The sequence below is a fragment of the Eschrichtius robustus genome, chromosome 2, assembly GCF_028021215.1.
Source record: "Eschrichtius robustus isolate mEscRob2 chromosome 2, mEscRob2.pri, whole genome shotgun sequence".
Lineage (NCBI taxonomy): Eukaryota > Metazoa > Chordata > Mammalia > Artiodactyla > Eschrichtiidae > Eschrichtius > Eschrichtius robustus.
Genome location: NC_090825.1, coordinates 168,027,565 through 168,171,121, shown reverse-complemented (window position 1 = coordinate 168,171,121; position 143,557 = coordinate 168,027,565). Strand labels below are relative to the sequence as shown.

Below are 143,557 nucleotides of genomic sequence, written 5' to 3'. Positions count from 1 at the left end.
GGGCCTCCTACTGACCAAACCGAACAAGGAGCCATCAATGCGTTAGAGGCCAGCCTCCCGGCCCAGAGAAGGATGAGAAAACAGACAGTAGAGCCAGCACGGGCCCCCACTGTCAACCTCCCCAGCTCAGCGTAGGAGACAATTACCCCTAGAGTCCCCTCACTCCCCGGCCTCATCTCTCACGCTCCCCTCGGGCACTGAACACCCCAGCCAGACAGAAAACCTAGAACACGGTTTCCCAACACACCAGCTCCACATGAGTCTGGGCAATGCACACACTGCTCCTCCTTGGCCTGACTCAAAAGTCAGCAAACTTTTTCTATAAAGAGCCTGACGTAAACATTTTTACCTTTCCTAGTCATACGTTTTCTTGAAATGACTCAATTCTGCTGTTGTAGTGCAAAGCAGCCATAGGCAACGTGTAAATGAGTGAGCGTGGATGGGTTCCAATAAAACTTTATTTGTAAAAACAGGCAGCCGGCCCGTGGGCCATAGTTAGAGACCCTTGGCCTAACCCATTCCTATCTACCACCCCCTCCAGGAAGTCTTCCTGGATGCCCCTCTGCCTGGTGAAGTGACATATGCTCCCACTTTTTCACGTGTCCTTGCAAATTCTTCCAGACCAGGGGACTGCTCCCACCCCCACACCCCGCAATGCTTGGGACAGAGTCTGCACAGAGCAGATGCTTTAAAATGGATGCAAATCAAACCCACTAGGTTGGCCAAAAAAGAAAAATGGAAAATAACATGCGTTAGTGTGGAGAAATCAAAACCCTTGTGCACTGCTGGTGGGAATGTGAAATGCTGTAGCCACCGAGGAAAACGCTTTGGCGGTTCCTCAAAAGGTTAAACATAGAATTACCACACGATCCAGCAATTCCACCCCTAAGTATAGATCCCAAAGAATTGAAAACAGGTGTTCAAACAATACTCAAACAGCACTAGTGGGACTTCCCTGGTGGCACAGTGGTTAAGAATCCGCCTGCTGGTGCAGGGGACACGGGTTCGAGCCCTGGTCCGGGAAGATCCCACATGCCGTAGAGCAACTAAGCCCGTGCGCCACAACTACTGAGCCTGTGTTCCACAACTATTGAAGCCTGCACGCTTAGAGCCCGTGCCCGGCAACAAGAGAAGCCACGGCAATGAGAAGCCCGCGCACCACAAGGAAGAGTAGCCCCCGCTCGCCACAACTAGAGAAAGCCTGCGTGCAGCAACGAAGACCCAATGCAGCCAAAAATAAATAAATTTATAAAACAACAACAACAACAAAAACAAACAAACAGCACTACTGCTGTCTGAACAGCACTACTTAAAATAGCCAAAAAATACATAGCCATCAACTGACGAATGGATAAACAAAGTGTGGTCCATCCACACAATGGAATATTATACTGCTTTAAAAAGGAATGAAACCCTGATTCACGTGCCAATGTGGATGAGCTCTGAAAACATCATGCTGAGTGAAATAAATCAGCCGGCATCTTGATCTCGAACTTGCAACCTCCAGAACTTTGAGAAATAAATTTCTGTTGTTTCTAAGTCACCCAGTCTATGGTGGTTTGTTAGAGCAGGACTAAGACAGGTTAATTTTATGGGGTATGAATTTCACCTCAATTTTTTAAAAAAGTTAAAAACAAAAATGAATACACAGAACCAGAAGGTGCATATCTGAAATTCCGCTCGCTCCTTCCCTCTTTCTCCAGGGGTCTCGGCCCGGCACCACCCTCCATGGCTGACTCAATCTTCCTCCTACAAACAGCCCGGGGCTCCCAAGGGTGCAAGGCCATCATGGGTCCCACACCCCTTCACGCCCTGGGTGTTACAAGCAAGGACACAGCCAAGCCCAATTGCCATGGGTCTAGCCAATACTTTCTCAGAGGGGTGCCGTCCCTGGGTTGAGGGCACAGGTATGACATTGCCGTGAGTCAGGCCTTGGCCGCGCTCCCAGCATGGCAGCACATGAGTCAGGCCAGGAGAGCTGACAGCCCCTCTGGTTTTTCTTGCTCTGCACATACCGGCATATGACCAGCTTTCTGCGGTTCGTAAGTCATTGTTTGGTGTAAACAGTACAGATCGCTGAGCACAGGCTCCCCCGAGTCAGGGGAGCTTAGACTTTTCTTATTAAATTGCAAATGTCCGACGTCTTCCAAGCCAGCCAGTGACGGGGATGATGGAGGGAGGTTTCCTTCCCAGAGCTGGGAAGAGGTCTGACCACCCATCAGGGCTCTGGAGTTTGCCGGAAATGCAAATCAGAGCTCTGAGGAGCAACCGCGCCTCCTGTGCTTACACAGAGCGTCTCTCCTCTGACCCCCCTGGGGAAAACTTGGAGACATTTTTGGTTGTCACAACTGGGGGGTGCTACTGGCATCTGATGCGTGGAGACCAGAGATGCTGCTCAACATCCTATAATGCACAGGACAGCCCCACCACAGAGAATCATCCGGTCCCAAATGTCAGCAGTGCTGAGGTTGGAAAATCCTGCTTACAGGCCCCTGTAACTAACCCAGTTCTCACGCTGGCCTGCCCCACCCCCTCCTTTTAAGAACGTATTCTAGGCGAGATGCAGCTTAACTACTGAGGCTTCTTGCAATAGGGAGCAGAGTTGGTGGGTGTAAGCAGACCGGAGCTGCTGTGTGATCTTCAGGAGGTACCTTAGCCTCTCTGAGCCTCCGTTCTCCCCGGGATAATTTGGATAACATCACGGAGCTGCTGCGCAGATTAAATCAACTCTGAGAGTTAAAATGGCTCAGTTGATGTTCTTTAGGCTGTAAGTTAGAGGAACGTGCTTCAGGCAAACCTCTCAAAAGCGGCTGCCTCTCATCGCTTATTGGGGCTGTAAAGTGTGCATATCGGGAAACTGTTTGGGAAAAAGATAAGAGGACCGTTTCAGGATTCCAGGCTCTGCAGTTGGAGAAGTTCTTCTACATCCATGTTCTCCCATTAAAATCCGTCTTCCAGCAGCGTGAAGGGGATGCATCCCAGGGCCTGGCCCGGTGCCCAGTACGTGCTATCACTGTCTTCTGCTTTCAAGGAACCAAAACTCAATCTGGTTCCTGAAGATGTCTAGGGAATGTTTGTGGTGCCCCTGAGCATGAAGCACAGCATTCACATCACAGTGAAAAGTCATGCAGACATCAGGTACCCCTGGGATGGTGTGATATGGAGGACCCATCACCTCTGTGGTCCTCTCCCCAGATATCCCCCATCTAATCACAAGAAAACATCAGACAAAGCCAGATGCGGGGGAGACATCCCTGGTGGTCCAGTGGGTAAACTCCACGCTCCCAGTGCAGGGGGCCCTGGTCGGGGAACTAGATCCCGCATACATGCCGCAACTAAGAGTTCGCCTGCTACAGCTAAGAAGTACTCATGCTGCAACTAAAGATCCCATGTGCCGCAACTAAGACCCGGTGCAGCCAAAATAAATGAATAAATAAATATTTAAAAAAAAACACAACAGATTGGGGTGGGGGGACATTCAGTGGTCCTAGGAGATAGCCAGCCAGCACTCTACAAGACTATCAAGGTCATGAAAAAAACAAAGTCTGCAAAACTGCCACAGGCCAGAGGAGACTGGGGCAAGGTGATGACTAATGTAGTATGGGATCCGGAACCGAAAGAGGACATTTGTGGATGATGTGGGGACATCCAATAAAGTCTGGAGTGCAGCATCAAACAGCACCGCCCAGTGTTAATTTCTCAGTTTTGACAAATGCCCTGTCCTCTCGTAAGATGTTAACTTTCAGGGAAACTGGGCCAAGGAGACACGGGGACCTCTGAATCTGCTCTTCACAGCTTTTCTGCCATCAGATTTGTCATTCCAAAATTAAAAGGTTATTTGTAAGTACAACAGCTTTAAGCTAAGAATGGAAGGGGAAAGCAGTTAAACAGGAACATACTTAATGCGAAAACATCTTTCCTCATCTATCTGAAATTCAAACTTCACTGGGCGTCCAGTGTTTGATCTGGCAGCTCTAGCCTCAGCAAAAGAAGGGCGTTCCATTAACTGGGTCGCAGAATGGAGGGATGGGCTGGAGTCGGGGGGATAATGAGCGCCCCATTTCACGGAGATGAATAATGACTCAATACTAATAATGGTGATGAGAACAATAATAACTGCACCTCTTTCATGGCATTTATCTTGCCCCACCCTGGCTGTTTGTGGGCATGCCTTACTCCCTTCTGGGCCCAGGATCTCAGCCATGTTCAGCCCGGACCCAGCATGCAGAGACCCCAGCTCACTTCTCTTGTCTATGCATATGAGTTTCCTGTGGCTGCTTTAACAAATGACCACAAACTGGGTGGCTTTACATAAAACAAACGTTTTGTCTCACGGTCCTGGAGGCCAGAGGTCTGAGATAAAGGTGTGGGCAGGGTTGGTTCCTTCTGGAGGTTCTGAGGGAGAATCGGCCCCATCTCTCTCCCAGCTGCTGTAAAGGGAGCTGATTACACCATCCAGGTGAGGTCCACCCTGTTAAAGCTGCAATGTCACTCATCCAGCCCGCGGTTTGGCTCCCAGTGGGAAGTGGGAGAAGCCTTGTGTTACTGGAACAGGAGGAGAGAGAAAGTGTGCAACAGAGAGAGCCAAATCACGGGGTCTGGAAGGAGGAAATGAGATTGTGCTTATAGAGGCTCAAATAAATGTCATCAGAAGAATAAGTACCCTGGAGGCAGGGGATGGGGTCAAAGCTAGAAGACCCAGCACTGTCTCCAGCACAGGAGAGCCTTTTCAAAGTGGATCTGATTAGGTGGCTCCCCCAAAAGTTAAACATAAAGTTATCATAATACCGAGCCATTCCACTCCCAGGTATAGACCCCAAAGAGCTGAAAACAGGGACTCAAACGAATACTTGTACACAAATGTTCACAGCAGCACTAATCACAACTGCCAAAAGGTGAAAAGAACCCAAATGTCCATCAACAGATGAGTGGATAAACAAAATGTGGTCCCTCCACACCTTGGAATATTATTCAGCCATAAAAAGGGCTGCTACAACATGGACAAATTTTGAAAACATTATGCTGAGTGAAAGAAGCCAGACACCAAAGGCCATTTAGTGCATGATTCCATTTATATGAAACGTCCAGAACAGGCAAATCTATAGAGACAGAGAGAAGACTGATGGTTGTCAGGGACTGGGGGAGGGAGTAATGGGGAGTGACCACTAATGGGTACAAGGTCTCCTTTTGGGGTGATGGAAATATTCTGGAACTAGCTAGAGTGGATGTTTGTACAACATTTTGAATGTACTTAATGCCACTGAGTTGGTACACTTTAAGTGATTACTTTCTTGTTTTCTGAATTTCACCTCGATTAAAAAAAAATGAAAGTGAAAAAATAAGTGGATCTGAACAATATATATGCTCCTTTGTTTTCCAGAGAAACGGTTCCAGGCATCCAGAAATACCTTGTCCCCAAACAGAAGTGTGGAGATTTACAAATAAACTTTAACAATGTTAAATGGGGTCCTTAAGCAATTCATCCCTTGTAGATCACTGGCCAACCTGTCGAGTGCCTCTCATTATTAACAATATATAATAATGATATAATAACATATAATAGCTTAATCATGCTGTTATTATTTTCCACCCTGATTACAGCATTGCAGGTCAGCAGGGTGAAGCAATGTGCTTGAGGCCATTCACCACAGAAGGAGCAGAGATAGATTCAAATGAGGTCAATGCCAAAGCCAGCTCCTCTGGCTGATGACGGGAAACCAAAGCAAGTTGTGTGACAACAGTCCACGATCCCTGGGGAGGGGAGGCTCTGTGCAGGCTTGTTATCCATATAAGCGAGAATCAAACCTTCCTTGAAGTCAGAAGGCAGGCAGGTCAGGGGACTGTGTGAGGAAGCGGGTCCCCCAGGTGCCAACAATGTGGGGCTCAAACTAAGTCACTGTTGCCCCAGCCCCCAGGCCTTTCCTGCTCCCCCTACCGGGTCACACATATGGCTATGCCGGGCACATGAGTGCAGAACACAAAGGTGTCTTGGAGGGCAGAACGGCAGCCTTCTCCTCCTGGCAGGGTGTGGCAGGGAGGCCTACAGGTCTGACCAGCTTCCCAAAGGGGTGACTTTGCAGGCAACAGTGCTGGAGTCCCAGGCCAATGAGGGGAGGGGAGGCCAGGGCCCTCAAGGTGGGAAAGGACATGTCTGCCTTTTCTAAGTTATGCGTGTGGGATTGTTCCTGGGCTCCAAGAAGTGACGCGGACAACACAGTATTACTCAGTCCATCAATAGGTGAAGGGGTGACAAAGTTGTGGTCCATACGTAAGATGGAATACTATTCAGCAATGAAAAGGAACCAGTGACTGGTACACGTCAAATTATGCAGAGTGAAAGAAACCAGATGCAAAGGACCACACTGTGTGACTGCATTTATATGAAATATCCAGAAAAGGCAAATCTACAGACTCAGCACATCAGTGGTTGCCTGGGGCTGGGGGTGGAAGTGGGGATGGACTGAAAATGGGACAGGAGGGATTTCCTTGGGTTGATGGAAAAGTTCTAAATCTGGACTGTAGTGATGGTTGCACCACTTGGAAATCTCACAGTATGCAAATGATCCCACAATAAATCGAAATAAAATTAAATTTTTAAAAACCTAAATAAAATTAAAATTTTAAAATAAAAAATTAAATCTAAATAAAACTTTAATTTTTTTTTTTTTTTTTTTTTTTGGCTGTGCCACATGGCCTGCGGGATCTCAGTTTCCCAACCAGGGATTGAACCCAGGCCACAGTAGTGAAAGCCAGGAATCCTAACCACTAGGCCACCAGGGAGCTCCCAAACTTTAAAATTTTTAAATCTAAATAAAACTAAACATTTTTAAATAAAAAATAAATAAGATTAAAAAATTTTTAATCTAAATAAAGCAAAAATTTTAATAAAATAAAAATAAATCAAAACTGAATAATTTTAAATCTAAATAAAACTAAAATTTTTTAAGTAAAAATAAAACAGAAAAGCAGCCCCTAGCCCAGATGCTATGGCCAACAGGTAACAAAAAAACCTAAGCAAAAAAAGAAAAAAAAAGAAAGTTCTCAAGTCAGTCATCACTAATAAACTGTACCTTTACAACCAGGTGCTGAGACATCCCTTGATGTTGAATGTCCAAACCACTGACCTAAAGGATGTCTTCAGATTCATCCCCATATCTATTTGGCTAGTTATTGATTTAACACCCGGAAGCTACGTAAGGGCAAAGACCAGCTTACTCTGGATGACGGCTCACTCTCCAGCACCTGCTCAGTAATAAGAATTCCAGAAAGGTCTATTAAATGCATACTGAGAGGCAGTGATTGTTTGGGAGCCCAGCTCCGACTCTGGAGTCCAAAAGTAGCTCTGCTGGCTTCTCCACATGGAATCAACTTCTCTAAGCTTTGGGCCAGAGATTCAGTATCTCTGCTTATGACCATCCAGTCTCTTTCTGTGCATGGTCTCAATACATCCATGAATGGGCGTGGCTGCATGCCAATAAAACATACTTATGGACACTGAAATTTGATTTTCTTGGAATGTTCATGTATGAAATAGTATTCTTTTGGGGTTTTTTCCAAACATTCATAAAGAAAAAATACATGCTTAGCTATTGGCCAAACAAAAGCTGTTTTGGTCACATAGTGTGCGGTTCCCTTTAGAAGAAACATCTAGAATAAGCAAATCCATAGTGACAGAGAGTGGATTTGCAGTTACCAGGGGCTGAGGGAGGAGGGGATGGGGAGTGAGTGCTGATAGGGATGGAGTTTCCTTTGTGGGGGATGGAAATATTCTGGAACTATATAGAGGTGATGGTTGCACAATACTGAGAATGTCCTAAATGCCTCTGAATTTTTCACTTTAAAATGGTTAATTTTTTACTATGTGAATTTCACCTCCATAAAAATTATGCACACATATCTAATTAACATTGGAGTATACATGAAGTATTAAGAACACTTTGCTGTACAGCAGAAATTAACACAACATTGTAAGTCAACTATACTTCAATAAGATACATTTTTTTTAAAAAAGAGCAATACTCTTGACATTTTCATACATATATTTTGGAAAAAGCCACAAGTCAGGATGTGCCAGCCCTTGATTTAGGCAAATAAAAACAGCTTCCAGGATCGGAGGGCCTCTTCTATGAAAAGTTCTTTACGTGGGGTGTCTCTTATCTTCATCAACAGGTGACAAGGCATTCTCATGCTCTTATGTTGGAACAAAGGTTCAAAAAGAGAAGGCCCTTCATTCAAAGTTACTGAGATGTAAGTACCAGGGCCAGGATCTGACCTGGGGTTCTGGCTGAGCACCCCCATTCTGTTCATTGCTCACCACACTAAACAGACCTGCTGTGAGGATTAAATGAGAAAACACATATAAGTCTTCAATGCAGGACCTGGCATACAGTAGGTGCTTTTTTAAAAAAATTATTTATTTATTTTTTTTGCTGCCTTGTGTCTTCGTTGCTGCATGGGCTTTCTCTAGTTGCAGCGAGCAGGGGCTACTCTTCGTACAGTAGGTGCTTCATAAATGTTCCTCCACCTCTCATGTCCCTGCATCAATGAGACTGAGATAGTCATGGTCTGGCTGGTGAGGAGATGATGAGGGGGTCCCCATAGGAATCCATCGGTCATCAGCCAAATGCAATTCTGCACCTTCCCTACATGCTCACTACTTAATTGTTCATAAACAGTAAGAAAACCCCAGAGACAGGGAGGCAAATTGGCAAGTGCCCTTTCTCATTGGACCTTGGCCACAAGCACGGCAGTGGCAAGGTGGTGACCTTCAGAAAAAAGCCCACTTGCAGGGGCATCCCTGCCTGCATCACTTCCCATCCTGGAGAAACACTGAGCTGCCAAACATCTTTGCAACATGGGGAGCTAAGTTTGGCAACATGCTGCAAAGAACTTGTGCAAACTTAAGCAGAAATACCCCGACTGCCCCAGCTGGGAGTCATCGTCCAGTTGCTGCTGTCATGCGACTGTAATTCCTCTAGAGCATTCACAATTAGTCTTGGAAGCTCAGCTGTATTTTAAGTGACGTGTTTTCTGTAGAATTCCTGAGTGCTTGCTCTTGGGAGTTGGGCCAAGTGCACACAATAGCTATTTGGGGCGGAACAGCTAGTAAAGGGAGAGACGGTCTAGACTCTAGAAGAAAAGTGGAAAGAAGTAAAGGATACTAGAAATGGCCAGGACCCAGTTAAAGGAGATTGTAAGCTCTCTGTGGGCAGAAACGGAGCTGTGTACTTTTTTACCTTCCTCTCCATGTCCAGCAGAACATGGAGAGGGAGCTCAACATTTATTTTTTGTTCAGGCTCAAAACCTCTGATTTGCAAGTTTCCTGGGTCCTTAAAGACAGCCTGGCAAGAGATGGTAAATGTGAAGCTGCATGCATGCTACTCCAACAAGGCTCCACCAGTGACAGACATCACCAGTCATGGACAGACATCACTAATCAATCACAGCACTCTTTTCCAGCACTGAGCCTGGATGTAATCTCAGAATCTGTGCGAGCACAGTGCTCAAAACATTACCAATGGATTGGAGGGAAACTATCTGCCCCCTCAGGTTAGATTATCCATGTTGGGCTGTTAGGAGAGGATGGGAGGCCTTGGGAAAGAGATGAGAACAAGGGCATCACCATCAAGAGGCATAAAGTTCCCAACTGGGAGAGGGGGGCTGGCAGGGCACGAACACAGAGTCAGTCCCTACCCTTTAGGAACTTAGCCATGACAGGGAGAAGGGTGCTCATTTACTTAGCACCCACTGTGTTCTTCAGCATCACCAGTTTGCTTACTGACCATGTAATCCTTGGACATGTGCCTTATTCTCCCCCACTTAGCAGCGGGAGAGGCTGCTCGGAAGCTTTGCCAAGAGTTAAGTCGCCCAGCTTGTAAGAGGTAGCGCTGGGACTTGACTTCAAGTCCAGAGCTCTTTCTCCAACAGCATCATCACCTGAGATGTCACAAAGACACATACCCACACAGGTGGGTGCAGCCTGGACAGCAGGGAGACAGGACCACAGCCTGAGAGGTGCCATGCTCCGAACCCCTCTGTGCCAAGCCTCTCCCTCTGCCTGAGACCCTCTATCTGGCTCATTCATCCATGCCTATAATCAGGCAGTAAATACTCATATCTCACAATGAAACTGACGCTCAGAGAGGTTGTGTGATGTGCCCAAGGTCACACAGCTAAAGTGGCAACTGAAGCCCACATTCTTTACACTCGTTGGTGGCTCTGTGTAATTGGTTCCATTCCCCGGGTACTCTGCTGGAGTGTCTCACGCTGCCCCGGGAGGTCCTCGGTGGGTGGCCAGCATCCTCACATCACGTTTGTTTCAACACCAGGTCCACAGCTGGGCCTGGGGGACACAGAGATGAATCAAGGGAGGCCCCTGCCTTTGAGGGGCTCCCTTTCTGAAGAGGAAACCAGGCAGGCAGGCAGGCAGAACAGCTGGTTACCATGACATATGAGCTTCCTGGGGCTGCCGCAACAAGGTGACACAAACTGGGTGGCTTAAGATAACAGAAATGTATCCTCTTTAAGTTCTGGGGGCCAGAAGTCCGAAATTAAGGTGTCAATAGGGTTGGTTCCTTCTGATAAGGCTCCGAGGGAAAATCTGTCCCAGGCCTCCTTCCTGGCCTCTGGCAACCCCAGGCAATCTTTGGTATTCCTTGGTTTATAGCTACAAAGCTCCAATCTCTGTCCCCATCTTCACATGGCCTTCTCTACATTTGTATCTCTGTGTCCTTTCTCTTATAAGGACACTTATCATTGGATTTAGGACCCATCCTAACCCAGGATGATCTCATTTTGATACCCCTAATTACATATGCAAAGACCCTCTTTGCCATTAAAGTCACATTCACAGGTACCAGGAGTGAGGACCTGGACGTATCTTTTGGGGACACATTCAACTTATTGCCACCCGTGGTGACAAGGAAGGTGCACAGGAGGCTGGGTGAGGAGGAGAGAGTGTAGACAATCCCAGAGGAGCAGAGAGCCACCTGCAGAAGTTCCTCTGAAGAGCTGCAAGAGAGGTAGCTATTCATTTGCTTGTTCATCCCTCTGGTGAACATTTATTGAGCACCTACTGTGTGCTGAACTGGGCTTGAAGAACATAATGGATCCAGTATAGACCTGGCTCCCATCCTCCCTGTGATTCATACACTATTTGTGGTGGAGACAGAAAAACAGCAAACGGGTAGATAAAAATAATGACCAATGGTGAAAAGTGCCGTAGAACAACAACAACAGAAAAGAGGGGGTGGAGGAAGGAACTATATGGCCTGGGGAGGGGTACTATTTGCAGGGCCGGTGGGTTGAGGTGGAGCCTGGAGAGCCCACATTTACACTGAAACGCACAGTCAGATGAGCTGAGGACACAGCCTTTTCAACAAAGTGTGCTGGAACCACTGGGTATCCACGTGCAACAAAACAAAACAAAACAAAAAACCAGCCAAACAACAACAACAAAATTAACTCAAAATGGATCATTCACTTCAATGTAAAGTGCAAAACTGTAAATCTTCTAGATGACAACATAGGGGAAAATCGAGATGACCTTGGATTTGGCACTGACTTGTTAGATACGAGACCAAGAGCACAATCTGTGAAAGGAAAAACTGATAAGCTGGGCTTCATTAAAATGAAAAACTTCTGTTCTGCAAAAGGCACCGTTAAGAGAATCAAAAGACAAGCCACAGACTGGGAGAAAATCTTTGCAAAACACCTACCAGGTAAAGGACTCGTGTCCAAAATATACAAAGGATTCTTAAAGTCCAATAAGAAAATAAAAATCCCAGTTAAAAACTGGGCCAAAGATCTGAACAGACCTCTCACCAAAGAAAATATACAGATGGCAAATAAGCATATGAAAAGGGGCTCCACATCAGATATCATCAGGGGATTGCAAATTAAAACAACAATGAGATACCACCAAACACCTATTAGAATGGCTGAAATATAAAAAACCAACAGCATTAAATGCTGACAAGGATGTGGAGCAACAGGAACTCTCATTCATTCATTGCTGGTGGTACAGCTACTTTGGAAGACAGTTTGGTGGTCTCTTACTAAGCTAAACATAGTCTTATCCTACATTCCATCAATTGTGTTCCTAGGTATTTATCCAATTAATTTGAAAACTTATGTCCAGGCAAAAACCTGCACATGAATGTTTATAGCAGCCATATTCAATGCCTATGCAATAGCAACTCGATTGCCCCAAACTGGAAGCAACCAAGATGTCCTTCAATAGTTGAATGGACAAACTGTGGTATATCCATACCATGGAGTATTATTCATTGATAAAAAGAAATGAGCTATCAAGCCACCAAAAGACATGGAGGAATCTTAAATGCATACTGCTAAGTGAAAGAAGACTCTGAAAAAAGCTACATATGGTGTGGTTCCAGCTATATGACATTCTGCAAAAGGTAAAACTATGGAACCTAACCAGGACTTAAGAAGGGAGGGAGGGAGGGATTTTTTAGGGCAGTGAAAACAGTTCTATATGATAGTTCTATATAGTTCTATATGATGTAACAGCAGATACATGTCACTATGCATTTGTTGAAACCCATAGAACGTACAACACAAAGAGGGAACCCTAAAGTAAACTGTGGGCTTGAGTTAATAATAATGTATCGATATTGGCTGGATAATAACATATCAATATGTAACAAAGGTATCACACTAAAGCAAGATGTTAATAATAGGGGAAACTGTGCCTTGGGAGGGGATATATGGGAACTCTTTGTACTTTCTGCTCATTTTTTTCTGTAAACCTGATGCTGCTCTATAAAAATAAAGTTCATTAGTTTAGGGGGGGGAGGGGGCAGGAGATAAGCCAGAGCCAAGCAAGTGGAAAGTGAGAGGACTGAATGCTTGGTGGAAGGCACAGCAAGTACAAAAGCCTGGAGGGAGGAATGTGCTTGGTGTGTTCCAGAACTGGCAAGGAAACAGAATAGGAAGGGACGGGGATGGGCTGGAGAGAGCTGCAGGAGCTAGCTGAGGCCGAGGGGAGGACCCAGGCGCCATTTGAGCAGAGGTTCGCAATTGACTGAGAATTATACATCCTGGGAAACAAATTTGATTCCCTTCAACTTCCCCTCATTATCATTCAGGGAAATAGAGGCCCAGAGAACGGAATGGCAGTGAGCAAAGCTCATCTAACCAGCACTTGAGTGAGCTCACAGGATATCATCAACATTTCCACCAAAGAGAAAGCGCCCGCATGACCCTCATGATATCTCTTTGGGGTAAGGTACTATTATATTCTGCATCTCTCAGATTAAGAAGCGAGCCCAGAGAGGCAAAGCCACTTGCTTAAGGTCACACAGAGAGTGGTCAGTGGCTGAGGCTGACTCTCAACCTTCACAGTGGCAGCCCCAGGAAGCATCTTGGAGCTCAACTTGAAATCTCCAGCAGCCCGGGAAAGCTGCAGAGGGGACCCCTGCACTACCACCACCCCAGCAACTGTGCCTGGGACTGAAGCACCTCTGGGTGCCCCACACCTGGCAAATAGGGCTTATCAACAAGTGTTTGCCTAATCCACAATCTGATGAATCACGATGAGATGGCACACCGCTGAGGCTCCTTCCAGCTGGGGGGGTACAGGACTGTGGACCCCAAAGGGGTCTCTTGGTGCCTCTGTGATGGCAAGGTGACCCCCTGCAGTGGCCCTGGGCTGTGGGGGTCCAGATGCTGTCAGTGACAAAACCCTCCTGGCCCCAGGGAAGGCTTCCAGGTCAGGAGCTGCCTGCACCCCTTACCACCTGGCTGTGGGACTGTGGCTGACCATGGACACCTCCAGGCCTGAACATGGGTTCTGGAATCAAGAGACCAGGGCTGGATACTGGTTCCAGGTTACACCATGAGATGCTCTCCCTCTGATACCCACTTGGCTCCCCTTTTCCGCAGGTCTTGACTCACACATCTCCTCCTGGGTGTGGTTCAAAATTCCACCATCCTCTTTCTCCCCTCTCACACACACTCACTACCCATCTCCCTCCCCTGCCTTCCCCAATATAGTTGTTTATTTTACTTCTCCGCCCCCATCCCCCACTACAGTGAAAGCCCCAAGGGCAAGGGGGTTTGTCTGCCTGTTGGCAAATGTGTTCCCAGTGCCCACACAAGGTCAGCACACAGTAACAGCAGGAGTAACAGTCCGTTACTGGCAGACCCCATGCCTGGTGTGGGGCATCTGGGGGGGGGGGGCGGGTGTTTACATGCTCACGGGGGAGGCTTGTTCCCTGTGGCCCCTCGGTGCTGGGTCTGTGTTGTTAGATTCGTTGTCATGAGTCTCCTCACTTACGTGAGTCAGTAAAAGCGCCAGGCCTGCTGGCAGCTGTTAGGACCTCAAGCGTCTCCCAGCATCTCCTGAGCCTCAGTTTCCCCGCCCTGAAGGGCTTCCTTGAGGGAGAGCGTCTCAAAGACTTAACATTTCTTGCTGTCATCATGCAAGGTTTTTGACAGAGTGGTGGGCATAACAGTGGATCAGGCTTGGTGGGTTCCCAGAAAATGAGGAGCTGAGCCCGGGGAAAGCCTCTCTGAGCTCGCGGGACCCAGTTAACCTCATCCACCTAGGATTCTGTGGACCCCTCTGTGGCTGCGGGGGCCCATCTCCCCATCCATCAGGGATCCCTGCAGGCCCCGGGTCCCGGATGCCGCCCCCGCTCCAGGTCCTCCCTGTCCTCCCGCACACGGGGTGCCCCGGGGATCCCTGAGCGTCACGCTGCTGTTGTGGAGCGTGTGTTGACGCCGTCGCCGGGGAGACAGGCGGGGGCGGGCCTGGGCCGGGGGCGCCGCCTAGCTGCGCACGATGGGCCGAGCCGGCCGCTCAGGGCCCTGGCGGCCTCAGTGGCCACTGCCGCCGCCGCCCGCCGGCTTATATACCGCGGCTAAATTTAGGCTGCGCCCGGAGCTCGTCCCCATCCGGGACGCGTTTCCGCCGCCGCCGCCTTGGCCCGGCCCCCGCGCGCGCCGCGCCTATAAGGCTTGGGCGGGCCCGGCCGCTGCCCGCAGAGCCTTCCCCGCCCGCCTGCGTCCCGACCAGCCCGGCTCCGGGCAGTCACTCACCGGTGTCCCGAATCCGCGTCAGCCCCGGGTCCCAGCCATGGCGCTGAGCGAGCCCATCCTACCGTCCTTCTCCACTTTCGCCAGCCCGTGCCGGGAGCGCGGCCTGCAGGAGGTGAGGGCGGCAGGGACCGCGGGCGGCGGGGGCGGCTGGCTCAGGGTAGTAGAACGTGGGCTGCGGGGTAGTAGAACGCAGGTGGCAGGGACAGCGGGCTTAGGGTAGTAGAACGCAGGCAGCGGGCAGCGATCCCCGGCCCCACCGCACGCTCACGCCCGCGCCTATCGCCCTGTCACCCGCAGCGCTGGCCGCGCGCAGAGCCCGAGGCAGGCGGCACGGACGACGACCTCAACAGCGTGCTGGACTTCATCCTGTCCATGGGGCTGGACGGCCTGGGCGCTGAGTCCGCCCCGGAGCCGCCGCCGCCGCCGCCCCCGCCGCCTGCGTTCTACTACACTGAGCCCGGCGCGCCGCCTCCCTACGGCGCCCCCGCGGGCGGTTTGGTGTCGGAGCTGCTGCGGCCCGAGCTGGACGTGCCGCCGGGGCCAGCGCTGCACGGTCGCTTCCTGCTGGCGCCGCCGGGCCGCCTGGTGAAAGCCGAACCCCCCGAGGCGGACGGCGGCGGCGGCTACGGCTGCGCGCCGGGCCTGGCCCGCGGACCTCGGGGCCTCAAGCGCGAGGGTGCCCCGGGCCCGGCAGCCGCGTGCATGCGAGGCCCCGGGGGCCGCCCCCCGCCACCGCCCGACACGCCACCGCTCAGCCCCGACGGCCCCGCGCGCCTCCCCGCGCCCGGCCCGCGCACCCCCTTCCCGCCTCCCTTCGGTGGCCCCGGCTTCGGCGCGCCCGGGCCCGGCCTGCATTACGCGCCGCCCGCGCCCGCCGCCTTCGGCCTCTTCGACGACGCGGCCGCCGCCGCAGCAGCTCTGGGCTTGGCGCCGCCAGCCGCCCGAGGTCTCCTCACGCCGCCCGCGTCTCCGCTGGAGCTGCTGGAGGCCAAGCCCAAGCGCGGCCGGCGGTCCTGGCCGCGCAAACGCACCGCCACGCACACCTGCAGTTACGCGGGCTGCGGCAAGACCTACACCAAGAGCTCCCACCTCAAGGCGCACCTGCGCACGCATACAGGTGGGCAGCGAGCAAGGGCTGGGGACCAATGCGGGGGTAGCTGGAGGAAGGGCGTGCTTAGGAACCCCCCCAGAGGGCGTGGCCCAGAGGTTGGGGAGGGGGCAAAGTCTTAGCCCCCTGAGGCTTGGCTGGGGGCGTGGCTCCGGAGCCTGGAGACGGGGCGCGCGCGTAGGACCCTCCTGGGAATGTGGCTCAGGACTTTGGGCAGGCATGCACACTTACGAAACCTAGGGGGATGCTATGTTTCAGACTGTCGGGAAGGTGCAAGCTTAGGAGCCCCCCGGGGGCGTGGCTGAAAGACATTGCAGAGCGGACTGTGCGCGCTTAGGACCCCTGGGGAGTGAGGATCAGGAGACCCGGGAATGGCAGATAACGTGCCTAGGATCCCTAGAGGTTCAAAACATAGCGGGGCGCGCTTCAGAGAGCTGGTTAGGGGTAGGTTGTGCGCGCCCGAGTAGCCACTAATCAGGGTGAGTGTCTGTGAGTATCAGAGCCACAGGCGGGAGGGAAACTAAGGCCGGCTCTCGCCCCCTCCCTGCAGGCGAAAAGCCCTATCACTGCAACTGGGACGGCTGCGGCTGGAAGTTTGCGCGATCCGACGAACTCACGCGCCACTACCGCAAGCACACGGGCCACCGGCCCTTCCAGTGCCACCTGTGCGACCGTGCCTTCTCACGCTCGGACCACCTGGCTCTGCACATGAAGCGGCACATGTAGCCTGGACGCCCCCCCGCCCACCCGCGCGCGGCCGTGGCGGGTCCCACGCGCCGGGCACGGCCCCCTTCCAAACTGTGACTGGTATTTATTGGGCCCAGAGGACCGGGCCGGGCACAGCGTGGCCACCGAGGGGGCTCCCCCCACGACGACGACGACGACGCCCGGCCCCCATCAGAGACTGAAGGCCCGGTGGGAGAAGACCACAATCCTCCTTGACGAGTTTTGTTTTCAAAATGGTGCAATAATTAAGTGTCGTCTTCCCCCCTGCCGGGTCTACACTAGAGGATCGAGGCTTGATGCCTTGTGAAAAATACAGCCTTAATTTGTACTGTGCAACATTTTTTATAATATTGTACATAATGACTGTGACAGATATTGTATTACTGTAAATAGGAAGACGGGCATTTTGACTGCCTGGTTCATTTTTATAAGATTTTGCTGTTTTTTAATTAAAAAAAAAAGTTTTGCATCTTTTGAAAAAAATCACAGCACTGGTCTGGCTGCTTGGAAGCTGGGGGCTTGGGACACTTGGGAGGCGCTGGGGGGAACAGGGAGCTTTGATGGAGGGCAGCCTGGCAGAGGCAGGGTGAAGTGGGTCCTGCCCCGGCCAGCATCTGGGGTTGCCAGCTGCAGCCCCCAGCTGCCAGGAACCTGTGGGTTTTTCTATAAATTTAAACACTGCCTTTTAGGACTGAGGGAGAGTTATTTTAAGATTGTTCCCTGAGCCATAAATTGCCTCCTTTTCCCCAGAGCTGGAGAAACTGCTGGTCCCACTGACGTGGCCTCCTCTGGGCTGAAAAAAGCCTTACCTCCTTTTGGAAGCTTCTGAGGTTTTAGCCAAACTTCTGTAGTGTGCAGACTTTTTTTTTTTTTTCCTTCGGAAGGGGCAAAATGCTGAGTTTCTGACCTGTTTTGCCTTTCACTAGTCTTGCCTTGCCTTTTAGCAGAATTTTTTTTTTTTTATTTTTAAGGTGAGTTCCCCATCCTGTTAGAAAAAAATGAAATCCACATTTGATGGTGAGTATGCTTTTCCAGATGAGCAAACAGAGGCCCAGAGAGGTAGCTATGGAACAGTGGTGTCAGGGTGCCAGCCTGGTCTGGCTGCCTCCCAGGGGTCCCTGAATCCCACTAGAGGGATTTCTGCAACAACCCACCTGTTGCTGGTGGTGGAGGGTTATAAGACCCTCCCCTGCAGCTGCCCTTGTGTGAAGGAATCACATCAGAGCCCCAGCCTTGCTGGCTGGAGGCGGCCACTCCAGAAGTGGCCACTCAGGCGGCCACTGAGGGGCACTCCCCTTCAGTGCCCCTTCGTGAGCAAGGGAGGACCCCTGTACAGCACCCTGAATACCTCAATCAGGCGAGGAGGTGCCTCTCCCTGGCAGGTTCCCCCTCCTTTTCCCCCTTCTCGGGGCCCTGGGTGGGTAACCATGGCCACTAACAATTGCACAAGTTCTTTCCAGAAAGTGAAAATAGCTTGTAAGCAGCGCCTGTTTTAAAACACTCTTGCCCTATTGCGACAGAGGCTGGGATTTCCTCCCTTCCTCCCTCTCTTCATCCTTCCTCCCCACCCCCTACCCCTGACGGCAGCCCTGGAAACAGCTGAGAGCGTTTGGTAATCCACAAAAAGCAGAAATGGGAGATGACAATCTGATGCATCTTTCTCGAGTAAAGAGCCTGGGCCCACTTCCGCTGGCGATGGGGTGTGTGAGTGTGCGTGTGTGTGAGCCTCTGTACCCTCTCTCTGCAGCTTTTGCAAAAACGATTCCAGAGCAGAGCCCTGGCCCCCTCAATCCGTGGAAACGCCCTTCTTTGCTCAGAGCTGGTTTCAGAGGCAGTAGGAGTAGAAGAGAGACCCGCAAGAGATTTTAAATAATTTTTTGTAGGGTCCTCCAGTCTTTCTCGAGTTTTTAAACTTACGGGTAAAGCCATGTTTCTGGCTTGCTCGAAAACACCTCCCAGAGGCCTCTGAATCCAGTGAGAGGCCACTTGTAAGGGACTGAAGCTGTTGAGTTTCTGTTTCCTGAGTGCCTCCAACTGATACAATAGAAAGTGTCAGGCTCCTACGCAGCAGTACGTTTCAGCAAGACACGGGCTGGCAAAGAGCTGGCTTGTACTGATTAATGCAGAAACACTCCCTCATCGTTTTCTCTGCCCTTTTCTGAAACCCAAATGTTGACTTCCGTCAAACATCTTCTGGATGGGTGGTTCTCAGCCAGTTGCAACCCAGTCTTGAGATATTTGGGGTTGTCACAACTGCGGGATGCCGCTAGCATCTAGTGGACGGGAGCCAGGGATGCTACAGAAACATCATAGAAGGCACAAGGTAGCCCCCGCCACAGAGAACCATTCGGTCTCAGTGCCATTAGTGCCGCGGCTGAAACACCTGCTCGAGTTCCTAAAAGATCATCATCATTCATCGCTTTTACTAGCAAGGAGGGGGGCTCCATCCCAGGAAGCAAGTTTCCATGACAGATGCCACCCAGAGAAAAGTATGAATAAAACCTCACTGCTGGGCCCTGTCCCCATCCCTGTGACAAGACACACAGCACTTTTCCTTCCTGGTGTCCACTTGAGAAAATATAAAATATCAAACCAGAAAAAAAATTTTTTGCCCTGCATTCTACAACCCAATTTTCATCAAAGTGTTTTGGAGGAAGGGGTTTCTGGTCAATGGTTGAATTGTTTTCACATGGCTGTGACTACCACTGTATCCTTTTTTTTTTTTTCCAGGAGAAGTTATAACCATTTTTCCATATACTTTCCTCCACAATATGTTTTTATTATTTTAAATGGCTGCATAATATAACATTTGGACGTGCCAGAAGTTGCTTATGCAAACAAGCGCTGGGCATCCGTATGTACACACTGGGCCACATTTCAGATTGTCCCCCCAGGGTTGGAAAGGATGACAGTTTTGGAGGACTTTGGGCATTGCCAAAATGCTCCCCCAGGAGTGACTCCAGTGACGGGGGAAAGATACAGGAGCTGTTTTTCTACTAGGAGTTTCCTGTATGTCAGGGAGCCCCAGGCGTCCTAGAATGATGTGGTGTGAAGTGGGGGGAGGGAGAGCATTCAGAGGGCCAGGTGAGTCCCAGCACGCGCCTGACTCAGCACCTGCCCCATCAGCAAAGCTGAGCTAGCACCCAGGCTTAGCCACACCCTGGGGGAGTTTCAAGGCAACAGACCAGAGATGAATGGCTCTCAAAGGCACCAGCACCAGGTGTCTCTGATAGCCTGGACCCACGCTGAGCTGGTGTGTGACAAGCACAGGGTTTCTCAACCCCACAATCATCAACATCGGGGCTGGATCATTCTCGGTGGTAGATGCCGCCCCGAGCACTGTAGGACGTTGAGCAGCAACCCTGGCCTCCACCCACTCGATACCAGCAGCACCTACGCCCCCCAGTTGTGACAACCAAAATTATCTCCGGACACTGCCAGTGTCCCCTGGAAGCAGGTTCACCCCAGTTTGAGAACCACTGGGTTAGGGGCTTCTGTGGACACGTGAGACACTTTGCATCTGTAACTATCTGACCTGAGGTGCTAGGATGCTGCACATATTTAAATACAGGAACTGAGTGGGAGGGAGAGAAGAGGTAACTCACAAACACTGAGGGATCAGCCTGGTTTATACCATCTAACCCATCGGAAATTTTTTCCGGTGCGTAGTGTGAGCTTCGAACCTACATCAAATTTTTTTCCGAATACTTCATACAGGGTTTCTCAGTCTCGACACTGCTGACATTTGAGGCCGGATCCTTCTTTACGCTGGGGGACTGTCCTGCACATTGTAGGGTGTTCAGCAGCATTCCTGGCCTCAACCCAGGAGATGCCAGTAGCACCCCCAGCCCTGCAGTCCCGCAGTTGTGACAACGACAATGTCTCCAAGTGTCCCCTGGAGGGGGAGGGTGCAGAATCGCCCACAGTGAGTACCACTGCTTAGGCAAAACCATTCTTTCCCATGGAAGCCCTCAGCTCTGCCGTGCGGGCCTGTTTCCTTGACTGGGAGGTGAGGGTGCTGCTGCGGGGATGGAATGACAGACGGGAGATGAGTGCCCAGCACTGGGGTGTGGCCTGCAGGGTGAGTCTCCCCTGTGAGGCCGGTGTGTATGAATTTCAAGTCTTGCTACCCACTGTCTCTCTGTGTCTCTAGATAGACGGACGGACCAACAGATGGATAGATAGATAGATAGATGGATGGATGGATGGATGGATAGATAGATAGATAGATAGATAGATAGATAGATAGATAGATAGATAGATAGATAGATGATAGATAGATAGATAGATAGAAAGGTGGATGGATGGATGGATAGATAGGATGGATAGATAGATGATAGATGATCTTTCTCTCAATCTCTCTCCCTTCCCTTCTCTCCACCTCTGTCTCATTCTCTCTCTCTCTCTCAACCTCTCTCTCCTCCACTCATTCATTCAGCAAATGCTCCCAATTCCTCAGCCCTGATCTGAGTCCTGGGGAAGCAGGAGTGACTCAGAAGTGACTCAGCCTTGCCTCTTCACCCACAGCCACTGTCAACAAAAGTTTGTTGAATGACTAACCCAGTGTGAACTTGAGCTGAGCTTCAGGCTGGGGCAGGTGCTTTCATCCCGGGCACTTAATACAAATTCTCCCTTTCAACCTTCCCACCAAGCTGGGGTGTGGGGGAGTGGAATAGCCACCCCCATTTTCCAAATGCAGAAAGCTGGTGCGGAGAGAGGAAGGCTAGCCCCTTGCCCGGTGTGGGTGTAGGTGGTGGAGTGAGGGCTCCAACTCAGGTTGGTCCGATCTTGACGTCACAGCTCCTACCCACGCCTGGAAACATCTACACGCTAAACTGCATCAAGCTCGCCTTGTTTTCTTCCACGCACACAATCTGGGGGTTCCTGGAAGGCCCAGTGAGTTCCTTCGAGGCTTCTGTCTGAATATCCTGGAAAACTCACTTTCCAGGAAAATCTTGGGCAGGGAGAAATGGGGTCAGGAAACACAGGTGTCAGGGGGCAGCCTGGCTAGGTGAATGGAGTTCCCTGAGATGTTGTAATAAGAAACAAAAGGCGGCCAGAAGGAAGAAGTTCCCCGCAAAAGCTCCCACTCCTAGGTGTAGACCCCAAAGAATTAAAAACAAGGACTCAGACAGATGCTTGTACATCAGTGTTCACAGCAGTGGGATTCCCAGCCACCAAAAGGTGGAAACAACACACATGGCCATCAACTGATGAATGGATAAACAAAAGGTGACACATCCATGTAACAGAATATTACTAAACCATAAACAGGAATGAAGCACTAACACAGCTACGAGGTAGATGAACCTCAAAAACATTATCCCGAATAAAAGATGCCAGACACAAAAGATCACATACTGTATGAGCCCACATATGTGAGGTCCTAGAGCAGCCAAATCCGCAGAGACAGAAAGCAGAAGGGTGGGTGTCAGGGGTTGGGGGAGAGGACCAGGAAGTTAATGTTTAATGGAGACAGGGTTTCTGTTTGAGGTGATGAAAAAGTTTTGGAAATAGTTGGTGAGCATGGTTGCATAACAGTGTGAATAAAATTAATGGCACTGAATCGAATACTTAAAAATGGTTAAAATGGTAAATTTTATGTTATGTACATCTTACGATGATTTTTTTTAAAAGGCTTGGGAGTCTCCATAGGCATGAGGCGGGGAGAGAGATTTCTATGAGTCAGACCCTGTGATGAGTATTCTCCAGGCATTTGTGCCCATTTTACAGGTAGGAAAATGGGGGCCTGGGGAGACAAGGCCACTGTCCACATAATGGAGCTGAGCTTTGAACCTGAGTCTTCCTGAAATGAAAGTTTTTCTCCATCTGGATGTCTCTGCAGTAGACAGTCCCTGGGTCTCTCTGGCCCTCTGTTTCTCCACCTGAAAACAACCAGGGCAATGGCTCCTCTACATGGACCACATACTGGGGACAATTTTGTCTTCCCAGCAAAATCAGATGGTATCCTATAGCAGGTCACTATCATTCTAGAATAAATCCAAAGATTTCACTGTGGTCTGGGGAGCCCCACCTCCTCCTGCCCACCTCTCCTTCATGCCTATGTGTTCACTCAGCCACACTGTTCTCCTTTCTGTCCACCAGACATGCTCCCCTTCAGTGCTGCCTCAGGGCCTTTGGACCTGCTGTTCCCTAGACCTGAAATGCTGTTCCCTGGATTCTTCCCATAGCCACTAGTAGCAGCCAAGCCAAGCTGCACTGCGAGAATCTCTGCAGCCTCAAAGCCAGAAACCAGATCCTCAGGTGAAAGGCAGGAGGCCACCAGACAAGGGGCCGGGGTCCTGCTGGCCCTCACCCCACAGGGGGTGAAAGGAGCTGCCCCTGGAATCTCAATTCCCATCGCCTCTGCTTCTCAAGCTGCGCCTGGGGAAAACCCCTCAGAGGCGTCATCTCTCCTCTTGTAGAAGAGGAAACTGAGGCCCAGAGGTGTTTCCCAGAGTCATACACTGATGCTAGGAGTCCCACTCTGAAGGTAGGGGTTTTCCCTTAGCTGTGCACTCGCAGAAGGCCAGGTTCACTCTGGTTCATGAGGGAGGCTGAGAGAGGAGGCAAATCTCAACGCCCCATCCTCCACCAGTTTTAATTCTTCTTCTTTTTTTGGAAGAGCGTAAAGGTGGAGCAGGGTTACATTTATGGCCATTTGAGGCTCTGGGAATAAAAAGACATGCCCCCCAGACCTGCCTCAGGGCCTTTGCACTTGCTGTTCACTCAGCCAGAAATGCTGGCCAGCTGCTCCTTGTCTTTCAAGGCCCTGACCATCCATCCAGCTGACCCTACCCCCTCCCTGGGATGGAGGACTCAATGTCCTCCTCCCGCTGGACCACACTCAGCAACTTCTTTCAGATGAATGGGCTTCTCCAGACCTGACTGCACGTTGGCAAACGTAACCCAAGCAGGTGGAACTCGGCGGTGGGTGGGGGGTGGGGGGTTGCAGATGAACTCTTCAATGTGCCGGGGAGGTGAGCAGTGCATGGGGAGGCTCAGAAAAGGGGAGGAAACTGCCTGAGGTCACACAGCAGGAAAAGCCAGGGTTCCCTGGAGTTCTGTCTCCCAGATCCTTACCCAGACTCCCCAAGGCTGAGACCCTGTGGCCGTCCTGTCTCAGAAGGCCCTGTGCCCCACACCCGCCTCACCCCTCTCCTCCACAAATCCCAGGGCCTTGGCTGGGCCTCCTGGGAGAGCACAGCTGATTCAGCCTCATGGGACCCCCATCTATCCTGCCTCTAATGTTGGGGCTCATGGATTGGCCCACCCGGGAGGGAGTGGGGTGGAGGGAGACCCCTCATATGGGGCTTTCAGGAGAGCACAGGAGGGCACAGGGGTGAGCCGGGGCTGCGGGACTGAGAGGCAGTGGGGAGCCACAGAAGGACGAAGGCAGGGGTGACCATCGGCTTTGTGCTCTGTCTCGCAAGCCCTATAACATGGTTCTTCCACCATGACCCATGCCTGGGAAGGCACCCCTTTCTCCTCTGAGGTCCCACACCCTTCTCTACCCTTCTCTGGGTTCCTTAAGCATTTTTCACCCCAGAACCTGGAGGCTGGTTCTGACTTGGGGTTCCCTGGGGGCGGAGGCCAGGCCCTGGCTGGGACCAACCAAGGGAGACAACATCACTGTTCTAGGGGGGACACAGCCCAGGGAGCAGGGTCCTTGCCAAGACCCTGCTCCAGGCCTGAGTACTTTCTCCAGGCTGTGTCTCCTCCATTTCCCTATTCTCTTCCCTTCCATCTCTTGTTCCCTTTCTTTTTTCATTGCCGTAAAATACACGGAACATAAAGTTAACCGTTTTGCCCAGTATTAAGTGTACATACAGTTCCGTGGCATTAAGTACACTCACACTGCTGTGCAGCCATCACCACCATCCATCTCCAGAACCTGTTCATCTTCTCAAACTGAAACTCTGGCCCCATTAAACACTAACTGCCCAGCCCCTTCCCCCAGGCCCTGGCACCCACCACTCTACCTTCTGTCTCTACGAATCTGACTGCCTTAGGGACCTCATGTAAGTGGAGACCTACAGTATCTGTCCTTTTGTGACTGGTTTATTTCACTCAGCATAATGTCCTCAAGGTTTATCTACGCTGTCCCGTGTCAGAATTTCCTTCCTTTTTAAGGCTGAATAATATTCCATTGCGTGGATAGCCCACATTTGTTTATTTATTCATCCCTTGATGGATACTTGGGCTGCTTCCACCTTTTGGCTCTTGTGGGTAAAGCTGCCATGAACATGGGTATGCAGACATGTTTCTGGGACCCTGCTTTTGGGGACTGACCCAGAAGTGGAATTGCTGGATCCCTTGTTTTCTTTTGAAAGCTTTATTCGCTGCCTCTCAGAAAGTCGGAAGTGTTTTTCTTTTCTGAGCAGCTCACCCAGGAGCTGCAGGCTCAGGCCGAGCGTCTGCAAATCTCTCAGTGTTTGGATGTCCCTTCTGCACCAGCTCGCCACTGTTGGCTCCAACCAGCCACTCTCTGGGCCTCGGTTTCCTCCTCTGTGAAATGGGGGCAACAGAAAAGGGGAGGGGAGCGCTGCCAGCAGCCCAGCTTCGGGGGCGCCCGGAAATCGGGGTTTTGCAGCAGCCCCGGCTGTGCAGAGAGGCAGAGGCTCCCCAGGAGCTGGACAGGCCTGCGGTCGAGGTGCCACTCACACCCGGCACGCCCTCCCGCCCGCTCAGCCTACAGGTTGCTCTGCTTGCAGCCAGTACCCGGCCCCACCAGGCCTGGACTACCCGGGACAGCCTTCTGGGGAGGGAACACAGACCCCTGGAGGCCAGATCAAGAGACCCTCCACTGGGCAGGGCCTGAGCTGGCCTGACGTCATCCACCCTCACTCCGAAGCAGCAGAGGCCGTGCAGTGGGACATGCCAGCCAGGCCTCCTGGTCCCTTGTCCACACTGAGCCACGGGAGTGGACACGATGGCTGAGTGCCTGCCAATGGCACCTGCTTGCCAGGACCTGCTCCATTTTAACCTAGAACAACATGAAGAGAACATTCTATTGACAAGCCTTTCTATTTTTCCCTCCTCTCCACCACATTTTTTTCCTTTTTCTTTTTTTTAACAGAGGGAGTCTGGAAACCAACTAGACTGTACAGACACATCTAGAACACTCCACCCAACGGCGGCAAAATACACATGAACATTCCCCAGGATGGGCCACCAACCAACCTCAACAAATTGAAGTGGCTTGAGATAATACCAAGTATGTTCTTCGACCACAGTGGAATGAAATTAGAAACCCCAGAGAGAAAGCTGGCAAACCCGGAAATACGTGGAAATTAAGTAACAATAGTACAGAATCACCTGCTCCAAGATTGAACCAGCAAATCCCGGAGGCAGATTAGTTCCGGGGCCTGAGCTCCGAGGCTGGGGGGAGGTGGGGCGCAGATCCGGCTTTGCTTGGGGGCCTGCGCGCACCCGGGATTCATCTGCAGATCTTGGGGGGAGGGCGGGTCCGTGAGGTCTCCGGGTGTCCCTTGGGGATTTCTTGTGGTTCCCATGGGGTAACGCGGCCTCCAGAATGGGAGCCTGCCCTGATGTGCGCGGGTGACCCCCGAACCCCCAAGGGCAGCTCTCCTCGTGGCTCCAGTGGGGTCCGCTGGGGGGCTGCTTCTGAGAGCCTGCCCCAGCCGTCCAGATAGCCGCCTCCCTTGCTTGTTTAGAACATGCTGGAGACTCCTTCACTCTGCATTCTGGTCCTTAATGGTCAGCAGTCTCTCTCCTCTGAGCCTCTGCTTCTCCCACGTCACTCTCCACCTTTCACCCTAATCTCCGAGTCCCCGCCCATGCCCCGATCCGACCCACTCTTGCTCCTCCCCAACCCCACATCTTTGCAGAGGCTGTTCCTTATGCCAAAAAGCCCTTCCTATGTATCCATGGAGGGACAGTCCATCCTTCAAGGCTTAGCTCAAGCGTCACCTCCTCTGGGAAGACTGCCCTGAGTCCCCCAGCAAAACCTCTTCTCCCCACCACGCGGGCCCGACCTCACTGGGGCGGGGGCGCCCACATGGGTATCTGGCACCCCCATCCGATGGGGCCTGAGCAGCCAGGAGTGAGGGGTGCTGCATGACCGGGGGGGCCCTGGTTGAGAAGGAGTCAACACCACGAGCAGACGTAGTGGCTCTGTTCCCGGGTCCTCATACGCAACCAAACCCCAAATTCAGGCCTTCCTGGGGTAGCAGGATTTCTGACCGACTCCAGGAGTCAGTGCTGATGCTAATGTGGGGGAGGGTGCAGCATGCAGTGTAGACAGGACTTGGAGTCCGGCAGCCCGGATCACCCCAGCTCTGGTGTTTGCCTCTTGGCTGCGGCCCCCGGCAACTGCCCAATCTCTGGGAGCCAGAGCTTCCCCCCCTGGGCTGGTCAGAAAAGTAAATCAGAGTCAAGTTCCCTCCGACACACATACTGTGGGAGCTCAGCCTCTGCTCTTTCCTCCCCTCCATCCTCCAGGGGGGATTGAAGCTTATCTGGTGGGTCTTGGGCAGGGCCCAGAAGTCGCCATGTGTGCAGCGCCCCAGGGACTGGCTCAGCCACACTTTGAGACACGCGGCTCTAAATTGTCACAGTCATTCAGGAAATAGTTCTGCACCCGCCGAATGCCAGATGCTGTTCGCTGTTCGAGAGGCTGCCATCCTGCCTTCTCTAGCACGTCCTGATTGCCCTCCGCCTCCATCACCCCTGATTTCAACCTTGACCCCGAGTTGGCCTTTTGGGGACTGTCCCAAGACCGAAAGACACACTCCTTGGCCAAACCCCCTGTCTGTGGCCTCAGGGTTCTATGATATTTCAAAGCAAGGAGAAAAACCAGGAATCAGGAGTCCAGCCAGCCCCGTTTTTCACTTGGCTTTAAAATATGCCCAGAGGTGCCAATCCCAGCTCTCAGGAGCAGAATTCTCCGCATTCCTGGTGTGTTTCCGTTGAACCCCAAACCTCAAACACATCCTGATGTCTCATTTCCTCAACAAGGCCTGGGGTGACTTAGGCCAGCTTGCCGGGGGCTCGTCGGTTCATTTTGAGTCACACAGAGGTTTGTCGAAGGAAGGGTTTCTCATCTCAGAAGTTGGCGACTGTTCCATCAAGCACGGCTGGTTCCCACCAACTCTCTGCCTGCCTCTGTGCAGTTCACTGCAGGAGCCCATGGCCGGCTTTGCCCTGCCTGCCAGGATCTGGGCTCCTGACGACTTGGAGGGGCAGCCCCGGCCACAAGGCAGGGGCTGGGGACACTGGACAGGTCTGAGCTGAGCTCCTGAGTTCATCACTGTCAACCTGTGACTCCCAGGCCTCCATTTCCTCCCCTGTCAAAAGGGGTCCTTAGCAGCTGTCTTGGTAGCTGCTGTCTGATGGATGGGGCCTGCCCTATGCCTGGCACACAGTAGGTGCTCAATGAAGGAATGGTGGCCATTATTAAGAGAGAGACAGGGAGTTCCCTGGCGGTCCAGTGGTTAGGACTCTGTGCTTTCACTGCCGAGGTCCTGAGTTCGATCCCTGGTCGGGGAACTAAGATCCTGCATGCCTCGTGGTGTGACAAAAAAAAAGAGAGAGACAGTAGAACTCCAAAGAAACACGTCCACTCATTCTGCTTACTCCTGCTGGCCTCTGGGAGGTGGGACTGGAGGTGGGGGCACTGCCATGTCTTGGGACAGTCCTGATGTCATTGGCAACTGAGCTGACTTGAAATGCACAGGGAGAGCGTCAGTGCAGGCGACCTCGTCCTGGACCTTTCTGCAGTGTAAGCGGGCATCTCAGGGATGCCTCTTTGAGTGGGAGGGGCCCCTGCAAGATTTTTGCCTGGAAGAAAAGTTGTGGCAATTATTTTTATTATCGTTGTTGCTGCTGTTGGCGTGTTGTTTTAAGAAATAATTGGGATGCTCATTGCAGCACTAGTTATAACAGCCAAAAAGTAGGAGGAACCCAAGTATCCATCAAAGAATGAATAAACTAACGAAAAGTGGCTCATCCACACAATGGCATATTACTCAGCCATAAAACGGAAGGAAGCACTGACACACGCTACAAACGTCGATGAACCTTGAAAACATCAGACTGAGGGAGAAAAGCCAAACATGAAAGGCCATGTGGTGTATGGTTTCACTTACATGAAATGTCCAGAACAGGCAAATCCATAGAGACAGAAAGCAGATCAGTGGTTGTCAGGGGCTGGGAGAGGGGGGATGGGGAGTGACTGCTAATGGGGATGGGTCTCTTTTTGGGGTGACGGAAATGTTCTGGAACTAGAGGTGGTGGTTGCACAACATCGTGAATGTATTAAATGCCACTGAATTATACACTTTAAATGGTTAATTTTATGTTACGTGAATTTCACCTCAATAAAAGCAAAACGATTTCTAAAGAAGCAATTGGGAATAGAGGTTTCAATTGTAAAACTTTGCTATTTTTAACGAAATTCTTTTCGTGAATGTCAAAGTAAAATAAAATTTATCAAGGGATGTACGGATAACAAAACATGGTATATACACACACACAAGGTGCGTACAACGTGCACAATGTATATATATCTATACGATGGAATATTATTCAGCCTTAAAAAGGAAGGACATTCTGACATATACTACAACATGGATGAAACTTGAGGACATTACGCTAAGTGAAATAAGCCCGTCGCAAAAGGACAAATACTGCATGATTCCATTTACGTGAGGTCCCTAGAGCAGTCACCTCCAGAAAGTAGAAGGGTGGGGTGCCAGGGGGACGGGAAGTTAGTGTTTAATGGGGACAGTTTCAGTTGGGGAAGATTAAAAAGTTCTGGAGATGGATGGTGGTGATGGTTGTACAATAATGTGAATGTACTTAATGCCACTGAACTGTATTCTTAAAAATGGCTAGGATGGTGAATTTTAAGTTATGTGTATTTTACCACAGTTTAATAAATAAGCAAATAAGTAGGAAAATCAGAGTAACAACAAAGAACTAACCTGCAGCCTCTTGGACTCCCAAACAGTAATTTCTCATCTGCTTTGCTGACAGTAACATTCACTCATTAACAACGGACACACAGGAAGGGTGAAAGTTCAAACCCTCTTTTCCATTTTCATTACGTTATACTATATAGAGTGCTAGCACTGTGTATAACTGCATACATGAGTGATTTTCAGGAAAACGATGGATTTCCCATTTTATGGTTAAAAAAAATTCTTTACAGCCTGTGCATTTGCCAGCCTTGAGCCAAGATGGGAAAGAGGGCCCCGAATATAGAGAATGAGGGATCGAAGAAATGGAATGACCTTGACACTATCATTAGATTCACAGAAGGAGCCATTCCTTCTGTGAATTTCACATAATTTCCTTTAAATATATTGGTTCTATGGGAAAACAGGGAGGGGACTTCTGGTTTAACAATGTTGCAAACAATGTAGCATTTAATTTTTATTCTTCCAAGTAATGCCACCTGCACCCCAGAGAGAGCTAAAAATCAAATTACACAGGAATCAGAAACTGTTCAGCCCTAATGAAAAAATTAATTCAGCTGGAGCTCCATGGGGGCAGAGAAACTGGCTCACCACTGCCTTTCCAGTACCCAGCTCAGGCCCTATATCTGGCATGGCAAACTATGGCCTGAGGGCTGAATATGGCCCTCCAGCTGCTTTTGTAAATCTGCTTTTGTAAATAAAGCCTTATTGGTACACAGCCACACGCATTCATTGACATCTACTCTATGGCTGCTTCTGTACTATAATGGCGGGCTTGAGTCATTGCAACAGACACTGTATGGCCTTAAAAGCCAGAATATTTACTACCCGGCCCCTTACAGAAAGTTTGCTGTCTCCTGGTCTAGAACAATATGAGTGACAGTAAAAAGTGTGCTGAATTAAATCAGATGCAAAGTAGAATTGGCTGCTGGCAGCATCTCCTGTTTCTGGAAACACAACTGCATTTGCGTGCATCAGGTTCTTGAAGAAATACAGCAAATCGACTTTGTATGGTTCGCCAAGGCTCCTAGGAGAAAGTTACGAACGACAAACAGTAGGAAAGAGTGCCCAGGCCTCGGGACTTGAACAGAGTAACCGGAGCCTCTCAGGCAATTAGAGGGAGGTGATTTGGTGAGAATGGGCTCTGCTGTCATTTAACCAACTGCAAGTGGGAGGAATTTTCTAGATCCAGTTTCACAGCCACCACAGGCCCTCGGTGAAAGTCAGATGAGGGTAGCTTCCTGAGTCTCACTGCCTGACCCTTATAGATGCCTTGCAAAGTCTCCCATCTGTCCCGGGTCCCTGAAGCCCACAAGAAAGTGCACAAGCCCATGGAGACTCTTAGTCTGTTTTGTGGGGAGGTGACCCAGCCCATGACTGATGGAAAAATGCCTGCTTGTTTGCTCAGCCATGCTTCCAAAGAAGAATTTTAGTTCAGGGAATACATGTGGCACCGCCCTAGGGATTGGGGTGCAGTGTCAGCAAGACAGCGTGTGCAAAAACAGGGTTCAAAAGGGTTGGTGTGGATGTGAGAGATGCTGTCAAAAATAGAGAAAAAGAATTGCTGGAAATGTGTCAAAGGCCCTAAAGACAAAATATCCAAAAATGCCACCCACAGGGTCTTCTCCCGAGCTGGGACATAAGTCTGGGGGACAGAGAGAGCACTGCTATGGGTGATGTATTCTATGTCTGAAAGGAGCCCCACACCCCCAGCTGAAAATCAGGTTCCCGTCACTTCCTCCATCAAATGAACCATCTTCCTTGGCCCAGTCAATGCTTGGGGGTGGGGGTGCACCTGGGAAGAGCATACAACTCAAGGAAGTGGAATGGGGAATGGAAAACGGGGGAATTCTCTTCCTCTGTTGGGCAGATGCATTTCTTTCCTGGGAGGGCCAGGCACGGGAGGTGAGGTAAGCCTGGGGTGAGCCTTGAGGGCCAGAGGACCATGATACCGGAGAGAGAATGATGGCTCTGTGGCCTCAAACAGGTGTCCTAAGAGAACGGGTCCTCAGGAAGGCTGAGTATCCCTGGAATTTCTCCTGGGCTGGAAGTGATCTGCTCTGTGGGAATGTCTTGGTCAAGGGCTCATGACAGGACTCATGCATTCCAGCTCCTCAGATTTAAGTGCAGGAGCTTTCTACACAAGAATGCCAAGCCATTTCCAGTAAGTCTCATCATCAGCTATGAAAATAACCACTGTTGAAGTGGTGACAAGCTCATGATACAGTCCTGCAGTGCCACAGAAGGGCCATGGCATCTGGTCCCCCTTGAGTGGACAGTCGCCTGCCTAAGCCTCTGGATTAAAAGTAACATCTTGGTTTCAGACAAGACCGCTGTTTTCCTGAATGGTGGCCGATAATGGACTTGGTCTGTACAAGGCACTCAGTACACTCGAGCCCTCTTCTCTCGTAAGACCACAGAATCATACAGAAAATTAATGGCAGGGCTGGGCCTCATGTCTTCCTCAACGCAACACTATTTCCTTTAGAACGAGACTCCCATAATAAGGAATAAATGTAGTAGCTTATTTAGTACAGACAGAGTTACCTCTCCGCATGCTCCTGGGTAGTAGAACTAGGATATGTATGCCCTGCTCTCAAAGTGCAAAGCAATCACTATCACAGCAGCCATAGATTTAATAATAACCATCTGACTCAGTAATAACAAAACCCGCTACTACTGGCTGTGGGGAGGGAGAAACGGGGAGCTGTCGTTCCATAGGTACAGTTTCAGTTCTGCAAGATGAAAACGTTCTAGAGAGCTATTGCACAACAATGTGAATGTACTTAACACTACTGAACTGTACACTTAAAAGTGGTTGAGATGGTAAATTGTATGTTATATGGTTTTTTTAACCACAGTTAGTAATTAAAAAAATCAAAAACAAAACAACTACTACTGTTCTGATTATAGAATGTTCTGGGAACTCTGCTGTGGATTCTCACAAAAGCCCTGAGAGATAGATATTATCATCTCCACTTTACAGATGAGGAAAAATGACTCCAGACGTGAAATCACCACCCCAAGCTCACCCCACTACTAAGAGAGGAGCTGGGTTTACACCAAGTCTGCCTGACTCCAAGTCTGTGCCCTTTCCAACACACCCATGGCCTCTTCATAACTTTGTGTCTTCTGTGGGCTCCCTCAGGGGAAGAGAAGCCATAGGGTTCTTATCCCAGGATCTAGAACCGGAAAGGAATCGGAGCTCTGGCCTACCACGTTGTTCTCTTAGAACCAGGATCCCTATTTCCTTTAAAAAGTATGTTTGTGGTAAAACAATGGCTGCATGTTGTCTTGGGTCTTTTTTTGGCTCTTGGAGTGGAAACTCTGCCCTTTGTCTTTAGTACAAAGAAACAATATTTGTAGCAGACCACTATCTCAAAAGTCCTTATGTTTCTGGCCCTTGGAAAGGACTCTCTCTCCCCTTGGTTGAAGGTTAGCATAGAAAAGCCACTGGAAGTTCACAGAATTGTTCACTTATTAAACTAGTGTTTCTTATACTAGTTTTTTAAAGTTTCTAAGATACATACAATTATATTATTGATATTGATATAATTATACTATTGATTTCTATTTATATATTACATTATATGATATTATACTATATCATATTAAACCAGTGCTACTTAAATTAATATTTCTCCCTTAGCTATCAAATGGTTATCAAGAGTGGGCAAAACAGTAAAACAAAATTTTTTTTACACTCCCACCAGCAGTGTATGAAATTCCTGGTTGTTTTACATTCTCATCAATATTTAATGCTGTCAATCTTTTAAATTGTAACCACCTATATAGTATATCATGTGGCTTTAGTTTTCATTTCCTAAGTCACTATTATTGGTGAGCACTTAAGCTTATTTGCCCTAAGCACATCTTCCTTTGTGAAATGTCTTGTTAAGTCTTTCGCCCCTTTTTATATGAGTTGTTTGTAGGAGTGGTTTATATATTCTGAATACAAATCCTTTGTCAGATATAGGCATTGCAAATATTTTATTTCAGTCAGTTACTCACCTATTTATTTTTAATGACACCTTTGTTGGGATATCTAAAAATTTTATGCATGGAAAATATTTATTTTTATTTAGAAAAATTTTTGAAATATATTTGACATTTAACATTGGGTAAATTTAAGGTGTATAACACGTTGATTTGATACATTTCTATATTTTAATATGATTGCCATAGTAGCAATTAGCACCTCTACCACATTAGATAATTATTATTTCTTTTGAGTGGTGGGAATAACTTACTAGAACTTACTAGTCTCTTAGCAAGTTTGATGATTATAATACAATATGGTTGTCTACATGTGGACAAAATACTTTCAATAAAGATGAAACTGACAGGATGACATCTATTCCATTTCCTTCTTTTATGCTACCTGAGATCCTAAAATATGTGTTTTCTAGAGATTTGAACAATAATATTAAGTATTCTAGAGCTAGAAAGGTCTTCATTAGTCATCTAGTCCTACCTCCTCAGCCAAATGAGGAAACTGAGGTAAGGGGCCCAAGGTCACGAAGCAGAGACCACACAGCACGGCCACCAGAAAGCAAATCAAAGCGAGATATTTAAAGACCCGCTAAACATAAACACAACTCCAACCATGCAAGCCCACATCACGTAATTTCTTTGGAATATGCTCGTGATAAGGATCACATTTCCATTTCCCTCTATGTTTTTCCAACAAAAGCTCATGATACAATTTGTACAGCCCCTGGTAACTTTTACTGGGGAAAATTTTGGGAAAGAAAAAAAAAGGACCATGTTTCAAAGGCACCAGATCTGATAAGGGGGCAGAAATATTTACTCCATTATTTCAAGAGGCAGGTCCTTTGTTGCTCAGACGTTTCCTGTTTTAAAAATAGCTCTCCATCACTGTTCCAGAACTAGAATGTCCTTTTAAATGAAATTGGCTTTGAAGATGTGATTTCATTTACTTGGAGCAAGTTTGCAGATAATCAATCATCCTTTTGCAAAATGCTGCTCAGACCAGGTATCCGGGACCTTTGGGTTCTGGTCCAACTGCAGCCAGAGCTGGGTCACTGGACCGTGAGGGGGGTTGGGAACCAGCTGCCACAGGTGGAAGCCGTCCTAAGGGGACAGAGACTTTCAAGCACCCGGGCAGTAAATCAATGACGCTGCAAAATCACAAGTTGCCACTCATCTGAAAGATGTGATTGGTGGAAGGAGGGTGTTACTCTTAATTTTGTTAGGTGTGATCATGGCCTGGCAGTATGTGAGAAGGTCTCACATGTCTTAGCCATGTGCACTTGACCGTGGAAGGGTGAAGTGATGTCATCACTGAACTGCTTTAAAGCATGTTCGCGAAGAGAAGGAAAGGAAGAAAGGGATGGGTGAAGTGAAGGTGGCAAAATTCGGAGGACAGTGACGCCGGGTGATTGGTGTTTGGGGTTTTACTGTACTCTTCTTGCTGCTATTATGCTTGCAGATTGTTCATGATAAATTTTTTCAAACTGGATACTCTGTTTTTCAGGAAAGGGTGTGAATGTTCTCTGTCAAGGAAGAGGTTGAGAGCCCATGGGAGTGTAAATGGATTGGTGGATTTGAGGCTGGTTATTTACACAGCAGGTGTGTGTGTGTGTGTGTGTGTGTCTGGGGAAAAGAAAACAGGATTTAAAACTGTCTGCGGGGGGGACTTTAACACCCCACTTACACCAATGGACAAATCATCCAAACAGAAAATTAATAAGGAAACACAAGCCTTAAATGACACCTTAGACTGGATGGATTTAATTGATATCTATAGGACATTCCATCCAAAAGCACCCGAATACACTTTCTTCTCAAGTGCACAAGGAACATTCGCCAGGATAGATCACATCTTGGACCACAAATCAAGCCTCGGTAAATTTAAGAAGACTGAAATCATGTCAAGCATCTTTTCCAACCACAACACTATGAGATTAGAAATCAATTACAGGAAAAAAAACTGTAAAAAACACAAACACATGGAGGTTAAACAATATGTTACTAAACAACCAATGGAATGCTGAAGAAATCAAAGAGGAAATATAAAAATACCTAGAGACAAATGAAAACGAAAACATGGCGATCCAAAACTTACAGGACACAGCAAAAGCAGTTCTAAGAGGGAAGTTTATAGCAATACAGTCTTACCTCCAGCAACAAGAAAATTCTCAAATAAACAACCTAAATTTACACCTAAAGCAACTAGAGAAAGAAGAACAAACAAAACCTAAAGTTAGTAGAAGGAAATCATAAAGATCAGAGCAGAAATAAATAGATGAAGAAAATAATGGCGAAGATCAATGAAATTAAAAGCTGGTTCTTTGAGAAGATAAACAAAATTGATAAAACTGGCTGGTAACTTTTTTTGAGGGGGGTTCTGGGATGCTCTAAGAATCAGATAAAAAAGTCATGGACACCCTCTGCCCCCCCCAAAAAAAGAAAGATTCACAAATGTGCATTCAGGGGTTCACAGATGCCTGAAAGTCCATCTCATCCCCTTGGATGAGAGCTCTTAATTCAATGCATGGTCTTCCATTTCTAAGAGACAAAGAGACAATTTCTGTACCTTTTCTAGGTACAATGGCTATGTAAGGAAGCAGCAGGCAGCAAGAAATACATCTTCTAAAGATCAGCAAAACGCTGAGCCACAGCCACTGGCTGGCTTTGGGGCTCCGGGCAAATGACTGCAGACGTTGAGCCTCAGTTTTCCCATCAGGAAAATGGGCTAACACCCCACCCTCCTCACCTACAAGGTTGTTCTGAGGTAGAACAAAATAACAGATGTTGAATGCTCTGAAAACCGGGAGGTTTTCACAAAATATAGAGTGTGGGTCACATGCTCAAATGGGGACCTGTGACCACCTCGGAGAGAGGTGACATGGTCAGTGCCTTCCCCAAAGGGATATAATAGTAGGGGTACGCAGCATGGGGCTTTCGGATTTATTCTGATGGTTCCACTGCAGGAAGAAAAAGCCTTAGGGATCACCTCCAGCCACATTCCGGGAGCTGCTAGCTCTTCTAGAGAGGATTAGGGGCACGTCAGAGGCTAGGAAGGCCACAGGCCTCGCCACCAGGCACCAGGCACCAGGTCCCAGACCCACAACACGGCAGAGAGGCAAGGCCCTTCCATGGGCACCAAGGAATCCCACCCACTCCAGGACCTCAGAAAGACTACCAAGGGCTTGGACTGTCCTGGTTGATCTCTACATTCCCCTAAATCTGTCGTAAACACCAGTTTATGGTTTACTTTCAATCTCACAGAGTATCGCTCTGATGCAAGACTGTGTAACTACATACCTGGGTCTGAAAAACTGTCTTTCGAAAGCAATCTATCCTCAGGTGATGAAGGTCAACATCAGTGGTAATGAATCCTGTTGATGACATGGACTCCATATGATGTGACGAGAAAGGCGTTTCACCCCTGAGGTCCTCCCCAAACCCGTCACCCCAGGCTAACCATGAGAAAAACATGGACAGATCTCAATGGGGGACAACATACAAGACAGCTGACCACTCCTCAAAACTGTCAAGGTCATCAAAACCAAGGAAAGTCTGAGAAACTGTCTCAGTCCAGAGGCACCTAAGGAGACACGACAACCAAATGCCATGTGAGATCCTGGGACAGAAAAAGGGTATTAGGGAAAAAACTGAGGAGATATAAATCAGGTGTGGACTTTAGTTAATAATCATATCTCAATATTGGGTTCCTTCAATAACAAATGTACCAGCCTGAGGTAAGATGTTAAAAAGAGAGGAAATCGTGAGGGGTTTATGGGAACTCTTTGTATTATCTTTTGTGATTTTTCTGCACATCTGAAACTGGTCTAAAAAAATTAAGTTTATTAAAATGCAAAAACAAGCAAGTAAGTGCCTCTGTCAGAATGATTCCCTGGCTGGGATAAAGCATTTGGGGTAGGTAAGGGGTTGTCAACAGCCCTGCCCTAGCTGGGGAAGGAAGGGGAGAAGGTAAGACTGGGACCCAGAGACCCAGAACACACACTGAAAAGGAACTTTTCAAGAGAAGGGTTTCTAGGTATCAGAGCCACAGATACCTAGAAACAGGGCCTGTGCGTGCCCTGCCATTTCCAGTAAAGGCTCCTTCTGATGTGGAACATTCTGGACCTCTTTAAGTCCTGGCAACTGGGGACTTCCCTGGTGGCACAGTGCTTCAGAATCTGCCTGCCAGTGTAGGGGACACGGGTTCAAGACCTGGTCCGGGAAGATCCCACATGCCATGGAGCAACTAAGCCCGTGCACAACTACTGAGCCTGTGCTCTAGAGCCCGCGAGCCACAACTACTGAGCCCATGCGCCACAACTACTGAAGCCCGTGTGCCTAGAGCCCGTGCTCCGCAACAAGAGAAGCCCCCGCAATGAAAGGCCCGCGCACCGCAACGAAGAGTGGCCCCCGCTGGCCGCACTAGAGAAAGCCCGCGTGCAACAACGAAGACCCAACGCAACCAAAAGTAAATAAATAAAAAATAAATAATTAAGTCCTGGCAATGGTGTCTCGCCCCCTTCCTGCATGGTTTTAAGGTCAGAGGTTCTCTACTGCATTTCTCGGTACTCAGGCCACTCAGACTCACAAGTTTTGATCATCTTTACCCAAGAGAAGTTGGCCGGGGCTGTCTTGTCTCCCTGGGGACGTGAGAAGCAAAGCAGGGGGCAAATCTGCAATATCCTCATCAACTCCTGAGGTCGCCCCAACAGTTATGTCCAAGCTTCCAGAAGGTTCTAGGGGAATTCAGCTGCATCCTGGTGGAAAGCTCTCCCCGTGTGCCGACTCTGAATACGGGTTCCTGGTGTGGAGACCACCCTGCTGGTCTCACCCCTCGTGCAGACTAGACGAGGCCCCAGTGAATTGTAGGCAGGAATCTCGTTTCAAACTGCACTGCTGGGACAAAGGGCCAGCTGCCCTAGTCGCAGTGAGGTCACAGCCCACCATTTCAGAAGCACGCTGCATCCCGAGGGACAGGGTGACCCTGGAAGACTTCCAAAACTGGCTTTCTCTGTTCAAACACTTAGGATTTAACGGGGGACGTTCGACCTGGTCTTCCACCTCTGCCCGGTCTGCCTCATGCGACATCACGTGTGAATGTTAATGCAAGGAAAACAACGTTTAAGTGGAAAAGAGAAAAAAAAAAAAGGATTCATGTGTTTTGTATTAAAATATTTTATATTAATCATTCAAACTTAATTTTTATACAATGAATGCATACATCACCGGGGTGTCTGTCTCAGAGGGAGGTCGGGGAGGCGACGGGGTGGGCTGCGCCCCACACGCTGGTACTTGCCCAGCTGTGAGCAGGGGATGAAAGGCAGGAGACAGGCGCTTTCCTCTGCCCGTCCTGCTGGTTCCGGGAGGGAGACGGGGATGTCACAGCGGAGAGGTGGATCCTTGGGCGTCTCCTCGGGCCTCCCGCGCTGGGTTGAGCTGTGTTTCCTGGCCCTGGGTGAGCCACCCAGAGCCCGAGGCCCTCCGACCAGCGAGTCCTTGACATAACAGTGGCTGTGACATGTCGCAACGTGAAGCGGGGACCGCCGAGACCGAGTGTGTGTCTATAGGGACCTCCGAGTCCTCGCCTGTCGCAAGCCCGCCCCGCGGCCGTTCTGCCAGCGGGCGCAAGCACGGGGCGGCGCCTAGGCGGCGGGCATGTCAGCCTTGCTGAGCGCGATGGCCAGCTCCAGGTCTTCCTGCTCCTGCCGCCGCAGCCGCGCCAGCCTCTCCTGCTCCGCCTTCTCGCTCTCCCGCTTGGCCCACGCCAGCTGCTGCTCCTCATTGCCAAACTGCGAAGGAAAAATGGAGGGTGGGTTACACGGCGCCCCGGAGCTGGCTGCCGGCTGGCTGGGGCGGGGAGGGGTGGGGGCGTGCTGGTGGGCGAGGATGCGGAGGCCTGTCGTGGGTGGACGGGCGTGTGCGGGGAAACGCAGTGCTGGGGGGTGTGCGGGAAGGTGCCCGGTGTGCAGGTGAAGACCAGGAAACGCCGGAAGCCCTTGTCTTGGTTGGGGAGGGGGAGGGGACGCGCACGCCCCAGTCCTGACCCCCAGTCCGGAAGGGGTCAATGCACTGAGACATGGGGCTGAGTCTGACCTTCACTGCCACCAGAGAAACCAGCCGTCCCGTCCCTGCAGGGACCTGAAGCGGGCGGAAGCCAGGCGTGATATCAGGGACACTGAGAGACTTCCAGGGACTCCCCCCCCCCCAACAGCACCCCAAGGAGGCTTCACGGGGTGTGAGGGAGAAGCTCCGCGGGGCCTCTTCTTGGGGGACAGCAGGGGCGTCTCTGGAAGCAGCTGGGGAGCAGAGTCAGCGGAACCCCAAGGAGTTGGGACAGCGAACCCCGCGGAGCCTGGGCCTCGACGGGCCTTGATGCCCGGGTGAGAGGCGCTGGGGCTGGAGAGTTCCGGTTCAAACAGATCTCTGAGTCTCAAACGCGTAAAGGGGCCTTGAGGCCAAGCGAGATGATGAGGTCCTGAAACGCAGCATCTCCGTCTCAGCCACGGTCCCAGGAGCTCTGGGAGACGCTCAGAGCCACCTTGGACGTTTACGGGAGCCCTGGCATTTACACCGCCATCTGGTCCAGGAGTTTTTTATTCTTGGGGTCCTTTTCCGAAAGGTTCAACGTTTTAAAAAATAGTTTTTTAAAACAAGGGAAGAAACTGTTTTGATCCCGAGATGGGCGAATTCAAACCATTTGGGGTACCTTAGCTCTATGGAAAGAAAAGCAAAGCCAGACCTCACACGCTCTTCCCCTGGCGGGGGTCCCCGACCCCCCGAGGCCCCCGGTCGCTGTACTCTGTCTCCAGCACCACTGGCCCCGAGCAGAGCTGCAGCCCATTCGGACCCCTGGCCTGCCTGGATCAGTGTCTCTCTCCCAATGCACTGACTCTGGCTGGCTCTCTGCTAAGCACTGGATGACACACCAAAGGTAAAGAGGGGCCCGGCGCCCCTCGGGAACAAACAGACCTACAGACAATCCCAACCTGAAGAGAGGTTCTCGTGGAGGCCCCGGCAGACCCACCAGGAGCCCCGCGGAAGGAACAGAGACAGGAATTCATGGCTACTTCTTCACACACACACAGTCTGAGTGGCAACCCAGGAGGTGGGCTGACAGCTGGGAACACTGAGGCCTGGGGGTGGAGGTGCAGGTGGCTGCAGAGCCTGGGTCCTCGGGACTCTGGACTTTCCCCCTGGTTCCGGGGGCAGTGGGGATGGCATGGTCAGCTGTAACTGCAGAGTTGAGGGCACAGGACAGGCCCTGGAGGTCAGGGCACCATCCCCAGTGAGGTGCCAGCTGTTGGGCGCCAAGTGCCCAAACTTGGTGCTGCCAGAACAGAGCACAGGGTGGAAGGGGCCGGACCTTGAGGGACTTACAGGCCCCAGAAAGGAGCTAAGATTCTCCTGAGGAGGCTCCCTGGGCAAGCGAACGGGGCGATGGGGTTGGCAGTTTCTGAATGTTTCATGACCTGACAGCCAGTGTGCGGGTGAGGCAGGGCCAGACAGCGGGGACTGGGGCAGGGAAGGGGCTGGGTTGGGGGAGGCTGCTTTGGAGCTGGATGTGGCCCCGAGGAGGAGAAGGAGGAAGCAGGACAGCCCGGGAGGCCTCTCTCCCCCCGCCTGGGGAGTCAGACGGGGGCAGGTGAGGGTCAGCACGAAGAGGGGCCATCCCCGGGAACAAAGGCTGGTCCCCGTTTTCTAGAGAAACTGCCCAGAAAAATGCTCAGAGGGCTGACGGGTCTCCAAGTTGGACTCCTGAAAGACAGTCCCCGCCCCTCGTGTTTCCACCACTGGTCACAGATCATTGCCCTCCCCCCTCCACCGCCTCCCCCCGCCACCCCACCGTATTCTTTGGGGAGTTTTTCAACACCTCTTCAGGAGAAAAACAAGGAAAAAACAACAAATGCTGATGGGAATGACCCTGCGGTGCTGACAGCAGCAGGAGGGGACAGCTGGGCTGACAGCGACCTCGCCCTTGCCAGCTCAGAGGAGGGGGCGGGTAGGGGCCAAGTAATGACCGGGGTGGTCCACACCAAAGCTGAGAACCAAGGCCCGGAGGGGTCAAGGGATTGGCTGAGGTCACATGGCCAGGGACGGGCAGGCTGGGCCCACGCCACGGTGCCTGCTCAGCCCGGGTGTCTCCTGCTCAAGGAGTCTGTGTGTTCAAAGTAAACGTGCTGACAGAAACGTTCTAGATGCCTTCAGAGTGGACTGGTTTGAGGCCAGCTTAGGATCCAGGATGGAGCCTCGCAGCAGGCACGTGGTCTGCTCGCACTTGAGGAGCACGACGGGCTGTGATGTCTGAGGGATACTGGAGGAAGGGGCTTCTCTGTGGCTCCCTCTGTGTCTCGGAGCAGCAGAAAATCCTTCCCCGGGCCCCGGTGGAGATACCTTGACCGGGCCGCGCTCTTGTCCTCTGACCTGGATGCGTTACACGCCGGCGCGAATCTGGACTGCCTGCGGGTGCAGGAGCTGCTCGGTAAACGGCAAGCTCCGATTTCTGCTTCACTCTTGTGCCATCGAGGAACCGAGACCCGGCTGGGCACGAGCATTCTGCTCTTCCGAGATACCTCCCGCGCCGGGGCCTGACAGACTCTGAGCGGTTTGATTTCGACGGCCTCTCCACAGAAATCCGAGGTTCAGAGGCCTCTGCACATGAAGCACTGGCACCCTTCCTCCCCAGGGATCGACATGTGCACCCGTCTGCCACCACCATGCGTGGGGACACTTCTAGCCACTTCCCATTAACTCGCTTATCCTGCTATCGCAAATGCATCCGACTTCTTTGACGACGCAAAGCGTGACTGATCCCGTCTGATATTTGCTCTGCTCTTAATGCAGACTTCCCGAAAGAAAGCACTGTTTTGCTCACCTCTAAATACTACTTCCTAGTAAACACATTCGCCTAAGACAGAAAGGCTTGTTTTAAAAGAAATACCGGAGAGATTTCCTGCGAGCTGCTACAAGCACAAGTAACCCACTGATGGAAACTGGGGGCTTGTAAATCAGACGGTTCCAGAGTGGCAGAGCTGGGGCGCCAAGGGGGGCAGGACTGAGTACAATTGTGACACTGGCGTCCCTGAACTCCAACATGGACCAAGCTGCTTTTGCATGGGTAACAACATGTCCTGATGGCACGCTTAGAACATCCAATCTGAAAGAGTCACGCTGCCAGGCTGCTGGGCAGTTAAGAGACCTCTCTGCATTTACTCAGGGAAGCTGAAGTACACAAACCAGAGGAACCAACTTTGGCCTTGAGTTGGCATATATCTTTGCGGTCCAGTGAACACAGAAACCACCGGCCAATGGACTGAGCCCCCGGACGCCATGAAAACGCAAGGACATCCTGAGTCCCTGGAGGTGGGACACTTTTGACCATGTTTTGGACCACGGTATGACTGAGGGGAAAAACCAAACCAGTTAGGTGTCCTGCCTCCCACGCATCCCATTCCATTAGAGTGGGCTGAATCTCCCAGTCAGGTGATTTCCCCCGGAAAGACTGGGGCGTCTGAAGCGGGAAAGGTGATTTTAAACGTAAAACAGCAGGGCTGCAAACTGGGCAGAATCCAATTCCTTGCCTGGAGTTGAGGGTGATTAAATCCCAGGGGTGTTTAATCAATGTTAACAACTGTGCTGGAAATGACCAGAAATGATGTGTCAAATGATAACTTGAAATCTTGGGGGTTTAAAAAAAAAAAGTTTTCCAAAAACCAGCTATGGGGGGGGGGAGGTGGGCACAGGAAACAGAACTGTGCATTTCAGAGAGAGAACAGTCATTTCTTCCAATTGCCATTCAAATCCACTTACCCTTCCACCCTACCCTAGAGTACCTGAGTTGTGCATGAATAGCTCTATTTTTTTCATCAGCGTTTCACAGTAGTTCCATTGAAAAATAAAGGCAGTGCTATCTAAGAAACTGTAGATAAAGCCGGTTTTGTTTCTGGCTTTTATTAACAATGCTGCCATTTGTATATATCCGCAGTGTGCACTGCTGTCAACAAAACCCGGCTAACTGCAGTCATAAAATATTTACAGGTCGCCAAGAGCCAGGAACGTGTCGGCGTCTTGGGCGATTTCAATAAGCCAGGGCATAGCTGTGCGCGAGGTGATTCTGAAAGGAACTGGGTGCTCACTGGGCACTGATATGGCAGAGCATGCTTTAAGACGGATATTCTAGGAGTGGAAGCATCTATAAACAATACATCTCACAACGAACAAGGAAAAACAGGGTACTTTGCAAAATCGAGTGAAGAAACCCTTTTAAAAAACACAGGTGCCGCAACAGACAGTGGAACTGATTCTGGGAAGACAACGTCTGAAGCTCTCTGAGAACAAGATCTCTGGGTACTGAAAACACTCTAAGGTGACAGCGTTTTACGATCTGGAATCTTTTTTCACACCAAGACACAAAGCCAGACTTTCAAAATCCCTGGATTAGCTTCGGAAAAGGCACTTAACTCTGCTAATGGCTTTCTGAGTTTTTGTTTTGGTTTTTTGGTTTTTTCCCCTGCAAAAGGAAGGGGATTCAGAGTGGCTGTTCTAGGTTGCATTTCAGTTTTCATTGTAGCTGGTAATTGAAATAAAAGTTTTAAAAAATCAAATTTGCTTTCCCTTCATGTGATCCGGCTGGGTCCTTCAATTCGCACTTGCTGCCCAAAATGCACTGGGCAGGGCCATCAGAACTCCCCCACAAAGACTTTTTTGAGGACAGCAAGACCCGAATGTAATTTAGCAGTCTTGTTTTCGTACTTCAGAAGCGTCTGATGTCGTGGCTTCCAAAAAAATCAATGAACACAACAGGCTCTGGGCAACAGAACTAATACAAAGAGTCTACCGTGAAGGACAGAAAAACAGGCATACTGGGCCACCCTGCTGGAAGAAAACGTGCCCTTATCACAGAGTATCCAAACCAGAGCTCTTTTTTTTTTTATTGAGAAACCGTTTTTCTTACAGAAAGCAGCAGTACAGAATAAATAACACGGGTGATGGTGTGAGGTACCGGGAGACTTGAGCCAGGAGGAGGTTTGCCATTCAAAAGAGACACACACACAAAAAATAACCCCAAAGAAGCTGCAAGCGGAGGGAGGGGAGGGAATGGCGCGGAGGCGGAGAACTTAACTTACAGAGGTGAAGTCTGCAAAGCCCAAGGAGGAGGCTTTAGAAGGTTTAGCTGAAGAGGAGGGAGCAAATGGATCTTTTCCACTAAACGGGTCCCCAAACCCCTTTTTATTTTGGAACAGGTCACTGCTGTCAGCCCCGAGTGGCTGGAATGGATCGGGGGGCTCGGGAAAGTCTGCAGAACCAAGCTGGCTTACGGGTGTACTTTTACCTGGAAAGTTTAGGAGGAAAAAAAAAAAAAAAAAAAAAAGGGAGAAAAAAAAAGAAATACAAGTTACTGACCACGGACAGAACAGAGTCCTGACTGAAGAGCCGGGTACCAGCTCCCTGGGAAACCCTATCCCTCTTTGGAAAGAGCTGGAATGCCGCTCGTGGGACGGACCCCGGGGGAATCTGCGTGGCTCTTGGCTTTCCTCTCCATTTATCCCGGAGGCTTAATGGTTTGTGGGCGTTACAAGAAAACCACTTCAGATGACCCCCTCCCCTCCCCGCCCACCGCAGCTAAAATTTACATCATCTTTAAAAAGCTCACATGCAGGCGTGTTTCAAAGTGATTCATTTTAGCGTGGCAACACATTTACCATCACATTGTTTTTAAAAAGTCATGGCTGAGCAGAAAAATACACTGCAAGCTTCCAACAATTAAAAAAAAAAAGGGGGAGCGGATTACTTGCAACTAAATAGGGCGATTAGTTTCACAACGTGGTGTGCGTAGAGTTAGCTGTGTTAGTCGTGAGGGTCCGGAGGCAGCTCACCAGACAAACCCACTCTGCCGTCCTGGGTTTAAATTCATTTCCAGCTCCCGCTTCTGTCCCTTTGGCTCCAAGGGGCAGGCTTTGGGCCTTTCTGGGCTCTTGCCAAGAGGGTGGCTCTGGGATGCCCCGGTCCTGGCAAGGCAGATCTCCACGGGGACGCGGGAGAGAGGTGTTTAGAATTGGAGGGAAATGAGGCTGTGAGGCCATGCTTGGGGGGTGTGGCCTGAGGACAGGTGGCTTCTCCCAACAAATCCTGCCAGTATGTCAGAACAATCCGCTAGGAACCAGACCCTTCTCCAGGCCTGCTTGGCAAGAGTGGGGGGGGAACCCACATGATGAGCCTCAGGGATCTGCCGGTTTTGCAGGCCAGGTTCCTGCCTGATGCCATTCATTTGCCCAACAGCTGCCCAGGGTACTGGGGTACCCAAGGGGTGGGACGTTCAATTTGGCAGCTCTGTGTCCAAGCCCGGGCTAGAGGCTCGAGAATACTTAACATGATTCTGATTTGTTAACTGAGCTGCCTATGTTTACTCTTGCAATTTCAAAGTAATGTGCAAAAAGAACCCAAAGGCCGAGGGTCACATTCCGCAGAAGACCTTGGACATCCAGCTGCACATCCAGAGAATGCCCCTGGCCCTGAGCTATAGCTGACCCCTGTAGCTCTCCTCTGCCACCCCACCTGCCCGCACGTCCATCTCCATGGCCAGCTCCAAAACCACCCTCTCTGACGCTGCTTCCCAGGCCACATTTCTGACGGCCCCAAGGTGTCCCTAACGACTCCAGCCTCTGTCACCTTTAGTTCTGAGACCCAGACGAGGACAAACCCCTCAGCCCCAGCTGGCCTCAGTTTCCTGTCTGGGAAGTGGGAACGAAGAGGTAGGGGTCAGACCGGGTGACTGGTGCACGGCGTGCTCCTCGGGGCTGCGCCCCACTCCAGGCCACCCAGCATCCGGCACCACAGTGCCTGCGCAAGCACGGCTCAGTGTGTGTGGGGCCTGTGAGAGCCTGGCCGGACGCCCCTCTGGACACGCAAGTTTATTTACTTGTCACTCGATGCAGCAGCTGGGTGGCCGTACAAATGCCACCCCGTCTCTGTCAGCTTCACCCATGCATGAGAAATTCGAGTCACCAGTGACGCGCTCCCGCCACCGGGAGAGCCCACGGAGAAGAGACGGGCGCCGAGCCCACCAGAAGCACTGGTTAAAATCCCCACGCCCCAGCCCACCTGAATCGGGACTTCTGGGTGGGCGGGTGATGCCAGTGCATGGATGCCCCCACCGACAGCTGGAACACAGAGGCCCCAAGCCGCACCCTCCCGTCAGAGCTGCTGCTGGTTTCTTTTTGCGTGTTCAAGGAAACCGAGAGTCTCAACTTCCCGAGGCTTGCCCAGGACTCTGAGACACAGGCAGCCCTGCACCCAGCCCTCTGTTGCTTCCTGCGGTCAGAGCGGAGCACCTCTATGCCCTTGCCTGTGGCCTGATGGGGCCCCTCTGCTGACCCCTGGCCTTTGCAGGCTCTCACTGTCACGAGCAGCAGCACCACGCACGTGTGTTTATTTATAGGAGACGCTTCTGGAGGTGGAGCCGTGGGTCAGAAGGTGTGCCCACTGCAGCCTGACCTTCCCTGTCACACTGCCTGGCCCAGGCTCCGACAGGATGCACCCCGACCAAGAAGGGAGGGTGGGGAGGAGGCTGTAGGCTGCGACATCGGTCCACCTCTCCCTGTGGCCACGAATCAGTTCAGTCAGCCCTGAGGCCCAATAAGCCAGGTGAGCCTCCGACAAAGCCCCTGGGTGGGCCCTTCCTCAGAAGGGCGGTGCCAAGTCCACCCCGCGGCACAGCAGGAATTAGGGTCTCTCCCCCCCAGGGTAACTGCTTCTCAGGGTGAAGTCCTGGGGCTGATCCCCACGACCCATCTTCTGTGCAGGCTGAGTTCTCTACCTCTGGTCCCTTCTCTCCTATTTGTGACAGAGCCACAGACCTCAGGCTGCCCCACCCCCCCAGCAACAAATGCCCCTCCCTGAGACGTTCTCCCTGCTGTTGGCTATCCCGCCTCCTCCTCTCCCTCCTGGACCTCAGCCCCTGGGCTTCAGAGAGCAGGGCGATCTGGGTGCCGGCCTTGAAGAAATGCCTCCCCCAAGGCCAGCTTACACAACCAGCCTACTCCCTGGTCCAAGGGTCGAGCCGATGGGTGAGCCAAGGCCTCCCGGGCCCGGCACCACAGCGACAGGAGAGCGCTGCCATGTCGCTGCGGACCCCTTCCCCTCTCTTCAGAGGTGAGCGTGCAGCTCTGGCGGGAGGGGTCGGGCAAGACCTGCCCGGCAGCTTGTCAACTCCAGGCTGTGCAGCTGTGAGCAGTGGGCAGCCAGGCGGAGCCCAGGGGCACCCTGGGCAGGAGGGAGGGTGGGCGTGAGGCAGGGTGCTCTGGTCCACATGGCTGCACCACCACCCCAGGCAAGTGGTCCTCACCTCTCCCGGGTCCCTGGGAACCAACCCTGCAACAGCCACTGGCTGCTCACCCTCTCAGCTTCTCGCCCCATGGGCCATCCGCGCCCAGCAAGGTGGCCTTTTAATGCAGAGCTGACCCGACACTGCCGAGCTCTCCCCGCTGCTCTGGGAATACACACCCCAGCCTCGGCCATCCTGGCCCTGCCCAGCGCAGTCCTCTGCGCTTGCTGCTGCCCAGGCTGGAACGCTCTTCCTCGTGTGGGTGCCGCACACACAGAGGCCGCCCTCCCCACTTCTGGCTCAGATGCCTCTGCAGCCCTCGTCATGCTCCGTCGTTATTATGTCACTTGCTGTATATTTTCTCTTTTCCAAGAGAACGTGAGCTCCACGAGGGTGAGGGCCCTGCTGTCCTTGGCTGTGTCCCCGCTGCCTAGGGCAGGGCCCGCTGCTTAGACCCCTCTGTTGAATGGAGCTTTCTAACATGCAAGCTCCACCACGCCCGGCCCTGCCTTGGGCCCCTGCATCCGCTGTGGCGAATCCAGAAGGCCCTACAGCCCACACGAAACCCTTCCCAACCTCATCCCCCGACAGCCCTCCAGGGCCTGAGCGGCACCTTCCTCCCCCCCCCAGGACCCCCCAACCCAGACAGTCCCTCTGCCCAGATGGCACCTCCACCTCAAACGCCTGTGACCCGCTGTCTCCCTATGCCTGTGTTCAGCCCTCCCAGCTCGGCCCTGGGCAGGGAGTGGGGTGTGGGCCCCTGGAAGACGGTGCAGAGCACGGCCATCACCCCACTCAGCCTTGCTCTCTCAGCCTCAGTTTCCTTATCCATGAAATGGGGTTGTGATGGGCTGAACTGGTTCCCCCCCGCCGCCCCCCGCTGATTCACTATGTTCAGGTCCTCTCCCCCAGTACCTCGGAATGTGACTGTCTTTGGACACGGGATCTTTGCAGAAGTAATTAAATTAGAATGAGGTCCTATGAGTGGGCCCTAATCCAATATGACCGGTGATCTTGGAAGCAGAGGAGAGTCGGACACAGACATGCACAGAGGGGAGACCACGGAAAGACACGGGGGGAGGACGCCGTCTACAAGCCAAGTGGAGAGGCCTCAGGAGAAACCAACCCTGCCTACACCTTGAGCTCGGACTTGCAGCCTCCAGACCTGTGAGACGATCAGCTTCGGCTGTCTAAGCCACCCAGTCTGTGGCGGTATTTGTTACGGCGGCCCTAGCACACTCACACAGGCTAATAAGAGCACCGGCAGTGCGTGGCTGCCGGAGCCGGGCTTGGCCTGGGATGCGCTGCCTGCTTTCGTAAATCAGGCGTTACTGGTCTGCCCATGCCAGGCCAGGCCGGCGCAGCTCCAATCCCTAGAGGTCAGGACAGCTTGCCCCTGTGCTCCCCACTAGGAAACCGAGGACCCCCGACTGCAGCTCTCTGCTCTGACAGAGCCGCTCGTGTGTCCCGTGCGCAGCGTGGTGGGCACGTGCAGCCCCTGGGCAACAGTGTCCTCCCCTTGAACTGCTGAGTTGCCTGCACCGGCCGCCACCATCCTGTTTCCTCAGTCCCTCCGTGCAACCTCCTTCTGCGCGGTGGAGAAGCACCACGCCCCAGGCGTGCTCCACACCCACCACAGAAGAGTCCCCCTGCAGGGCGCGCCAAGACGCAGACCCCGCCTCGCTCTCCAAACCCCAAGCCGGGGCATCACCGGGGCTTGATCGTGGACGTACAGACATGTTCCCGGGTGAACTATGCTCGGGGGGGGGCCCCTGAAACACCTGCAGCCTTCTCTGGGCCCAGGGTGACGGGTCCTCACCTGCGAACTGAGCCGCTATCATGTGTGCCTCTGGCAGGGGCGCCCCGGGAGACGCGGTCCTGAGGGATGGGGACACTGAGGGAAGGGACACTGACCTCAGCGGGCACAGTCCCTGCAGCCTGGCCACCGCGGCCTCCTTCCCACAGCAACTAGCGACTTCCACCATGCTGACCGCCCTGCACTGTCCAGCCCGGCCAGTCTCCCCCCGCCCTGGCACAGCCTTGCCCTTCCCCTGGAAGACCCTTCTCCAGGGCTCACTCCACCCCCGCAGGCTTCTTGGTCTAGCCTCCAGCACACCTGAGGGTCAGCTCCACGTAGGCGGGGCTCAGCACACTGCAGGTGCCAGTAATACCAGCCCCCTCTTCCTGGTGCCACCACCCAGGCTCCACGGGGCCATCCTGAGGGGCCTGAGGCCTTTGGGGGAACCCCACTGATGAGCCAGGAAGGGATATATAGGCATCTGGCTTCCCTCCTTGGCAAGAAAGGGCAACAAATATTCATCGGTGCACTCTTGGGCTAATTTTTTAAAATCAGAAACTAAAATGATGGACCAAATAGCAAAATCCAAATCCAAGAAAAAGTAAGCGTTGCCAGGGACAGGCTGAAAAGCCCAGGGCCCAGAGCAGCCCCTGGTTCCAGCAGCAAGTCCAGGGCGGACGGCTGCTTGATTTCCTGGAGCATTTCTTGCAGGAGCTGCTCACAAAGGGCAGACATCTGAGCCGGGATAAGTGGGTCAGTCGACCCCAGCCAGGCCCTGAGAGCGACCACAACAGTCCAAATGTTCAAATAAATACATCATCGCCCACTTCTGCGCTTTTCTTTTTTTTCCCTTTTCAATTAAGAAGACCTTCCTCCCCTGCTTTGGGGGATTTTTTTTTTTTTTTAAATCAGTTTTTGGCGGGGGGTGGGGGGCAGTTAAGAATCCAGCCGGCTAGAATGTCAAGATGAGGTTTCCGACAAGCAAAGAGATGATCGGGGAGATGAGAACTGGCAATCACGTCAAGCACAGCCCGGGCCTGGTTTTGCTCTGCTGCCGAAACCGTTGTTATTTAGAAATCATGACTGTGTTAATATGAAACCAGGGCACATCAACTGCTCCTGTTTTCGGGGGCGTGGGGGGGGGGGGGGAGAAAAACAAACGGTTTTTTCTCGGTCATCTGTTTTTGTGCTCGGGCACAGAGGCTGAATTATCGGACCGGGCACGTGTGAAATCGGTGGCGTCCCCGGATCGGCTTGACACGATGCTCACGAGCAGAGGCTTTTTACAAAGAAACCCTCGCCCTGACTGCCCTCGGTCCAAACTTCCCACTCTGCGCCCCCGTTTATTTTTAGCAGCTGCACTTTTAAAACATTCTGGGGCTAGTTCCTGCTTTTACGTAACCACTTCTGCTAACTCCCTAATTGTTTTTTTTTTCCGATTTACTGAGGTGTTGCTCATCTCAAACGGGACAAAGTAACTCGATCTGCCTCCGTGCCCCCTGAGCAAAGTCGGCTGCCCGGCTTTATGCCTTTCCATGGCTCCGGGTACTGCGAGTAAGGAAAGAGCTTGACTGGGGCGTGTTTCAGTGAAGAGGGCACAGATCACTTTTTTTTTTTTTTTAATTTTGGTATAAAGCTAACCAGGATGATACCTGGCCTGTCATTCCTAGACACCTGCCCAGGGACGGGAGCCCCGAGCGTAGGGGAGGCTGTGACTGCAGACAACCAAATGAAGAGCCCCTGGGGGCTGGAAGCTGCTGCCGCGACCCCCAGAGAGACTCTCCGTCACTCAGAGGAGTCTTCATGGCCAGGGGGAGGAACGCAAGGTTGAGGATAGGACAGAATAAGGCTTATTTCAAACCGCAGCAGTTTCAGCAGCTACCCCAGCGGTGCACCGAAACCGCACACAGGACGGCCTTGAGCAAAAACAATATGAACCCGATGGTTTACCACGGTGTGTGCTGTTAAAAAAAACCTCGGTGGCCGGCCCCACCCTGGTAGCAATGTCATTTATTCTCCTACTTCTGAACTTTCCGAGGCCAGGCCCCCGGCAACCCAGCAGTGGTGAAGCCCGCGCCAACCCTCCCTCCTCGCCTCTCGGGAAGCTCTCTGCCGGGAGGGTCCCTGCAGCGGCGGCGAGTGGAGAGAATGATGGAACACAAATCCCCCTCAACATACAAATGTGAACACTGACAGAAGACAGGTTCTCTTGCTTGAAATTCTTTACTTAGAAGAAAAGTTAAGAGGTTTGGGTGACTTGGGAGGGTCTCAATAAATCGGATGAATGAAAATATCAAAAATAGACATGAGTCTGAGTGTATGTTTTCATCCCAACCAGATACTTGCTGCGTTCTATTTATAAGATTGAGGGCTGCAGTTGGAAAATGCAGTTCTGTAGATGAGACTTAAATACAAAAACAACAAAACACAAAAATAAAAAACAAAGGTTTGTGGTCAGGGCAGCTGCCCCACCTGAGCTACTACCCTACACAACACAGGACGTTCCCAAACTGCCATTCGTTGCAACACGGGACGTCCACACAACTGTCACTCGTCCTACACTACAGGGGACGCCTACACAACGGTCACTCGTCCTACACTACAGGGGACGCCTACACAACTGTCACTCGTCCTACACTACAGGGGACGGCTACACAACTGTCACTCTTCCTACACTACAGGGGACGCCTACACAACTGTCACTCGTCCTACACTACAGGGGACGGCTACACAACTGTCACTCGTCCTATACTACAGGGGACGCCTACACAACTGTCACTCGTCCTATACTACAGGGGACGCCTACACAACTGTCACTCGTCCTATACTACAGGGGACGCCTACACAACTGTCACTCGTCCTATACTATAGGGGACACCTACACAACCACCAGGCTTCTGAGAGTCATACTACACAGGAGAGCTGTGGCTGGGAGGAGGCACTCCCTGTCACCTTGGCTCCTCCCTTCCTGCCCCCTTAAACCCACCAAAAAAGCTTAACTGGGGGGAGAGAGAAAGCAGGCTGTCCGGAGCACAACCTTTCACCTCCATAATCACTTGGGAACTTTTTACTGAAGAAGATCGCTTTTCACCAACACACGTGAAAAACACACATCCCCCTATGGTGGGATGGGGCGGGCGAGCGAGGGGAGCTGATTTCTCAGGACGTGACCCATAGGGCCACCCGAGTGGCTTGCTAGCGAGGAGTCCTGCAGACACCAGCCCCACTCGCTCTGGCTGATGCACACGCGAGGAGAAGGCAAGCCCGGCAGATCAAAGCCGTGCCAAGCAGCACAGCGCCGGCAGATAAAATCTGAGGTCCCCACCATCACAGCCTTGAGATTTTCCACTAAAAATATTTACCGAATTTTAAGAAAAATCTGCTTAATGCATTGAAGGGAACAGGATGAGGTTTGGTTCTGAATTGTTGAGAAAAGCTGAACAAATATTTACTATTATCCACCAGGTGCCCCCTGAACTGATGCGCTTTTCATTCTCCGTGAGGTGCCTGGGGCAGTCAAGGGTGAGGAGCCCACTGGATGCGGGGGTCTTCGCACTGTCAGAAGGAAAAGGAGAGAAGAAGAAAAGTAGCCACACTTTTGGGGTCCTCAAAAGACAAGTATCCTTTGGACTGAAAAATACAATTTTCAAGGTTTCCACGAAAAGCTCCTAAGACATTCATGAGAAACCTGACAGGGGCTACTTTAGTTCTGCAGCAAGAACGGGGAGGGGGTACATGACATATAAACGAATTTACAAATCACAAATCAGTCTTCGCAACTAAAATAATGCAGACTGGCAGGTCTCACAGCTCTGCTTTTTGAAAAATCATATTTGTTCTTTGATTTGCGCCTGCAACACACTCTGCTGAATCAGCCCTGTGTGCTGGCCTGCCTCGTCCCTCTGAGGGGCCTAGGGTGCCTTGCGGGGGACAAGGGAGATGTTAGCTACAGCCTGGTGGGGAGAGCCCTGGGGCCGCGGTGGCCCAGGCTTTGTTCCTCCCTATAAAGCAGTGCCAATGCTGCCAGAACGCCACCACTGCACGGGCAGAGAGGCGCCGTGCCCACATTTAACAAAATCCCCAGGGTGCCACACAGCGGGTCTGGAAGCCAGTTTGAAGGCACTTGTGCACTGGAGTTGGGGGGCAGAGCCCACCCGGAGCCCCCTCCCGTTGTAGGGGCCGCATGAAAGGAGCCGAGAGAGCCTGCAGTAGATGGGGGACCCGCCCACTCTCACTCCCTTTACAGCCAGTTCCCACCACCCACTCAGATACACATATGTGCTGTTTTTCAATTGACAATGGCGGTGGCGGGGGGTTGACTCAGTGCTCTGAACGTGAGAGATGGAGAGATGAGGGACCACATTCATCCCATCAGAACAGCAAGGGCTGCACAGGGAACATCTTCCTGGGCCCCCTCACCTTGCTGTAGGTGGAACCAAGGGGCTGCGGGAGGCCTGGGGGCAGGTACACGAGGCACCCCCGGCGGCCGGGGGGGGGGCCGGGGTCAAGGTGGCAGCTGCTGTCTGTTCACACGGATGCAGACATCAGAGAGGGGAGTCCAGGCTCTCTGGGCCTGCACCCCAACACGAGGCCCTGCTATACCCCGCCACCAGAGCCCAGCTGGCTGAGCCCTGACTCCTCTGCTCCAGAACCCCAAGCCTGGGCACTTGCACCCCGCTGAACGACAGGCAACAAGAGCGTCACTCAACTCCCACTCAATCCACCGCTCGATTCCGGGTGCAGGAGGGTGGGCGTGTGCTAAGGTAGGCAAATGCTTCTATTTTCGAACTCTGCCACCTTTGCAGAACAGAAATTCACCCCAAAGAACAATTCATCTCCAGGCGTTTTACAGGTTAAGAGGCTGAGAGGACAATGACTTTTCTCCCTCTGCTGGGAGCCGGCTCTCGAGCACACGCTGTCAGGGGTCCCGCCCAGCCCTGGCACAGAAGCTGCCGGCGGGCAGGCGGTGGCCCGCGGGAAAGGAAGACTCCGCCAGGCTGGGCGCCTGAGACTCCCTTGGAGCACCCCAACCCTGGCTGGCTGGCAACTGCCACAATTTTCCAGGCTCCTCGAGCTGGCAGTGAACTGCTTTTGTCCCATTCTAGAACTTCACAGGTACCCACCAAATTATCTCTCTGAAATCATCGTGGGAACGGAATTAAAGTAGTTAAGCTCAAGGCTAAGGTGCTAACCGCACGGCTCAACTGGAGAAGCCATTTTAAGAGTGGATCCTGTGCAATAAACAAGCGGACAGAACCCACACGGGCCAAGGAGGACCACCCTGGTTTCACCCCCAGCCTGGCATCTCAGAGCCGAGCACACACCTGGGCTGGCGCCACGGACGAACCCGGGGCGTCCTCCCTGACCGAGTCCTGTGTGGCAGCTCCCGGGATGGTCAAGCGGACCACCGAGCCAGCGGGCTGGCCCAAGAGTGGGCGGCACCCAGAAAACCACCCGAGAGAAAGACCCCGCAGCCAGTCACCCTGTGTGCAGTCAGTCACAGCTGTGGGGGGGGGGGGACTCATGTTCTAGGGGAGAAATGATTATTTATCTATTTACTTTTTGAGAATCACTTGAACCAAATAGGACCCCGGTTAAACGGTATTCCGTTGTCCTGTGTGTGTTGGAAGAATTATGGGAAGGGGAAGAGGGGCAGAAAGACATCACCAGTGTGTGCGCAGTTTTATCCTGAAGGTGAAAAGGTTATTAGCAGTAATAATAATTAAATTGGGGAAAGGTTAAAGGTGACTGGCTGGTTAGCGGTGAAGGCACGCTAGCTGGTGTCACCCAGGCGCTGCAGGAACCGCAACGCGGGGCTGCACTTGCAGGAAGTGGCAAGGGTGGGGCCCGGGGCACAGGATCCCGCTATCTGTCGCCGCAGGCGCGAGGCCCAATCACTGACACCCACACAGCCATTTCCTGCACTTAAAAAAAAAATCTGTTTCTCCCTTTGCAAATCAACAACTTTTACCTAGAAACTCTTTGGCGGTGAGTTCTGACTGATCTCGATCTCTGGTCCGTTGCAGAAAGCACACCGCTGTTTACCTGGGGGAGGTGTGCCAGCGCTAACTCTAACTGACAGGTTTCGGCGGCTGCCAGAACAGTCTGTTTTGCATCTGCCTAGAAGAAACCAATTCTCTCTACCCCAAACAGACACCTGCTGGTCATTTCATACCTTGAGAGACCTTTCTAGAAAAGACCTCCAGGCACAGAGAACTCCGCGCTGACGCCAAAGCTCCGTGCACATGCCGCAGAGGGTGATTCTTGACAGTCCCCAAAGGTCCACTTTCTGGCTTGGGTCAGAGCAGATGGCCAGCTGCAGGCTGCGCCAGTCACACGCCTATGACACCAGAACTCTTTCCCAGAGAACCCTGGTGAGGGTCCCAGTTGGTGGGATCCCCACTGTGACTGCACAGGCTGATGCTTATATACGTTTGTTTGTCGCATGTCAATTAGTCTTCAATCAAGCTTAAAAACACAAACAAAAAACCAGCTCCCACAGAATGTAAAAACTGCAGCCGCTGGTGCACAAGAGATGGCACCCCGAAAACCAGGAGTAACTCAGACCCAAACGTGCATTTGGCCCCACGAGTGACGACAGCTGAGCTTCGCCAGAGAGGACCCTGGAGACCTCTTTGAAGTTCAACTACCCACGCTCTGACTTTTTTTCAACTGCAAAGATTTCTGCTAAACTGCAGTCTCATGGGGGAAAAGGATCCCTTGATAAATCCCTGTACGCATATGTCCACCTCAGGCCCAGCCTCTGTCTTTCCCGGAAAAGGAGCCAGGGAAGGAGGACCCCGAGTCCTGGTCTCTGTACCCTGGGGATGGGTTGGGGGATGCACACCATGCCCATCATGGTAATCACTGTGCAAGGCACTTACCAGAGAGGCCACATGCTAGGCAAGAGTTGGTCCCATGTTCAGGCAGGGAAACTGAGGTTCGGCAAGCTGAAGACACTTGCCCAGAGCCCCTCAGGGAAATGGAAGCGGCTGGAACGTGAAACCATCCTGATCACACAGCCTCTCGGGATTCTAGTGGGACAGGTGGCCCAGGTGCTGGAGGGATATGGCATCAGATTCGCCTGTCCTGGCCTCACACATCGGAGCCGACTCTAGGCGCAAAGACCTGGCAGGGTTCTAGAAACCTCTGGGTCCCCTGCAGACAAGCCTCAAGTGGGAATGTGGCCAATCAGACCCATTTCACACGCGGGGCGGCGAGGGTTACAGAAGAGCCCATTCCTTCCTCTTGGTTTTTGGAGTGCAGGTATGAAGCTGTGTGTGTGGTTTGTGAGAAAAATCATTATCACCCAGCAGGCTGGACTGTCCACTCGCCTACCTTCGCGGGATCACAGCTCAACCGCCAGGGCCACACGTCCCCGGGAGCAGGGTACCTGCCTCATCTTCTCCCGGCTCAGCCGCCTGGGACCAACACTCCCCCATATGTCAGGATGGCCCTTGAGTGTGACCGCCCGGCGTTCCCAGGTGAAGGTGGCCACTGCCACATGCTGGCCACGCGGCCCCTCGAAGCGGGAAAAGTCTGGGTCAGCAAGACGAGCAGAAAAGCACATTCCATCCCCTCCCTTGCAAACTGCTGGACTTTGTTTTCTTACAAAAACAACGACAACAACACTTGGACATCGTCTTGGTTGCTTCTCATCTTTAGCAGCCAAGAAAACAAGAGCTAGGCCTGACGCTTTCATAACAACCGTTCTGAGTGGGACTTCCTCCAACTCTCGTCTGCTGACCTGTCTTGCTAAGAACCGGATAACTGCCAGGCGGCTCCGGTTTAAATGGCCTTGCTCCTTGCGGCCTGGATGGGGGAGGGGAGAGCAGTGCACACAGCTGGGCTCCAATTCCCTCAGTCAGGGAAGCAGCGTGGGTGGACACCTTCCTGCGCATCCCTCAAAGAGCCAAATGCCCCCCACCCACCAACATGCACCTGCTGGGTCAGGTGTCCCTCGCGGGTACATCGGCACAGCCAGCAATCTCCAGGTTGTTAGAGGTTAGTATGAAATCACAGCAGAAACACCACTGGAAGTGCTCCAGTGGCACCCGCCACACAGTGTGTACCTACCACCCAGCAGTGTGTACAACGCAGGGATTTCCTGTTCAGCCACTGCTTCTAGGTAAGAGAATCAGATGAGAGACATTTAGGCCTCTACACGGACACATCGTGGGTGCTCACAGATTAAGCACTGCACACAAGCTGACTATTGTCCAGAGCACCCGAACCTCACAGCTTGATTCTCATTACAGCTGTCTATGGGGGTGGGAGGCTGGCAGGGGTGGCCCTGCTACCACCTTGCTGCGTGACCTTGGGCCACACATGACCTCTCTCACTTCCCTTTCCAGTTCCGGTAAGAGGGCATCATGGTGCCTGCCCTGTCTTTGCGGGTCTTGCTAGAATCTGGCAAGCTAACAGTCATGCACGTGCACCTTGAGGGCTGTGATGTGAAGAGGATATTCGGGGCACCCGGCACCTAGCAGGCTGTGGCACAGCAAGGTTGCGGCAGCCCAACGCCACGAGCAAAGGCAGCCTGAGACCCCCGGGATACAGGCCCAAACCTCCCCAAACGTGGACAGCACTCTAAAAAGCCTGAGCCCTGAAGTCAGCTCCAAGGAGGTGAGCCGTGCCTCTGGCGGGCTCTGCTTTCTAAGTCCACGGCACACTGAAAACAGAAGCCAAGGCGGGGTGGAGAGGCCCGCAGAGGGAGACACAAGGGGAGGTGACAGCGGAGGGCAAGTTCAAAAGCACCCAGCATTGGTTCAGGGAAGGGGAGGAGGCTGAGATGAAGTGTTTCCAAGAAACCCTGAGAATGAAGCTCTGCGCCTGCCACAGCCAGTGAGGGGAGCAGCTCCCCCACGAGGCCCGACAGATGCAGAGCTGCTGGGCGTGTGGGCACTCGTGTGTGTGTGTACTTTCACGTGTGCAGTGTGCATGCAGGTGTATGCAAGCACTGTGAGAGCGTGTGCACGAGTGCAGAGTGTGACTGCGTGTGCACGTGTGTGCAGGCGTGCTGTGGCTCCCATCTTTCAGGCGGAGTGAGAAGGCCCGATGTCATTCCATCAGGAGACCGTCAGGGGTTCCCTAAGGGCCACTGCCTCTCACAGACAAGAGGGAGTTCCTTTGTTGCTTCGCTTTTCTCCCTCGTTTCACGATAAACGCCTTTGCCGCGGGGCTCACAGAAGGGATCTCTTTATGTGTGTGTTCCCGCTCACAGTTCACAGGAAACCTGTCATAAATCCACCCCTCCTGTTGGCCGTGCTTTCTCTCATGACCCATCCACAAGGAGGCCAAACCGGGCACTGCGGGCCGAGTTCCTGTCCTCCTGAGAGAAAGCCCTGGCCAGCCCAGGTGACAGAAGGGGAGCGGCAGCGTTTTTAAATAGCTTCCCCTCTGTTTGGCTCCAGTGGCAGGTGTAGGAAGACTGGCCAGCCTTGGACTGATGACCCCTTGAAACTAGAGAGCTTGGGGGCCTGCACCGATGACCACAAGGTGCCAAGGCGAGTCCCCGGGGCAGACTGATGGGGAAGGGCGAGCTCAGGCGGGAAGGAGAGCACCGGCCTCCGACAGAAAGGACCGGGGAGAGGAAGGCTGTGGAACAGAAGGCGTGACCGAGGGAGCGTGTGGCTCTCCTGTGGCCACCCAGAAGTCTAAGGACAACACAGGTGACTTTGCTGGGAGATGAGCGCGAACGATGAACAGGGGACAGGTGAATGGACTGGGAAATTGCAGTGAATCCCTCTGCCGCTTGGAGCAATAGCTTTCTGCTTTTGAGGCTGGAAACCTGGCCTGTCGGCCTAGCGCCATCACGTAAGAGAGGTCCCCTGCATGAGCTGACGGTCCTCAGCATCCTCAGGGGGACATGCCAGGCTCACTCCTGAGAGAAAGCAGCCACACCACCGCAGCCAGGAGAGGTAGAGTCTACAGGAAACCCCTTGCTCGGGGCCATCCGCCTAGATGCTGGGGCCGGAGCAGAGGAGAAGGGAGCCCCGAGCCATCCTGCCTCCTCTCACATCAAACATGGCCAAGGAAGACCCCCACCCCCCCCCCGTCCCCAAGTTCTTAACCAGTTTTGAGGCACTGAATTGAGGGGGGGGCCTCAGCCACTGCTGCTGCCATCCCCACCCCTGTGCCCTCCCTGAGCCAACCTGGGAAAGAGCTCGGGTTGGGTGGGGAGGCCGGAGGGGCCACGACTACATGCTGAAGCGGAGGCCATGTGGAAGCTCTTCCGACCGCAAGGAGGGCTCTGAGCTCTTGGCCTTCCAGAGACCACCCCGGAGCCCCACACAGAGCCCGGAGCCAAGGGGCCCAGAGGACGAGGCGAGGGCAGGTGGGGCGGGAAGCACGTCCCAGGCACACAGTGTGTGCGGACCCAGGCGACGGGGCGGAGGGGAGACCCTCCTGCTCTGAGTGCAGGCCCTGTAGCGTCTGCTCTACTCTGGGCTGGTGAAAAGAGGGGCCCTCAGTCCCCCCGCCGTCTGGCGACAGTGGGCGGGTGGCTGTGAGAGAAGAAAGCGTACTGACCGCTGGGCGGTTTAGGCCGCGGAGGAGCAGGTTTCTTCGGAGGCAGAGCGGGAGTGTCCTGTTTACTTTTAAAGGGGTCATCTGAGAATCCTGCCCCTCCAAAGGAGGAGGTGAAAGGGCCAGAAGTTGGGGGCTGTAAGAGAGGACACGAAAGAGAGGCAGAAAGAATCATTAACATGGAGGCAGCGGACGCCCACCGAGCCCTCCGGGCTGCACAGCACGGCCGCCACTCGGACCCAGGGTCTCTCACAAGCCCCCCCCACTTTCCTCCACCCTCAACAGCCGGGGTCCTCTGGCCTGTGAGGAGCCGCCAGCGAACACACAGAGCAGGCGAGAGTAGCCCGGTGCCTCGACGGGCTTCTGTCACGGGGTGGGGGCGGGGTTCTCCCTGCCACCCACAGGGGGATATCAGGTCTCTCCTGACCCCAGGGTCCCCTGGGCTTCCTGCTCATACTTCAGAGATGCGCCCAGCCTCTCTCCCTTCAGTCAGCGTCCGGAGCTGGGTCAGAACGGCACCAGACCCTCTGTGTGCCCGTGGGCTGCCGGACCCAGTGGCTCAGGTCAGAGCCCACCGCAGCCCCGTCGGCACAGCCATCGCTGCCTCCACTGGGCTCTTATCACCTCTGGCCTGGACCCTCCACCAGCCTCCTCCTGCTCCCACCCACCTCCACATCTACCATCTCAAACCCAAAAGGGGCCACGCCAACCGGCAACAGAGAGATGCCTGGATAGATGGGTGGGCAGGTGGGTAGATGGGTAGGTACAGCTGCCAGGCAGGCAGGGAGGTAGGTAGATGGGGGGTAGGTAGTAGCACTGAACAGCCCTGAAGCTTGAAGGTAACCTCCAAGCACTCCTCAAGTCACGCAGGGCCTCCCTCACAGCCCCTCACCACCCTACCCCCCTGCCACTGCCCAGTGCTTTAGCTTCCTCCCTGCAGTTGCCCCAACCCTCTCCTGGCCAGTTCCCCAGTGCCTGGAACCCCCTTGTGCCCCATCCCGAGGCCTCCATACATACAGGGTCCCCAACTGGGGGCTCAGCCCACCCCGTCCGCCTCAAGCCCCTCTTCTTCCTCAGAGACTGGCTAGATCTCACTGCCGCCCCCAGAGCTCTCCCTGCCACCCCTTCCCACTAACTGCCTGCTCGGACATCCTGGTGGGAGCTGACGGGACACACATCATCACGCCACAGCAACGGGTACTCAGGCCCCTCCCACCTAACTGGGGCAAGCTGCCTGAAGGGCAATTGCCAGTGGCAGGGCGCACATCTGCCAACTGCCTGCAGCGGGCAGGGACTTGTCTACCTGTGCACCCTCACCTGGAGCACGAGCCCAGCACCGGGCACAACAAACCTCCACTGACAGATGGATAAGCACAGCCAGCCAGAGCTGCACCCCAAAGGGAAGAGACTGCTTTCTACAGAGGTGGGAGACCACTAAAACAGAAGAGAACTAGGAAAAAGTAGAGCAAGGAGATTCATAGTTGCTAGACACTAAAGGAGTTGGTGGACACGGGAGCGAAAATGCTGATAAGGTCCTCAAAAAGCAAAGGAAAGGAGACGCGCAGTGGGACTGGGGGGCCACACGCAGCAGGGGTGGGGGGGGTGCGTGAGGAGGGGCACTTGCAATGCCCTCCCCAGTGGGGCAGGTCAAGGGACAGAAAACAAAGCAGGAACACAAGAGTGCACTCGTGGGACCTTCTTAGGTAACCTGGTTCCGACACATCGCTGGAGAAGTGGGGAGAAGGGCTGATGCCAGTCACGGGGACGCGGCTCCCCCTCTTCCGGATCCGGTCATGCGGATGGGGATGTGGCCGCCCCTGCCCCTGGTACCTAGATACTAGTCTCAGGTGGGAGAGAGCCGGCCAGCCCAAAGGGAGGAGGAGGGGGCCCGGACTGGCTGCTGCCCACTCAGCCAAGCCCACTGGGCACCCTGGTTCCTCCCCACAAGCCTCTGGGGCCGCCAGGGTAGGAGACACTCGCTGATCTTCTCACATCTTCCCAACGGCCTTGGGACAAGTCCTACCGTCACCACTTCTATCTTATACGCAGGGAAACTGAGGCACGGGGAGGAGATGCAGCCTGCTAGCCACACAGCACCTCAGCGGGGGAGTCAGGGCGGGAACCCCCGCCGTCCACCTCCTGGGCCAGGGCTCTCAGGCCCTGCCCTCGGCTGCTGGCAGCCCGCCGCCCGCCCCCACGGGAGGTCTGGGGACTGTCCTCATGCCCATGAGGGAGACATGCACAGATGCAGGCAAGAGGCAGAGCAGGGCAGAATGCCCTGGGGAGGATGGGGTCTAATGGGAAAGACTCACTTCCCTGCCAAGACCACCCGGGCCCGCCGGGAAGCTCTGAGCCAGAAGGGCTGCAGCGGAGCAAGGGGGTCCCTCCCACCACTGCTGCCGCCCCCCTTTCCCAGGCTCTGTGACGCTTGTCCTTGTCAGTACAAAAGTCTGGGAGTCCCTGCAAAAGCTGCTGCTCGAGTTTCCAGAACGTCTGCTGCAGAGCACAGTGGTTGGGGTGGGATCTGGAGGCCCTGCTACTGGCTCCATGCCTCTGTTTCCTCGTCTATGAAATGACAATAATGACAGGCCCCAGCTCGCAGGGCTGCGGCAGGAAAACGAAAGGTAACGCATAAATTGCTCCAGCTGGCGCCTGGACCGCATCAGCACAAAGATAGCACGATTATCATCACGCCAAGGATGTGGATGTGGCTAGAACTCTCTTGGATGCCCGCAAGAATCTGCAAACGTGCCATCGGCCACCGATGCTTTATTTCTGCTGCTTCCCGTCATCCACAGAGCCTTTCCCAGACGGAGAGAGCAGGAGAGCTAAGGTGCCGTGTCGACCGGCAGCTTAGCTCTAAAGTAAGTGGCTTAGGGTCTGCTGGTTGGGAAAGAAGATGCAGTGGGGGCCAAGGAGATGGAGAGCAAGGGAATGCTGGTGCCTCTGCTTCTGCCGTTCCCAGGACACAGCCTGGGTCCAGGACTCTTGCTACCCTCGCCACAACCTGAGACGGGCAGGAGGGAATCAAAACCAACCTCTTGGCAGAGTGGAGGCGTGACCAGCCCCCCGAGGCCCCTGCGTGGGCCCCAGTTCTTGTCTTGGGTGCTGTGAAGGCGCTAGCTCTGGGGAAGGGGTGTAGAGGGACACCCAGGGCTCTCTGCACGTGACGCCCCCGAAGAGTTGTGGGGCGCACGGGGCCCTCGTCCACCCAGCCCGTGCAACCCCCAGCCTGGAGCGCAAGCTGCATTGGGCCTCCCGGCTGGCTGGGGACTCCACGGGCCAAGCCGACTCTCCGCCCCCTCGTCTGTCTAAAACCCACGGAGCCAGTGGGCCCGCTCCAAGGCGAAAGGGTTCCAACTGTAAGCGCCTGGTTCGCCCACAGCAGGGAATTATATCACTTCTGACACCAAAAAGCCTGCGTCATTTCCGAATCCTAATTTTCATGACTTGAAGTTTCCCAAGAAGCTTCCTTTGGGACCTGACTGGTTCCTACTCAGGCTGTGGCTTCAGGGAAAGTTGCTATTTTTAGAAGGGTTTCAGTAAAGCCGGTAGGGGCTCTCTCTGGCTGGGCTGGAGTGAAGTGTGCTCCAAAAAAAAAAAAAAAGAAAAAGAAAAAAGGACAAACAGAAAAGCTACTATATCAGAAGCAGCTCTAAGAGATTCACAGTTTAAAGAACTGATTTAAAGCAAACGACTCTCAACTTAAGAAAAAAAAAAGCCCTAAATAGGAATGCACGCTTGAAAAACAACTGAAAATGGGCTGACAATGGGCAGTCAAGTATTTCATAGGCGGTTTTTTTTTTTTAGGGTGGGAGGAGTGAAATAATTAAGTTAGAGTCTTGTTTTTATTCTCAGATGCTCTCTGAAATCTATTTTGGGGAATGTGTTCTTAAAGCAAGGTAATACTGTCTAGAAAAATCTTCTCGGGTGTTGAGGGACCTCAACGAAGGGTGCAAGCCCAGAGAACCTCCCAAAGGAATCTACTGGAGTCAGACTGCTGGCTGGCACCCTCCTCTAGCACTGCCAGGCAGAGGGAGGACACTCTAATTTAGGGTGAAGTTAAGAAAGGGAGCCAGCATGCATCACCAGCGTGCATTGCCTCCCCACCCCACTCAGGTGGAGAAAAGATAGCGATGTCAACACACACACACACACACACACAAACCAAGAAGTCAAAAAAAAAAAAAAAACACCTTCTTGCCACTTTACTTTCATTTCCTTCAGCATTTTATTTATATACACAATGTTGTTCTTGAAAAACAGAACGGGAACCAAAAGGGAAAAACAGAGACCTATGAGGTTAGGGCCCTGTATTCAGTTGGGCAAGTGGCATGAGATCAGGAGCTGATGGAACCGTGGAAACAAAACAATGGAGTACTGGAGACAAACTTTCCACGGCCCCATCCAGCTCCGTCCCGCCCAGCGCCACGAACAGGAAGGGGCACTGGCCCTGAAGTCACAAGTGCACGTGTGTGCAGCCTGATCTGGGACACGAGAACAAGGAGAGGGAGAGAGGAATTAGAAAAGGGAAAACGCAACTTTAGGTTAGAACGGGCAGAAGGAGGGAAGGGCCAGGTTTTGAACTGCCCAGCTCTGGGGTGTCTCTGCAGCTACGGGAAACGCAGGCACTGCCTGGAGGAGGGAGACGCGGCCGTACCGGCCATCCGGGGCCCCGCCAGGCTGGCCACCCCACACACAGCCTCAACTCAGGTGCTTCTTGAAACAGAGGGCCCCGTTCACGCCCTTGTCCTTGTCCCAGCTCGGGGGCACTGCTAGCTCTTACTCCCTCCCCAGCCTCGCGCAGGGAGAGGGCCCACTTGTGCCAGCCTGAGAATACGGTGCGAACCCCTTCCCTGGAGATTGCCGCCCCCATGTGGCAGAAGTTTTCTCATTTCAGGGGATGGTTTCCCACCCGCTAAGCACGGACAGAAGACAAGGACACACAGCTCCACTCAAGGAGTGTGTGTAACAGCCACGCAGTGATGGGCAAACATGAGGGCAAATCTCAGGCCCTGGTCCCTTCTGGCTGATCCCAGAGGGCGCCCTGACCGTCAGCGTCACAGTTCCCATACGAGCGACGGAGGCTCATTCCCTCCAGGCACTGGAAGGAGAGAGGCCGAAACCCCAGCACCTCTGGGCTCCCTTCCGCGGCGGCCAATGGGCAAACAGATGCTCTGCCTCTGGCCAGAAGCTACATTTGCTACCTCAACAGTTTATACTCGCGCGTTTCTTTGAAAACCTAAACAAAATCCCAAATGTTTCTTGGAAGCCACGCACCACAATCACACATTGCTAACCACGAGCGCTCAGCGCCCAGACAGTCGTGCGCCCCTCGGGCTGAGTGAATGTGGAGGAAGCACGCAGGATGCCCTGAGGAGCTGGCATGCGGGGCGAGCGGTGCCGGGGGCCCGGGACTCCCCGCCGTGGGTGCCCATCCCACACACTCCGGGGGCTCCCTCCCCACCCCACCCCCACCAGCGAGGAGACAGGAACCGTATCTGCATGTGGCCGCCCCGCAGTGCTCACGGCACCTGGGCTGGAGCAGGCGGCTGGGAAAGACCGGTGGGACTAAACAAAGAATGCAGGGCTTTATGGCTCCACGGCCACAGGCCGTGCTGCACGCAGCTCTTTATCTGTGAGGGATCCCACCCTCACCCACCGAGGCCAAGACGCGCACACCTAATGCTGCTTCCCTTAATTCTTGGCAAAGAAACACGGGCTCACAGTCAAAACCAAGGGACGCTAAAGGTTAGAACAAAGAACAGCAGACCTACTCGCCTAGGCCAACATTTTCGACTTCTGAGCAGTTTCTTCTGGAATTTACCTCTCAGTCGTGGGCTTCTACTCTTATTTCTTGATCTGTCCATTTTGGACATATCTATTGACTGACTTCCTGCTACGTTAAGCGCCACCCTCCAAGCCCCTCTCGAAAGAGCTCTAACACCACCTGTGGGACTATATCCACAGTCAGCTGATGTAACTATGGCCGCGTAGACACCATCCAGTCCAACCAGGAGTCACTATCGTCCTTCCCGAACGGCTCACTTTTCACCTGCATATTTATTCACCGAGCCTAGCCCTCGATTTCCACATCCTTCTCGGGTTCTGTCCATGGGCAGCTCCAGACACACCTCCTGCCTTCTGGCCCATGGCCCGCAGTCCCAGCCTCAGCGGGCTGCACGCCAGGCCTGGCCCTCAGGGCCCAAGACCTTCTCAACTTTGTTCAGCCACAGAGACGTCTTTATCACCTGAGGTCTGACTGCCATCAGACACCAGTGGGAGTAGCGGGGAGCCCGCAGCACTTATGCCTCGGGGAGGGACTCAGGGCTCTGGCAGTTTCGCTTGGAGGAAGGGAAGTGGGTCCAGCCACAGCCATGGGCACTTTCTAGACCCCGTCTGCTGACTCACAACCTCACATGAGGATACATTTCAGAGTTCGACACGTGCCAAAGAAATACATACGTGGCATTAAACAGTTACACCTGGCAGCCCACGACAAGACCACGACAAGAGGCACAAGGACACTGGCAGAGGCACAGGGGCTCCATGGGAAGGGCTTTACCTTGGACATCTGGCTGAAGTCGGCAAAGCCCTCAGCACTATTGAAGGACCCACTTCCGAAGGGGTCTAAGGTTCCAAACGGACCTGTAAGCAGCACCAGCAGAGGAAGAGTTACAGGGCATTCACAGAACATGCCTCCTGGGAGCAGGGGGAAGTGTCACCTCTCGGTTCTCAAAGGCCCCCAAAGCAGGAGATCCATGGAGGTCACATTTGTTTGATGGGGTGGTGAATCGGGTGCAAGTCCTCAACAAGGCCCCCTGCCCCCGCCCACTCTGGCTCATGGTTGGTGCAGCTTAGCCAGATGGTCTGCGGCCATGAGAGCCGGCGCAGGGAGAGCCAGAGGGACTCTGCCCTGTGGCTGTGCTGCAAGCCAGCACTGTTCACCGTCACCAAAGGAGTGACAAGCACCCTGTGGAAGGAGAGCCTGCTGTCTGTCCTGCTGGATCAGGAGGGGAGAGTGAGAGGGAGGCGACCAGCCACCCACATGATTTATGTGGGGAGGTCATCTGCAGGTAGAGATTTTTGCTGAGCTTTCCCCTTTGGTGGGTGGTGCGATTTGTCCAGAATAACCCACAAGCTCACCTACGAAATCAAACTCTGTAACTAACAAGCACAAGATGTTAGGCAAGGCGGCAGTACCAAGTGGAACCTGTTTCCAAAAGCAAGGGGGAGTCCGCAAACGCTCCCCTCCCTTAAAGGCACACCTAAGAGTTTTATGCTGTGAGGGGAGGTTCCCTCAAATCCAGTGCCCACAGCACAAGCCTCAGCAGAACTTTGGATTCCTTTAGGAAAAAAAATCCAAAGGTTAGAACCAAAGATTCATAAGGAGGATTGAGCAAAGAGTAACTAATACATTGGTGTTATTACTAAATTAATCCCTACCGCCAAGCTTCCTTTCCAGTAAGATGCCAGCTCTTGCTCAGGAAGATGAGCGGCCAGAGGGGAATGGCTTTGGCTGCACTGCCTCAGGCGAGGATCTGGGTGCCACTTACTAATGACGTAAACACTGAGGACACACCAGATTCGGAAATGGGTGGGCCATTCCACTGCCCGAGGAAGAGTGAGAAGGAAAATAAGCCATCAGTCTCACCTGATCCTTTCGAGGAGACGCTGGAGGATGAAAAAGGATCACTGGATTCAAAGGGGTCGAGCTGAGTGAAAGGAGAGAGGAGAGAGTGAAAAGCAGTTCCTTTGTTCATCATCCATTCATTCAACCACAAACTTTCTTGACATCTATATGCACCATATCTGCTGCCCAGCCTAGGGGAGGATAAAATGATTTAAACTAAATCCTGGCAGAGTTAAATCCCAACAGACCAACCCCTCCTGCAGATAACACCAGAAACACTCTGAACTGGGAAAAAAAAAAGCCATCACCTGAAGACCCAGGAAGTGAACCAAAGCAGAAAGACTTTGGAAAAGAACTGAAACTTGGCAGAAAAAGCAGTACAAGATTGAGTTTTCCGTTTTGTTTTTTTTTTCTGTGGTTGGTTTTATCTTGGCCGTGCTGCTCGGCTTGCGGGATCTCAGTTCCCCGACTGGGGATTGAACCCGGGCCACGGCAGTGAAAGCACCAAGTCCTAACCACTAGACCACTAGACCAGGAAACTCCCGAGCTTTCCCTTTTGACAGCTACAGTCTGAGAGTATTGGGAGGCTATGACTCCAATAGAAAACTCACTGTCTTTCTGGACTGAAGCTCAGAGGAGGGAGCCCCAGGACAACCACAGCCATGAGAAAGAGATGCGGGATCTAGAAAGGAGAGGCAGAGAATGGGAGCCCCAAATTCCATGACAAGCTCTGTCCACGTCTCAGGCTCACCCCTACACTGTGTGTGGGTGGGCAGACTCAGAGCAGCCTACAGCTAAGGCCACAGGAATGAAACCACAGGTAAGAGAGGGAGAGTTTGCAATGTGAGTCTCACCAAGTTAGTTGCCTGCTGAAATAAAACCATCCACACTCTTTGGAGGAATGCAACAGAATCCAGTCTCCACAACAGAGCACTCACAATGCATAGAATATATTTTTAAGTTATTCAACATACAGAGAGAACCTGAAAAATGCGGTTCTCAAGGAAAAAGACAATCAATGGAGTCAATCTCAAGATGACCCAGATTTTGGAATTCTCAGATGAGGATGACTTTAAAGTAGCAATAACTGTGCTTAATGAGATAAAGGAAAAAACACTTAAGATGAATAAAAAGACAGGAGATCTTAGTAGAGAAATGGAAACTATAAAGAAGAAACATGGACATTCTCAAACAATGTAAAGTACAATATCTAAAATAAAAACTTCACTAGGTTAGCTAACCAACAAATGACAGAAAAATGTAAGTGAAGTTGAAGATAAATCAGTAGAAATTACCCAATCTGAAGAAAAAGGAGAAAAAAAGAATGAAAAGAAACAGAGCCTCAGGGACCTGTAAAGATGATAGCAAAAGGTCTAACATCTATGCAACTCGAATCCCACAAAGAGAAGAGAGAGAGAATAGAAAAAAAATTTTTTTCAAAGAAGTAATGGCAGAAAACTTACCAAATTTGGTGAAAGACATAATTTATAGATGTAAGAACTTCAGCAAATGCCCAGCAGCATAAATACAAAGAAAAACATATCTACACCCTACACAAACCACTGAAAAGCAAACGTAAAGAGAGGCTCTTTAAGGCAGCCAGAGAAAAGAACATAACTATTTTTTTCTCTTTAGAATTCATACAGTGGATTAAAGCAAAAATTAAAACACTGTCTTATGGAGTTTAATATATTTAGATGTATTACATTCATAGGACAACTGTAACAGAGACGCTGCTGTTTGGGGGAGGGTGGATAAATGGACCTATATGCTTACAAGTTTTCTACATTTTACATTAAGTTACATAATATTAATTCCAAGCAGCCCATGGTAAGTTAAGAGTGTATATGGTAATCCTTAAAGCAACCTCTAAGAAATAATGAAAAAAAGTATGGTTAAAAAAGGCCAACAGATACCAGAAAATGGAATTCTAGAAAACATTCAAATAATCCAAAAGAAGACAGAAGGGGAAAAGAGGAATAAAATACAGAGGATAAAAGAAAGGAAATAATAAAATAGTAGACTTAAATCCAACCATATCAATAATTGCATTAAATGTTAACGGACTAGACACTCCATTTAGAAGGCAGAGATTTCCAGACTGGATAGAAAAGCAAGGCCCAACTACATGCTCGACACAAAAGACATCCTTCAACTCCCAGACAGGTTGAAAGTAAATGGATGAAAAAAGATATATCATGCAAAGACTACGCATAAGGAGAATGAGGTGGCTATTTCAATATGTGATAAAAATAGATTAAGACAAAGCACCAGGGGAAAAAAGGAACCCTTTATAATGAAAAAAAGGTCACTGCATCAGGATGACACAACAATCATGAATGTGTAGGCACCTGACAGAGCTTCAAAACACATGAAGTTAAACTTGACAGAATTAAGGAGGATATGGACAATTCTGCAATCATAGGAGAAGATTTTAACACCCCTCTCTCAGCAACTGGTAGAGCTTACAAACAAACAAAAACCATAAAAATAGATGACCAGTCCTGTAACAAACTGTAATGGAAAAAGAATATATACATGTATACTGAATCACTCTGCTGTACATTAGAAACTAACACAATATTGTAAATCAACTATACCTTACATTTTAAAAAAAGGAAAAAAGGGGAACTCCCTGGCAGTTGAGTGGTTAGGACTGGGCACTTTCACTGCCGCGGCCTGGGTTCAATCCCTGATCGGGGCACTAAGATCCCGCAAGCTGCATGGCATGGCCAAAGGGAAGAAAAAATAGACAATCAGAACAACCACCTTGACCTAACTGGCATTTACAGAACGTTACACCCAACAACGGCAAATAGACATTCTTCTCAAGTGTACAAAGTATGTTCACCAACAAAGACCATAAAACGAGTCTCAATAAATCTAAAAGGACCGAAAACATACAAAATATGTCCTCTAATAACAGTAGATTTAATTAGAAATCAGCATTATAAAATACCTAGGGGGAAAAAAAAGTATCTCAAAATGAAACAATATACTTCAAATAATCCAGGTTCAACAGAGCATTCACAAGGAAAACTGGAAAATATCTCAAAATGAATGACAATGAAGATACAACATATCAAAATGTATGGAATGCAGCTAAAGCAGCACCTCAAAAGAAATGCATAGCTTTAAACACTCATATTAGAAAAGAAGATCCAAGATCAATGACCTAAGGTTATATCTTAGGAAGTCAGAAACAGAAGAGCAAAGTGGGAGGAAGGAAATAATGAAGAGCAGAAATCAGTGAAATAGGAAACAAACAGGAGAGAAAATTAACACAGCCAAAACCTGGCTCGTGGAAAAGATCGACAAAATTGATAAACGCAGAGAACACAGACCACCAACACCAGCAATGAAAGGGGGGGAATCCCATGACAGGCCTTGCAGATAGAAATGTTACAGGTTAATCCCTGCCCTCAAGGAGCTCTGGCGCCAGTGATACATACCAGTAGGCCCATGGAGAAGTGAAAAACTAGGGAATGGGTAAGGTGGGGACAGAGGTGCAGCCTAGAACGTGAAGGAAGGCTATACATTGCCCTCACTTAGACACAAAAATTCTCTATTCAATCACAAAGTCAATTTTTTGCTTTTTAAATCCTCATTTACACCAATGTAAACCAGTCTGTTGAGTCTAACGTGCAAAACGTATGGTTTACCACTTGCTGGGGGGCGGGGGAGCACACTAAGTGCAGCCAGGCTGTGGGTCTGGACTTCCTCCTGCCATGGCGGGGACCCACTGAGGCTGGCTGATGCCAATGTCACCATCAGTGCTTTGCACTAGGAAGATGGCAGGAGCAGTCACATGGAAACCTGTGGGAGTGTGTGGTGCTCTATTTTGTCTTTGTTGGGAGGTGGAGTGGCACTGGGGGCAGACGATAGAGCAGAGAACCCAGCAGGTGGGCCTGAGCTGAAGTAAAGGGGCACAGAAAGGGACAGAGGAATGACAGCTGTTCAGGACACAGCCCGCCCTGACTTGGGCTCACTGGACTGCTGGATGTGACACCTCGCTTCGTGGGACAAGCCTCTGTAGGGATCGGCAGTAACGGTCACCTTGCTATGCAGTAACGAGGCTTGGCCTTCGAGCCAGCCCCTGGGGAATCACCTGGCCTTGCACAGCCCTCATTCGTCAGGCTTAGCACTCACAGCCTGAGTGATGGAGGCCCTGACTCGGTCCACGGAGGGTGGGGGATGGGAAGGGCTGCCTTCACACACGCAGAGCATGCACACGGGCAGCACCAGAAGGCAGCCTTTCCGGGGTCACTCACCTTTGAAGGTAAGGAAGGGTTTTTCGTGAATGGGTCTGAGGTAAATGGGTCGTTCTTTGTCTGTTTCTTAAAGAAGTCGTCGGGGGCAGAGCCATGGAATGGGTCGCTTTCTTTGAAAGGATCCCCTCCGAATGGATCTAGGTGTTTTGGAAAGAAGAAAAAAAATGCCCCATGAATAAACATTATGCCTAGTGAAAGAACCCAAATATAAAAGAACACACAACTGACTGACACTATTTACGTGAAAGTCTAGAAAAGGTAAAAACCATAGTGGCAGAAAGCAGGTCAGTGGTTGCCAGAGACCTGAGGGGGTAGGGGGTGGGGGAGACCAGGGAACCTTTTGGGATAATGGCAACGTTCTCTCTCTCACACAACTATACACATTTGTCAAAACTTGTCCAGTTCTGCACTTAAAATGGGTGAGTTCTGTTGTGTGTTAATTATACCTCTCAATAACACTTGATTTAAAAATAATATGAACAAACAAATAATAGGAGTAAATCCATAAGGACAGAAAGCAGGGGCTGGAGAGTGGGACTAGGGAGACTGCTCATGGGGACAGGGCCTCCTTTTGGGGTGATGGAAATGTTCTGGAGCTACACAGAGGTGGTGGGTGCACAACACAGTGAATGAACTAAACGCCACTGAAATGTGGTTAATCTGTGTTATGTGAATTTGTTAATTTTGTGTTATGTGAATTTCACCTCAATAGAAAAAACGAATACAAGGGAAAAAATTAGATAAATAGGCAGCATGATCCCAACACCACGCCCAGGGTGCGTTCATTCTCCTCGAATGTGGGGTGTGGGCCTGGTGACTAGGGGAGGGGCAAGCCACCATCACCAGCAGGGAACAAGATGCTAGGCTTCTATGCAATGCGATGCTGTCCTTCCCAGTCCACTCCCTGGTATGTGTGGGCAGAAGTGCCACCGCATGTGGGTACCAACGGGACACCCTGATGCCGCCACAGGTGACACAAGCAGGCACAAGTGTCCAAACAGTGGCCTAGCTATCAGGGGCTTCTTTTCTAGTTCTAGTTCTCATCATGCTGTGCGACTGGAAAGAAGGGGCAGCAGACTGGAGGAAGGGAGGGACAATGGAGGTTCCTTCAGAAACTGACCTGGCAAAGGAGGCTGCAAGGTGTTTCCCCATTTCCCTCAACCTGAACTAGGAATGGGAATATTCTGAGGGCCAGTCCACAAAATGTTTCTTTTAACAAAGGCTTTTTTTTTTTTTTACCTGTTGAAGCCGTCTGTTGTTCGGCAAAGGGGTCGCTCTGGAACGGGTCACCTGGATTTAGAGGAGAGAGGACCGTTCAGGTCTATGGTAGAAATGAACTTGGCAGAGCAAAGCAGGGAAGCAGGGACAGCCACTGACTCAGGCAGTTTGTCATGGCGAGGACAACTAAGATAAAACGAAAAGTATTGCTGGCTGCTCAACACGGGCCTAAGTCAAGGAAAATGCAGGGCAAGCCTGGATTCGCTGTCTTTCTACACAGCGCTTTACTCTCCCGTCTCACCCCCGCCCCTCCCCGTCACTTCCCAGGGCTCCAAGAACCTGGGACCCCGAGCTGCCCCATCCTCAGACGCAAGGTACATCTGAGCTGCGGGAGCTGCCTGACTCATCTCTCAGAACTAAGGTGCTTCCACTCCAAATCTGAAACTGGAAAGGCACTCCCTCTGCCCTCTCCCTGCCCTGGCATTTTTCTCAGAAAAGTACAGATAGCCTTCTTGGAAATACTGTTTTGCTCTGCAAAAAATGAAGAAACTTGGAAATCTTGTTTCTAGAATTCTTCTTAGTTATTCTTGACTCGTGTGTGGATCTGGATGAACTCCCCACGTTAAGACCTTAGATGTTTACGTGGGGATCTGCTGTTTACTAGGTGATTCCATAATCACTGCCACATCTGATTATCTTATCAATCCAGAGAGGTGGATGGGAACGGAAGCATGCAGAGTCTCGGGGCCAAGCAAGCCGCCCTTGAACGTGGATGTCTCTTGGTGAGCCTGGAGCTCTTCCCACCCCCTCCCCTCAACACCATAGCTCTTTAGATAACCAGGTGAGGTGAAAAACTCAAGAGGCCCATTAGGCTCAAAGAATTTCTTTCCTCCTAACTGTTCTAGTCACTGGACAACCCTAGGGTGCACAAAACAGCCTTTCAATGATAAAGTGGGCGCCAAATGAGATACCTTTGAAGGGATCGGCTCCTTTAAATGGGTCAGATTTGAAGGGGTCTTCTGCCTGAAAAGGATCCGGATGCAATTCTTGGGCGTTGTTGCTAAATAACAAGGCTTTATTTTTGAAAGGATCGTCCTATAATTTTGTGAAGAGACAGGACAGGTATTTAATTATTTCAGACTTAAAGCAAAGTACAGAATTCTATACTTAACTGGTATATTTTCCCTCTAAGTGATGTGACCCTAAAGAGAGTAATTTTTTTTTAAAACCAAAGAAGATGGACTTTAGTTAATGATACCATGTCGACAATGGTTCATTAGTTATGATAAATGTACCGTACAAGATGTTAATAATAGGAGAAGCTGGGTGTGGGGTACGTGGGAACTTTCTGTACCATCTCTGTAACTTTTCTATAAGTCTTCTAAAATTAAAAAGTTTATTTAAAAATCATTGAGTGGAAGCAACCCAAGCGCCCACTGATGGATGAATGAATAAGCGAAATGTGGTATGTACATACAATGGAATATTATTCAGCCTTAAAAAGGAAATTCTGACACATGCAACACAGATGAACCCTGAACACATTATGCTAGGTGAAAGAAGCCAGTCACAAGAAGACAAATATTGTGTAATTCTACTTATATGAAGTCCCTAGAAACATCAAATTCATAGACAGAAAGCAGAATAGTGGGTGCCAGGGGCGGGGGGAGGGAGGATGGGGAGATGGTGTTTAATGGGTATGAAAACGTTCTGGAGCTTAGTAGTACAATGTGAATATACTTAACACCACTGAACTGTACAGTGAAAAATGGTTAAGACGGTAAATTCTACGTTATGTGTCTTTTACCACAATTAAATAAAAAAAAAAAAAAAAAAGAAAACCGAGTCAGAAAAAAAGTCATGTTTTCGGAAATGTCAGAAAGAAAATGTAACGAGCCACCAACAACTGCAGCCAGAGAGGCCTTGTTCAAAGGTATGCCTCCCTCAAACACCTTCTCAGAGCGTGTCACCTATGTGGGCATTTTAAAAAATGCCGTTTCCACACCAAGAAACATGCTGGCTATTTACATCCTGAGAGGAAATGAGTGCTTATGCAGTTAGAACTACTAGAGCATACGCCACACTTTGCATTTTTTTAAAAAAGTGCTTATTTCTAGAAACAAACAAGAATATTTAAATCAGAAGGGAAAAAAACTTGCTTTTGAAGAGCAAGTTTTTATAGTGGAAAATGACCTGAAAGGGCTGGGGAGAGGCTTCACAGTACACGTAGGGACGGTGTACTTGGTTTAGAAATACTGAGATATTTTGGTTAATGAAGACACACCCTCAGTGAAAACATGAAGGTTTCACTATGATACTAAGAAGCACAACATCCTCACTGAGTCTGGCAAATGTGTCAGCATCCTCGGGGCTGGCAAACTCAGCCATTATTCCAACTGACCAAAACCAAATGATTGAAGAGCTGGGCTTCCGTGAAAATACAGGGCAATGACGTCAAAGGTGCCAAAGGAAGATTCCTGACGAGGCTCCTACCACCCTGGGCCAGTTGACTTCAGGGAGCAGGACGGATCTCAGAGGTACCAGGCTAACAGGAAGCCCAAGGCTTCGGAAGGACTGACCAACACCCCTGCCCTCTGATGAATACGGAATGATTTTCCTTACCTGAGAAAGATTATCTGCAGCCTCCAACCACAGGGTTTCCCAAGGTGGGGAAAATAAGCCAGTTCTTAGGCAAGTAAGTACCGATGTCTGCAAGCACCGTGTCTGGCAGCAGGGCAAGGACTCAGTGAGGACGTCGTACTGCTAACTACTGTGGCATGCCCGCGTCAGCAAGCACCCAGTGGGGTTCTGAGACACAGATCAACGTGACGGACAAGTCCTAATCTAAGGAAGCCAGGAGGCTGGTGTGGAAAATAAACCTCTCGCGCTGCAGCGGGGGAAGGAACGTATCTGTTCCAGAAGAACAGAGAGAGATGATGTATGAGGTGGATAAAGTAGTGAGTTAAGAATGACGACCTGGCCTTGGAGTGGAAGCTTCTATTTAGTTTTTCATTAGCACTGATGTACAAACTGGTTGTGTTGTTTTGTTTTTGCTTTTATAATGTTTTCAACTGCCACTTGGAAGACTGACAAATAACAGTGGACAATGGCAGAGAAGAGACTGATCCTGGGGGGTCTGGCCCGCAATCCCCTGAGCGGAAAGTCAAGTCTGCAAGCTCTCTCTCAGGAGCAACTGTCTGCCTGAGGCAGCAACCGCTCCCTCCCCTTCAAAGGAGAAGCCTAAGAAGACCCCGGCAGGATTCATGTGGTTAGGGTAACCACAGGTGGTTTGGATTCCATTTCACAGATCCAGAGCAGAAAACTACATTTCCCCTGGTGCAGAGAGGCCGTAAACTCCACCATCCACTGACCTCCTCCTGCCAATGAGCACGGAGCCACCTGCCCACTTGGGAGATCCAAGTGCAGCAGCCAAGCACGGGGTGAACGGTCCCACCTGTGGCAGAGGAAGCAGAGGGAGAACACCTCGAACAATGAGTTCTGCTCTTAATTACTGCACTTCTCGGGAAACAGACACGACAACTCTGAAAGGGCATCTAGGTGACATTCTGTGACATTCCTTCCCTTTAGATGGGGGCAAGGCAGTGGTGCGCTGGTGAACCAGCGCTCTGGGGGAGAAAAAAAAAAATAGCCCTGATTGTTAGCCTCTGCCAATTCCCATGGTGTAGCTACTCCCACCATGGTTGACGTCCAGTTACCAAAGGCTGAATAACATCTTACAAAATTCCTATTTAATAATCGGCTCTGGAGAGTCAATAAAACTGGCTCCAGAACTCCAGGGGCTGGATGTGACAGACAAGCCCATCTTTCATGATGAGTTCTCGGCGAGACTAAAGTCTGGGATGATTTATTACCTTCTCTCTAGCAGACCGGTTGGCTGAGTGCTGACTCCAAGGACAAGAGGCTAGTATTCTCATCAGTGGATGAAAGATAAGAAATAAATATGGCTTTAAGAATCCTGCTGTCTTGGACAAAGTAAAATCATGTGAGCCTAACACTAAACTTAGTAACTTTAGTAAAACCGTCCAGACTTAGAAAGTTCTAGACGCACCTCTTTGGTTACACTTGTCCTCAAGAAACTAAATCCCTCACTTTCATCCCCCTCAAGGAGAACTAAGAGAGGTCCCTCTCCTCCGGAGCAGTCCTGAAATGTCCAGGAGTAAACAAAAAGCCCTCTTCAAAGTGTTTATTAAGAAATGGAAACGAACCAAAAAGTGCTTTAAAAACTGTATTTGTACAACAAGATAAAAATCATTTTTCTCTCAAACACTGGTTTTGAGTTTCTACGTAACATATGTGACATCGACGTTTCAAGATGAATTGACTATCATGTAAACTTTGCCTGCTAATGAGATGAATAAAAATAAAGGTAAAAAAATCTGTGGGGGGAGGGAAGTCCCATGCTGCTTTCAAACTGCCACTTCACTGTCAACTTTTTATCCCAGGAAACCAATCTTATCAAAGCCCGCGAGAGGGTTTAAAAGTGAGCTGTTCCATGAACTAAGACGGAACAGGGCAAGCCAGGAGCCGTGTGAGGGCACCAGTGACAGACGGAAGAATAAGAGCAGGGCTATGAAGCTGAAACGCACACTCTGAGACAGACAGCCAAGCAGGAAATTCTGCCTCACGCGGTTCATGAAGAAGGAACGTTCACAGTCTCTATTTAGACGGTAAAGCTGACAAAGCTGACAATGGGCTGGGCCCAAGAGCGGATACGTTTACAATTCCCTGAGGAAAGGAATATGTGAATGGCAGAGGGAGGCAGTGACGGCCAGAGACGGGAGACAGATGAGAACACCAACAGCGGCTTCTGCGCCATCCGGGGGAGGAGGCATAAGCGTCCCCATAAATCCTTGGGACTGAGTACTTGGCTACTGAGAAAAGAAACGTGTCAAGAAATGCACAGAAAGAGCCGAGTCTCACATGAAGGGAGACAGAGAGGCTGAATTATTACAAGGAGGGGAAGGAATCCATGAGGCAAACAGGGCCAGGAGCAGGAGCCTGGGAGACAGAGATGGCAGTGCAGGGCGCGCGGTGAAAGGCTTTGGGAGCAGAGCACAACGAAACCACTGAGACCAACAGCGTCCCATTGGCTCCCGCAACCACACAGAGATGCACAAAGACGCACAAAGACGCTCTTGTCAGCCAGAATAAACTGCAAACGGCACACGCCAGGGCTCAGGGCTGCTACGGCCGACTCTGGCAGGAACAAAGGACAAAGTAACACTGCTGGATGTCAGCAGCCTGAGGGCCTGCAGAAACCTAAGAGGCCAATGGCCCCTCGGGCCTTCACCAGCACACCCAGGGTCATGAGGTTTGAACCCAAGGGCCAAAGTCTCAAACGTAATAACCAAGATTTCAGGAGAAAGGCCAATTCGTAGGTGACATAGCAACACCCCAGGAGGGCTGTCATTGTTCTTGATCTTTACCTAGACGTGTGATTTTCAAGGTGCTCCTTGTAGGAACACAGAAACACACACACACACATTCCTCCAGCCTCCCGATTAGTCGTATGTGGTGTTTCACAACGTGTGAGAGTTGATCCAATTTTGGTTAAGTTTGGGAAGCCCTCCAAATTTGGGTGATCAGCCCACGGAGATGGAGGTCTTTACAAACTGGTCTTAGAAAGGATTCAGGCCTATCCTTGGCTTTGTCCCAGATGCCAGGATGGAGTGTGGCCCCGGACACCAGGCTGCAGGGCTGGTGGGGACACGCAAAGCAGCAGCGAAAACAAGAAACACCCTGCACTTGAACAGAATCAAGGCTGGCAAGTGCTGGATCAAGCGGGCAGGGCCTTCTCTGATCCCAATGTGGGGCCTGATCCCGGGACCTTTACATTTACATTTATTCGACCTTTACCATGGCTCCAAAACCGCCCCTCTCTGTCAGGGAGACGCCCTCGCTCAGCTCTGCTAAGTTGGTCAGGCTGGCGCCGTGGGCCCCGTCGAGCACCTCGTCATACTGCTCCAGACTCCTCTGGGCTTCCTGGTGGCTTTCATGCAGCTGGGAAAGCTTGCTTCTTGCCTGTACGATAAAGACATCGTCGGCATCAAGTAGCGTTTAGGAAAAAAGTATTAGGCAACACATTTTTTCTCCTAACATCCAACCCTGGACGATTCACACTGGTTAACTGAATTACCCATCTACGGAGTAGACAATCCCTGTTGCCATTGTTTACGAGATGCGAGACCGCTTGTAAACCAAGATGAGACCCTTCTGCTGCCCCAGGCGGTCCCTGAGAAAGGCAAGTGTTCAGACATTTGGTGACTCAGAACAAACTGAAATGGGACAAAATCCAGATTCACAATCTATTCAAAGTGATATTCTGCGGTCACTTTCCTTTGTGGGATTTTATTACCCCATTTGCTCCTCCTTGTTCCTGGAGAAGGCACGTGAGGCCAGGGCAAGGAAGGCAATCTGTGACGTCAGACAGACCCCAGCTTTATCTTAACTGTCTCGTACGCACTGGCGATCTAACCTCTCTGTTTCCTCTTCTCCAAGATGGAGCACTGGAAATGATGGGTAAAACCCCTCTTGTGGTGTCCAGCAGGGTGGGCCTTAATAAGCAGCAGCTATCATTTTTAATATCATTATCATTATCACTAACATACATTTATGTCTTGGCTCCTATCTATGTTTTATAAACTCCAAAGGCTGGGAGGGAAAAGGCATAAGATAACCCTACAGGTATTAATTAACAATAAAGCACAATATATAGTATTAAATTCCTGAGATTTGAGTTTGTGATCAACTTTTGCCTGTAAACTGGCAAAAAGAGCAAAGAGATCAAGTCAGTCAAAAGAAAGGAAGCACGAACATGCATTTAGATATTGCCAAGGTCAAACAAACATCACCCTCACTCTGTAGGTGGGACACCCGAGGGCCAGGAAGGAGGCCTTTGGCTGTTACATACGGGGGAGCAGGAAAAGAGCTCTCCCTCTGCTGGTGGGCAGCAGCCACAGGCCTCGAGGCCTTCACCCCAGAGCGGGACAGGGAGGGGTGCCTGGACAGGGGTCCATGTGGGGCGATGCTGAGAGGATGGGGCCTCCTCGGTGTGCTGGTCTTCGAACTATCAATACGTGGGGACAGAGGGGTGCTGGAAGGTGTCTTGGACTCTGTCCCTCCTGCTTGTACAAGGACCAAGGCTGGGGAGAGCATGTCCTGAACCCAAGGCTCTCTCCAAATGAGTTAACTTAATGTCCTCACCCAGACCCCGCCCGCTCCTCAAAAATGATGTGCGCTCAGGCGGGGAAGTGGCAGGCCGGTGAGGCAAAGCAGACACCACCAGGCCAAAGTCAACACGATGGTGGAACACACGCTGGGAGGGTTCTCAGCACTTCACCTTCAGGCTGAATGAAGGCTTCCAAGAAGAAAGGGAGGTGGGTGAGAGCAAAGGCAACAACTACTGCGGCGCAGACACCTGGGACCACCGGTCGCACACCCCTCTGTGACTGCTCTGCTCGTGGCAGCCACCCCGCTTGGCAGGAGACCCCAGAAGCCCCTGCCCACAGTCAGTGGTGGCAGGCCCCGCCCCACCCCCTCGGAGATACCTGGTTGATTTCGTCTTGCGTGGATTTCAGGGACTTGATGATGGTTTCCAGTTGAACTTTCCCAGCCTGAATGCTCTGCTCCAGCTGCGTCTCCTCCTGCTGCAGTCGGTTCAGCTCAGATTTGGCCCGGTTCAGGTCATCTTCTTGGGACTTGAGGTCGGATTCCTGAGACTGGATCTGCGTCTTCAATGAGGAAATCTGAAATGAGATGAAACACAACTTCGAGGAAGAATTCTGGCTCACGTTCTTGAAACAAGCTGACCCAGGGAAGAGGACACCAGCCTGAAAGCCAGACGCCTGGCTTCCTTTACAGGGACCCCTCTCCACACCTGGGACAAGCATAGGCAATCTGTCTGTCCCCTGGGGCTGAACGTCCCCACAAGCGGCCTCAGACGGGGATGTAAGGGTTTTACAGTCTGCTGAAGCTGCAGCCTCCCTGGTTTGTAACAAGCAGCTAAGACAGCAGGGGAGGGGAGACACGTGCCCACACCGTGCTGTGGGGCATGGGTCGGGGGTGTGTGCACACACGGGTTCACGCTTATACATGTGACATGGCGGATGAGACTGAGGTCAGGCCACAAATGCTTGGACGCTTTTCCACACGATACGTTCAACTACTCTATTAAACCAGTAGACGTCTCAGCCTTGAGCTGAGATGGTCATGGTGAGCTCAGGGAAGTCCGTAAGAAGCCTCTTTCCCCTGCTGGGCTCAGCGGGGAGAGGCGGGATGATGACTTACCATCTGGGTCTCGTCCTGGCACTTCTGCCTGACGTCGCTCAGCATGTCTCGGAGCTTGGACTTTTGCTGATCCATTTCGTCTAGGCGGTCTTGGGCGTCCTGTTTCTGAGCTTCCAGCTCTTGCAAACTGCTTGTTTCCCGGTCTAAATCATTTTGCAATTCCTAGGGGAGGGTGGCATGAATTTACTCGAGACTTGTTCACATGGGGCACGTCCAAGCTAACACTGTCACAGCCTGGGCTGGAGCCCCCAAGATGTCCTACAAAACCGCACACTCCACAGGAAATACCACACACATCTCAGTGTGGCGGCCCCAGCTGAATCTCTCACTAAGTCCCTCAGCAAATATTTACTGATGGCCTAAGGGAGGCCAGGCACCAGGAGAGGGGCTGGGTTCCTGGCAAGAAGAGCTCTCCAGTGACATGTGGTCATCAGTGGGGCGGGAAGGGCATCACCCAGACACAAATGAACTGAGACAAACATGGGACAGCCTGGGTCAGACTGTCCGTCAGAGTCACGGGGACATGGGGAGATCATACTGACGCTGCACAGGTGCACAAGAGCTCAAGGAAGTGCCACTTCGATGGACCCAAAGGACGAGCAGGTGGTAGCCAGGAAAAGCACCAGGAATGTGAAGAGTGGATGGGGCCGCAGAGGACCCCTAAGAGAAGGGGGTGTCGTGCTCCAGCTGGATCAAAGGAAAGCGGGCCGAGAGCACCAGAGGCCGTGCCCCACAGGCCATGCCAGAGACGGCACTGGCTTCTGCAGCGAGAAGCCCCTGCGGACATCCAAAATGGGAGCAGGACATGATGATTCTCAGCTGCTACAGCTCCTCCACGTGGGCTGTATCTAACGCGATGGCCAGGGCGGGTGTCTTCAGACTCGACTGTTAGACCTCTAGGGAAAGGATCCTAGAGGGGGATGGCGCAAGTGAAAACGTGCAATGTTTGTGATGGCAAAATCTGTCAACAATGCAAATCTCCACAGGCGGAGTTGGCTGGACCTACAGCACAGCCCACCCTGAGGGACACTCCACCTCGTACCCGAGTTATAATGTGAAATGAACGAGGCACGCAGCAGAGCACACGTGTGAGGCACAGTGGCATCTGTGCAATCAGGAAGGGGGGAATATGCACAGACGTCTCTCCTTACACACACACACACACACACACACACACACACACACACACACACAGGACCTTTCTGGAAGGCTTCATGGGAGCTGATGGACTACACCTCTGGGGATACAGGGAAGGGCAGGAGGCATCCATATTCAACCAGGTGAATGTCTTATGGGATGTCTTATCTACCTGTAAGATAGATAACTAAAGCAGGGATGGGATGGGAGGGAAGAGTATGGCCTATGGGGCTGACAGTGGGGAGGGGACTCAAGCTGGGGCCGATGGAGAGGTGATGGCAGCCTGGGTGAGGTTGTGGCCGTGGGTATCAAAGGAAGGGGCGGACTTGAGGGGACTGTTGGGCGGTCAGGGAGGACAGGAGTGGTGAGGCCAACGCCCAGGGCTGGCTGGGGCTGCTGGTGGCTGACGTCATTTCAGAAGAAAACTCGAAGGAGGTGCAGGGTCTCCCTCTCCCTGCTTTGAGGACAAAAAATCACGGCTCTCTCTCTCCTCTCTCAACAACCAAAACACACCTCTGAGCTGTTCTGGGGGGCCAGGTTCTCTGCTCCCCGGTCTCCTTGTCCCCGACCTTTAAGAACAGATCTCAAGTCCGACAAGTTTGGGAGAGCTAACAATGAATGTTTGATAGGAAGCTAATGGCAGAGTAGGGAACGTGGGTTTGCCACATCTGAGGGAAGGACAAGTGATGGGGGAGGGGGAGACGAAGGAGGAAGGAGGGTCAGGCCCACCGTAGCCATGGAAAAGCCCACGGGAAGACGACCCGCCAGCTTCTGGTTAGGAAGAACGCTGGGGTCAAAGTGGGGGAGGTGTCTGAGCAAAGAGAAGACAGAAAAAACCCAGACAACCTACAGACTCAGAGCAATCCCCACTGGAACGCCAGCCAGCTTCTGACAAGCAGATTCCAAAATTTATAAGGAAATGAAAGGGATCCAGAATAGCCAAAACAGTCTACGGCCATACCACGCTGAATGGGCCCGATCTCACCAGAATAGCCAAAACAAATCTTGAAAAATACGAGGTTGGAGGACTCACACTTTCCGATTTCAAAACTTACTACAAAGCAACAGTAATCAAGACAGTGTGATACTGGCATAAGGAAAGACAGAAATCAGTGGGATAGAACTGAGAGTTCAGAAATAAATCCACATGTCTATGACTGATTTTTGAAAACGGTGCCAAGACCATTCAGTGGGGGAAAGATTAGTCTCTTCAAGAAATGGTTCTGGGACAACTGGTCCTCCACATGCAAAACAATGAAGTTGGACCCCTACTTCACACATTATGTAAAAATTCACTCAAAATGGATCAAAGACCTAAATGTAACAGCTAAAACTATAAAACTCTTAGAAGAAAATGTGTGGTAAATCTTTGTGACCTTGGATTTGGCAATGGGTTCTTGGATATGATACCAAAAGCAAAAGCAAAAAAACGGAATAAATAACTGGAAAATTTTAAACTTCTGTGCTTCAGGGAATTCCCTGGCAGTCCAGTGGTTAGGACTCCTCACTTTCATTGCTGAGGGCCCGGGTACAACCATCAAGAAAGTGAAAAGACAACCCAAAGATGGGGATATAATATTTGCAAATCATTTATCTGATAAGGGAATTTATCTAGAAAATATATTGGGCTTCCTGATGGCGCAGTGGTTGGGAATCCACCTGCCAATGCAGTGGACACGGGTTCGGGTCCTGGTCCGGGAGGATCCCACATGTCGCGGAGCAAGTCCGTGGGCCACAACTACTGAGCCTGTGCTCTAGAGCCCACGAGCTGCAACTGCTGAAGCCCACGCACCTAGAGCCCGTGCTCCACAACAAGAGAAGCCACCGCAACGAGAAGCCCACGCACCACAATGAAGAGTAGCCCCTGCTCGCCGCAACTAGAGAGGCCACACACGGCAACAAAGACCCAACACAGACAAAAATAAATTAATTAAATAAATAAATTAAAAAAAAAAAAGAACTCTTACAACTCAGCTATAAAAAGACAAATAACCCAATTTAAAAATGGGCAAAGGATCTGAATTAGCTTTTCTCCAGAGAAAATACACAAATGGCCAATAAGTACGTGAAAAGATGCTCATCAACATTAGGGACAGCATCAATGAGATACCATTCCATACCCACTAGGAAGGCTATAATAAAAAATGGAAAATATCAAGTGTTGGCGAGGATGTGGAGAAAGTGAGAATGAAAAATGGTACAGCCACTTTGGAAAACAGTCTGGCAATTCCTCAAAGGGTTAAACATACAGTTACCATGTGACCCGCAATTTCACTCCTAAATGTATATATATACACACACACCTAAGAGAAGTGAAATCATATGTCCACACAAAAACTTGCACATTAATATTCACAGTGGCATTACTTGCAATAGCTAGAAAGTAGAAAAACACAAACAACCATCAACTAATGAAGCAATGAATAAAACAGCCATACACTGAAGCATTATTCAGTCATAAAAAGGAATGAAGCACTGACACATGCAACAACATGAATGAACCTTGAAAACTACACTGAGTGAAAAGAGGCCAGACTCAAAAGGCCACACAGTATGTGATCTCATTGATATGAAATATCCAGAACAGGAAAATCCAGAGAAAAGAATGTAGATTAGTGGTTGCCAAGGGCTGGGGAAGGACTGGGGATCGCTAATGGGTAGGGGGTTTCTCTTTGGAGTGATGAAAATGTTCTGTAATTGACTGGGGCGATGGCTGTACAACTCTGTGCATATACTAAAACCCACTGAATTATACACTTTAAATGGATGAATTGTACAGTATGTGAATTACATCTCAGTGAAGCTGTTGTTACAAAAACGAAATGAAACAGTAAACCAGGCAAAGATGCCACAGGTTCTCACTAAGACAGTAGCCATGGAAATGGAGAGATCCCCAGGGCAGGAGGGGGAAGGGGAGGCCTGAGGGGGCTGAAGCTGAAGCTCCCACTGCTTAAAACCAAACATAAACTAACCTGAGGACCAAGGCCTGCTACTCGACGCTGGGCCCTGACCTGCAGCCTGTGCTGGCAGGCATGGCACATGATCTCCCGGCCAAACCCATCTGGGAAAAGGCAGCAGGAACCAAAATCAAACCTGGTTTTCACAGGGGAACTTTAAAATATATATAGTGTTCTGTCCCTGACCAAGGAGCTGCCATCACACTGCAGCAGAGGCCTGTCCTGGTTTGGAGTACACGTGATGCTCCCATGGAACAGGGGCTGGCCTGGCTGGGCCCCCTCCAGCTCTGAGGGGCCATCGGGGCGCCGGGCCCCCTCCAGCTCTGAGGGGCCATCGGGGCGCCGGGCCCCCTCCAGCTCTGAGGGGCCATCGGGGCGCCGGGCACCCTCCAGCTCTGAGGGGCCATCGGGGCGCCGGGCACCCTCCAGCTCTGAGGGGCCATCGGGGCCCACACGGACCCCAGCATCTCAAAGGCTGCAGGAGTGCACTGTCAGAGCCCAGCAGCGAGGGTTTCGGGCGGCCTTGCTGAGCCTGCCGCAGACCAGAGGGGAAAGCACCTCCAGACATCACAGCAACCCAATGGCTTTCTTAGAATTGCCCAGGACCAGGTGCTAGAGACCAGGTGACTGGTTTCCCTGGAGCCAAAGGACATCACAGCACCCAGATCCCCAGCTTTGGGAAGGCAAACCAGAGCTCGTGCAGAGTGACCCAGACACAACGGGAGGGAGAACTGCCCAGGGACCCATGTGGCCAGCCGGGCCAGGGCCAAGGTGAAAGGGAAGACGAGGCCAGCGCCACCACACCAAACAGCTGAAAGGATGGGGGTGAGGTGATACGGGTGACAGGGAACTGTGTCTGAGGGGTCAGTTTTAGGACATGGGTGGAAATCAGAGGGCTGAGGTGAGAATAAAATGACAGGATGAACATACAAACACCCAGAAAAAGACAGTCACTTCACCTGTGGTCATATAAATGATGCAACTCATTTGAGCAAAAAAACAAAAACAAAAACAAAACCAAAGCACGATAATAGAGGCAGGCAGGCTGTTCCCTGCCTTCTGATCCAAAACATTCCTGGGGACCACCTAAGGCCCAACCCCCGATGCCAACATGTACAGAGTGAGAAGCCAGGAAAGAAGAGCCTGGACACTGCACAGTGTGAACCAGTGAGAGTCCCAAAGCATCCACCCTACCCCACCTGCAGACGGCAGCTACGACAGATGACATTTCCCGCAGCCGGCGGGCAGGCACTGTGTGCCATCCATCCACTGGGTACCTCATGGAATCCTACAGCCCCTGTGCGGACAGGCTCAGGGGAGGGGGAAAGAGGGCCGCCCAGCACCCCATGAGCCTGACTGAGTCAGGTGCTGCTTCCCCTGGCCTGGCTCAGGTCACTGCCCTAGGAGGTGGCCCAGAAAGAACCAGCCTCTCAGGCGGTGCGCACGGCGGCCAGATGCTGCTCTTGGCGCTGACCCTCACTGCCAGGTGGGAAGACGCAGGCCGGGAGGCTGAGCCACCCACCCACAGGCCCCCAGCCGAGCCGTGGGGGCTGCAGCGCTGACTGCTCAGCCTCGCTCCTCCTTCCCCGGCTCTGAGCTCAGAGCACTCGAAGCCCCACGCGGAGACTGTCAGGCCCAGCGGCACAGCTCAGCCACGCTCTCAGAGCCCTACAGACAACTCGAGTCTCCTCACGACGGCAGAGCCGTCTCTATTCCTTCAGACCTGAGACATCTCGGAACCGATGTCTCTTCAAGGGTGCAGCTCCCAGGCACTGACCACTTCGCTTCTGGCACAGCCTCCCTCTGCCCAGACGACGAGTGAGCGCTGAGCACATGCCAGACCCCATGCTCCAGCCCAGCGCCCAGGAGAGCAGACCACTCACTACCAACGTCACGCGAGGCCTAGAGATGTTAAGTAACTTGCCCAAGGTCACACAGCTGCTAAGGAGAGCCAGGTTTGAGCCCCAGCAGTCAGACCCCCAGTGTCACCACCACCCACAAGGAGACTCTCCAAGCAGGACTGTCCTGAGAACAGGTTAGAGGTCACTGTCTGAACCTCAAAACTTCAGGCTGAGTGAAAGAAACCAAACACAAAAAGCCAAATGTTGTATGATCCCCTTTATATGAAATGCCCAGAACAGACAAACACATAGAGACAGAAAGTGGATTCATGGCTGTCAGGGGCTGGGAGGGGGAATGGGGAGAGACGGCTAATGAGGACGGGGTCTCCTTTTGGGGTGATGGAGATGTTCTGGAACTAGACAGAGGTGGTGGTTAAGCAACACACTGATCACGCTAAACACCACTGAACTGTACACTTTAGAATAGATTTTACGTTACATGAATTGTATATCTCAATTTTTAAAAAATCCACTGTCTATGGCATAGAAAACTAAAAAAAAAAAAAAATCACTTGGAAGCCCTCAAAAGCTCAAGTTTCCAATGAGTGCATCGGTGCCCCCCTTTGCCCTGCTCCACCATCACTGCTGGGAACTCCCTGCACTGCGTTTGACACAAGGTTGATCCCACCAAAACCAGCCACGTGCTTACCTGTACTTCATTGGTTTTCTGTCTGATTGCCTCTTCCTTTTCTCTAATGTCTTGTTCCAGTGAGTATTTCTCTCTGTGTTTAAAAATAGTTGATGAAAGCACAGATAGAGTGAATGAGTTGACCGTTCCTCCAATATCCCAACTTCTCAAGACCCAATCCCATCCATCCCACAGAAACCCACCCGGGCTGACCCCACTCAGTGGGGGCAGAAGTATAGGAACGCCCCCAGTGACCATCTGCCCTACCTGACCTCCTCCCCTACAAGTGTGGGTCGAACCTGTGGATGCCATGAGGCTTTTGCCTCCAACATGGCCGTGCAAGCCTTTTAAAGCAGAGAATGTCAAAGCAATGCCCAGGGTGAGAAGGGCTGGACGTGCCCCTGCTGACTTTGAAGATGGAGGGGTCACGAGAGAGGAGGCACCGGGCAGCCTCTCAGAGCAGAATGAGCCCCTGGCCACACAGCACGGAAAGCAGACCCCAGACCCCCAACTTTGAGGAACTCGATTCAGATCCCCACCTACTTGGACAACACCTTGAATTCGACCTTGTGAGGCCCTGAGCAAGAAGCCCAGTTAAGCCCATCTGGACTCCTGGTCTACAGAGCTGTGCACTAATAAGTTTGTGCTGTTTTAAGCCATTCCATACACAGCAAGAGAAAATGAATACATTCTCTAAATCCTATGTGCACTCGCTCATGAATGGTGAGCAACAACTGCTCAGAAGACTGAGTGCTGAAGACACGAGGACACACGGAGAGAGGCCCTGCCTTCACGGAGCTCACAGGCCAGTGAGAGAGACAGGCGACAAATCAACACACAAAGGCACACAACCTAAGTACCACGAAGGGAAATCCAATGGGATAAGGAAAGGGGGTGTGCAGTGTCCTGCATAGGACGACCAGGGAAGGACTCTGAGAACATGGCCTATGAATAGAATATATGATGGAAAAACATTCTAGGCGATGGGAACAGGAAGGCATAGCTCGGCTGGGGGAGCCACGGTGAGGAGTTTGGAGTGATGTAAAGTTGGGTGAGGAGTCCAGAGGGCTGGCAGCAAGACGCGGCAGTGAGGGTCTCTGGGCCCGGCAGCTGCCCCCAGCTACTCCCTCACAGGAGGCTGTGGCTGGCCGCTGTGCACACCAGGGCTTGGTGGGGCCCTGCCTGTCTCCTCAGCTGCAAACAGCTCCCCCGGGGCAGCAACCAGCCTTGCTCTCCTCCTTAGAGACTGAATGTTTGTGCCCCCCACAAATTCATATGTTGAAACCCTAACCCCCCAGTGTGATGGTTTTTGGAGGTGGGGCCTTTGGGGGATGATTAGGTCACGAGGGTGGAGCCTGCAGGAATGGGATTAATGCCCTTACGAGAGACCCCAGAGACCTCCTTGCCCCTCCGCCCTCTGAGAACATGGCGAGAAGACGCTGTCTATGAACCAGGAGATGGGCCCCATCAGACACTGGATCTGCCTGCACCTCTATCTCGACTTCCAGCCTCCACGATGGGGGTAAGTATGGGCCTGTTGTTCAAGCCCCCCAGTCTGTGAGAGTTTGTTACAGCAGCCTGAAGGGGCTGCCTCGGCATCAGAAATCTCATGTGGCCAACACACCCTGCCTCCCCTGCTGGGAACCCAGCCCCTGCTCGACAATAAGGACCCCTCTGGGACACTGGGCCAGACATGGAACCGCGAGCATCTGCATGTTCGTTTCCACAAGTCTAAGAACTACCTAACGATACAACGTGCTCTTTACATCCAACCATTACGACTGAGTCACGTCAAGGGGAGAGGCGTGTTTCGCCACACCGCCAAGCAACAGGCCTGAAGGTCACTCTCAAAGCCACCCAGGCTTGGCTTCCTGCACACTCTTGCTCTGCACACGCTTGCCTCTCGCCTTCACAGGGAAACGCTCCAGGCTGCCAGAGGCTGCACAGCTGTGAAGAGGCAGCCCTGGCCTGACTGGGACACCACTGTCCCTTCCGAGACCCCAACCCTTGCATTACAGGGTCCCCTCCCTCCTCTACCTGCAGTTCTGATTAACAGGCCCACCCAGGCTCTAAGACACTGGCCCTCCATCCTCACAGACCCTCTCAGCCTTGCCAGGCTGCACGTGCTGATCTCTGGTTTGGAAATACAGCCCCAGGGAGCTGGTGACAGAATGGGAGCCATCCTCTGGGCTGAGCATGAAGCAGAGGGTCTGGCTTCAGCAGGCGGCCAAGGCTGAGGCTTTGTGGCCAGCCAGCCACCCACCTAACCAGTCTCACATGACATCTGACCTGCCTTTGCTTCTCAGGGCTCTGCTCCACTAAGGACACAAACTACACCACCCAAGGGGCATCCAGCTGTGAGTGGGATCCAGCTCGCTCTGCCAAAGTAATGTTGTTTTCATTTTCGGTCAAGAAACAGTCCCTCTCCCGTGGAGGGCTGGGTGCCTTTGGCCCTTCTGCTCGTTGCACCCCACCCCCCAGCCCTCCTCCCAGAATTAACTGGTAAGAGGATGGTGTTCTGTAGAAGATCACAGGGGCATAGAGGAAGTAGATGTATTCTTTTATGCCAGACTCTGAGAGTACAGACACCCCATCCAAAGCCCTTGTTTACAGGTGGGGAAACCAAATCAGTGGGCGCTGGGAGTGAAGACAGAAACCTGGACACAAGGCCTGAGACTCAGAGTTGACCTGTTGCTCCTAAGCAGCAGTGTCACTACCTGAGACTCAGTCACCGTATGTGTTCAGAAATTACAAGGCCTTCCTGAGGCGGGGGGCAGGGGGGGGGGGGCCCTGCGGCTGCCTAGCAACAATGTGTCTGAGACCCCACAGCCCACACCAGCTCCCACTGAGGATGTCAGTACTCGAGCTCATTAACTCAATTCAGGAACTCAGGAGAATCTGTGTCCTTTCATTTCTGCCGAACAAACTCGTGATGGTCAACTCGCCACGTGGTTCACAAGCCTCTGCTACTTCCGATAACAACCTGGGATGTAGATTTGGTTGGAATCTGACGGGAAGGAGACGCTTTAACATACCTTTGTAACTGGGCGATCTCTTGACTGATATCATCAAGTTCCTTCACACCAGTAAACTCCCCCGATCCAAGAGAACTTGAACTGTCCTGCAACCAAATTCAGACAAAGAATTACAAATTGGCTAGCTGCCCTCACCGCACAGCATGGGCTAGTAGGTCTTAGAATAAGGGATAAAATCATCTGTCTCCAGCCCCCAACCTGGGAACCATCTGGGCAGCCCAGACACACCCCGAGTGGCCCTAGTGAAGGCTGGGCAGGCTGCCAGCGCCACCTGGTGGTGGGGTGAGGGAAGCGACGCAAACACGATAGGGATGGGCCAGCGGCTACTCACCGGGATGGGAGTGCCTCTCTCTGAAGGTGGGACCATGTCCGGCGAGAGGACTTGAGGGGGGTCGATGCCTTTACTGACCTTCTGCTGAATGAAATACATAGCTAACGCGAATTGGTCTTTGCTTAACTTCCCCGTTTGCCTCGTATCGGCCAGGGCCCTGGGAGAAATGTGGGGATGCTAATTACACATCACAAACACCAGAATCCGCTCCAAGTACACGGAACCCACACTTCTAAAAAATGGACAACGAAAACAATAAAAACAACGGGCCACAGCTGCAGCTCCTTTTCCACTGAACATCCCCCTCCTGGGGAGCAGTCCCAACCCCTCCACCAGCGTGTTGGGGCAGGAGGGGGCTCTTCTCCCAATTGGAGAACCGCCAAGCCCCACCCACGGGCCGAGGAGCCGGTCGGTCCCTTGGGAAGCCCTGTTAGCAGCCAGGAGACACGCAGCTGGCTTCTGATGGTGCGCAGGCAGTGGATGCGATTCACATTCCTGTGTAAGTGGAAGCTGGAGCCGAGTGCACACACTCAGACCCTCAGCTGGTTCCTGCAGCCTTGGGTTATCTGAATGGCCTGGGCCGCTGGTCTTCAATGGGGATGACAAGCAGCATTTGGGGTTGTCATGAGGGGACGGGGCCTGGAAAGCCAGGCATGGCTACACAGGGGACAGTCCCTCGCTGCTAAGGTGACCCCGCCCTCGTGGCCTTCTGGTGTCCTGACACATGGGCAAGGCAGTGTGGAAGCTCTGCCACACCCGCGGTCACCGAGAGCCGGCCGTACGGGAAGGGAAGCCTCATGCAGCAAGGACAAGGCCTCCACATCTGTGAAAAATGTCATCCCTTCACTCTGTCCACTCAACACGCAGACTCCTTCCCACTGCACGTAGTTACTGAGAGAGTAGTGAAACCATGTCCTGATGCAGAGCGAAGAGCCGGGAACGTGTAACAGACTCAGGCCCAGACACTGAGTGAACAGGGCTGGTGGAGATCCCTCTAAATGTCTCTACTCAAGGCTGGTTTTAAAATGTCTTTGTTCTTGTCACAGTTCAAGGGCGGGGTGTGGTAATTTCGAACTGCAACTATTTCTCCTGATTCTGCTGGCGAGGGCCAGTCCTGCTGCACACCCAGCCCACGGCAGCTCTTGGGCTGCGGTCCCATCTCTCCGGCCCATCCCTGCTCCCTGGTCTCTGAAGGAGCGGGGGCCCCCAGGCCCACGTGCAGGGGTACTCTGTCCGCGTCCACCCAGGGCAGCATTACTGTGCTTATTCTTTTTTTTTTTAAATTAATTAATTAATTAATATTTATTTTTGGCTGTGTTGGGTCTTCGCTTCTGTGCAAGGGCATTCTCTAGTTGCGGCAAGTGGGGGCCACTCTTCATCGCGGTGCGCGGGCCCCTCTTGTTGCGGAGCACAGGCTCCAGACGCGCAGGCTCAGTAGTTGTGGCTCACGGGCCCAGTTGCTCCGCGGCATGTGGGATCTTCCCAGTCCAGGGCTCGAACCCGTGTCCCCTGCATTGGCAGGCGGATTCCCAACCACTGCACCACCAGGGAAGCCCTACTGTGCTTATTCTGACACCACGCTGAGTGGCATGGTGCCGGGCACTGCGGGGGACAGGCCTACGTCCTCGTTTTGTCCCTTCAATCCTTCTTGGCTTGTTATCTCCACTTTGGATATGCTCCCACACCCGGCCACCTGCAAACAAACCCAGACTGTCCTTTCACTGTCCCAGTGGTTATTCTAGAGCTCACTCTTTCTGTCCTTGCCTTTCTTTCCCTGTATGCAACGCCTTCTGCGTGTTTTCTTTTTAATCCAAGCGTATTTGTGATTTCGTTGTGTCATTTATGTATCGTCATGTCACTTACAGGTTGAGATACATGTTATAAATTACTCTACGTTATGATCGGGGTATAATTTGAATTCCATGCACGTGCATTTCAGGGTGATAAAGGGGGCACTGGATCTGAAGGGCCTGATAGAGACTGCCCCTGACTCGTCACAAGGGGCCAGTCTTCCCACAGTCTTTTGCTGACTGACTAGGTGTCGTGTGCTTCTTGAGAAGGGACAGCCCGTTTTCTCCAGCGGGGCCTCACCTTGCAACGTGGCTATCTCTGAATTACTGTTAAGGATGGTTATTTCCCCAAGTCACAGTGAATTTCACAGCTCTCTTTGGAGGGGTTCACCCCTCCAGAATTACACGGAAATTCTCTTCTTACAACTCCCAAGTGAAGCCCTCTAAAGTGGGAGGGCTTTCTCCCCTGAGAAAGCTAGGAAGCGACTTTCACTACTGGCTAGTTACAAAAAGAGCCATCCCGGTGCCATGAAGATCGCTCCGCCGGCCCTGGAGGAAAGTGGGGGTGAAGACGGCTCCTCGACCAGCCCTGAGGTGCAGACCAGTCTCACCCTCTCCCACCAGCCGTGTCACTGACCTTCACAGGGCAGGGCCTCTAGGAGAGATGGCCACAGCCCTGATGCCCAGGGTGGCCCTGCCGGAGCCTCTGGGGCCCTTACTGCACGCTCCCACCAGAGGGGGGTGGGGCCGAGCACCTGCACCCTCACTGGCTGGGCTGAAGGCTGCATAACCACTAGCAAGAACTTGCCCCAGGGCTCTCTGGAGGGACAAAACAGGAGACCTTGCTGCTGGAGGAGGGTGAACTGACATGCACGGAATGCAGGACACAGGTCTGCACACTCAGCCCTGACTACCGCTCCCTCCTGAACTGCTCACCCGCTCCGGCCCTTCAGGCAGCACAAGTCTCACCCAACATGTGAGCCACCCACAGCCGTTACTTTCACACAGCGAGACCCCCTGTACTTAGGAAGAGACGTCCATCTATCTGCTCTTACCATATGTGCGCTAGAAGGTTCTGGGTGAGGCCCGAGTGCATGAAGATCTCCTTCACCTCCTGGCCGCTCACATAGCCGTCCAGGTCCAGGTCGGTCTTCAGGAATATCTCGTCAAATCGCATCTTGTCCACCACTGGCACCACCCAGTTTACTGTTGGCTGAAAGGGTTTTTCAGAAGTTAATCCTCAAGCTTTTTATCAACTGCGAATACACACTATTAAAGCGTTTTCATGCTCATTTTAGCAGAAAACCCTCCACGAGCCGAGAGGGCAGACAGGATCCCTGTTCTGTAAGAGGGGAAACTGAGGCTCAGACAGGTTAATGCTGACTCGGTCAGTCTCACCCAGTGGCCAGTCTGCGCCTCTTTCCATCCCATCACAGTGCCCTGAAATCTTTGTACTGAGAGGGATGTAAAGACCCAGCAGGTCCTTCTACCAACAGCCCTTCCATCCCCGCTGCCTGGGACATGAAGGAAAGCCTTCCACGACGGAAAGTGATCCCCTTCCAGGAGGGGGCTTCAAGTGTACCAGAGAGGACCCTCCTGACCACTCATTTTGGAAGGACTGTCTCCCGAGAACCAGCCCAGCACCGATGCCAGCCTTTCTGGCCTTCTGTCCTCCACCTGCAGACCTTCTTTGCAATGGCAGGGGCGTTCTCAATGCCCACAGTTCCAGGATTCTGTACTCCATCCTTCTTTGACCCTGACCCCACTCCCTGCCACACAGCAGACCCCCTGTGAGGTGTCAGTACACACAAGGCACTGACAGGCAGTGAGTGAGGCTGATGTGAAAACTGCACCTGCATGACAGGCGGGCACTCAGGGCCCTGTGGTGCTGGTGGGGGAGCCCGGGCCTCTGAGGAGCACGCCCACCACCTGTGAGCGCCCCACATTCACGAGGACCCTGCTGTGGCAGACGAAGCTGAGAGCCCAGCAAGCTGCTGTGATTTCAGTGCACTGGGGCTCGGCCACCTTGTGCACCTGTGACCTCTTAACACCACCTGCTCCAGTTCTACTTAAGAAAAGCGAATGCCAGGGTCTGCCAGGGCCAGAGCACCTCCAACTCAGAGGCATCCAGGCCCCTTGGGCACTTGGTGGCAGGCCTCTTCAATTGCTTATTCTGGGTGTGTCACCTCTGACCTTTGGGGCTCCCATCACAGCACGTTTCACAGCGTCTCTGCCCCTTATTGTAGAGATGTTTCCTTTCATCTGCTTTTCTGACCAGGTCTCTCTTATCATCTAAATCAGTGGGATCCTGATGTGAGCACCAGGAATCCAGAAAGCAATTTTGGGAAGAAAGGGACAACACATTACCCAGGGTTTGGGGTAGGGAGTAGAATGATTTAGGACAGCAAGGATTTATCAAAAAAAAAATTCATCAGAATTTACGGACCAGATTCAAATTGCAAAGGCTCAGGCAGCGAGAACTGAGATAGCGTTTTACCTGCTGCATTACAGGAATTTTCTAAGCCACCTCAGGTCTGTCATTGAACAGTTCAGAGGAGACGTAAAGATGCACATAAAGGAGTTTTAATGAAGAGGCTTGCTGTCTTTAAGTCAAGAGCCTGGAACGAGCTCATACGCTGACACTGAGATGCCCACAGAAGAAGGAGCAATGGGCAGACAAGCTGAGCTGAGGCGGGATTGGTTTCTGGGTCCCATGGGCCCCAACAGATCACGCCTCTGGGATGATGAGGGTCCAGACATTCGTTGCGCAAACACAATGAACTTGCTGCCTCATTTCTGGGGGTCTCAGGGTATGTCAGCAGCAAGAATCCGATGCCTACTTGGCTAAAAATCCAACACTGGACAACCTCCCCCTTGGAGCTGGGTCTCCTGGAAAGGGCTGGGTTTAAGGTCAGCTTAGCAGCTGCAGGCCTCCAGTCAAAGGGAACAGACCCTTGTGGCTGGAAGGGGCTTCCCCTCACATATGGCCATGAGAGCTGGACTGGGCGGCCCTCTGGGGGCCCCAGGTAGGGTGCTGCTGCCCTGGGGATGAGGAAAGTGGGGGAGGGGAAAGCATGGAACTTGTGGGTCCACAGAAATGCCCGTTCTCATGTCTGCGATTCCACCAGCCGCCTCTCTTCCACGGGGACACAGACACGCCCATCTGTGACCCCCCAGTAGTGGCCACTAGCACAACTGGTCTAGTCAGGGGGGTCAGCAGCATGCTCCTGGGATCTGGGGAGAGCTGCCAGATCACCAGGGGGTGGTATTATGAGGCTGGCTGGCCTGCACCCAACAACAACTTCAGCCCCGCCTGCTTCCTTGTCAGTAAAACATACCCCATCTAGCCTAACCTACGGTACTTAAGAGCTTTCGGCAAGAATTCTGCAGACTCAAGGTGTTGGGTCTTGAAAAACAGCAGCTCATGTAGGTCTAAGTAGCTGGCCTCAGCCCCACTTCTCCGACTCCATCTCACCATCCCCTGGCTCACCCTGCCTCAGCCTTTTTCCTGTTTCAAGGACACACGGAGCATTTCCACTTCAGAGCCTTGCCATGCACTAGTCCTCAGATGACTTCTTATCATTCAGGTGTTAGCTCAGATGTCACCGCAGCAGCGGTAGCCTGCCAGCTGGCCCCACCTGCGGGAGCACAGCCCCCTCCTCACCCCGACACTTCCAGGCCAGGCCCTGCTCTGCTTTCTCACGACTGGTGGACCTTCCTTAGTTTACCAATTTGCTTATCGTCTGTCTCCCCCCAGAGGGCAGGGGCCCGTCGCACAGTCACTGCAGCACCCCCAGGAAGTGCCGGGCACGGCTGGTGAGCTGGTAAAGGTGCCCAGGCTGGGCCATCTGGGGCTGGGCTCCTTCACAGAGAGCCGCATACAACTCACCAACCGGAGGCCACGCCTCTCCAACTGGCCAGAGCGGTGAGGGGAGTTGTTAGCCCCTATGACCAAGCCTCATCGACCCTCTCTGATCTCTTTTTTTTACTCTAAGAGATATGATAAGCTCCTTGAAAATGAGCCTTTCAAGTCGAATATTTAACTTTAAAATTATGTCACTATCAAGAGAAATCACTCTCATTATGCCTGTCTCGTTTTCATTTTTATCATATTGAAAACTTGCATGGGGTGCTGGCTGGCCTTCTTGGCACAACTCATTGCTTTGCCTTTGAAACAAATGAGGCAGAAAGCAAAGCATGATTCCAGATGTAACTCATGTCCTTGCACGTTTTAGACAATCTCCAAGGCGCCCTTTTATAAAGAGCCCATTATGATGCTGCCTTTGCCAGAACAAGAAACGTCTTTTTTGACATATAAGATACTGCCACGTGGAGAGCTGGAGCCCCCTCCTGTCTTCCTAACACGAGATGGCTACCTCCCTTAATAACCTGATTACTCAACATATTTTTAACGAGCATCAGAGTACCAGAGATCCTTCTAGATGCTGAGACTATAACCAAGAACGAACTCTGCTCTCATGAAGCTAATGGCGGGGGGTTGGGGGGGATCTGGACAGATGATACATAATTAACCGCATAACAGCCCAGCTGTGGGAAATCTAGAAGAGAGCAGGTAGAGGGTGGCTGGTCCAGGGTGTGGTCACACCAGGCTCCCCAGAGGAGGTGCCCCATGAGCAGAGGCCTCATGATGCCAGGTGCCTCAGTATGCAATCAGGGGACGCGCCCTCCCAGCAGAGGGTCTGCCTGAGGCAGGAGGGGCAGAGGGGTGAGTAGTGCTGGGTGTGCTTGGGGAAAGGTGGTATTTATATGTAAGTGAGTGAGAAACTTAATTCTGAATCCCTGTTGCTATGGTCTGAATGTTTGTGTCCCCCCCTCCCCTCAATTCATATGCTGGAAGTCCTAAGCCCCATTGTGATGGTATTAGGAAGTGGGGCCTTTGGGAGGTGATTAGGTCGTGAGGACAGAGCCCTCACGAATGGGATTAGTGCCCTTATAAAAGGGACCCCAGAGAGCTTCCATGGCCCTTCCGCCATGTGAGGACCCAGCAAGAGGACGGCCACCTGTGAACCAGGAATTGCCCCACCAAACACCGCATCTGCCGTCACCTCGATCTTGGACTTCCAGCTTCCAGAACTGTGAGAAATAAATATCTGTTGTTTAGAAGCCACCCAGTCTACGGCATTGTTACAGCAGCCAGAGAGGACTAAGACACCTATTGTAAAGATTTAATTTAATCACAGACTTTACCCTTCTTGGGTCACGAACTACTTGCTGCTGAGAAACATCTTGCCGGGACTCTACACAGCAGTGCAAACAGCTACTCGGAGACGTGGCCACGCATGCAGGGGGCACCGTACCTGTGTTTGCTTGATACTGTGCTTGGGAGACAGGCTTCCAGTGCTGTTCAGGCTGCTGATGCTGCCGTGGGAAGGCGTGGAGCGGAGGCTGTCTTTCGGTGGGGGGCTGGCAGGCAGGACGGGCACAGCTCCCGGGAACACCGTCTTCTTCCTCTTGGACGGTGGGATGAGGGATGGGGGCAGGGCGGAGGGCACAGGCTCCTTCTCGAGGGCTCGGTACACCAAGTGCATGGCCTGTGAGCACAAAAGAGAACGGCGTTCAGGTAGCGAGGCCCGGGGCCAGGGTGGGCAGAGGGCAGCTCTTTCAGGGGCTGCAGTGATGTGATGAAGACTGCTCTTTTTGAGGTTGCTTCCAAACGGAACACAGTAAAAATAAACCTTTCTGATGAGCTACACCGCCAATGCATAATTTTCTAAGACGTATGTTTAATCATGCAAGACTGAAATGAGTACAAAAGGAATCCAATCATGCCAGACTCCACACATGTCCCTTCGCCACACAGCAAGGCCACTGTCTCCAGGGCTGACGACTTTCAAAGTACTGGAACTTGGAAGTCTACAGACTCACCATGATAGTACACCTTAAACCTATACAGTGCTGTCTGTCAATTACATCTCAAGAAAACTGGAAGGGGAAAAAAGACACACCATGAGAGCTGCCTGTATTTCAAGATATTCAGGAGACAGAAAACTACCCAAAAGGGTGTGTGTGCTGAGGATGGATAGGTGGCTCTCCTGCTCGAGGTAGGCAGGGGAAAATAAACTTTGTCTAAAACAAGGATTGAAAAGTCTGTTTTAAAAAGTAACAAAACAAAACCAAAATGACAACCGCCCCCCCCCCCCCACTTCAAACTAGTCTTTAAGTTGCTACCAACAGATCATTAACACAGGTAAAAATTTACAGTCACTTAAAAACTGTACTAAATGCCAAACTCAGCTAGTGATGAAAAGAAACACAAAATGACACAACTCTAAGACCCACTTATAAAAGAACATAAATCTTGGCTGAAATGATGAGAAATGATAAAAACAAAACAAAAGTAGAAATTCAGGGCTCATGAGGCTGTGAGGAGAGAGGCGTGTTCCTGGGTTCACTCCAAGCCAATCACCCCGTTCCTGGGGACCACCCCAAAGGCAGTTCAATGATACTAACTAACACCTGAAGTCAAGTGTCATCAAAAGAAATATAAAAACAAATAATGAGGGGCTTGGGGGAGGGGGGATGGGGAGTTAGTGTTTCATGGGGACGGAGGTTTAGTTTTGCAAGGTAAAAAGAGTTCTGGGGATGGATGGTGGTGATGGTTGCACAACCATGTGAATGTATTAATACCACTGAACCGTACACTTAAAAATGGTTATGATGGGACTTCCCCAGTGGTCCAGTGGTTAAGACTCCATGCTTCCAACGCAGGGGGCCGGGGTTCAATCCCTGGTCAGGGAATTAGATCCCACATGCCGCAACTAAAAGGATCCCACATGACACAATGAAGATCCCACACGCGGCAATGAAGATCCCACGTGCCGCAACTAAGACCCGGTGCAGCCGAATAAATAAATAAATATTTTTAAAACTAATTAAATAAAAATGGTTATGATGGTAAATTTTGTTATGCGTATTTTACCACAATAAAAAAAAAAAAATAATGGACAGCTAGTGAAAAGAACAGGATGATGGAGAAACATGGAAAATGCTCAAAGTAAAAAAGGCAAAACAGAGTCGATGTGTGGGGGAAAAAAACACAACTGAGTACTATGGGGTGTAAGGGATTATGAGTGGAATTGTAAGAGAAATTTATAATTTCCTTGGCAAATGGTTTAAATTTAACCTAGAAGTTTAAAATCTCAAAGGCTTTACACCATAGTATAGTAAGATAATAAGCTTCCATTCATTTGTATATTGTAAAATCACATTTTAAAGACATTTAAAATTCCTAAAACAGAAGATGTATCTTAGGGACACTGATATAGTTCATCGTTTTCTATTACTTAGGAATTCCCAGCTTTTTTTTTTTTTTTTTTTTTGCTTGAACTTAATTACTATTTATTAGAGCATTGTCTTTAACTACAAGGAGCTACTTTATTCTACTTTGAGATTTAACAGAATGAGATGAGTGAATAAATCTCATGAGCGGGAGAGAAAGATCAAACAAAGATGTGAGTAAGGAGAGGGGAAAGGAGAAAGAAAAAGAGGGACAGAATGACATGGGCCCAGGGTTGGGAGGTGAGAGCCAGGCAAAGTCAGCGCAGCAGGCAGCTGGGAGAGGTGAATGGGGAGCTACAGGGGTGTGGAGGGAGGGCAGCTGAATGGGAAGGCAGCCCATAGGACACAATAGCCCCAATCCTCACATAGCTCTAGCACTGCTGCTAAAAGGAGAAGAGGGTGGGAGTGTCAGGGCTCTGGCATGAACAGAAACAGACGTGGAAGTAGATGGCAGGCTGCTAGGGCACCTGATGGGCATGTCTACACATACACCTACTTCCAGCTCTGTCTGCTGAGAAGGCCTGGAAGCAGTGGCATCCCAGGGGCACTGAGCACCCCAGTGCCCAGATCCTGGTTTCTAATACCATTCTCCACTATAAGGAACTGGAGGTCCCTGGAAAAATGGCTGATGATGGAGCTGAGAGAGGGGATGTACAGGAAGAGCCAGGAAAATCCTATCATGCCAAAAGTAAGCAAGTGCTCAAGAATGATATGATGTGACCAAATGACAAAGGAGTCAGCTGGGAGGAACTCCCACTGGGCAAAATAAATCATGCCAGTAAAGGATTATAAACCATGGAACAGAGAACAGAGGACACATGCATAAGTCCACTCTGATATGAACAAGTTCCTTACAGTAGAAGGCCAGCTAGAAAATGTGCAAGGAATGACAGAATTAGAAAATCATCATCTGGCAACTACCAGAAACCTGACTGATTCAGGTGAGACTGCTGGGAGGATGCAAGAACTAGCGGGTGAGAGTGGTAGGGGTAACAGGGTATTCAGTCTCCACGTGTCTCTCATGAAAGATTGAGCACGAAGGAAAAGAGAGAATCCTGAAGCCTCCACCCCGACCTTGATCAAGGTCAGGTCAAGGTTGACATCAAGGTAGTAAGACATGTAATAAGACATCACATGTCCTATCGATGTCATGTGCCCTTGGGAGAACAAGCATCACCTCGGTGGGGACCTGCCACACAAAAGTGCATGGCCTGGATCATCATCAGGAAACAGCAGACAACCCCACACCGAGGGAGACGCTACAAACCACTGGCCTTAAACATGCCCACACGGGGCTTCCCTGGTGGTGCAGTGGTTGAGAATCTGCCTGCCAATGCAGGGGACACGGGTTCAAGCCCTGGTCTGGGAAGATCCCACATGCTGCGGAGCAACTAGGCCCGTGAGCCACAACTACTGAGCCTGCGCGTCCGGAGCCTGTGCTCCGCAACAAGAGAGGCCCACGCACCGCGATGAAGAGCGGCCCCCACTTGCCGCAACTAGAGAAAGCCCTCACACAGAAACGAAGACCCAACACAGCCATAAATAAATAAATAAATAAATAAATAAATAAACCCAAAGTTTAAAAAAAAAAAAAAAATGCCCACATGGCCATGAGACACAAAGACAGATGCAGGAGCTGATCTAGATTATAAGAACATGAGGCTGTAGTCTTTCACTATAAAGGACATTTTGGGAACAACTGGCAAAATGTGAATACTATCCTTAGATTAGATAATAGATTAATATAATAATAGATATAGTAATATATAACATATATGACATAACCTATCATAATAGATACTGTAATAAATTAGACAATGTTAATTTCCTGATTTTTAATTGGACAGCAGTTATATAAGAGAATTCTCTGGTTTGGGGATATAGACACTGAAGTATTTCAGGATGAAAAGGCCCATGTCTGAAACTTACTTCAAAATGGTTCAAAGGGAAAATTAATTGTGTATACATACCCATGTATACATTCATATGCAAATGAGAGAGAAGGAGAGAGGGAAGGGGAGAGAAAGAGAAGGATAAAACAATGTAGTAAAACAGCAACACTGGGGAATCTAAGTGAAGATTCAAAAGAATTCTCTGTCAAATTACACCCAAATTATGTCAAAATAAACATTTAAAAAATTAAACAAGAAACCCCCGCATGAGCTGCCCATTTCCTTCCTCAGCAGAGTGGGAAAAGAGAGTCACAGCAGGGGCCTACCACAGCAAACTCATCTCTGTCCAGGTGCCCATCCTTGTCGATGTCACTGAGGTCCCAGACCTGCAAGGGAAGAGAGCAGCAAGGCTTAGCGGGGGGCGGTACCGAGGGTTACTGCTGGGAGGAAGGGCCTGTGTGGCAGCACGCATGCTCACCAGAACTCAGATCTTTGACTGCACACTAGGGTTAAGACAAGGCAATCAAAATGCATTTAAGAACCAGTCTGTAGGTTCTCTGAAAAACCATCATCCAATGAAGTACTGTCAATTCCAAGATCCTTTCCACCATATTAACATTCATTTTCTCTAACAAATGATCATGACTGTAATCACGTCCACCCTGATTTTTAGATTCTTTGGTTTTGGTGCAGGTGTTGCTCTGAACACAAGCCCACCTTCCCGCCCCCACTGACTGACACACACACACAGACACACACACATCTAGCCCCTGCCCCCATTCACGGCAGGGCCACGGGAATGCATTTGAGTAGGTCTGTGGGATCTTGTCTCCTCTCCCCTATCAGTGGATGGTGAGAAAGATGCCACAAAATATGCCAGGCCGACCTAGCATCCTGAAAGACAAGGCAGGCATGGATCAAAGGCTGTGTGCTGGGTTTTCTAAAGTACAACCAAGGCACTAGCTTCCTGACCCAAGTCAGCCCTCCAGGACCAGCGACCTGTCTGACTTGGACAGTGCTGCACGTGGCACCAGTGCCCAGAGCCAGGCAGAAGCCCAGGGTCCATTCGTGATGCTACATATGCCGGTACCTGCCCCCCAGTCAATCACTAGGATCTTCAGCCCAGGGATGTTTCTCACATGTGGACCCTCCTCTTCACCCCCTGCTGCTGTGCCCTTGGCTTGGGCCTCTCTAACACTCCACAGAGGCCAGAGCTTCCAGCTGGCCTCCCTGCCTCCAGTCCTGTACCCAGGGTAACCTAGGACCTGCTCTAGAATGCACTCTCACCCCACCTCACCCTGCTGACGGCATAAAGCCCCTGTGCACACGGAGACCACTGTGCCCTCAGCTGGTCCCTCAACCCCAGCCCAGTCTCCTGGGACTCCACCTTGATCTCCAGGGACTTCTAACTGTTCACAGTCCCCTCAAGCATATGGATGCCCTTTTAAAGGTGTCTGGCACTGGGCTGAGTGTTTTATGTCTTTGGTCTCAATTTAAGAAGCAGAAGCTCAGAAGAGTAATGTTCCCAAAAATACGGCACATACAGGCCTTCCTGACTCCACAGTCCTGCCCTGCCGCAGCACCACTGATATTCGGGGCCAGATCATCTCTGTGGTGGGACATCCTGTGCATTATAGGATACTGAGAAGCAACCATGGCCTCAACCTACCTGATATCAGTAACACCCAACCCAGGTGGGACAACCAAAAACGTCTCCAGATACTGCTCAACATTCCCCAGGGGTAGAACTGCCTGGTGAGAATATCAGCCGTACTCAGCGTGCCAGGCTGCCTCTGCTCATGCTGTCTTGTGCCCGGCCTTCTCAACCCGTCATCTGCCACCCGTTCCTTCCCTCTAAAGGCTATAACCCAGGGGCACCTACTCTAGGCAGCCTTCCCTGCCTGCCCTGTACCCCTCTGCTCAGGCGGGTCAGGAACCTCCCCCTCTACCACTGTCCCCAGCAAGCAGAACCGTGATTATCAGGGAGGCAATGGTTGCGGGGGGTGGGGTGGGGAGGACCAGGGAAGAGCGCAGGCTCTGGGGACCACCAGGACCTCATTCCCTTCTCCATGCAACCCTGAGTGACTAACCAGCGACTCTGAAGGACCCCCATTTCCTCACATGGAAAACGGAAGTGACACCATCCATAACAAAGTAGTTGCAAGTACCTGGTGACTTCATTCCTGCAAAGCGCTAGAAAAGGACCTAGCACATACTAAGCCCTCAATAAATATTAAGATCTTAACTATTACTTACTTATTTGATCTCCTGGACTGTACTTAATTTCATCCTCATCTTCCCAGTGCTCAGTACAAAGCTGGCCCAGAGCAGACTCCGAAAAATGCTTCTGAATGACTAAATGGATGCATAATGCGTGGGTGCAGGGATGCACAGGTGAATGAGTGTGTGCACAGATGCAAGGATGGATGCCTGAGTGCACTGATGCATGCATGCACGACAGATGGGTGCATGGACATGGATGCATGCATGGGTGTGGATGCACGCATGCATGGATGGGTGCGTGGATGTGGATGCATGCATGCATGGATGGGTGCACGTGTGGGTTGATGCTTGGAGGGAGGGAGAGAAGGAGAGGAGTAGATGAGAAGTGACCCCTGTGGACAAGACCTGGAGCCAAGGTAGAAGATCTGCAGAACCCACCCTTCCTAGCCGTAGCTCCCTTTCTAATAAAGCACACTCCACCTCTGTTGATCTTTGTCTTGTTCAGGATTTGGCTCTACAACACTATTACACCCAACTGTCAGGTATTTTGAAGAACTGTCACACTGTTCAGGAGCAGATCACCCCATCCTGCCTCATAAAGACCACTGGTGATCAGCGTGGGTCCCCATCAGAGGCCTCCGTCTACACCACACTACAGCCAAAAAGAAGACAAAGGGATCTGTGAGATCCCCTTTCTTAGTGGCCTCATTTCAAAACAAAGTCCTATCTGGGTCCTATCAAATGGGCCAGTATCTGTGCAAAAGTGATATTCAAACAGGAAAATTATTAGGTGAATCCAAGTGGGTAGGAATTTGCACCTTTCCCCATGGTTCTACCAAATGTCATGAGCCAGACCCACAGGCGTGGCCTGAGGCAGCAGGGACCATGCTCCACCCTCCTGCTCTAGGTCTGCACCTGCCACATCAGCAACTCCATCCAGCGAGATGACAACATCCATCCCCTCTCGACCCAGAGCGGGAAACTCAGCACAGAGATAGCCACGCAGAACTGGGCTTTGTGCACAGAGCAAACATGAGGGGCCAAAACGCAAACCTCATTAGAAGGAAAACAGTCTGGTTTAGAAACCTGTATCTAAAAAACTTGTATTTAATAGGAACAAAACTGAGGCTTTTTTTTTTTTTTAATAAAAAGGGGGGGAATGCATAAAATTTTATCTAAACTTGCAGCAGAATTGAAAGTACCTTTACCTTAGGTTCATAGGCAGGAAAAGAAAATTAAAAATAGAAAAGAAATAAAGAAATACAGACATATATGCCCATACTCCTCCCCTAGAAGCACAGTGCAGAGGGGGAAATCACAGTCTGAGTTTGAGTCCCAGCTCTGCCTGCCCCGAGCCCTGGGTAGTGAGTGCACTTCTCAGGCTGCTCCCCACGTGTGCTGGGGAGCCTCTGTGAGCTGCACCCTGTGAGGCCCCAAGCCAGCCCAACTGCAGCAACTGCTCCACCCATGTCGGCTCTTATGAGACCCGACATTGCACGGCCGTGCGGCGAGGCCTCGAAGTGTCCGTGGTGGGTGAGCACGGGGCTGACTGGATTCAGCAGCAGTGCCCGGTGCGAGAGAACCACTTACCCTGCCCAGGACATCAAGAGGCAGCTTTGAGTTCATGAGGACTGGCTTGACTTTGTCTCCAGAAAGCAAACCACTGATGGGTAAGAGGCTTTCAAAAATTCCATCAAATTTTGCCTTTTCTTCTACCTATTTGGAAAGAAACAGCCTGAGTGAGTGAAAAAGTGTGAGAGTCCAAAATGAGCCCTGGCCTGAAGCTGATTGAAAATGGGCAAGGACACAGCGCTGGGCTCACCTAAGAGCACAGGACTGTCCTACTGCACTTCCAGAGTGAATTCTACCCATAAGGATACAGCCCTCTGGTGACTATGGATCTGGTGGCCAAGGTCAACAGGGGAGGGAGGAGCTGGGCTTCACTCTCTGCCACAGGGGATGCCTGGGAGACCAAGGTCATTCCTACCTACCTCCCAGGAGCTCACTAGGATGAGAAAGATGAAAGAATGAAGAACTAAATCTGGATATCAATCCACAGAACTTAAACAACTAAAGAACCAAATATAAAAATAAACTAAAGATGTAAGCAACTAATTATCAAAATCAACTTTAAGCATAAGAAGTCCTCCGTGTCTGACAATAAAAAATAAATAAATAATAAAGCTCCTCAGGAAGAGAGTGAAGGGCTAGGCAGGGTTTGCAATGCAGAATAGCAGCCTCTACCATTCTGAAATACAAAATGCGGGCAGCATGTAAAGGGAGCTGCCAGTGAGGAGGGTCTGGGCAGGGGCCTCCAGTCTGCCCTCCTATGGAAATAAAGCCTGTGGCAAGGGTAAGTGAGGATATGGCAAACCTCTCACCACTCTGACCACAAGCTGAAGCCACTGGGAGCCCTAGGAAAACACTCTCGACAAGTGTCCATCAACGGAACAGTGGGTAAACAAAATGGTCCATCCATACAATGGAACATTATTCAGCCATTAAAAGGAATAAAACGCTGATGCACGCTACAATATGGATGAACCTTAAAAACATTACGCAGAATGAAATAAGTCAGTTACAAAAAGACAAATGCTCTATGACTCCACTTACATGAGGTCACTAAAGTCCTCAGATTAATAGACAGAAAGTAGAATGGTGGGTGCCAAGGGTTGGGGGAGGGGGAATGGAAAGTTAGTGTTTAATGGGGACAGAGATTTATTCTGCAAGATGAAAACGTTCTAGAGATGGACAGTGGTGATGGTTACACAACAACGTGAATGTGTCTAACACTACTGAACTATACACTTAAAAATGGTTAAGATGGACCTCTAGGACAACTTCAAGCATACTAACATTCACATCATAAGGGTCCCAGAAGGAGAAGAGAGAGAGAAAGGGACAGTGAGCTTATCTCAAGAAATAGCTGAAAATTTCCGTAACCTGGGGAAGAAAACAGATATCCAGGTCCAGGAAGCACAGAAAGTTCCAAATAAGATGAATCCAAAGAGGTCCACACCAAGGCATCATAATTAAAATGGCAAAAATTAAAGATAAAGAGAGAATCTTAAAAGCAACTAGTTACATACAAGCAAAGTCCCATAAAACTCTGCTGACTTCTCAGCAGAAATTTTACAGGCCAGAAGGAACAGGCACAATATATTCAAAGTGCTGAAAGAAAAGACTTACAACCGAGAATACTCTCTACCCAGCAAGATTATCATTCAGATTTGAAGGATAAATAAAGAGTTTTACAGACAAGCAAAAGGAAGAGTTCAGCACCACTAAACAAGCCTTATGAGAAATGCTAGAGATTTCTCTAAGTGGAAAAGAAAAGGCCACAACTAGAAACAAGAAAATTATGAAAGGAAAAAAATCTCATTGGTAAAGGCAAACATACAGTAAAGGTAGGGATCAACCACTTATAAAGCTAGTAGGACGGTTAAAAGACCAGTAGTAAAATCATCTCCTATAATAAGTAGTTAAGAAAAACACAAAATAAGAAGATGCAAAATACGATGTCAAAAACAAAATGTGGCGAGGGGAAGTAAAAATGTACGATTGTTAGAATGCATTCAAACCTGAGAGCACCAACTTAAAATACTCACCTATGCATAGGTTGTTATACATGAACCTCATGGTAACCACAAACCCAAAACCTATAATGTATCTACATAGACACAAAAGAGAAAAGCATCCAAACATAACACTAAAGAAAGCCACCAAATCACAAGGGAAAAAGAGCAGAAGAAAAAAGGAACTCGGACTTCCCTGGTGGCGCAGTGGTTAAGAATCCACCTGCCAATGCAGGGGACATGGGTTTGAGCCCTGGTCCGGGAAAGATCCCACATGCCACGGAGCAACTAAGCCCATGCGCCACAACTACTGAGCCTGTGCTCTAGAGCCCATGAGCCACAACTACTGAGCCCACGTGCCACAACTACTGAAGCCCACGTGCCTAAAGCCCATGCTCTGCAACAAAAGAAGCCACCACAATGAGAAGCCCGCGCACGACAACGAAGAGTAGCCCCCGCTCACCGCAACTAGAGAAAGCCCGCGTGCAGCAAGGAAGACCCAACACAGCCAAAAATAAATAAATAAATTTAATTAAAAAAAATGGGAACACCACCAAGAATTCGAAAAGCATGCATTTAAAAAAAAGAAAAAAAGGAACAGCAACAATAAAACTACCAAAACGTACTGAAAACAATGAACAAAATGGCAATAAGTACATACCTATCAATGACTACTTTAAATGTAAATGGACTAAATGCTCCAATCAAAAAACATGGAGTGGCTGAATGGATAAAAAACGAGACCCATCTATATGCTGCTTTTAAGAGACTTCAGATCTAAAGACACACACAGACTGAAAGTGAGGGGTTGGAAAAAGATATTCCACGCAAATGTAAATGAAAAGAAAGCTGGGGTAGCAATATTTACATCAGACAAAATAACTGTAAAACAAGGACTGTAACAAAAGACAAAGAAGGGCATTACATAATGATAAAGGGGTCAATCCAACAAGAAGATATAACAATTGTAAACACAGATATGCACCCAACATAAAGCACCAAAATACCTAAAGCAAATATTAACATAAAGGGAAAAACTGACAGTAATACAATAATAATTGGGAATTTTAACACCCCACTTACATCAATAGATCATCTAAACAGAAAATCAATAAGGAAAGAATGGCCTTAAGTGATATATTAGATCAGATGAAATTAACAGATATATATAGAACATTCCATCCCAAAACAGCAAAATACACATTCAAGTGCACATCGGACATTCTCCAGGACAGATCACATGCTACAGCACAAAGCAAGTCTCAATAAATTTAAGACTGGAATCATATCAGTCTTTCTGACCACAACAGTATGAGGCTAGAAATCAACTACAGGAAAACAACTACAAAAAACACAAACACATGCATTCTAAACAATATGTTACTAAACAACCAATGGGTCACTGAAGAAATCAAAGAAAAAATCAAAAAATACCTGGAGACAAATGAAAATGGAAACAAAATGATCCAAATTTCGTGGTATACAACTGTAAATCAACTATACTCCAATAAAATTTAAATATTTTTTAAAAAATCTATGGTATACAGCAAAAGCAGTTCTAAGAGGGAGTTTATAGTGCTACAAGCCTACCTAAGGAAACAAGAAAAATCTCAAACAATCTAACCTTACACCAAAAGATACTAGAAAAAGAAAAACAAACAAAACCCAAAGTCAGTAGAAGGAAGGAAGTAATAAAGATCAAAGGAGTAATAAATAAAAAAGAGACCAAAAAGACAATATAAAAGATCAATGAAAGTAAGAGCTGGTTCTTTGCAAAGATAAACAAAATTGATAAGCCTTTAGCCAGACTCATCAAGGAAAAAAAAAAAAGGGCCTAAATAAATAAAATCAGAAATAAAACAGGAGAAATTATAATTGACACCACAGAAATACAAAGGATCATAGGGGATTACTATGAACAATTACATGCCAACAAATTGGAAAACTTAGAAGACATGGATAAACTGCTAGAAATGTATACTCTCCCAAGACTGAATTAGGAAGAAATAGAAAATGTGAACAGACCGATTACCAGTAATGAAACTGAATTAGTAATTTTAAAAACTCCTAACAAAGTCCAGGAACCAGACAAATTCTACCAAACATTTAAAGAAGAGTTAACACCTATCCTTCTCAAACTACTGCAAAAAATTTAAGAGGCAGGAAAGCTTCCAAACTCATTCTACAAGGTCAGCATCACCCTGATACCAAAACCAGACAAAGAGAATTACAGGCCAATATCACTGATGAATATAGATGCAAAAATCCTCAACAAAATATTAGTAAACCAAATTCAACAATACATTAAAAGGATCATACACCATGATCAAGTGGAATTTATTCCAGGGATGCAAGGATGGTTCAATATCAATAGCACAACATTAACAAATTAAAGAATAAAAATCATATGATCATCTCAATAGATGCAGTAAAAGCTTTTGACAAAATTTAACATCGATTTGAGATAAAAACTCTCCACAAAGTGGGTAGAGAGGGAACATAATTCAACATAATAATGGCCATATATGATAAGCCCACAGCAAACATTATACTCAATGGTGAAAGGCTGAAAGCATTTCCTCTAAGATCAGGAACAAGACAAGGATGCCCACTCTTGCTACTTTTCTTCAATATAGTATTGGAAGTCCTAGATGCAGCAATCAGACAAGAAATAAAAGGAATCCAAATTGGAAAGGAAGAAGTAAAACTGTCCCTGTTTGCAGATAACATGATACTATATACATAGAAAATCCTCAAGACACCACCAAAAAAATACTAGAGCTCATCAACGAATTTGTTGCAGGATGCAAAATATACAGAATTCTGTTGCATTTCTGTACACTAACAACAAACTATCAGAAAGAGAAGTTAAAGAAACAATCCCATTTACAGTCGCATCAAAAACCATAAAATATCTAAGAATAAATCTAACTAAAGAGGTAAAAGATCTATACTCAGAAAACTGTAAGACACTGATGAAAGAAACTGAAGACAACACAAACTGATGGAAAGATATATCGTGCTCATGGAATGGAAGAATTAATATTGTTAAAATGACCATACTACCCAAGGCAATCTACAGATTCAATGCAATCCCTATCAAAATACCAACGACATTTTTCAAAGAATGAGAACAAATGATTTTAAAATTTGTATTAAATACAAAGGACTCCAAATAGACAAAACAATCTTGAGAAAGAACAGAGCTGGAGGTATCAAGCTCCCTAACTGATGTTACAAAGCTACAGTAATCAAAACAGTACAGTACTGGCACAAAAAACAGACACAAAGATCAATGGAACAGAACAGAGAGCCCAGAAATAAACCTATGCACTATGGTCAGTTAATCTAAGATAAAGGAGACAAGAATAGACAATGGAGAAACAACAATGTCCTCAATAAGTGGTGTTGGGAAAACTGGACAGCTACATGTGAAAGAATGAAATTAGAACATTTTCTTACACCACATACAAAAATAAGTTCAAAATGGATTAAAGACCTAAATGTAAGACCAGAAACCAAAAAACTCCTAGAAGAAAACACAGACAGAACACTCTTTGACATAAATCATAGCAATATTTTTTTTGGATGTCTCCTAAAGCAAAGGAAACAAAAGCAAAAATAAAGAAATGGGACCTAATTAAACTTAAAAGCTTTTGCACGGCAAAGAAAACCACCAACAAAATGAAAAGGCAGCCTACCAAACGGGAGAAGAGATTTACAAATGATTTATCTGATAAGGGGTTAATATCTAAAAATATGCAAAGAACTCATTCAACTCAATATCAAAAAACAACCTGATTAAAAAATGGGCAGAGGATCTGAACAGACATGTTTCCAAGGAAGACATACAGGGCTTCCCTGGTGGTGTAGTGGTTAAGAATCCGCCTGCCAATGCAGGGGACACGGGTTCGATCCCTGGCCGGGAAGATCCCACATGCCACGGAGCAACTAAGCCCGTGCGCCACAACTACTGAGGCTGCACTCTAGAGCCCGTGCTCTGCAACAAGTGAAGCCACGACAATGAGAAGCCCGCACACCTCAACGAAGAGTAGCCCCTGCTTGCCTCATCTAGAGAAAGCCCATGCGCAGCAACGAAGACCCAACACAGCCAAAAATAAAAACAAATAAATAAATAAATTTTTTTAAAAAGATAGTGAATTTTATATTATGTGTATTTTACCACAATTAAAAAAAAAAAAAAGAAAAAACTGAAATCAGAGCACAAGCAGACACTGTGTACTCGAGTCACCATAAGCACTGAGAATCCCAACTCCCTGCATCCGCCTGGAGTGTGGAATTCTCCCCGGATCTGTCAGACTCGCTGGCTCAGGCTTCAGGAAGCCCAGGAACTTCCACCACAGAAAAGAACGTTAACACTTGTCACCGTTTCTCTGAATGGACTGCAAAGCTCTCTGCCCCACTACGGTGCCATTCCTGCCCCGACTCCCCTCTTCAAGGCCTCACAGGCTCCTCAGCCGCCAGCTCTTCTCTTGAGGCCTCAACACAGCCCCTGCCAGAAAGGGGCCAAAATGGTTCAAGGAATAATAAGATCCCTTTGGCACCATTTTTCACAACAAAGCAGCTGCTTTTCAAAGTAGGCGCCGTGCAATTGGACTACAGAGAAAGAAATCCTTCGGCACTGCGGCAACATGCTTGATTGCTCACAAAGGCAACTTCCTGACCCCTCAGTCACCTGAGGCCTCTTCCTGCCCTGTCCCTGCACGGACCTCTCCCATCTAAACCCTTTCAAGGAGGGAACACACCAACGTCATAAAAAGGGACAAAAAAGCACTTGGGGCTGGGGGGTTGGGTGAGGGGTGTCTATTTCATAGCAGGACTGCTATTAATGTCACTATTTAAGCCAGGTAAGAGTGAGGAAATGTGACAACCCGCTCACAGTGAGTGGGGAGGAGGTCTCATTACTGGGAGACTGTCTCCAAGCCATACACAGGTTGCCTTCAGGAGTCAATTCCACACTTATTAGGAGACACCATTCGTTTTTCTTTCTAGAAGCAGTAACACAGCTCTACAGCCACAACATCCTGTCTTAAAACGAACACATTAAGTGTTGAGAGAAGCTTTTCAAAAAGCAATAGGAGCAACAGAAAGGAAAGAATTATAACGCATAAACTGGCTGGAAATAAGGAAGAAAGCTACGAAGACATCCTGGAAGTCTTCACGCTTGAGAGTTCTCACAATTTCTCCTTCTATCCTGATTAACCAACCCAAGCAGCAAAACCACAGAAATACGAGATTTCAACTGTAAACATTTCAGAATCCAACATCTGAAACTTAGCTAACTGCCTTAGTAGGCAACACCCAATTATAGGAAAAGGGGATAGATAGCCTTTGAAAAGACTCTAATTTGGAAAAGTATTTTGTCCAACTTCTGTGGCATACTCACTCTGAAACAGAGTGGATGATACTATCGTCCTATGAAATGTTCTGAACGTCATAAATGGCTAAACGACTGCATGTGAAAGACAGCCGAGGGGCGCCTTCCCCGGTCACTTACCCTCACAGCCCAATGGGCCTCTGCAGAAGGCGGCGTGACCATCAAAGGGCTGCTGGTGTCGTGCTGAGGAGAAAGAGGTACATTGCACTGTAGCTGGAACAGAATTCAACTACAGGAGGATGTGTTTACTATAAGGATACACATTTCAAAGTGCTTTCAAAAAGGAGGAAAACCTCAAAAAGTTAAACACAGAATTACCATATAACTCAGCAATTCTACTCCTAGGTATAGACCCAAAAGAACTGAACACAGGTGTGCAAACAATTCCTTGTACATGAATTATTATGTCCACCAACAGATGAATGGATAAACAAAATGGGGTAGACTGCACAATGCAATCTTATTCAGCAACGAAAAGGAATGAAGTACCGACACATGCTACAATGTGGATGAACCTTGAAAACATTATGCTGAGTGAAAGAAGCCAGATGTATGACTCTATAAAATGTCCAGAACAGGCAAATGCATAGAGACAGAAAGCAGATTAGTGGCTGCCAAGGGTTGGGGGAGGGGGAAATAGGGAATGATTATTTAATGGGTGTAGAGTTTTCTTTTGGGGTGATGAAAATATTCTGGACCAGATAGAGGTGATGGTTACACAATATTGTGAATGCACTAAATGTCACCCAATTGTTCATTTTTAAACAGTTAATTATAGATTATGTAAATTTCCCTGCAATTAAAAAAAAATTAAAATGAGGGAGAGAGAAAACATGGAGAGGTAGATAAATAGATGATATTAGAAGAACGTGAACTTGAAGGATTTTGACACTTACAAATTTAGGCGGCGGCATGTTCAAATTCAGATTGCTCAAGGTAACTTCGTGGCCGCTCTGTGCACAGGCCACTAGTCTCAGTGCAACATAGAAACCCTGCAAATCCAAAAAAGGGGGAGGCGTAAACCCCACCCAGCTGGCAGCGGCAGTGGCAGAGCTGTCTGCAGCAGTGGGCTTTGGGGAAAGAGGGATTTCAGTTTACTTCAACAAGGAAGACTACATGTGAGTGAGTCACTTACAGTGTTGAGCAGAACTGGTCTCACCCTGGGAGCACTGTTTAAATGAATATGCTAAAACAGACTTAGCCCATAGCTTTCTGAACAATGTAAAATTTCAAATAAATGTATTTTCAAAAATAATGAGCTCTCAACATTTAGGAAATGCTAGATTGTAAAAGTAGCAGACTGCAGTTTAAGAGTCTAAAGGATGGTTCAAATATGCGTTGACTTTTTAAAAATGGTTTGAAATAGACACAGTTGTTCGGGAATTGACACTCACGATTCACTGGGATCCCCCTGGCCTCACTGAACAGAGCATCTCCCACTCACCCCCCCTACTCCCCAATGGCCTGACGTGGACTTCACTTCCCACATAAGGACAAAGGACCTGAACCAGGCCGTCAGGGGCCTTGGCTCCTCCTCGCCCTCCTCCTAACCCAGAACCGGCCATGCCACAGTCTTACTGGACTCGTGTGGCATCACCTAGTTTTTTTAAACTGATCAACGGGCCTAATAACACGGACTCTTTTTAAAACTGTAAACACAATTATGGTTTTAAAAACTTCTTCAAAGAGATGAGCACTAGAGCAGCTTTTCTCAAGCTGATGTCTACAGAATGCCCGTGTAGAGTGTAGAGAAACGGGGACATTAGTAAGGTTAGAAGAACTGCATTAAGCCAAGTTAACAGGGCTCTCTTACACAAAGATCCTCAGAACCTTAACACACAGATGTGCACTGTGAATCTCAAGCGAGGGAGGAAAAGCTAACGGTGCTTCCCCGACGGGTCGGACCACGGACAGTGAGACACCAGGAACACCATCCCTTGGAATATAGTTTGGGGAAAGACTGAACTAAATTAAAATACGACCATTTAAAAATCATAAGTACTATAACATTCCATTTATAGAACCTTCTCAAAATGACAAAATTATGTCAGAGAAGGAACCAGTGGTTGCCAGGGGTCAGGGTGTGACTACCAATGGGCTGCATGAGGGAGACTCTGGGGTCTGAGAATGTTCTGATACTGACTGTTGTGATGGTTACTTCAATCTATGCAAGTGATGAAATTACATAGAACTATATACGACAGAAACAAAAGCCACAAGAAAGTGCAGGTATCAATAAAACTGGTCAGCTCTGAGTCAGGCTTCTGAGCAGTGTGCTTTGGTGAGAGCTGGGAAATGATACACGGGAACTCACTGAACTATTTTTTGCAACTTCCATGAGAGTCTGAAGTTATTTCAAAATAAAACGTTTTGAAAACATTTCAACTGCTTGTAAGCACACAAAATATTAACAGATACGCTAACCATGAAAGATGGCTCCAAGAGTTCAAAAGACCTTTATTTCAAAATGAAACCTTCCCATTTTAACAGTTTGATGTCCGCACTTATGACTAGTAATACTTGTCAGTGGAGACAACGAGGAAGGAAGTGCAGAGGTGACCCGGCCTGGGGGCTCTGGCCCAGCCCCTCCACTTGCTCTGTGTATACGTGTATATACCTGTTTGTCCAAGAACCCTTTACCTTCTGGGTCGGCCAAGTCCCATATCTGTGGAAACACAAAAATGCTCGTGAGTGCGACTGCGGATCATTGCCCGTTTAATCACAAAACAGAAGCCACCATCGCTACATGCGGGCCTTATGTATATGCCACAGCAGCCACAGACTCAGAACAGGTGAATAGCCTTCACCCCTCCCTCCCCCCAGGGGCACACAGCGGTCAGTGGCAGAGCCCGGAGAACACCCAGGTACACCTGGCTCCGAGGCCAACATAAATCCACAGCTATCAAGATCCCAAGAGCACTCAGGCTTCTTGTCTGCTATTCAAGCAAAGGGTGGCAGTAGCCATCAGAGCACTTGGATCTACCAATTACAGCCCCGAGAGGCTCGCAATGGCCAGCCCACTTCCAAGGGGAGTACAGACCGCATGAAGAGGGGTCTGCACAGGCTGGCCTTCACCTGCCGGGGGAGCCCTGAGGGCGGCCACAGAAATCGCTATCATTCATCACATACCTTCCCAAGGATAATGTCTGAGAGCCCAGACTTCTTTAGAAAAAGTGCAGCTTCACTCGCCCCAACTCGCCCTGTGTATGCTGGGTCTACCTGGAATTGGGGAGCAACACTTGAGACAAGGCTTCAGCAACGGAGCAGCAGGTAAAAGCATTACCCATGACACTGGCTGCTAGCTGATAATTTGGAAACAGAAAGGGACGAAAGGCCTTACTGGGCTGCAATTCACAGCTGTGGTCTCTGAGTCACTCACTCTAATTTCAATCCAAAAAGACACTAGTGAAAACTTACCTGCTTGTAATAAGATTCATATAATGGATTTCCAGTGGAAATCTGTAAACAAAACCACAGATATTGGTCAAAGGTGGACACAAAACCCTTCTAAAAAAAAGTGTCCCTCAATTCTGTTATCACCAAAATACACAATAATGAAAATCAAAATTTATGCACTTTAAACGTCCTCTACACGTGGACTGTAGTTTATTTTCAGAGATAACACACTTTCTCGATTTAGAAAAAGGAGATGTTAATGCTCTTAAATAAGTCCCGATTCCAACACAAACAACACAGTCGTTCAGGAAGGAACAGCAGCCCAGAGTCGTTTTCCATTCACTGACCGATGGGATTTCGGTGCGTCCAGGAGCTCAGAGGGAAAAGACACCCTTATCCTTTGAGATTGTTCTCTGGCTCCGGAACCAGAACAGGAGCTTCTGCACATCATCATGAATCACCAGTCACAGAAGATTCAGACTGGTTTCCCCACTCCAGGTCTCGTCCCCACCCATCTCGTCCTCCACCAGCCACCCACCCAAGGGCTGTGCAAAAACCACTGACCAGCCCCGGCCGTCAGGAGAGAGCTGGCCAGTGACTGCTCCCACAATGACAGGCAGGAAGTTCAAAATCCTCAGCTTGGAACCGAAGACACTCCATGTTCCAGACATTCCAGATTCCCCAAGATGTCGCTGTTCAGAGAAGGTAACCACCCGGTCTAGGATCAAGCGGCAAATTGAGGCCACGCCTGGATTCAGCCTGGTTGGCGGCCAAACCCTCGCACATCCCACCGTGTCCACGGTCTCTCTTCCCAACCTCAGCGAGCCACCCACCAGTGGCGGGGATCTCCCCCAGTGGAGGGGATCTGCAGGTGTACGCCAGCAGGGGGAGGAATTCAGCAGCCACTAAGATGTTAGCTGTAAAGGCTTACACATGTTGGTCTTTTACCGCATGAAGGGAAAAAAGCAGGACATGGCAAACTTGCCATTGATTTAGTGAGCAAGAAAAGTGAAGAAGACACCATTATGCTTAATCGTATGTAAGAACTGGTGTGTAAACAGGTAAAGAGAAGAATGCCAGGAAAAATGAGTACCAGATGAGAGGTGGGATGACAGTGTTTATTTTAAAAGTCTTTGAATGCTGTTGTGCGACTTTTCATAATGAATAAAACTGGGGGAAGGTGGGTTCCCTTCAGTTACAATCACTGATTTGAACCAGCCCAACACTTGCATCCTGCTGTGCTGTAAAAAGTCATTTCAGGTTAAAAATAATGCCCAGATTACGGTCAGCTCCTCTGGAGGATGCCAACACCTGCAAACACAGAAAGAAGCGAAAGTACAAGAACACCAGCAAGAGAGAAGGAAAACAGAAGGAAAAGAGCAAAAAGATCTGAAAGGCGGCAGAGGAAAGTCAAAAAAAAAAGAAAAAGGGGAAAAGAAAAAGGGAAATCCTGAAAAGGCAGAAAAAGCTAAAAAGCTAGGCAGAACAATGTGAAAAAGCAAGAAAGGAGGGTAAAGGCCAATGGCTTGAGAAAGAAAAGGCAACAACACCAATAAGAAGAAATGAGAGCTAAGTGGGGAATTCCCTGGTGGTCCAGTTGTTAGGACTCTGCGCTTTCACTGCCGTACTAAGATCCTGTAAGCCGCACGGCTCAGCCAAAAAAAAAAGAGCCAAATGTACAGCTACAGCAGCTCCCTAGCGGGAGGGTTCCTCCTGCCCTGGGCCCTTGTGTATACCGTCCTGGGGGAGGCTGTCGCCCTTAGCTTCTTATGACTTAGATGGCAATGTCCACCATCACACCCTGTTTGATTTCCAGGGTTTAAAACCCCACATGAACTCATACAACTCAATAGCAAAAAACCAAACAACCCAATTAAAAAATAGGCAGAGGATCTGAATAGACGTTTTTCCAAAGAAGACATACAGATGGCCAACAGGTATGTGAAAAGATGCTCAACATCACTAATCATCAGGGAAATGCAAATCAAAACTACAATATCTCACCTCACACCTGTTAGAATGGCTAGCATCAAAAAGATAAGAAATAACAAAGTGTTGGAGAGGGCGTGGAGAAAAGGGAACCCTTGCACACTGTTGGTAGAAATGTAAACGGGTACAGCTGCTATGAAAAACAGTATGGAGGTTCCTCAAAAAATTAAAAACAGAACTACCATATGATCCAGCAATTTCACTTTTGGGTATTTATCCAAAGGAAACGAAAACACTAAGAAAAACGAACAAACAAACAACAACTCCATGTTCACTGCAGCATTATTTACAATAGCCAAGCATGAAAGCAACCTAAATATTTACTCATCAATGGATGAACGGAAAAAGAAAATATGGTGTGTGTACACACACACACACACACACACACACTCATGCACACAGAGGAATATTATTCAGTCATTAAAAAGAAGGAAATCTTGTCATTTGTGACAATGTGAATGAACCCTGAAGACATTATGCTAAGTGAAATAAGTTAAACAGGGAAAGACAAATACTGGATGATCTCACTTATACGTGGAATCTAAAAAACAAAACCAAGAAACCAAACTCACAGACACAGAGAACAGATGGGTGGCTGCCAGAGATGGGAATAGGGGGTAGGCGAAATGGGTGAAGGTGGTCAAAAGGTGCAAACTTCCGGTTATAAAATAAGTAAGTCATGAGATATAATGTACAGCATGGTTAATATAGTCAATAATACTGTACTGTATACTGAAAGTTGCTAAGAGTAGATCTTAAAAGTTCTCATCACAAGAAAAGAGATTTTATAACCATGTGGTGATGCATGTTAAGTATTGTGATCATTTCACAATGTGTATAAATAGCAAATCATTACATCGTACACCTGAAACTAATATAATGTTATATGTCAACTATAACCTCAATTTAAAATAATTAACCAGTTAAAAAAAAAAAGCTCTGCATGCTTTCAAAACACATCTCCCCAGAGGAGTAAGGCTGACAGAGGAAGCAAAGTCAGGCAGGCTGTTTGTCATCAGTAAAGGTAACCGTGCTGGGTCTAGATAGCACATCCTGTGCCCCAGCTCATGGAAATGGAACGCACAGACCACAGGGACCCCCCACCTTGACAAATGTCCCCTTCCTGCCAGCAATCAGAGAGGCACGGGTCTGAAAGGCATTTCCAGTGGGATTTTTTTAAGATCTCATGGTAAGCAAGAGAGAGGTTTCCAAGCTACTACTATTCCAACGAAAAAAAGTTAAGATATTTGGAGCATAGATGGTTAATAACTGCCTCAAACTTTCCGAATGCTTCTGAACTAGATCCACCATCAGGAGGAACAAGACCCCAAACAGTCCAGAAAAGGCTCTGAAGCCCCAGGCCCAAAGCTTGGCCCATCGATGCTAAGGGCTCATCCCACAGACAGTCTATGGCCAGGTGTTGATCCCAAATGACCTACCACTAACGGAAAACCACAGAATATGCCTCACCCATTCCTCTCTAAGTACAGGAATCAATTTGGGTAACCTGGGACAATGACAGCAGTGAGAGGTTCTGATTTAATCACACATACCTCAGGCACTACATAAGCAGAAGGGGGAGTAAAGGGAGAACACCACCAGATCTAATGGCACTTCCTCTTACCACACGACTTCCTCCCGGCGACAGCAGAGTCACACCTGCAAGCTGCCCAATACACTGTTGCAACAGAGCTGAAGATGAATGCTGCTAAGGCCTCGAGTCCCCACGTGACGGGCAGAGACCTCGGACACAAACAGCTCGTTGGCGCAGGCAGCCGCTCTGCTGGGACAGAGCCCCCTGAGAGCTGAGAGTGGGCACCAGAGCTGCCCACCTCTGCCTAACCCCAAAGCGAGCCCAGGGGCAAAGGTAGAAAGGGGACAGGCCAGGCGACAAGGCCTTCAGTGTAAGAGGCTGCAGACAGCTCTGAGATGGCTTCAAGAATGGACAGAGCCGGCCCAGGAGGGTGTTCCCTCCACCAGCCCACTGTGCTAAGATGCCATCTTTGACTCTGAATTGTTCATTGAAGTTCAATATAACTTTCAATTTGATCTTTCAGTTGGTCTCCTAAAATACTAAGAAAAGTTCCTGTGGCCTCTTCACTCTAACCTCCACCCCAGAGGCAACCTACAAACGGGGAGACAGGGAGGGCAGCACATCAGGGAACAAGTTCACATCCTTCTCCTGGGAGGCCTTTAAACTCCACAGTTCATGCAAGTGCACGCAATTTTAATGCTGGAGAAAACCAGCTTGAGATGAGGAACACAGCAGTACTACTTTGGAGGGGAAACCCTGAGGACTGGGGTTCTGGCCACACCTAACCCTCTCAGGATTGAGTCCATCCAGCTCTCTGATTCCTGCTTTCATCCACGGGCAGGAGCTCTTATGCAAAACAAAGCAATGATCGCTGGCCTTGCTTGTTTCAAAATGACATTTGTAAAGCAAATTAATTTTCGTTTTAAAACTTTTAGAAAAGTATAATTCCTTGTTCTGATAAATAGTGGATCACATTTACTGAGCCTCACTATTTTCTATCCTGTACCTCATTTAATTGTCCCAAACAATGCTATGGGCAGGTACTACTGTTCGTCCCAATTTATGCGTGAGGAGACTGAGGTTACCTTGCCCAGGGTCACACAGCCAAGGAGTGACGGAGCCAGAGGAGACCCAGGCCATGTGGCACTAACCTACTCTGCACCCTGCAAAAATAGCCCAGGCATGACAGAGCCAGACACAGGGCCACTGCACAGCCTCCCGTGCACGCTCACCTGAGAAAAGGCAAAACACGTGATTATGTCATGGTACATTTTATTCAACAGACATGGTCAAAGTGCAAGACTTGACTTAAGCATATGAACTGACTTGAAAACCAGTGCAGCCTGCCATTTCCTCAGGAAAACTGAGACCCCATAACGGCTGTGTTTTTCAAAGCTGTTGCCAAGTTTTGCAGGAAGTTAGGCACATAACACCAAAAGACATCCCTGTCTGAGTTCCTCCTTGGAAAGCAAGATGCTGACGCAAAAACAAGGCTAGAGAAGTGCTCACTTGATAATCCTTGCATTTCGCCTTCCACTTAGAGTTAGTTCCCCTCACTATTTGCACAACCATTACCATGGCGGTGCGCACAGCCCTCCAGGCAGGCCGGACCATATTCTGCAGGTGAGGAAACCGGGACATAACTCAGTAGCACTCAAAGAGCGTCAGCAAACACTGGGGCATCCTGAACCTCCCTGAAACTGACAGCTCACTCCAACTGCCAGATGAGAAGTTTCTAAGCCAGAGTTAAGGTGAACACTGCCAAGAGAACTGAGACATGAGAAAGAGCTTTCATAAATCCTGAAGAAAAAGACATCTCAATTTAAAAACGAGCAAAGGATAAGAAAAAGGTGATTCTGAAAGAAGAGATGCAGCAACGTTAGGGGAGATGTTCAATTTAGGTACTGCAAAATAGAATGAAATGACAGTTGTTTGCTATCAGGTTGGCAAAATCAAAGAGAGGTGCCATGCCAGGTTGGCAAAGGTGGAAACACATCTTGGGCCCTGCCAGTGGGAAAATAAACTGAGTGGAATGGCCTTCTGGAGGCCAATGCAACAACATGTGATAAATGTGTATGCCCCTGATATGCAGGCTTAACGTGATTCTTTGTTGATACAGATAAGATTACTCTAAAATTTATACAGAAAGGCAAAGGAGCTAAAACAATGTCGAAAAAGAATAAAGTGGGAGGAATCAGTCTACTCAATTCCAAGGCTTGCTATAAAACTACAGTAATTACGACAGTGTGGCACTGATGGAGGGAAAGACATGTAGAACCATGGAACAGAACAGCGAGCCCAGGAACAAACCCACACAGATACGCCCAGCTGACTTCTGACAAAGGTGCAAAAGCCATTCAGGAGGAAAGAGGCCTGTTCCACAAATGGTGCTGGAGCAACTAGCCATCCAGAGGAAGAGAATGAGCCTGGAGACCTAAGTCTCACACTTTTTACAAAATTAACTCCAAGTGGATCATGGACGTAAATGTAAAACTATAAAACTTTTAGGAAAAAACAAAGGAGAAAATATTCAGGATCAGGGGCTGGGCAAAGAGTTCAGACTTGCCACCAAAAGTCTGATTCATAAGAAAAAAAAAATTGATAAACTGGACCTCATCAAAATTTTAAATGTTTGATCTACGAAAGACCCTGATAAGAGGAAGCAGAGACAAGCTACAGATTAGAAGGAAATACAGCTGACCCTTGAACAACGTGGGGGTTAGGGGTGCCCACCCTCCACACAGTCAAAAATCCGAGTGTAACTTATAGTCAGCGCTCCATACGCAGTTCCTCTGTACCTGCAGTTCCACATCTATGGAGTCAACCAACCTCAGATCTAGTAGTACTGTAGTACACATTTAATGAAGAAAATAAAATAAAAATTTTTTAGAAAATAAAGAAAAAAGAAAAGGAAAAATTCACATATAAGTGGACCTGCGCAGTTCAAACCTGTGTTGTTCAAATGTCAACTGTATTTGCCAATCACATATCCAACAAAGGACTAGTATCTGCAATACATAAAGAACTCTCAAAACTCAACAACAAAAAAGGAAACAATCCAATGAGAATATGAGCATAAGACATGAAGGAACAATTAGCCAAAGAGGATATACAGATGGCAAATAAGCACATGAAAAGATGGCTAGCATATCGTTAGCTAGGCAATGTAAATTAAAAACCACTGTAACAGGGAACTATATTCAATATACTGTAATAACCGATAATGGAAAAGAACCTGAAAAGTTACACATATAACTGAATCATTTTGCTGTATACCTGAAACTAACACATTATAAATCAACTATACTTCAGTCAAAAAAAAAATTGTCTTGAAAAACCACAGTGAGAGGCCACCACACACCTACTGGAATGGCTAAAACAAGAAATAGTGACACCAGGACTTCCCTGGTGGCACAGTGGTTAAGAATCCGCCTGCCAATGCAGGGGACACGGGTTCAAGCCCTGGTCCAGGAAGATTCCACATGCCGCGGAGCAACTAAGCCCGTGCACCACAACTACTGAGCCTGCGCTCTAGAGCCTGTGAGCCACAACTACTGAGCCCACGTGCCACAACTACTGAAGCCCGTGCACCTAGAGCCCATGCTCCGCAACAAGAGAAGCCGTTGCAATGAGAAGCCCGCGCACCACAACAAAGAATAGCCCCTTCTCACCGCAACTAGAGAAAGCCCGCATGCAGCAACAAAGACCCAACGCCCAAGGCAGCCAAAACAAAACGAAACAAAACAAAAGAATCCACCTGCCAAGGCATGGAACACACGTTCGAGCCCTGGTCCGGGAAGATCCCACATGCCACGGAGCAACTAAGCCCGTGCACCACAACTACTGAGCCTGCGCTCTAGAGCCCACGAGCCACAACTACTGAGCCCATGTGCCACAACTACTGAAGCCTGCGTGCCTAGAGCCCGTGCTCCACAGCAAGAGAAGCCACCGCAAAGAGAAGCCCATGCACCTCAACGAAGAGTAGCTCCCGCTCGCGGCAACTGGAGAAAGCCTGTGCGCAGCAACGAAGACCCAACGTGGCCAAAAATTAGAATAAATAAATAAATACATTTATTAAAAAAAAAAAGAGTTGGTGACACTGGTAAGCATGCAGAGAAACTGGATCACTCATACGGAGCTTGTGGGAATGTAAAAAGGTACAACTACTCTGGAAAACAGCTTGGCAGCTATTAAAAAAAAAAAACTAAACTAAACATGCAACTATCACAGGACCCAGCAACTGTCCTGGGCATTCATCCAGAGAAATGAAGACTTAAGTTCACAGAACATCCTGTACTCAAATGTTTAGTGCAGCTTTATTCATAATCGCCCAAAACTGAAGCACGCCAGATCTCCTTCAATGGGTAACTGCTTCAATGAACCGTGGTCCCACAGCACCATGGAATACTACTTGGCTATGAAAAGGAATCAACTACGGATATACACAACAACCCAGGAGAATCTCCAGAGGATTATACGGAGTGAAAAAGGCCAATCTCCAAAGGTTACATACTGTATGATTCCACTGTACATTATTAAAATGCTGAAATTATAGAAATGAACAGATTAGTGGTTGCCAAGGATTCAGAAAGGAAATTCAGAAAGGGAAGTGGGTGTGGCTGTAAAAGGGCAACTACAGAGATCCCTGTGGGGATGGAGCTGTTCTGCATCTGACTGTAGCAATGTCAATGTTTCGGTTAGGATGGTGTCCTACAGATTTGCAAAATATTACCACTGGCGAAAACCAGATAAAGAATACACAGGATCTCTCTGCATCGTTGTTTTTTAACAATTCCATGTGAATCTACAATTACCTCAAAATTAAAAAAAAAAAAAAAAAAAAAGAGACTCAGGAGATGTCAAAACCAAACGCAAGGTGATATTTTTAGATAATCAGGGAAATTTGAATATGGACTGGGTATCAGATTATTATTAATTAAGTTGTGGTATGGCACTGTGGTAATGTAAAAGAAAACAGTCTCAGCTACTAGAAGTGCATATTGAAATATGATTTCTAAGATGAAAAACACTTGGGTAAAGACATTTGCAAAACGTTGGCATCTGTTGTGAACGGGTGGTGAGTACATGGGAGTTCATTAAACTCTTCCCTCTACTTTTAGTGTGCTTAAAATTTTACATAATTAAAGACCAACATTTGATGTGTTTCTGCTCTGGCAAGGATTTTAATGGTACAAGCTGCTTCAGGTTTAAGTGTGATAAATGAAAAGTAGCTTTATCACTGGCAGGATCGTGCTTCTGTCAAATAATAAAAACCAGAATTTATTTATTTGTTAATTTCTTTAACAAATAATTTCTTTCTTTTTATTATTTGACAAAACCAGAATTTGCTTTTGTCAAATAATAAAAACCAGAATTTCTTTAGGCCTTCCCGATACTCTAGGGTCTCCTCCTGGGATTCTGTAATGATCAGATATGCAGGAAGGCAGAAGGGCAAGAGGGTTAGATCAGTTTGCCCTTCTTCAGGGCGGGACTGCAGGTGACAGTAAAGGACTGGAAATAGTCAAGAACTAGTTAAGCCAATAATGAACTGCTGTGTCTCCTTGGGACAGAATACCACAGAGCGGTAAAAATGGCACAGGCAGAACGTTTACGTTGTTTGCTCAAGTGAAAAGGGAGGGCCCAAATCAGCACGCAGTTATGACCTGGCTGGTAAGCACACAGTGATCACATCCACTTGGATCTAAACCTGGCAGGACGGACACCACATGTGTACAGTGATTCCTACCTGTGAACTGGTTGCCTCTCCCGGCTTTCTGAGTTCTCCAGTGATCCACGTTAGCGCACACTGCTTTTTGTAAATAGGACAGAAAAGGGAAAAGGAGGCGCGAAAGGAGAAGAGGGATCTGAAGGATGATACACGATTCTCCCCAGGGACCCAAATGACCGCCATGACGAAGGCCAGCTGAAGACGTGTGCCTGCCATTTGGCCCAGAATGTGGGGCCTCCCTCTGACCCACACAGAACTCAGGGCCTGCAGTGGGGACATGACACGGGGGAGTTCTCCTACAAGGAGAACCAAGGAGCAAGAGAACCACACCTGAAAGTTTAGACACACAATGAGGCATCAATGTGAACAAGCCAGGCAGGGGGAGTTTAGGGCGAGACGCCACCTGGAAGAACACAGAATCAAGGTGTGAAAGCTTCCATGCTCTGGGAGTCCAGCACTCTCAATCCCATCTACCGGAAACAGAAGTGAGGAAGGAACAAAGGTCACTGGAGGCAGCCTTCCTGCTCCAACACACTGCGCTGCACAGGATGCAGGGACCAGGCAGGAATGGCAGACACAATGAGATGACAGGTCTGCACACCCCTTGCTGAGAGGTCTGAATGTCATCCTGTCCTCCTGAAGGCGACCTGAACAGACGCGCTCACGAGAAGGTGAACCAAGTATGCACTCAGCTACTCGGATCAGGTGACAGGAGGGAGGGGAGGAAGCTAGGGAGAGACTGCCATCGTCCTCCAGGAGAATGAGGCCCAAAGAACACAGCCATCCACGATGCGGAAACACGCAGAGAAGAGGGGGCTGTTCCCCCTTGAACATGTTTCTCTGGGATGTCCCTATGGGACGTCGAGGTGGAAATCTCTTTTCCATTCCAGCAGTATCTATGGAGTGCCTGCCTGGTCCCAGGCACTGGCCTCCACTGGGGTGCAGCAGTGAATAAGGGGACCACACCCCGGCCCCACCCTCTCGGAACTCCTGGTCTTGAGGAGAATGTCATTAGCCGTGACAACACACGCAGCGGGGCTGTAAGTGCTATGAGGAAAAGACAGGGTGGAGGGCGACTCTGTAGCCCACAGACACACACCTGCGAGGGCAGGGAGACGGCGGCTACGCTGCTGAGCCTGCCCGAGGGGACACGAGACAACCAACAGGCTGAGGAGCGCCCACACGGATGCGCTGGGGGAAGACAGGCCCACAACGGAGACAGAAGGAGGTGCCGCTGGCAAGAAAACACCAAGGGAGTGGGGTCCTGTGGGGACCAGAGGGCGGGCACAGAGAGAGGGGTACAGGGTTGAGTACGGCCATGCAGAGGAGCAGGTGGATGGCACTGGAAAGGGACCTTGCCCAGGCAGCGTGGGTGGGGCAGGGAGCAGATTCCAGCCAAACACTGCTGCTTAAGATCAATGTGGCCCTGGGGACTTCCCTGGCGGTCCAGTGGTTAAGACCCTGCGCTTCCACTGCATGGGGCATGGGTTCGATCCTTGGTCGGGGAACTAAGATCTCGCATGCCTCGTGGAGTGCCCCCCTCAAAAAAAATTTTTTTTAATTAAAAAATAAATAAATTAAAAGATCAACGTAGCCCTGGCCTCCCTGCAGCTCTCCCTGGACACCACTCCTCCAGGCGTCGCAGAGAACACCCCCTGCCCCATCATTTCCATTCTATCTTCCCTTCCTCCATTCGATGGACCAGGCCCTGAAGAGGCCCTGGGGAGACTCATAGGGGCGACATCTTAGCAGTAAGTGCCCCCTACACAGCAGGGCACCTACAGCCCTCCTTGAAAGCACCCGTTTCTCACGGTGCTCCCAACTTTCCCCAAGTGTGCTCTGAACCTTCCCAAAATTCCTTTTCTACATCGGCCACCCCAGGGTTCCAACATCCCTGCCATCTTCTGAGCCCTGGCCCAACATTACACGAGGACCCAGGGATCCCCAGGACAGATGGAGTCAGCAGCTCTCTGTGCCTCCTCCCTGCTCCCCTCTGTAGGTGGCACGACCAGCCTCCCACTGCCCACTGCTCTTCCTCAGAGCCTAGGAGCCCTCTAGGCACCAGGCACCAAGCCAAGCTCCCGGATTCCACTGTGAGCAGAAAGGCAGTCCCCGCCACCGCAGAGCAGCACATCACATCACGGTCTGGTCAGGGAACAAACACACAAAGGCACTGGCAAGGGCAGCACAGGAATGGAGCTTTGTCCTGCCGGGGAGGCAGGGAGGGATTAGGCAGACAGAGCAGCGAGGGTGGCCTTCCAACCCCCTCCTCGCTCTGCACATGCCTCTGCCCAGGCCCCAGCCTCTCAGCTGGAACCTCACCTTCACCAGCTTCCCCCTCCATCCCATTTGGCAGGAGGTCACGCCCCTGCTCGAAAAGACCCTCTGTGGTTGCTGAGGGAGTGTGAACCTCCACCCGGCCATGCTTTCGATGCACCCCAAAGCCACCTCCCGGCCCTGCCAGGTTAACTTCCCCCAAACTCACCCGTACACACACACACACACTCACTTGCTCACAGACACACACACACAGCCGTCAAGCCCCGCCTTCCTTCCTGGTCTGGCAGATGCTCTACTGAACACACTGTGCACCTTTCACCCTTGTCTGGGCACAAATTATCCTGCGGGGAGGGGGGATCTGCCTGCTGAAAGCCAGTTACCTTCCAGCCCCAGCACCAAACCCCCTGCTGTAAGACACTGCCCAAATTCCCAACTGAAATGAGTGCCTCTCTCCCACACTCCTAATTTATGTTAAGGCTACTGTTATGACCGGGCCCCCTCCCTACATTTCACTACTTGGGGGGTGGAGGTTTCACATTTATTCAACCCCACCCACAACGCTGGGCCCATACCTTCAGGAAAAGTTTGTTCATGGAACAGGTGAGATTTAGATGAAACCTCGGGAGGGAGTGGGTAAGATGGGTAGAGAGTGGTCAGTTCTCAGGCAGACAAAGCTCCACCCCTCAGACTTCCCTGGTGGCACAGTGGTTAAGAATCCGCCTGCCAATGCAGGAGACACGAGTCCCAGCCCTGGTCCGGGAAGATCTCACATGCCGCGGAGCAACTAAGCCCGTGCACCACAACTACTGAGCCTGCGCTCTAGAGCTCTCGAGCCACAGCTACTGAAGCCTGCGCTCCTAGAGCCCGTGCTCTGCAACAAGAGAAGCCACCGCAATGAGAAGCCTGCGCACCGCAATGAAGAGTAGCCCCCCGCTCGCTGCAACTAGAGAAAGCCCATGCACAGCAACAAAGACCCAACGCAGCCAAAAATTAAAAATAAATAAATAAATGAATTTATTAAAAAAAAAAAAAAAAAAAACTCTACCCCTCAGAGGCAGAGTGAAAAGCTACAAAGCTTCTCAGGGCCTCAGTTTCCCCATCTGTAAAATGGAGATAATACAGTGACTGCCCTGACCATTCCTGTAAGTATCAAATGAGAATATGTAGGTAACTAAATGTCCATTGACAGATGAACGGATAAAGAAGATGTGGCGGGGGCTTCCCTGGTGGCGCAGTGGTTGAGAATCCGCCTGCCAATGCAGGGGACACGGGTTTGAGCCCTGGTCCGGGAAGATCCCACATGCCACGGAGCAACTGGGCCCGTGAGCCACAATTGCTGAGCCTGCGCGTCTGGAGCCCGTGCTCCGCAACAAGAGAGGCCGCGATGGTGAGAGGCCCGCGCACCGCGAGGAAGAGTGGCCCCCGCTCGCCGCAACTAGAGAAAGCCCTCGCGCAGAGACGAAGACTCAACACAGTCATAAGTAAATAAAATAAATAAATAAATAAAAGAACGTGAATTTCTAAAAAAAAAAGCATTTAATTCATTTAAAAAACAAAACAAAAAAAAGAAGATGTGGCACATAGATACAATGGAATATTACTCAGCCATAGAAAGGAACGAAATTTGAGTTATTTGTAGTGAGGTGGATGGACCTAGAGTCTGTCATACAGAGTGAAGTAAGTCAGAAAGAGGAAAACAAATACCGTATGCTAACACATATATACGGAATCTAGAAAAATGGTACTGATGAACCTAGTGGCAGGGCAGGAATAAAGACGTAGATGTTGAGAACGGACTTGAGGACACAGGGAGGAAGGGGAGGCTGGGACGCAGTGACAGAGTAGCGCTGACATACATGCACCACCAAATGTAAAATGGATGGCCGGTGGGAAGCTGCTGCATAGCACGGGGAGATCAGCTCGGTGCTTTGTGAGGACCTAGAGGGGAGGGATAGGGAGGGCGGGAGGGAGGCTCAAGAGGGAGGGGATATGGGGATACGTGTGTGCATATGGCTGATTCACTTTGTTGTACTGGCAGAAACTAACACAACATTGTGAAGCAATTATACTCCATTGTGAAGCAATTATACTCCAGTATAAAAAAAAATTATACACTCAAAAAAAGAAAAGAATATGTAGGTAAAGCACACACTACAAAGGGAAGCAGTTGTTATAACTATTATTATGGTGGTTGTTATTATTGTTACTGAAACAGAAGAACAGGTTTTATCTACAAAGAACTGTCATCCTTACAGCTGGCCGTGACAAATGATCTTTTTACCAAACAATAAAATATTTCACCAAACGTTGGACACGCTATAGCACATATCGTACTCGGTTTTCTCACTCAACTAGTTGGCTGAGCTGCTCCCAACACCAGGACAGAACAGTCTTTTACCAGTTCTCTTAGTCTCAGTGGTCGTTCTTTCTAAACATACAATTTCACACATAGTAAGTTAAGTACATACCTATAAAAACCCACTTACAGGGTTGTGAATTAAAGAATATTTTCCAGTGGCAAAAAGGCAACAAAAAAATCAAAAAGTCAAATGCCAATACTAAAAATTTGGCCTGAAAGAAAATGCTGATTCCATGGCCTGATGTGTGAGCACCACAGTGACCCACAGGACTGCCCGACCCACTAGGCATCACGGGTATCAGCTCATCCCTTTGGGAACCCTCTTCTCCACAGAGGTAGTGTTCAAAATGTTCAAAATGGATGTAGGCGTGCACTGAGGGCACAGAAGCCGCTCTAATCTTTATCAAAGAAAACACCCAAAGGGAGAAACACATGCCAAAGTCTATAGGGTTCTGGGACCTCCAATAGTGCTGTTTCTCAGGTGTGGGGGAATTTAGAGGGCTAATCCATCCCCAAAACTTCAGAGTCCTGGTTAAGCAGTCTCCTAAAGAGGGCCTGTCAAGTTTTTTTCTTGTTTAATCTTTCCTCTTTAAAAACAGCCTGAAAGAAGATAGTTTTCTTTCTCCACTGGAAATGTAAAGTTGAAAAGCCCATCCTATATGGGTTAAGAAAAGCCAATCTTCTATGGATCAACAGGGATGCTTGTTACTGTCATGAGTAAATCAGAGAACCCCTTCCCATACCCTCTCACAGCAGAAGTGAAGAGGCATCGGGAACCCTGGGGAGGGGTGGGGGCCTGGCCGTCAGGATGCTGGCCCAGGGGTGAGGGGGGTGCCCTGACTTTCGTCACCTGTAGAGTACGTACGTGCCTGTTTCTTTACCCAAGACATAAAATACAAAATGTTCCCACCAATCGACTACCAACAAGAACAACTAGAGAGAGACTGCACTCCTGGCTGCTATTCAGAGCATGCAGCAATCAATCAACAGGTGACGATCACCTGCCTGCTTCAGATGCTGGGACACAGCAGGGATAGAGCCGCTCCTGCCCTCCCAGGAGCCCACAGCATGGCATCCACGGGAGTTTTAGATCTGTGGGCCAACCCAGACACCCTACCTCCCCAGGAGGTCTGACACCAGGCATTTTACCTCTCTCCCTTTTCAGTTTCCTTGTTCAGAAATAAGCACAAGAATGATGACAATGACACCTCCCTGACAGGGAGTCAGTGGTGAATGGGCACAAAGTGGGTATCCAACCACACTCCCTTACTTCCACGCAAGACCTGTGCCCCAAATCTCTCCGCAACACCACTCTGGGACACCCTGGGTGATCAGAGTCTGGGAACGGGGGCTTTGACTGGGCAGAGCGGATAGGAGGGGCAAACTACAAAGATGGGGGTGGAGGGGCGAGCAGCCAGACTGAAAGGCTGCACACCTCTGCTTCCTCTGGTCCTATTGGAACAGAGGAGGGAAAAGAAAAAGGGAGATGCAGGTCTCCTCTTCCTCCTCTCCTATGTCCAGCCCAGTGGAGGCAATTCATTCCACTTCTGCGGGCTGCCACCGGACCTCCACGAGGATGTCCGCCACAGGGTGTCTGGATTATCCGTGCCTGGGAGCCCGGCTCCAGTTCAGCCATCTGAAGGGCAGATGCTCAGTTTTATTTATCTTAGGTCTGAGCCAGCACAAAGTAGGTGCTCAGTAAATGTAACATGGGGGGGGGGGGTGTCCCCAGGAGATGGGCTGTGCCTCAATGTGGGGTCAGGCCCAGCCTGGAGGGCCTGCTGCAAAGGTGATGAAGGTCTGGTCTCAACTGACACAGCCACCACCTGGTGCCACCCACCTGGCTCCCACAAAGGCTTGTCTCGTCCTGCTGGCTGCCCACACCACACCTGCTTCTTCCTCCTGCTTCCCGCCCCCACTCAGAGGATCCCTGTCTAGGTAGCCAATCCACATACTCCTTTGATCATCAGCCGCTCTGCTCTTCCAGAAACCTTGGGCCAGGTTGCTCTGCATCACTTCAGGACTGTAGCACAGCAAATGTCTCTGAGCTAGTACCCAGCTCTGGGCATTCCCTGTATAAGCAGTCAGACAATCTAAATGTGTCACTTCACTCCTCAAGAACTGCCAGAGCTCCTAACTGCCTCTCATAAAGTGGACCTGCCCTACCCGTCAGCCTTTAGTTCAACAGATGACTCCTAGCACCTAGGGTACAAGGTCAAATTAAAACCTGCACAGCCCCTGCCTTTGTTGACACGGTCTAGGCAGTGGGGGAGAAAGACCATCAATCAAATACTCCCACCAACAGAAAATTACAAACTGATATGTGGAAAAGTACAGGGTATCCCCAAAGGCAGTAACAGAAAAGCTGGGCCAGGCTGTCAGGGAAGTGATGTGCCAGCTGAGACGTGAAGAGGAGTAGGGATTAACCGGAGATGAAGTGGGGGAGAGGACAATCCAGAGAGGCCATGAATACCATGTGCAAAGGCCCTGAGGCAAGAGAGAATATGCAAGCAACTGAAAGAAGGGCCTAGGGGCTGCAGGGCAGAGCAACAGGTCTGGGAGGTGCAGGATACAGGGGTGCCATGTGCTGCGTGGGGCAGAGGCCTGATCCAGTCCATAGACAGTGACGGCCAGGCACCACCTTTCCCTGCTTTCAGCCAGTATGTACAAAAGGAGGAGAACCGACTCTCTATCAGCCAGTCCAGAACACAGTCAGTAAATCGATTCTGCTATCAAGAACTGCAACAATCCCACTCAGCAGGCAGAGCTGGGTGGCAATCTGAGGAGACGGCTGTTTGCGGTCATCTGTAACCTCTACTTCCCCCTCCATCAGCCTGTAGCTGTAAGACTGCTGTGGCGGGCAAAGCACTCCACGCAGGAGCAGCCTTTGGGCCACAGAGCCGGCAGGTCTCCTTTCCTCCCCCACATCTGCGTCAGCCACTCTCTGGACAAGCAGACACCCTGTCAGGCCCTTTTGTCTCAGGCCAATTTGTAGGCCAGGCGCAGACTCCTGTGTCCCATTTTACCATGCCACCTTCTTCCCTTCAACTCTAAGTCACCCTAGTTAAAAGAGGGACATGCACCCCAAAGTCCCATCCCCGGCCTCACATTCGGCCCTTTGAGCTGGAGTTCCAGTTTCTCGGCTTCGGCTCATTCTGCTCTGCCTCTGTCAGAAAGGCCATGACTCCCTCCCTTCCCAGGATCTCCACGGCCCAGTCCAAATGCCCCTTCTCCTCCAGGCAACTGTCTCCAACACACCCAAGTGCAAGCCAGTCACCCGGCCCTCCTCCAGCTCGGACCTGAGCCTCGCCAGCCAGAGCAGAGTACACTCTCCCTGGGGGCCGGGCGTGGCCCACTCATTCCTCCATCAGCCTCTGGAAGCTCTGAGTACCCACTGCAGCAGGGAAGCCTGCTGATCCCTCATAAAGACGACGAGCAGGTCTTTCCATCTGCCCCTCCACCTTCAAAAACAATAAAATAAAAATGTAAATAAGTGATCTTCTCTCCACCAGACTCCATAGAACCTAATGATGAAGTAGCAGGACCACTGTTTAAGAACAAATGAGACCTCACACTACCATAACGTTTGGCAGCTTAAAAAAAAAAAAAAAAAAATTCCAAGACAGGAAACTGTAGTGCAACGCAGAGCCCAGGACAGGGGTCAGAAGAGCCGTGTCAGCGTGAGCTTGCTGGGTGCCACCTTTGGCAAGTGACATAAGGTCTCTGGGCCTCAGTTTACCCCTTTATATAAAGCGAGGATGACTGACCAGGGTGACTGGGAGGATAATCTGAGCCATCCAAATGCCTTTCCTACTCAGTCCTTGGAGCCTGTGTCGACTCCAGGCCTGCCCAGACCTCCGTATCTGACTGTGCCCTCCTCGGCTTTACACTTCTCACAGCGCAGATGGCATCACTATACTGTGTATGTGTTTGCTCATTTCTGTACGTCTGCACCCTCTCCTTAGAACCTCAGCTCCCTGGGGCAGGATGGTCTTCAGGTTTGCTGGTACATCCTGCTGCCCAGAAAGCACCAGCCAAGAGAAGATGCCCAGTAAATGCTTGAACAAACAGCGTGCTACACAAATGAAGGCACTTTGCACACACGTCTATCACCCTGAGGGATTCTGACACTCCACTGTTGTGAGACAGATAAAACAGGTATAGAGTATTATTCCCAATTTGCAGATGGGGAAACTGAGGTGCAGAAAGTACTGCATAACTGAGGTCACTGAAAGAATATCTGGGAACCCTAACATTGATAAACAGGCACCCTGAAGGGGCCTCACATGATAATGGGGCTCCGAGAGCACCGTCCCGAGGAAGAATAACGAGTAGCTTTCCAAGTGAGTGCTGGCTGCTCAGTTCAGGTCAAAGCGGACAGCACTCCTGGAGTGGGGCTGATGAGGTGCCTCTCACCACCGGTGGCCGGGGCTGTCGGCACAGCCTGAGGCATCAGAGAGTGGACACTCTATCCAATACATCTGCTCAAAGACAGTCACTTGCTTCCCGGATCAACTGATCAGGATTAAGAACCAGGCAGGGGAAAGTTGTTTTAAAGCTCAAAGTTGGGGCAGAAGAGGCAAAACTCACATGCTCTTGCTTCACCGGGAGCCACGTAGTCAACAAAAACCAGGTTGAGGCAGTTCAGTAAGACAGAGACAGCCAGGGAACTCGGGATCTTACAGGGTGAGCCAAATTTACTCTAAAACATGGCTCTCACAACATTGTAAAGCAACTATACTCCAATAAAAATTAATTAAAAAATAAACAAAATAATAAAACCTGGCTCTCTACCACCACCACCCCCCCCCAATTTATACTGCATTAACATTCTAGTAAGACACAGAAACTAGCAATTATTTTGGAGGAAAAAACAAGGGACAAAAGGACAAACAAGTGTCCCAAGCACTGAGTCTTCATTCCAGACACATTTGCCTGGTGCTGCTGTGGGCCAGCAGGCCGCCTAGAAGAGGGAAGGAGCAGGGCTCTGCAGGCAGACAGATGTGGGTTCAACCCCAGCTCTGCACCCACCAGCTACGGGACTTCAGCAAGTTACTTAATTTCTCTGGGTCTCAGTTTCCCGTTTGAAAAATGGGAATAAAGTACTCTTAAAACAGTGGTACCCATTAAAAAGAAACATATGACTAAGTGGGGAGGAAGGAAGAAGGAACTCCTTGGGCACCGGGCAGACTCTCATTGTCACTGAGCCTGATGCTCTCCTCCCATTACCATTGTTCCCTGGGTCTGGTGGCCACGCAAGGGACCCACAGAAGGTACGGGGGGAGAACTCCCGTTCAGATGGGGCTGAAGGAAGACACCACCAAAGTGGCCTCTGGGGCAGGCAGGATGCAGCAGGAGGTCACAGCATGAGGCTCTAGCCATTGCGGGGTGGGGAGGGTTGGGAGGCGGTGTTAGAGTGCTCTGCACCAGAGGCAGGAACATACAGAAAGAAAGGATGCAAGCAGGAGAGGCTGAAATTTGGGAGAAGAGAGACAGTTAAGGCTGAGGGCAGGCTACAGTGACGGACAAGTGTTGCAGGGCTCGAGGAAGACCAGTCCCAAGGACAGGCCACTGGGGTTAAGGACCACCGTGTGCTCTTGTAGGTTACTGGGGCAAGGTCGCCAGTAACCTACAAGAGCACAAGGGGGTACAAAGGGGGTAAGGGACACAGGTGCATTTCCAGGGTGGGCCGCAATTAAAGAGGAGAGGTGAAGGGGGGCGCTGGGAGAAACATAAATCAATGAGACATTGATGGAGGAAAAAACTCACTTCTAGAGGGAGAACTACCTACTCTTCAAATTGACAAGATTTATATGCAGGGTCAGAGAAGACTATATGGGGAGAGGACATCACAGATATGGCAGAGTAGGGAGCAGACCAGGAAAGATGCTGATGGGAAAAACGCAGACAGGGCTGGAGGCAGAGGAAAAACACCCCACTCTCCACAATCCCACTGGCTACCCGCTTCACTCACCCTCAGCTGGCCATCCACGTTCCAACTGTGCCCTACACCTCAATCCAACCAGACCACGGCCTCCTGCTCCAGGGGGCTCCCCTAGTGCCCCCAACCAGAAATTATCCTGGAATTATATGCATGCTTCCCCTGTAATAACTGTGAACTCGTGTTAGACTGAACTGAACTCCCGTTAGCCTCAGCTAGACTGGAAGCACCTGATAGATCTGTGCCTCACACCTGGGTCGACAGGAACATGTGGGGCAGTGCTTCACTTAACAGGTGTAAATGTTTACATAATTACCCAAGGAAGAAAGCCTGGCCATGCCATCATTCAACAAAGGAAAAGGAAAAAGCACACCAGTCAATGACCTGAGCTTGTCAGAGACCAGGGGATTCAGGCTGTCGAGCTCCTCGTTCGAATATGCTCCCACCCGCAAGGGCCCAGACCCCAGGCCACATGGAGGGAAGAAAAGCCACCTGTGAAGGGTGCTGGGTGGTGCAACTCGCTGGTCCCTGCTTCATGGGTTTACCTGACACCCCCTGGGTGCTGAGCACAGAGTCAGGAGCACTGAGCAAGAGATCTATGTCTGGTCTAATGGGGACACAGACAGCAAAGAGACCCACAGACATCTGTGGACCATGACTGGTGCTGACGGGTGGTGTGGCGGAGGCACAGTGCCAGGGGAGGGGGACTTACAACAGGTAACCAGCAAAGGCCTCTGGGGAGAATGACATTTGAGCTGCCACCTGAAAGGAGCCAGGCACTGGCACCACCAAGGTAAGAAATAGGGATGAACGCTTCAGGAAGGAGGAACAGCCCGTGGGACATCATAAGGACAGACAGAGCTTAAACTACGAGCAGAACAGAAAAGCCACAAGTATGGCTGCAGTGTGGGTGCCAGAGTGAGAAAGAAGCAGGGGAGGCTGGCAGGCACCTGACCAGCAGGGATTCCTGGGGAGGGATTGGGATTTTATTCTAAAAGGTGCTAAGCAGATGAATCACATGACCTGATTCAGGTTTTCACACCTTACTTCACAGCAGCAAACCACTGCCTTCCTCTAAAGCTAATCCTTCATCAGTAACGTAAGAATCCCCTCTCTTCGTTGTGTGGATAAGCACGTTAGAAAGCACTTAGTACGCTCTAAAGCACTCAATTAACGTTAGCTATTGTCATCAAAGTTCAAATTAAAGGCTTACCTGGTGGCGCAGTGGCTAAGAATCCGCCTGCCAACGCAGGGGACACGGGTTCGAGCCCTGGTCCGGGAAGATCCCACATGCCGCGGAGCAACTAAGCCCGTGCGCCACAACTACTGAACCTGCGCTCTAGAGCCCGCGTGTCACAACTACTGAAGCCCGCGCGCCTGAAGCCCGTGCTCCACAACGAGAAGCCACCACAATGAGAAGCCCGCGCACCGCAACAAAGAGTAGCCCCCGCTCGCGACAACTAGAGAAAGCCCACGCGCAGCAACGAAGACCAAACGCAGCCAAAAAAAAAAATTAAATAAATAAAGAAATTTTTTTAAAAAGTTCAAATTAAGGCAGGTGCCGAAACTGGATAGGAAGTTTTAAAAACCAGGGGCGCTTCCTCATTATATGAGCCTAAGCCTGTTTCACCCCCCCCCCCACCATACCCTAAAAGGTAGCAACTGGCTATCAATAATAATACCCAACATCTGTAAGGCACTTAATAGTTTACAGAGCACTTTCATATCTGTTAATTAATAACCACCGGTCTCTAATGCTTTTAATTTAGTGACAGTGTTACAAATTGGCTAGTTCTGGCAATATTTAGCAAGTATGCACTCTCTCCTTGGATCAGCTGACCAGTCATGTTAACCTGCCTAACAGCTCTCCTGGGGTTTGGCATTCTCACAGCTGTAATCTCTATTTCCAAATGTCCAAATCTGCCAGAGAATTAAATAATGGTTATAATTACAGGATCACTGAGTGAGTCCGATGTGCCAAGCACTGTTCTAAGTGCTTTACATGCTTAATCTTCACCTAATCCCAATACTTTTTTTTATATTCCCATTTTCCAAATGAGGTGGCTGAGGCATAGAGAGGCTAAAGAGCTTCGTCCAAGGACAGTCAGAGAAGTAAGCCTTGGAGCCAAGATCTGAACACAAGATGATGTGACCCTGTGTCCTCACTCTCAATCCCAATGCTGTGCTAGATAATTCTGGCAAAGTGCGTATAATACGGTGCTTGGTACAACACAGATATTCAGCAAATAAAGGCAGCTGTTATTAGCAGGACATAGGTAGTTTCTAGTTCCCACGAGAGTGTCACCTCCAGGAGAGCAGCGACCTTGTTGGTCTGGGTGACTGCTGCGCTCCCAGCACCTGGCCCGACGCACATTTGACGGATGGATAAATGAATGAACGTCCCTCCCAGAAGGCAGGGTTGCCTGCGCATGTCTCTTTTTTGCACGTCTGTGTCGCGCCACTGATACTGCCCCTTTAGTAAGAGCATCTGGCTGATCTGAGGGCACCGCAAGGCGCCCGGAGACTTGCGACCCCCCTCCCTTTCACGGCGCAAGGGTGGCGGAAGCAGCTCCCAGTGGAAGAAGAGTCCGGGATCGCACTGCTGGCAGGTCCTGGCTCCGGCGGGGCTCTGCCCTCCGCCGCGGCGGGGACACTGCCGCCCCGGCGTTGGGACCCGGCAGGAGACAAAGACCCGCGAGGCTGCCGCACCCGCAAAAATGCTTGCTCCCCTGGCCCACCTCCCCGGGAGGCAGCCCAATGCTACCGTGCATCACCCGGCCTGGAAGCTGCGGAGAAGGCCGGGCCCCGGGTGGAGCAGACACGCGCTGCGGCCCCGCCTGTGGGGTCGCCGCCCGCAGAGGGTCGCTCTGGTGCGGGAGGCCGAGGGCCGGACCGGCCTGTCACCTTCAGGACCACCCGCCCGCCCTCCGCCGGGGCCCCTCAGCGCCAGCCGCCGCCGCCCAGCTGGGCCTCCTCGCGCTTAGGCCTCCCCGCAGCGTCCGCCTCGCGCCCGGAACGGGCGGCGCCGCAGCTCCCGCCGCCACCCCCCGCCCGCCTGGCCAGCCAGTACCTGCTGTGAGAGGGGGATGAGCGGGGCCGCCATCTTCCCGCGGACTCGGGCTCCGAGCGCCGGGGGGAACGGGGCGGGGCCGCGCGTGCGCACTGGTGCGAGGGGCGGTGCGCGCGCAGCCCGGCCCGGGAGAGGGCGGGGCCGAAGCAGGGCCGCGCACGCTCAGCGGAGCCTGAAGGGGAGGGGGTTGAGGGCGGGGCCGCGCGCGCCTAGCCCCAGCCGGAGGGGGCGGGGGCCGGGACTTTTCCAGAGTGCCACCCGCGCTCCTTCACCACCTCCTTCCCAGTTCCTCGGCTCGTCTGCCAAGGTTCCTTACCCCTCCGGGTCCTAGCCGATGATGGGCCGTCTTCTAGGGATGCTCTTCACATTGCCGTGCGCCTGGCAAAAGCACTATGGAGAGGCCGTCGCCCACCTGGCAGAGGGTCGGGACCCTCACCCTGCCCAACAAGGCGCCCTGTTCCTAGGATAGCTGTGTGTGTGTGTGGCCACTTTCTTGCTGTGTGATCTTGGCAAGTCATTTAAGTAGGCTCTCTGCGCCCCCAACCCCCTCTTCTGAAAAGAGGGAATGGTAATAATATGTGTTTGCTATTGTTCCACCTCTGTGCCTCACGCTGCGCCCCGCACAGAGCAGGCACCTGGTGTTTGCTGGAGGACCATTATGGAGGCGCATTTATTTGTTTAGACATGTTTTGCCTTCTTTTTACTATAGACACCCACTCATCTGTGGCCGGTTTCCACTAAAAGGATGAGGAAGGAAGGTCCTGCTGAGTAGCTGACCACAGTGGCACAAGGTTTCTTCAGCACGGGTCACCTTCCCCTTGCTTGGTCTCCTGTGATAGTGGCACTTCTCAGGCAGACAAGCTGGAAGGCTGTGCGATCTTGGGGTAGTGAGGGCACAGCTGCCTGTCCACCTCCTCCCCTCTGGAGTCTCACAGCTGCTTGCTCCTGTGTCTTCAGCGACTTGACATACCTCGTGCCCTTCAAATGAGCACAGTGTGCTTTGTGATTCATTCAACAACCATTCACCATCAGATGCTCATTGAGTACAGGTGCTCCATTTGTGGGCCAGGCAGACACACACTCTACACAAACAGGTCTCACCCTGGAGCTACCCAGGCTTGTTAAGTAGACTAGGTTTCCAGATTCTGGTTTCCAGATCTGGGTGCGGCCTGAGATTTTTGCATTTCTAGCAAATCCCCAGGAGGTGCTGAGGCTGCTGGTCCCCAGGCCCCCCATTGTGAGAACCACAGGTCTAGAGGAAGGAAACAGACATGAAAAAAATCACATGAGGAGGGACTTTCCTGGTGGCGCAGTGGTTAAGAATCATCCTGCCAATGCAGGGAACATGGGTTCAAGCCCTGGTCCGGGAAAGATCCCACATGCCGTGGAGCAACTAAGCCGTGTGCCACAACTACTGAGCCTGCATGCCACAACTACTGAAGCCCGCGTGCCTAGAGACCATGCTCCGCAACAAGAGAAGCCACTGCAGTGAGAGGCTGGCGCACCGCAACAAAGAGTAGCCCCTGCTCGCCACAACTAGAGAAAGTCTACGTGCAGCAACGAAGACCCAACGCAGCCAAAAAAATAATTAATTGATTTTTTAAAATCACATGAGGAAATAGATAACCAGTGATAAGTGCTACAGAGTAGTGCAATGGTGTGACACGTGAAGGTTGAGCCTGACTGCAGCGACGGTGGGGCCTCGGAATCATCACAAGCGGGAGCTGAGGAGCTAAGAGGCACTTTGAGACTGAGGCTCTGGAACTCAGACAGCAAGACAGAGGGTCTTGAAATGAGGCTGGATTACATACGGTCTGATTGGAGAGCCCCGTGTGAAGAGCAATAAAATAAGACCACATGTGATCCAGCCTCGTCTTGAGACCACCTTGCTCTCCGAGCTCCAAGTTTTCAGCCTCATGGTGCTCCTTCGCTCCTCAGTTCCCTGTGCAAAGAGAAATGAGAGGCCACCAGAGGGTTGTTTTTTTTTTTAAGATTTTTTTTTTTTTTTTTTTTTTTGGCCACACCGTGCGGCATGCAGGATCTTAGTCCCCCAACCAGGGATTGAACCCAGAGCCCCTGCATTGGGAGAGCAGAGTCTTAACCACGGGTCCACCAGGGAAGTCCCTCACCAGAGGGTTTTGAACATGAACAGCTGCTCTAGAACAGCAGCTCTGGATAAGGTAGGCAAAGTGGATGGAGAGGGGATGGATGGAAGCAAGTGGGACAGCTGGAAAGATGCAGCGGTGGTCCTGGTGGGGGTGATGGAGGCTTTTAGCTGCCTTGGGTGCTTTATCGGTCCATGTTCCATAAGGAAAAGAGAAGTCATCCTAGATATTTCAAACAGAGGACAATTTGTAACAGGAGACTGAGTGCAAAAGCATTGGAAGAACAGAGGAGAAATGCAAGGTTACCTAAGATTAGTAACAGTAGGAAGCTGCTAGCCTCTTTAGGACTAAGTCAAAAGGGAAAGGGTGTTACCCCAAACCCACAACCACTGGGCCCTGAGCAGGAACCCAGATAACGGTCCTCACCGGCCACCACTGTTTCTGCCATTGTTGCTAAAGTCACCACTATTGTCCCCACTGCCTAAGGTGCCGGCAGGAGCCTGGAAAAAATGGCTTCTCCTCTTCGCCCGTCTTCTGATGTCCTTCTCACAGAACGTAATGGGGCACTAACGGGCAAGGTTGTCTGGGAAAATTGTGCAGGCTTCCAGCCTCGCTGTCAAGAGTCTACAGGGGCAACAAAAACCACAGAGACTATCCTGTCTTGACTGGAACCAGAGGCTCAATGGTGAGAGTCCCACCTGGCCAGCAGCAGAGTGGCCTGGAACTCCCTCTACTACTGTGCCCGCCACCCTGGGCAGTAATCAGCCGTCCTGGGGCCTCTCTCACCAGAGTCTAAAGCTGCACCGTCCAACACAGTGGCCTCTCGCCACATATGGCAATGTAAGTTTAAATTTAAATCAATTACAATTCTGTAAGGGAGAATCTGTTCCATGCCCCTTTCCAAGCTTCTGGTAGCCTCCAGTGTTTCTTGGCTTGAAGATGGTGTCACCCTGGATCTTTACATGGTCTTCCCTCTGCACATGTCTGTCTCTGTTTCCAAATTTCCCACGTACAAGGATACCAGTCATATCGGATTAGGACCCACCTTAATGATGTCATTATCACTTGATTACGTCTGTAAAGACTT

General features: G+C 50.3%; 2 protein-coding genes across 12 annotated transcripts; one reads left to right on the top strand and one right to left on the bottom strand.

Moving 5' to 3' along the window:
• The first annotated feature begins 15,007 nt into the window (after positions 1–15,007).
• KLF2 (KLF transcription factor 2) lies at positions 15,008–17,380 on the top strand. Its single transcript, XM_068536804.1, has 3 exons — positions 15,008–15,175; positions 15,361–16,180; positions 16,722–17,380. Exons 1-3 carry the CDS (start codon positions 15,101–15,103, stop codon positions 16,895–16,897), a joined length of 1,071 nt encoding a protein of 356 aa, XP_068392905.1. The 5' UTR covers positions 15,008–15,100; the 3' UTR covers positions 16,898–17,380.
• A 21,607-nt stretch (positions 17,381–38,987) lies between these two features.
• Positions 38,988–140,455, bottom strand: EPS15L1 (epidermal growth factor receptor pathway substrate 15 like 1). 11 transcript variants are annotated; one of them, XM_068536795.1, is made up of 25 exons: positions 140,366–140,455; positions 117,486–117,527; positions 117,198–117,287; positions 116,686–116,733; positions 114,965–115,060; positions 114,189–114,251; positions 106,686–106,811; positions 103,199–103,258; positions 99,000–99,233; positions 94,737–94,894; positions 91,892–92,048; positions 91,561–91,646; positions 88,547–88,619; positions 81,903–82,064; positions 81,164–81,361; positions 79,566–79,637; positions 74,567–74,690; positions 73,617–73,667; positions 72,378–72,514; positions 68,128–68,188; positions 67,039–67,121; positions 60,477–60,609; positions 58,023–58,070; positions 44,952–45,157; positions 38,988–39,617 (listed from the first exon to the last, which is right to left on the bottom strand). In XM_068536795.1, exons 1-25 carry the CDS (start codon positions 140,396–140,398, stop codon positions 39,471–39,473), a joined length of 2,688 nt encoding a protein of 895 aa, XP_068392896.1. In that variant the 5' UTR covers positions 140,399–140,455; the 3' UTR covers positions 38,988–39,470. The 11 variants fall into 11 exon arrangements, with proteins under 11 accessions (XP_068392896.1, XP_068392893.1, XP_068392894.1 ...); XM_068536792.1 differs by having other exon boundaries at positions 79,473–79,637; positions 140,366–140,454; XM_068536793.1 differs by having other exon boundaries at positions 58,023–58,067; positions 79,473–79,637; positions 140,366–140,454.
• Positions 140,456–143,557: the final 3,102 nt, after the last annotated feature.

Coding starts and splice junctions, on each gene's coding strand:
- KLF2 (XM_068536804.1), top strand. CDS start 15,101: ATGGCGCTGAGCGAGCCCATCCTACCGTCCTTCTCCACTTTCGCCAGC. Junction 15,176..15,360: donor GGGAGCGCGGCCTGCAGGAG/GTGAGGGCGGCA, acceptor TGTCACCCGCAG/CGCTGGCCGCGCGCAGAGCC. Junction 16,181..16,721: donor GCACCTGCGCACGCATACAG/GTGGGCAGCGAG, acceptor CCCTCCCTGCAG/GCGAAAAGCCCTATCACTGC.
- EPS15L1 (XM_068536792.1), bottom strand. CDS start 140,398: ATGGCGGCCCCGCTCATCCCCCTCTCACAGCAG. Junction 82,065..88,546: donor AGAAAACCAATGAAGTACAG/GTAAGCACGTGG, acceptor ACCCTCCCCTAG/GAATTGCAAAATGATTTAGA. Junction 79,638..81,163: donor CGCAAGACGAAATCAACCAG/GTATCTCCGAGG, acceptor TTTATCGTACAG/GCAAGAAGCAAGCTTTCCCA.